At 47.8% G+C, this 112,260-nt stretch overlaps 16 protein-coding genes and 1 non-coding gene across 21 annotated transcripts; 11 read left to right on the plus strand and 6 right to left on the minus strand.

The window, feature by feature from the left end:
- Window positions 1–11,032: 11,032 nt before the first annotated feature.
- LOC112872560 (probable L-type lectin-domain containing receptor kinase S.5) lies at window positions 11,033–14,981 on the minus strand. The gene is made up of 2 exons (XM_025935594.1): window positions 13,399–14,981; window positions 11,033–12,421 (listed from the first exon to the last, which is right to left on the minus strand). The coding sequence occupies exons 1-2, from the start codon at window positions 14,762–14,764 to the stop codon at window positions 11,538–11,540; spliced, it is 2,250 nt and encodes a 749-aa protein (XP_025791379.1). The 5' UTR covers window positions 14,765–14,981; the 3' UTR covers window positions 11,033–11,537.
- A 7,762-nt stretch (window positions 14,982–22,743) lies between these two features.
- LOC112876709 lies at window positions 22,744–23,469 on the plus strand. The gene has a single exon (XM_025940881.1). It carries the CDS (start codon window positions 22,879–22,881, stop codon window positions 23,290–23,292), a length of 414 nt encoding a protein of 137 aa, XP_025796666.1. The 5' UTR covers window positions 22,744–22,878; the 3' UTR covers window positions 23,293–23,469.
- A 1,903-nt stretch (window positions 23,470–25,372) lies between these two features.
- Window positions 25,373–28,935, plus strand: LOC112878256 (thioredoxin reductase NTRB). Its single transcript, XM_025942704.1, has 2 exons — window positions 25,373–26,440; window positions 28,493–28,935. Exons 1-2 carry the CDS (start codon window positions 25,516–25,518, stop codon window positions 28,561–28,563), a joined length of 996 nt encoding a protein of 331 aa, XP_025798489.1. The 5' UTR covers window positions 25,373–25,515; the 3' UTR covers window positions 28,564–28,935.
- A 7,766-nt stretch (window positions 28,936–36,701) lies between these two features.
- LOC112900270 (AT-hook motif nuclear-localized protein 25-like) lies at window positions 36,702–39,030 on the minus strand. Of its 2 annotated transcripts, none has more exons than XM_025969083.1 (2): window positions 38,514–39,030; window positions 36,702–38,260 (listed from the first exon to the last, which is right to left on the minus strand). In XM_025969083.1, the coding sequence occupies exon 2, from the start codon at window positions 38,132–38,134 to the stop codon at window positions 37,157–37,159; it is 978 nt and encodes a 325-aa protein (XP_025824868.1). In that variant the 5' UTR covers window positions 38,135–38,260; window positions 38,514–39,030; the 3' UTR covers window positions 36,702–37,156. The 2 variants fall into 2 exon arrangements, with proteins under 2 accessions (XP_025824868.1, XP_025824861.1); XM_025969076.1 differs by having other exon boundaries at window positions 36,702–38,264.
- A 9,038-nt stretch (window positions 39,031–48,068) lies between these two features.
- Window positions 48,069–53,067, minus strand: LOC112873522 (3-hydroxy-3-methylglutaryl-coenzyme A reductase 1-like). The gene is made up of 4 exons (XM_025936495.1): window positions 51,956–53,067; window positions 49,836–50,017; window positions 48,818–49,164; window positions 48,069–48,604 (listed from the first exon to the last, which is right to left on the minus strand). The coding sequence occupies exons 1-4, from the start codon at window positions 52,804–52,806 to the stop codon at window positions 48,362–48,364; spliced, it is 1,623 nt and encodes a 540-aa protein (XP_025792280.1). The 5' UTR covers window positions 52,807–53,067; the 3' UTR covers window positions 48,069–48,361.
- A 1,822-nt stretch (window positions 53,068–54,889) lies between these two features.
- On the plus strand, window positions 54,890–59,193 carry LOC112880957 (RNA-binding protein 24-B-like). 2 transcript variants are annotated; one of them, XM_025945689.1, is made up of 8 exons: window positions 54,890–55,266; window positions 55,380–55,503; window positions 56,010–56,136; window positions 56,394–56,430; window positions 56,532–56,772; window positions 57,516–57,636; window positions 57,730–57,824; window positions 58,363–59,193. In XM_025945689.1, the coding sequence occupies exons 1-6, from the start codon at window positions 55,009–55,011 to the stop codon at window positions 57,605–57,607; spliced, it is 879 nt and encodes a 292-aa protein (XP_025801474.1). In that variant the 5' UTR covers window positions 54,890–55,008; the 3' UTR covers window positions 57,608–57,636; window positions 57,730–57,824; window positions 58,363–59,193. The 2 variants fall into 2 exon arrangements, with proteins under 2 accessions (XP_025801474.1, XP_025801469.1); XM_025945684.1 differs by having other exon boundaries at window positions 58,576–59,193.
- A 191-nt stretch (window positions 59,194–59,384) lies between these two features.
- On the minus strand, window positions 59,385–62,205 carry LOC112880945 (diacylglycerol O-acyltransferase 2D-like). Its single transcript, XM_025945677.1, has 9 exons — window positions 61,624–62,205; window positions 61,472–61,546; window positions 61,295–61,380; window positions 61,023–61,129; window positions 60,721–60,876; window positions 60,496–60,582; window positions 60,181–60,278; window positions 59,962–60,049; window positions 59,385–59,823 (listed from the first exon to the last, which is right to left on the minus strand). The coding sequence occupies exons 1-9, from the start codon at window positions 61,827–61,829 to the stop codon at window positions 59,722–59,724; spliced, it is 1,005 nt and encodes a 334-aa protein (XP_025801462.1). The 5' UTR covers window positions 61,830–62,205; the 3' UTR covers window positions 59,385–59,721.
- A 1,563-nt stretch (window positions 62,206–63,768) lies between these two features.
- Window positions 63,769–69,260, minus strand: LOC112880940 (pyrophosphate--fructose 6-phosphate 1-phosphotransferase subunit alpha-like). Its single transcript, XM_025945667.1, has 18 exons — window positions 69,058–69,260; window positions 68,187–68,359; window positions 67,953–68,065; window positions 67,206–67,394; window positions 67,054–67,121; window positions 66,860–66,943; window positions 66,523–66,576; window positions 66,022–66,102; window positions 65,842–65,935; window positions 65,669–65,742; window positions 65,444–65,554; window positions 65,309–65,353; window positions 65,186–65,242; window positions 64,953–65,057; window positions 64,757–64,873; window positions 64,575–64,678; window positions 64,266–64,431; window positions 63,769–64,159 (listed from the first exon to the last, which is right to left on the minus strand). The coding sequence occupies exons 1-18, from the start codon at window positions 69,145–69,147 to the stop codon at window positions 64,034–64,036; spliced, it is 1,851 nt and encodes a 616-aa protein (XP_025801452.1). The 5' UTR covers window positions 69,148–69,260; the 3' UTR covers window positions 63,769–64,033.
- A 4,750-nt stretch (window positions 69,261–74,010) lies between these two features.
- LOC112879035 (AT-rich interactive domain-containing protein 5-like) lies at window positions 74,011–78,171 on the minus strand. 2 transcript variants are annotated; one of them, XR_003225924.1, is made up of 13 exons: window positions 77,404–78,169; window positions 77,266–77,305; window positions 77,013–77,065; window positions 76,881–76,926; window positions 76,193–76,285; window positions 75,606–75,722; window positions 75,482–75,533; window positions 75,329–75,404; window positions 75,040–75,106; window positions 74,829–74,879; window positions 74,610–74,702; window positions 74,354–74,533; window positions 74,011–74,267 (listed from the first exon to the last, which is right to left on the minus strand). XR_003225924.1 is itself a non-coding variant. In XM_025943356.1 (13 exons), the coding sequence occupies exons 1-12, from the start codon at window positions 78,036–78,038 to the stop codon at window positions 74,429–74,431; spliced, it is 1,428 nt and encodes a 475-aa protein (XP_025799141.1). In that variant the 5' UTR covers window positions 78,039–78,171; the 3' UTR covers window positions 74,011–74,267; window positions 74,424–74,428. The 2 variants fall into 2 exon arrangements, 1 of the variants encoding a protein (XP_025799141.1); XM_025943356.1 differs by having other exon boundaries at window positions 74,424–74,533; window positions 77,404–78,171.
- A 511-nt stretch (window positions 78,172–78,682) lies between these two features.
- On the plus strand, window positions 78,683–82,385 carry LOC112878890 (nucleoside diphosphate kinase 2, chloroplastic-like). Of its 2 annotated transcripts, XM_025943146.1 has the most exons (7): window positions 78,683–78,927; window positions 80,319–80,372; window positions 80,475–80,561; window positions 81,224–81,319; window positions 81,417–81,529; window positions 81,662–81,711; window positions 82,023–82,385. In XM_025943146.1, exons 1-7 carry the CDS (start codon window positions 78,712–78,714, stop codon window positions 82,088–82,090), a joined length of 684 nt encoding a protein of 227 aa, XP_025798931.1. In that variant the 5' UTR covers window positions 78,683–78,711; the 3' UTR covers window positions 82,091–82,385. The 2 variants fall into 2 exon arrangements, with proteins under 2 accessions (XP_025798931.1, XP_025798930.1); XM_025943145.1 differs by lacking the exon at window positions 80,475–80,561 and having other exon boundaries at window positions 80,319–80,373; window positions 81,240–81,319.
- A 1,757-nt stretch (window positions 82,386–84,142) lies between these two features.
- On the plus strand, window positions 84,143–90,377 carry LOC112884958 (trafficking protein particle complex subunit 11). Its single transcript, XM_025950647.1, has 9 exons — window positions 84,143–84,671; window positions 84,986–85,047; window positions 85,197–85,311; window positions 85,428–85,551; window positions 85,718–85,798; window positions 85,994–86,335; window positions 86,433–86,599; window positions 86,679–87,505; window positions 88,554–90,377. Exons 1-9 carry the CDS (start codon window positions 84,325–84,327, stop codon window positions 90,014–90,016), a joined length of 3,528 nt encoding a protein of 1,175 aa, XP_025806432.1. The 5' UTR covers window positions 84,143–84,324; the 3' UTR covers window positions 90,017–90,377.
- A 398-nt stretch (window positions 90,378–90,775) lies between these two features.
- Window positions 90,776–93,270, plus strand: LOC112885138 (ribose-phosphate pyrophosphokinase 4). The gene is made up of 6 exons (XM_025950829.1): window positions 90,776–91,204; window positions 91,298–91,709; window positions 91,803–91,871; window positions 92,019–92,147; window positions 92,599–92,698; window positions 92,785–93,270. The coding sequence occupies exons 1-6, from the start codon at window positions 91,068–91,070 to the stop codon at window positions 92,916–92,918; spliced, it is 981 nt and encodes a 326-aa protein (XP_025806614.1). The 5' UTR covers window positions 90,776–91,067; the 3' UTR covers window positions 92,919–93,270.
- Window positions 93,271–94,141: 871 nt separating this feature from the next.
- Window positions 94,142–95,809, plus strand: LOC112885049 (cysteine protease XCP1-like). Its single transcript, XM_025950754.1, has 4 exons — window positions 94,142–94,803; window positions 94,928–95,163; window positions 95,250–95,390; window positions 95,479–95,809. The coding sequence occupies exons 1-4, from the start codon at window positions 94,341–94,343 to the stop codon at window positions 95,707–95,709; spliced, it is 1,071 nt and encodes a 356-aa protein (XP_025806539.1). The 5' UTR covers window positions 94,142–94,340; the 3' UTR covers window positions 95,710–95,809.
- Window positions 95,810–95,942: 133 nt separating this feature from the next.
- TRNAQ-CUG lies at window positions 95,943–96,014 on the plus strand. Its single transcript has one exon. It is a non-coding gene; the product is annotated as a tRNA-Gln (tRNA).
- Window positions 96,015–96,243: 229 nt separating this feature from the next.
- Window positions 96,244–99,757, plus strand: LOC112899123 (short-chain dehydrogenase/reductase family 42E member 1). The gene is made up of 5 exons (XM_025967505.1): window positions 96,244–96,604; window positions 97,066–97,408; window positions 97,826–98,097; window positions 98,672–98,871; window positions 99,202–99,757. Exons 1-5 carry the CDS (start codon window positions 96,415–96,417, stop codon window positions 99,634–99,636), a joined length of 1,440 nt encoding a protein of 479 aa, XP_025823290.1. The 5' UTR covers window positions 96,244–96,414; the 3' UTR covers window positions 99,637–99,757.
- Window positions 99,758–103,960: 4,203 nt separating this feature from the next.
- On the plus strand, window positions 103,961–105,149 carry LOC112892554. The gene has a single exon (XM_025959695.1). It carries the CDS (start codon window positions 104,191–104,193, stop codon window positions 104,764–104,766), a length of 576 nt encoding a protein of 191 aa, XP_025815480.1. The 5' UTR covers window positions 103,961–104,190; the 3' UTR covers window positions 104,767–105,149.
- Window positions 105,150–106,113: 964 nt separating this feature from the next.
- On the plus strand, window positions 106,114–106,694 carry LOC112878816 (outer envelope membrane protein 7). Its single transcript, XM_025943044.1, has one exon. It carries the CDS (start codon window positions 106,216–106,218, stop codon window positions 106,534–106,536), a length of 321 nt encoding a protein of 106 aa, XP_025798829.1. The 5' UTR covers window positions 106,114–106,215; the 3' UTR covers window positions 106,537–106,694.
- The last annotated feature ends 5,566 nt before the right edge of the window (window positions 106,695–112,260 follow it).

The raw sequence follows: 112,260 nt of genomic DNA on the forward strand, positions 1-112,260 counted from the left end.
TTTGCCACTGTACTGCGGTGCCACGTTCCGTCGCTGGTCAAGGAAAGCCGGCGAGAGGGCCACCAGGGAGTCTGCCTCCTTGGGCCGTAATAGATTCGTGGTAACATGCATGCCTTGCCCGGTCGTTTGGGGTTATACGAGCTGCGGTGTCCGTTAGCACTAGCAGCCCGTGACACCGTGCATGGGACGGACATGCATGCATGGCCCGGTTTGTCAGTTTCCCTTTATTATCCTTATTAGATACCATAGTGTGTCCACATTAGTACATTACAAATGGGCAAATGGCTTCATGGATTCGCCAGGGGGAAAAACCCTTCATCATTCAACATATTCCTAGTTAGGCAGGACGACTGTGTCCTGTGACTGTTCTAAACTGAAGTTCTTGGTTGGCTAAAGAACATTCCAATGCCACAACCGAGACCGTTCTAGGATTAGTCTGCAGTGCCACATGGCTAAAGAACAAACGAAAAGCTGAGACGCACGTCTCACAAGCTTCACACGCAAATGGACCTCGTAATAAAGGCTCAATTTGGCGCGGCAGTTTGTGCAAGTGTTTAGTTAGACGGCTGCTGTCCTTGAACTGAAGCCAGCTATTCCCGTTTGAGGTGGCGAATTAAAGAGACGAGGAAAAGAGAGAGTGACAGAGCCACCAACGCGCTGCTAGTCTGTCTGCTATACCAGCGGGAATGGAAAAGCAACAGACCGGCACGCTGTATTGCTGTGTACGTATAGGCGAAATTGCGAATGTTCGATGCCTCACCAACCACGACCGAAAGAGAGAGAGAAAGCGAACGCAACGGGCCTCTGTCTTCAAGCGGGATGAAGAGGAGGCGTTTAGCTGTCGTCAACTCGACGGCGGCAAGGGGCTCTCGCGCAAGCTGCAGCGCGCGTGCGGAAGAGGAACCAGCCTGACGCGCCCGGGTCGATCGCGATGCGGTCCGATAGGCGCTTCCGGCCTCGCTCCCGTGACACGCTGGTCCAATAAAGATGAATTTGAATCCACTGGTGGTTTAAGCGTAAAAGTGTGGTATGGTATGTGTAAGGATTTGTCCCACCTTACCAGTTGAGAGTGAGCCTCGCCAATATATAAATCTAAATGTCACATTCATTTCAACCTCTAGATTAACCTTTTTACATGAAGCGAGAATGAAAGCGTAAACGGGGTTGGTGCGAGTGCGTGTTTTACTCAACGTGCGAGTAGAACTGAGCTATATTTGAAGCGGCGCCGACAGTGGAAAAGAAGCGGAGCTCCGCCGGGAGCCCTGCACGGCGAGGGAAATGACAGGATTAGCACTAGGATTAGTGTGTTTTATTGTTTTCTGCCTGCAAAGTTGTTTAATTCATAATTTTTATTTGAAAAGTGATAAAATGGCAAAACCACTTCTGTTATCCTTGTTTTCATGTCTATATCCTCTGGTAATTTTATGAGAATTTATGAAAATTATTTGCATATCTTTTACGATTTAACTTGTTTAGAGTAGCTAAAATATGTGATATGCATAAGTGATTTAAAAAATAATTTTGCTGCAAATCCAACTCTTATGAATTTCTTATGATGTTCTCTGTATGTTAATTAAATCTTGATTTATGCTTGTGTTTGAATTATCCTGATCAATCCTCACTTTAGATCCTTTTGTTTAAGAGCATAGAAAAGAAGATCTCGTCGTTATCGTTCACGTTGCTTGCCTTGTTTATGTATGTCATCCACTCCTCATTTCATATCGTGTGATTTTCATATCATCGGTATTATGCTAATGCATGCATCTCATTCATGCATTATAGTGACCGAAACACCGGAGAACAAGCCCATTGAGCCTGCCGAGACCGTTGAACCCGAGCCCGGAGTTGAGTTCATTGTTGAACTGGAAGAAAACCAAGGCAAGCAGCTAAGTATAATTCCTTTTACCCACTCAATTTGTTTTAATTTAGTTATCTCAGTTGGGTATATGTGGTTATGCTATATGTTTATCTATGCATCGTTGATCCTACTTTCTTGCATTTATTTTTCTTATTTTATATTCATATCCATGCCACTTAGTAACTAATTAACTGATTAAATGCTTAGCCATGCTTAGGGTTGGTCCGTAACTTGTAAGAAAATTTTAGGAATAGGATCACACTATGCTTACTACATGACTTGGCTACCTTGATCGCACTTGTCCAATTTTGAAATGTTGGAAGGATTGGAACGGTCCAGTTGGAGAAGTGGTTTCGTGGTTTGGACGGAGTGTAGGGTCTAGAGAAAAAGAGTCTTGGAGGTATAGTCCGCTCGAATCGTTTAAGAATTGTCCGTGGATGACCTCGGTTTTGAGCAACTTAACGTACTACCACATATTTAATCATGGTATGGATGAGCTGGATACCTTCTATGTTTTAATCATTGAGGCACCGTCCTGGATACATGGCCATAGAGCTTTGTAGAGAGGCTTAGGGGTGTCCCCGGTGGACCTAAGTAACTCTTCCCGCAAGTTAGACGTGATTTTCAATGGTTGAGACTTGTTGGAAAATGTTGATGCGAGTACCCCCTTACCCAACGTGATCGGTTGGGTGAGCCGCATGGTCCTTGTGTCGTGTGTGTAAAGAAGTACATCATTGCAAGGTTAAATAATCAATTCGAATTATCGCGCTCTCGGTTATGAGCAAGTTCGATATTCAAGGAATTCTCTGTAGAAGTATCGTTTATGCTTGGTTATGGCTCATATCACCTTATGTTATTTAGTAGTTCAAGTAACTAAAATTATGAGGTGGGTTGGGCAAGATAATTAAATTGCTAGAAAAGTAGATGTTGGATTAGAAAGTTCACGCTTATGCAAACTTACTTAACCCTAAAAGCCTTTATCTTGTTGAGCTCTTATTTGCATGCTCCTTGGTTATAAAATTGCGTAAATCTTGCGAGTAGCTTTGTACTTATGTTACTTTGTTGTAGTGAGCTGAAAGTTGTGTTTGGCCACTTCTACCCTGCCGATCCCGGTGCGGGGGAGGGATAGGTCGATGTGATCTCGATGGTGCACTTGAGCAACACTCTATTAGTTTATCAGGTTTATCAAGTTATCTGCTGTGCAATCATTTCTTTTGGAATATCATGTTAAATATTAAACTTTACGTTTCATTTCCGTTTTAATGCTAACTGTGAGTGCAAGGTTTGTAAATTGTTGTTGAACATTTAATTTCAGATTTGAATCCACATGTTGAACTTGGAATGTTTAATTGTCAAACTTTTGAAATGCTTAAAATTACTTTTTTTGTTATCGGCAATATATGTGATTGTAAACAGTATGTGCGTGCGTGATATTGAGCATATGGTGGGTATATACCGGAGCTACCGGATTTGATGTTATTTTTGACGAATGATATGTCCGTTATTCATTTCCTAAATATGGATTAACACATGGTAGGCTTTCAGACGAGCTCTTATCTTAATAATAATGATCGACGATTGGTTTATAATAATTATTAAATTGGATGGTTTTTACGGCTCCCGCCGAAGATCTTGAGTTCGTACTCCGCCCGCAGGGCGAACGGGACCGTGCAAGGGCGCGCAAATGCCTCCGGCCACTACAGCTCTTCCGCGACGCGGGCGCGGACACAGAGTCAGGGAAGGTGGAACCTGCAGGCTGCAGCCACGGCCGGCTACTGCCCTGTGACCGGCGGGGCCGTAGCCGCCATACCTCACGTCCTCACCCACCCAACGGCTACTGGCAGCGGTTGGCATTTCGCGGCACGTGACGGCGGCTCCCGGCCCCGGTGCGCGCCAGCCACCAAATTCTTGCCTCCTTGGGCGATGGGACGGGTCCTTTTCGCGTCCAGTCCCATCCTGCTGGTTTCGCATATTTTCCTGGTTTTGCGTGCTGCAAAGCGCAAACGCGGCCATACTCATTGCCTCATTGGGCACCGCCTGGGGTTTGGTGCAGTTTGTGTGGCTACCTGCGGCTGGACTGATCGATGCCTGGTCCTTCCACGATCAGGTGGAACAGTGCTGCGAATTGTACTGCCGTTGGGCACAGGAGGTAAATAGAGGATTATCTTATGGGCTGTTTGGGAGCTTGTTCCAAAACGGGTTTACTGATGAACCCGAAATCGGTGAAGTAAAAAAAAAAGATTCATTCGACTTCCAGTTCATTTAGCAATTTTAGCAAGAGCTTAAAAAAATATGTTCACACTACAGTATCTCGATTTACGTGAAACGGATGAATCTAACGCCGAAATAATCCTGTCAAACAAGCCCTTAGCCATATGTATTCTTTCAAAAATGTGCATTTATAATGTCAAAAGCATTAAGAATCTGTTTGGATCAGTTGATTAAATTTTAGTTCTGTCACATTAATATTAAATATTTTGATATTCACTATAAGTATTAAATATAGATTAATTATAAAACTAATTGTATAAATAGAGATTAATTCACGAGATGAATCTATTAAACCTAATTAATCTATCATTAGCATATTAGCATATGTTTATTGTAGAACAACATTGCCAAAATATGAACTAATTAGATTTTAATGGATTCATATTGTGAATTAGCCTCCATTTATATAATTGATTTTGTAATTAGCCTATATTTAATATTTCTAATTAATGTTCAAATACCGGATGTGATATAGACTAAAGTTTAGTTCGGGATATCCAAATGTCCCCAAACTTTTCTGGTAGCACTATTTAATGGAACCGAGAAAAGGTAAGATCGAGAAAGATGAGTCAAAACAACGATTATGAACCGGAGGGCGCCGCAGGAGCTAGCCGTTCGTTGGTTAATCATTTGTATCGGCATTCACATTCAGCCCCCGTCGAGGAATGAAGGTGACGCGTTTTCAGTTTGCAGCGAAGAAAAGCTAGGGTGGCTGACAGCTTTGATAGCTGAACAAAACAGAAGACACCCAAGTTCATATGGTGGGATAAATAATCCTAGCTAGCAGCAAAGCCTCCTTTTTGAGCCCATTCAACGTCAGCCCATCAAGGCCCATCTTTCTCATTCATTCTGTCATTAACACGACCCAACAGCTGCCAATTGGCTGGCTCTCCAGTCCTCTCACTCTCTGGTTGCTGGGCCGCCGCATCTCGACGCGTCGTTATCCTCTCGCAGCTAGGCCCATCTTGCTGCAATTTTGTTGGCCTGTTCATATGGTGATATGGAAGGAGAGGAATGCCAGAGTTCGAAAACGAGATCAGAAAGAGGAGAGAGAGCATCAGCGAGATTTTTTAAAAAAAAGATAAAAAAGATAAAATTAGGAAAAGAGGTGTCGGTGGGGAAAATTTTGAAAAATGGGTACCTTCCGCCCGCTGATTGGGCGGGAGGCGTGGGGCCGGGGACCTCCCGCCCATCCAGTGGGCGGGACGTTCCCCGAGGGCCTCTTCGCGAATTTTTTATTTGCGAAGAGGTTCCTGCCGGGGCAGGCGGGGGCATCCCGCCCATCCAAAGCGCGGGATGTTGTCCTGAGGGGCATCCCGCCCTTTGGTCGGGCGGGATGTCCCCCCCCCGGCTATATAAGCCCGAATCAGCCCCAAAAATTTTATTTTATTCAGCAAAAATCAGAAAAAAAAGAAAGGAGAGGAAGAGAGAAGAGGAAGCGGCGAAGCCCTGTTCACACGTCGACTTGGAGGTATATTCTCATTATAGCTGTATAATTACTTGAAAATAACTATAATTTAGGAAATATTTCTTAGAATAGTTATGTTTTGAATAGTTTTTAGTATTTTTATTTGTTTTTAGTATAATTGATATTCTGAATAGTTTAGAATTTGTAAAATATAATCCGAGAATCGCTGAAACTTAGGGTCGTCGTTGTGTATTAATATGTAGAATAAGTAGTTAATTCAACTGTGCGGTATTTTCATATATGTCTTCCGAGAAGGGTATTTTCAGTATATATTACGGAGAAGAAAATGTGATTTATGGGCCAAATGGGGTAGATTTAAGTGAATTCAACTGTGCGGTCAGAGGAATTACCAGACCGCACGAGAGGACATTTGAATCCCTATGCAACTGGTTAATGAGGGGATTAAGGATTAATTAGGAGACACACACTGTGAGTGTTCAATGCATCATTAATCGTACCACTCACGCTTTGATCTGGGAGCTGATGCCACTTGCAAGCAACGAGGACTGATTAAATTATCTGCAAAATGCAAGTCATTGGCAATGGCCACTGGTACTCCTTGTCAGTGTGCACCAGAACCCTTTGATAAATATTGAAGCTGCTCCGGGGGATGAAAATATTGATGAAGAAGTTGAGGGGGCAAACATTGAGGCAGGTGGGACCGCAGCACCTCAATGCGTGGCTGATGAGAGGGAGAACATACCCTTCATTGTTGAACAGCTGCAAGACGAAGAACGTGAATTGGACGAAGCAATGAATGCTGATTCGTCTGATGATGACGATGATATGCCTCAAGATTGGGTAAGCAGCGACTTCAGTCATCTTGTCGTAGATGACGGATCTAGCTGACCTTCGGATTGCAGGGAGAATGAAATTATCCAAGGTGCGAGGTACCACTCAATTGAAGAGGTGAAGAAAGCTGTTAAGTACTGGTCTCTATCTCTTATGCGAGAGTTTAAAACAGTCGAGTGCAAATCTCGTAAGTACGATGTGGTATGTGTGAAGGAGGGCTGTCCATGGCGGGTGCATGCCTATAAGGGTAAATGGAAAGATTATTGGGAATACTCCATTATCACTCAGCATACTTGTCATTTGCCTGGGGTGCAGAAGACCTATCGCAACCTCACGTCGTATTACATCGCAAATGAGATGTACGGGACGATAGTAGACAACTTGTCATATGAACCAAAGTCTATTATCAGGTACATTCAGGAAAAGTACAAATATACCATCTCGTACAGCAAGACGTGGAGTGCAAAACAAAAGGTGTTGGAGATGAGATTTGGTACGTTCGAGGCTGCATATGATAATGTTCCTCGATTGCTGGCCGTCCTATGTTAGAGAAATCCTGAAAGCTATTATGACCTGAAAACTCTAGACAGAGGAGAAGGTCTGCCCTACACATTGCAGCGGGTCTTTTTCAGCTTGAGTCCATGCATTAACGCATTCCATCACTGCCGGCCTCTCCTGTGCATCGACGGGACCTTTCTTACAGAAAAGTATAGATTGCAAATGCTGACAGCTATTGGAGTAGATGGAAACAATCAATTGCTGCCTGTTGCTTTTGCTTTTGTTGTGAGTGAGAACACGGACAATTGGTACTGGTTCCTGGAACGGGTTAAGCTTGCAGTCGTTCGGGATAGGAAAGATGTCCGCCTGATTCATGATCGTCACGCCGGCATACTGAGGGCAATACTAGATTTGCAGCAGGGGTGTGTGGAGACCGGAGAGCCGCCCAAGTGGCGAGATGTTCGCAGTAGGTGGTGCATGAGACATATCGGTGCAAACTTTTTCAGGCAATTCAAGAACAAGCACCTTATGGATATGTTCAAGAAGCTATGCAAGGAAACGAATCAGCAAAAATTTAACAAGCAGTGGCAGAAACTTGATGAATTGACCGGGAAAAAAAGAGCCGAGGTCGCATCAAAAAACATAACTGCGCATGATGAAGCAGAGACTTTGTGCCCTTTGCCAACAGATACTGCACGTATTCGCAGAAGGTCTGGCTCAGTGGTGAAAAACTTTTCTGAATGGATTGAGAATGAACCCAAGGAGAAGTGGGCGTTACTTTATGATACCGATGGTGCAAGGTACGGCATAATGACCACCAACTTCGCCGATGTTTACAATTGGATGCTGCGAGGTGTTCGTGGGCTTCCACTGGTTGCAATTGTGGAATTCATCATCCGGGGGTGTACCGATTACTTTAGGAACTGGTTCACTAAAAATCAAGTATTCATGCGAAATCCTGACAGAAATTTTGGATTCATGGTAACACAATATATGACTAAGAAGGCAGAAAGTGCCCGGTTACACCACGTACGGCAATGTGGAACACAGGAGCTCAAGTTTGAGGTATCTCGTAAAGACAGGGCGTGACATGGCATGAGACGTCAAACTGCCGTAAAGGAGTGCATCCTCAAGTTTGATGGAACTTGTTGTTGCTCATGTATGAGGCCCAAGTTGCTGCACTTACTTTGTTCTCATGTAATGGCTGCTTGTGCGGATATTCGACATCCTGTCGATATATATGTTTCCCATTACTTCAGAAAGGAGACAATTGCCAGCACCTGACAGTATGAGATCTATGGGTTCTGTTTGGTTGGATCGTTCACTGAGACAGCAAATCCTGTTATATATATTCCAGACCCAAGTTCATCACGGGTTCAGAGAGGGCGCCGTCAGACACGGCGTATTCGTAATGATATGGATGAGTCAGAGCTCCGTCCGAGGATACAACGCTGCAGTGCATGTAATCAGATTGGACACACGTATAAACGTTGTCCAAACAATGATACTGGCCCCAGTTCTGCTGAAGCTGGCCCTACAGGTTATGCTACAAATGGAAGACCTCCGGTTGCATCAAGGAGTGGGAGACGTCGCCGATCGAGTGCTAGTACGTCATCAGGCATCATTTAGTTGCAATTTTATTTGAACGTTGTTTTCTCATGTATAATATTTGTCGCGTTGAGATTGTATCACACCTGGATGTGTATTTGTAATATTTGCCGCATTGACTGAAAACAGAATATTTGAATTCTATGTTGCAAAACGTTATCGTTTAACTATTTTCGTACGAGTTTTAGATACCGTAATCTTCTTCGTAAAATTGAATTAAAATTTTATATGCATACATAAGAGTATGGCGAATAAATTTTGTATTTGAAAAAAGTCTAAATTTCAAATAGCTTGTGAAACATAGATTCTGCGAAGTATAGAAGTCTGAGTTTGAAATAGCCTGCGGGGGGACCTCCCGCCCGCTGGCCGGGCGGGTGGCCTCCCGCCCACTGGCCGGGCGGGAGGCCTGCTTCAGGGACCTCTTCACGAATAAGAAACTTTTCTTATTCGCGAAGAGGCTCCTGGAAAATTTTTTCGAATCTCCCGCCCGATGGGTGGGCGGGAGGCTCCTTTCCGCTTGTTCAACGGGCGGGAGGCACTCATTTCTCAAAATTATCCCAACTGGCACCCTTTTTACGAATTTTAATTTTTTTAATCCCTTTTTAAAAAAAACTCGAGCATCAGCTAAGCTGCGTTGTTTCGAGAAGCATGGGCCCAGCTCAAAAAGGCAGAGATGAATAGCTCACTGGGTAAGAATGGCTCACTGGATTGATGCAGTGCAGGCTCTACCGAATACTCACTGCTAGTGCTAGCAACATGAATATGAATTAGGCAGCGTTGTAACTCATGCTCGATCTCTTGTTCTTATTTCTCTCTGCCTTGAGTTGAGTTGAACTTGATCTTATGTCTCGCACTCACTGTAGCTCTGGATCTGGAGACTCTTTGACGCCCCCTCACCCTGAGCACCCCCTCCTTCCTCGCCTCCACCTCGCCGCTGCCGGAGCTCACCGGTGGAAGCCCACTTGGCCGCGATGAGGGCGGCGGCGGGCGCATCCCTCCCCTTCCCTTGAAGATTCTCCATGCTCCACAACCTCCCCCTTTCTCCCTTCTCTCTTCTCGCCGGTGTTGGCGTGCCAGCTGGCTGCTGCCATCCTTTTGCTGGCGGCGTGCAGATCCGGTGCCAACAGTCGCGGATCCGGTGCCTCCCTGGCTGTTGGGCCCTGCACCTTGCAGATCAGCCGAGGGTCGCGATGGCCAACGCAGCTCGCGGCGTGGTGCCCCGTGGCAGCCTTCGGGCCTGCTCATGCGTCAGCGTTGGTGAGCTCCGGGCCTGCGCGGGTGCTGGAGATGGGGGGGTGCGCTCACGACCTTGCGACCCCTCGCTGCTGCCAGTGTAGCCCGTGGCTGCGCGTCTGCTGGGTTGCATGGCGACCATGGGAGCTCCCCCATGTCGATCTAAGCGCCCCCTCGCGTCTGCCCCTGGCCCCGATTATTGCGGGCCGTGGCTGCTCTTCTGCGGGAGAGCGCGGTTCAGGTGCTTCCCCCTGGATGCAGTTCTTCGATGGCTCGCTGAATGTGCTTCTACCTGGTCAGCGAGGCCTGCCACCGCCCTGTATCAGCCTGCGGCGATCCATGGGTGAGCAGCCATGGTCGTCCAGAGGCGCGGGGGGTGCGGGTCCTGTGGACGCCATCGTTCAGCTTGCTGGTTCGGCATCTACCCTCATCAGTTGCGGGGTTCTTTAGAGCAAACTATATGAGATTCACCATTACTGCACGACGAAAGTGCCACGCTCGGTGCGTGGGAGGTGCCCCACCTCCACTTTGGGAGGTGCCCTACCTCTACTTGCAGATCCGGTGAATTTCTCGGTGTTCTTAATCCCGCTTGCTCCTTGTTTTACGGCGGTCTGACAGCGAAACCGTCGCGCCCGGTGCGCGGGAAGGTCCTGCCCTCCGCTCGGTTTACCGTCTGGCAAGCATCTAGCTTCAAGGTCTTCTTCTCCCATTGGCTTGATCCTTGATTTGAGTGGTGGTTGGCTGCATCCACGGTTCGATTTGTGATCGCTTCTGGCACCTCTTCTTCGCCATCGCTCTCCTTGGTGGTGGTATCATCGAATCAAATGCCGGGTGCGCTTTGTTGCCGGCCTTCCCTCCTTCAAGGTTTCCTTACCTTGTTGAGCGTTGGATGGCGGTAGGCGGGGATCCGGATGTGCTATGAAAGGTGATGGCATTAGATTGAAGGAAGATCGGTATTTCTGGTGAAGCTTTGATCAGTGTTCTTCTTCCACCATTAGTCCTCTTCCGTTGTGGCGGTCCCTCATTCCTTCGAGGCTTGCTCCCCTTGTTGTGGTGAAGCCGGCAGGCATGTTGTTTGGTCGCAGTGCTCGACGAAGGATGGTGGGTTGCTTTTGGCATGTGCATGTCTTAGTCCTTGTTTCAATTCGAGAGATGTTTTTCTCTTTACGTAGCCTCTCTTCTTCTTGTTGCTGCATTGTACTTGCAACATTGGATGTTATCTTTTGATGTTCTTGTGTCGTGCTGCGCTAGCGGTTTCCCTTTTATCCTCACATGCTGTAAATCCAGATATGTTCAACTTCACATAGTAATACAAATGTTCAGGCTGGCGTCTTGCTGGTTAAAAAGAAAAAAACTGTAGCTCTGCTTCACATAGTAGCCACTGTTGGTACTTGAAACTCCGAAATATAACAGGTCCCCCAATGGTAAAAATGCCCAGCAAAGTGACAAACACAGAGATGACGGCTATTCTATTTACATTTATACACGGTAACACGGCCATGGAGGTGATGGCTTCCAGGAAGCAAACCAAGCAACAGCTGCAGACAAAAAGGACCGACTACCTACAGAGCAGCAATGGGAAAGACGAAAACCCTGTCCACAATTTTGCCAGGCACCATTTTGACATGTTTATTGTCTCCGATTCACTTGGCACGTTGCCCACCTGCTTCACGGCCTTTGACCCCTTCATCAGTGCGCCAAATCCGACCGTGCCGCGCTCAACTTCAGCTTGATGATCCCGCCCGCCCACGTGCGCCATCGTTGACCCGTCCGTGCTGCCGGCGGCCGGCTGCCTGCTCGATCCCGGTCTCAGACCGTGGACACGTCCCTCTCCGCCGCGGCGTCCCTGGTCACCGGGTAGTTCTGGGTGGTGTACCCCGACGACGACGCGTAGGCGTAGTGCGACGAGGAGCTGGTGACGTCGCTGTGCGACATGGACGACGGCGGCTCCCCGCCGTACTCATCCCCCTCCTCCTCCACCTCCCCGTCGGCGAGCGGCACGGGCCACATGAACACCGGCTTGGACGCGGGCACGGGGAGCGGCGGCACGGAGCGCGTCTGCAGGTTCTGCAGGATGGCCTGCGCCGTGGGCCGCTTCCGCGGGTTGGGGTGGCTGCACGCCAGGCCCAGCAGCAGCAGCCGCCGGGCCTCCTCCTCGTCGTACTCGCCGCCCAGCCGCGGGTCGACGGCCTCCAGCACGCGCCCCGCACCGTGGAGCCGCCACACCCACTCCAGCAGCTGGCTGCACCCAGCCGGGTTGCTGCAGGAGATGCGGCGGCCGCAGACGACCTCCAGGATCACGGCGCCGAAGCCGAAGACGTCGGACTCGCGGGTGGCGCGCCCCGTGTGGAAGCACTCGGGCGCGATGTACCCCAGCGTGCCCGGCACGCCGATCTTGTCCGTGTAGGAGGTCTTGTCGGACTCGAGCGCGCGCGCCAGGCCGAAGTCGCCGAGCCGGGCGTGGTACGAGGAGTCCAGCATGATGTTGGACGGCTTGATGTCGCGGTGGATCACCGTCTGGTCGAACTCGTGGTGGAGGTAGTTGAGCGCCGACGCCACGCCGGCGACGACCGTGTGGCGCTGCCGCCAGTCCAGCGCCGCCGCGTCCTTGGCGCCGAAGAGGTGCCGGTCCAGGCTGCCGTTGGGCATGTAGTCGTACACCAGCAGCAGCACGCCGTTGTCATGGCACCAGCCTGTGGCATTCAAAATCCAATCATATATCAGTCTAGCTATCTTGTTGGTTCACAAGCTGAATGTGCGGTCGTTTCGTGACATGAACTGAAGAAAACCGCCTAGGAGTTGAAGGCAGAGCGAGACGACAGACAGTCGAGTGATTGCCAGGCATAAGGTTCTACAACTGCCAGATATTTTTCTCCCAACAAACAGCAGTGGGCAAGCCAGGTCAAATTTTGCGTTGTCAAAATGCTATCCCGGGTTATAGTTAATCCATGTATCACCACGCTGCTCATGATCCAAGATTCCAAGCGTCACCGCAAATCCCAAACTAAAACAAATATCAACACACGGCCCAACTCCATCACCACGAATTAGTCCTAGTTTAGTTTCGTAGCCAGGCGCCAACTGGTACCGTACGGCTCTGCAGCATTGTTAATCCTCACCGGCTACGTGCGCGGGTGGCTTGAAATGTTATACTTCTACTACATCTTAACTAACAACCTCGTAGAATAATTCGAGTTGAAATAGTCGCTCCGTCCCTGGCATGGCATGGCTATCCTATCCCCCAAGTGCAATCGGCGCGCGCGAAGAAAATCTGACGCCGCTGCATTTTACAGGCTGCGTTTGGAAAATCCGACAGGCTGGAAGGCCAGGTTCGTTGTCAGTTTGTCACGCAACCTTCCAAGGAAGAAATGGGTGCTGAGCATGTAACAACGCTGTGCATAAAAGCGCTAAGCATCTCGCATTATGAAAGCTAAGCGCCGTGCTGATATTCTGATTTGGATTGGCGTGTGCAGTGAAGTGATTGATGGGATATTGAAAACAGATATTCTGGAGACTATATGCACTAGATTAACGCAACTAGTTTTGGAATTACTGATGATAAGAGCAGCTACGGCAGATTAGACAGTGATGATGAAGATGATGATACTAGTAAGAAGTTTAAAAGCGATAGGATGTAATGGTGAGCAGGGCAAGGGGAAGAATTCCTCACCGACGAGCTTGACGAGGTTCCGGTGGCGGAGGCGGTTGATGATGCTGAGCTCGGCGAGGAAGTCCTCCTGGCCCTTGGTGTTGGCCCCGGAGAACTGCTTCACGGCCACCTCCACGCTCTGGCCGTTCTCCCCGGCCACGGTGGCGCGGTACACCACGCCGTACCCGCCCTGCCCCAGCTTCATCTTCTCGTCGAAGTTGCCGGTCCCCTTGCGCAGCTCCTTGAAGTCGAACTCCTTGGGCACGCCCGGGATGCTCCGCAGGTTGAGGGCGTTGTTGAACACCGAGCTCGGGTCGTCGCCGACCTTCTTCCGCTTCTTCATCACGTACAGGCCGGCGAGCAGCCCCAGCGCCAGCGCGACGGCGCACGGAACGCCGATGGCCAACCCGAGCTTCCAGCCGGACAGGTTCTTGTTGGGGACGCTATCGTCGTGGAGGAGTTCCACCGTTATGTTCCACATGTTGATGCAGTTGAGCTGGTAGTCCACGCCGGTGGACGCCGAGAAGCCGAAGTAGCCCTTCCTTCCCAGGAGGATCGTGGAGAGGTCCAGCGACGCGTTGAGCACGGGGGTGGCCGGCTTGACGTCGGTCGGGGACATGTACACCCAGACGTGCCGCGCCGTGCCGTTGTAGTCGATCCAGACATAGTTGCTGCCGTCGTTGGTCTCGTTGGTGTCTCTGGGCGCGAGCTCGATGCCGAAGGGGCGGAGTGGGACGGCGACGGTGGAGCGGACGCCGTTGACGTCGAGGCCGACGTGGTTGTCGTCCGGGTCGTAGGACTGCTTCACCGAGTCGAGCTCCACGGCGGCGAACTCGTTGGTGCGGAGGCCGTCGGTGGACACGTTGGTGAGGCCGAGGTAGCCGCCGTAGCTGCCGGGGGGCGGGCCGCCGTCCTTGCCGGACGCGACGACGAACGCGAGCCCTTCCCCCTTGACGCTCGTGTTGGCGCCGCGGTAGAGGTTGGCCTTGAACACCGTGGAGAAGGAGGCGACGTGCCGGCCGTCTGCGGTGGCGTTGGACGCGTTGGGCGCCCAGAGCACGAACGGCGTGGAGTAGAAGATGTGGCCGACCTGGTTGACGAGGAACTTCTGCGGGTCGTTGAGGCTGTCCGGGGTGAGCTGCAGCGAGCGCTGGCTGACGCTGGTGTTGCCCGCGAACGTCAGGTTGGGGAGCTTCAGCAGGTCCCGCTCGAACCCGGGGAAGGAGAAGTTGGTGATCTCCCTGACGCCGCCGGCGTCGGGCCCGGTGTACATCATGGCCTGGGCGCGCACGGCCGGGACGGAGCAGGAGGCGACGCACGCGAGCAGCAGGAGGAGGGGCGCGAGGCCGGTCGTGGCGTGGCGGCCACGGGGCGAAGGCCCCGCCATGGGCTTGAGCTTGCAGGAGAAGGCGGGGAGATTCCGCCGAGGCGCGGAGCGCTCGGCGATGTCCGGGGAGGATGCCGGCGGGCGGCTGGAGGGTGTGCCGGGGGCGGGGCAAGAAAAAGAAGGGGGGCTTGCCTCAGCTTGGACTTGAACTTATAAAACGGACGGGACACTCCCTCGCTTTTGAACTGGTTTTTTTGTGTCATCTGCTTATCTTTATGTATCTACTCCCCACGCCAGGTTCTCTGCTCCCTGAACTCTATGGCCTCCCTAGTGACGCGCCTAACCTGTGATCTGCCGGGAGTATCAAAAAAAAAAAACCTGTGATCTGCGGCGACTATTTGTGAAGTGTGAACTGTGTTATACCTTGCCCGGTCACGGACAAAAAGTCCCATGAAACAGTTGTGGTCTTGTGGACCTGTTCACCTCTTGCAGGGTCCGATGCCACGAGACAGTGACCACGTCCGGGACCAAAATAACCACCGTGTTGCCACCCTGCAAATGCGAAATGGAACTGATGAACTAACGGAAGGGAACACAGTACGGGAGGTAATTTCCATGCGATCATCTCGGACCGACGAGGAACAGAACAGATCAACAGAACTACAGACAGAAGCTTGCCCAGGAAAAAAAAGCGAGCCGCTGCAGCGGCAGGCGAATGGGACGGGGGGTGCAGGTGTGTGCTTGAGCGACGTTTTTGTTCCCATGCGGAAGGGATGGGCAAATCGTACCTTGTTCTAATCCCCGGGTGGCCCGGTCAAATGGTTGAATTCCCATCTCATCGCTCCGCGCCGCGCCCTGCGCTGCGCTGCGGCTTCCGGCTTCCCGAAGCCGGCGGTCAAACCCTTGCATCCCTCTCCCCAGAACCACATCAGAGCAGGTCTTGCCCCACGAGCAAGCAACGGCCGGCCACCGGGGGGCCGTTTCGAACTTTTGGCTGTGGGGTTGGGGTAGGAGTAAAAGAGGGCAGGGTTTGGGTTGTGAGATACGAGGGGGTTGAGGTGAAAAACGGAGCACGAAGATTACCTCGCCCCTTTCATCACACCCATATCCTTTCTCCCTGTACCCAGTTGGAAATCCGCGGCGCAGATGCTTCGACAACAGGGGATACACTGTTGACGTACACGGCGTATAGCCCTTCTGCTCATCCTGTCGTCCTCGTGGACGAAAACGAACGAGATGCTAGTTGCCATACCAGAGAAGACTTGACCATAGGTGGAAGGTCGTAGCTTCTCAGCTCCTGAGACACCGACTGCAAGGGCCCTTCTGGGAAGCCTGCAGCGCTGGCATTTTCGTGCGGGGTTACTCTCACCGGGCGCGGGCACAGAGCAAACAACAGGTTGGGTTTGGGCGGCCGGGCTTGCGTCAGCGGAACTGCACACAAAATTGCAATATGACGTAGCTCTCGGCAGATGCTTGCTTATCCAGTTTTCTAACCTTTCATACCATTTCTTAAGCAGGAAGAATGGACGATGGCAGCAACAGCTGTATAGAAAGCATCTTCAGAGGCTAATTTCACACTGCACACTTCTACCATGTTTAGCCTGAACTCACCGATTTTCCTTTTATATTTTTCCCGACAACCTTTTTTCCTTTTCAGTTAACAATTCTAGAGCACAGCTGCAGGCAGGACCAACGCAGGCATGCGACTTCACATGGGGCTAGACTGATAAAGTGGAAGAATATAAGGGTACTATGCTGCAACAATAATTTGACCGGAAATCCTTTTGCACTGATCTTTGGAAAACGACTCTCTGCGACAGAACTCTGCAAAGCCCTATCACTGACAAAATCCACAGCATTCTCATCTAGTTCTGAAAGTAAGGCTGCTATCAGGGGGTAAAACATACCTTTGGTCCGAACGTAGGTAAGATCCATTTGGTTGGTTAGGTGAGGTGAGCAAATACATCTGTAAACTTATCGTATTTCAGACTGTCCATGACTCATGAATGACTCACGAAAGCATCAGCTGAAATACAAATGGACTCTCCGAAATCATTTTCTCTTCTCCTGCATGACAGCAAAAGAACTATTTAAAGTCTGTCAACTGTATAATAAGAATCCAGTGCCAACTCAGACATGCGTTGGTTGCTTTAAATTAGTCTACTCAAGCAAACTTCCAATACTAACAAACAAACCCCTAAAATCAGGATGATTGATTACATCAAAATCAACCGGCCTGGTCATGTCAGGCAAACATTTCGTTTCCATTTTTTTTTAAAGAAGACAAGCTTCAGTTAAAATCAGGAAATAACTACAGAGTTTCTAGGGTTTCTCAAAGCACTTGTACACCAGCTAAGTAGAGAATTGGCAACACACTACAAGATCATTTACCACTCAACAAAATCACTAACAGTGTTCTAGAATACAAGGGAGATCTATATATCTTTCCCTAAAAAAAGAATCAATAGCTCAAAGGAACAACAGCAATGATACGTGCTTTGCTGGCAGACATCTAGCACTACTAGAAGCACCTAACATACAGAAAATAGCCTCGTATTATATCTTTTTTAAAGGACAATTTCCTTTCTAAATACAGCACTGGTCAAGTCATATTTAGATGACTGCTAATTACATGATCAACTACCATAGTATGCTACAACCATTTGCTATCAGGTATCAGCCAATATAGGTCTCTCTTTTTTTTCAAAGCTGGTACTATTTTTCACGCCAAAGACCAGCTTCCTGCTTGCAAGTCAATTTTCCTTAACAAAGCATCTTTCCCTGTGTTCAATAATATATATCCACATTTTTTCATGTGAATATATCTGCATTTTAAGCCTAATATACTTCCAAAAAACTAAACAACCTTATATTCAGATTCATCAGATTTCGCCCAGTGCAGGATGAGGCTGATTGAACAAAAGGTTGCACCATGAGTCAAGCTTAAGTTTCTGGGAAATTATGTGGTGAACTTGACTCATTGGACACCTAGCTCAGCAAGTCATATAGTATTTTTGGCATCTAACAATAAAGGTACAGACCATGCGGTCACCATCAAGTCATTTAGTTTCAAGTAAAATTTCAGCGATGATAGCATACAGTATTGATTGCGAAAGGTGCTTTCCGAAAAAAAACTTTAAAGAGAAATAAAAATGGAACGTACAAAAGATTTTTTTCTTCTTTTTTGAATGATTTGAAAGAAAAGGTGCACAGTTTGAATATGCAAAGTTCTACAGAATACAGATACATATCAATAGAACGCTCCTTAGATCAGCTGATGGTCTTAGTGACAAGCTAAATACAGAGAAAAAACTATGTAGAACAGGCAATGGATGTTCCTTGATACGAGGCGATGAGCCTGTGAGAAGCAAATTTGAAAAACATGGAGAAAGGATTCCAATCTGTTATAGTTGAAAAGTGTTCGGGAGAAGAAATAAAGTCACATAAGGGTAGATCGTCATTATTTTTTTTGAAAGGAATTAATACTGTCAAGTGGAAGAATAGAAGAGAATAGGGAGCAAGCACGTGCATTCAACGTCGACGAATCAACTTTGACCAGGAAAGCAGTGATGTTACACTGATGTAAGATATGTGAGCATTGTGCCAGTGTCACGATTCTAGCTAGAGTGCAAAGCCAGCATTCATATCTTGCATGGGCCAATAGCATTTAGCGGGTGCATTACATGATGTCTCAGTTAATACAAAAGCAGTCATCATCAGCTCGTATTATTGTAACAGCTAGTAGCCAATTTGCAGCGTACGACCCTGCTTCACACGGAAATTATCACTGACAACTGAGCAGTTGAGTAAAGTGACCAATAATGGAAGCCAAAAGGCTATTCTGAATTTATAAGAGTCGATGTCAATTTGTAGTTGTGTCCAGAAAGTTGAAGGAATCAAAGTCACAAAGACGTTCGTCAACGTCTCATGTGCGCGACCAACCTCAAAATGCAGAGATAAGATAAAAATGCTCTAGTACTGAGCACCGAATTCATATTTCGTATGGTTGAGCGATAATGATGTATGATAGCCTGGCATCAGAGTAGAGAGTTCGGTCGATACGGACAAGCTTACACTGTCATATGCTGGCCGCCGGCGCCATTGGACAGGATGAACAATGATTTTTTTGGAAAGCTGACAGATAAACAATGATCGATCGAAGAGGCAGGACAGAAGAGGAGACTGACGTGCTGGTACGCGGCCGGAGAAGCACGGCCTCCCCGCTGGGACAATCCGACGAACACCGAAGGGGCATGGCACCAAGCTGCACACGTCGTGCTTCCGTGACCCTAACAGCAAGGATGGGGAGCGGTGGGGGGTGGTAGCGGCTGAGCACGCCCGCTGAATGTTTCAAATAGTCCACTAAGGTATTTGGCTATAATAGAATATAACCGGCTATAACGGGTCATAGCTGAACCTAAAAACTAAGTTGTACATGAAAAAATTTAATTAAATCTTGCGCCTGCCTCGGGCACACCTCCTCCGCCTCAGGTAGATCCTGCAGTGTAGCCGTAGTCGGGAGAAGGGATAATCCGAACCGGATCCCCCCGCCGTCCAGGGTCGCCGAAATTGGAGAAGACGGGGCGCCGCAACTCCCGGCTCGATCGCTCCGCTCCGCTGAAAAATCAGTCGGTCCGTGCGAGGCCTCAGTTTCGTGGGCTTTTTCAGACAGCGGCCCAAGGCCTAAACTCTTACTCTTTCGGTGGACTGGCTTCTGTCTGTCCGCGCTGACGGCCTGCTAGGTGCCAGAGGCCCATAGCGTAGATTACCATTTCGGCGGAACCAGCCTGGCACGATCCATCACCAATTCACCATGAGGACCGTTTCCAACGGTAGCATGGCTGCTCGCGACCCGCGAGAGTCGGGGATCAGAAGTTCAGAACCTGCCCGTGGTCAATGATTCAGCGCCGAAGAACGCAGAGGTTCTCCTGTTACCGCAGAAGGGGTAAAATTTAGCCCCGTCCTGTTGGACGTCGATGTTACCGCAGAAGGGGTAAAATTTAGCCCCGTCCTATTGGACGTCGAATGTTAATTAGAAGAACTAAATATAAATTAATTATAAAATTAATTACATAATTCTAAGCTAATTCGTGAGATAAATCTATTAAATATAATTACATATATTTAGTGTGGCACCATACTATCAAATTATGAACTAATTATGCTTAATTGATTCATCTCGCGAATTAGTCCGAGGTTATACAATTAATTTTATCATTAGTCTACGTTTAACACTTCTAATTCGTATCAAACATTCAATATGACAGGGCTAAAGTTTAGTCCTGCTGGAACCAAATACCCTCTAAGCAGGTTACATTTCATTTTTCACCGTGTAAATGAGCTAGCAATTCTGCCGAGTGGTAAGTAAACATTTCAGGTTCCACCCCTCCATTTATAGATCGTTTTTGATATTTTCAGGCATAACTAGTATCTTCTCCTAAAAAGTGGCCAAGCATCTATTATTTCATATTCGATCTGTTTGGCTGAGCTGTAGCTCCTCCTAAAATAACTTCAGCTGCAGATCTTTTAGTAGAGCGGAGAAGGCTTCTCCGATGGAGCTGAAATCGTTTTGAAAAATGTTTAACCAACTTTTTATATCTTTTATGGATGGTTTAAAGAAGTAAAATATCCAATATATCTCTAACTATCTGACTTAGTTTTATACCCATGGATTATATTTTGATTTCATATAAAATGAAAAAAATAACAATACTTAATCAAACATTAATTTTAATTAGTCTCGCACATTTTCTTTTTATTTTTGGTTTATGTGAGCCCCACAACAAACTATCCTAATCCCTTCGCTGCTTCATCCTTATCGTTTAGCTGCTTCATCCGTGACATGTGACTGCCCATTCCAAGCTCAGTGCCCGCCGCCGTCGAAGGAGCCTTGCTGCGCGGCTTCCAGATCGCCAGGCCAGTCCCCACGCCCGCGACCGACGGAGCCTTGCTGCGCGGCCACCTCGCCGGCGAGTTGACGCTCGCACTAGAGGTGAGCGCGGCACCGTTTCCTCCCTCCATGGCCCGCATCGGTCCTGCCATGCCGCATGCGGCGCTCCGCTCCAGCCTCGCCACCCCCACAGCCTAGCTCTAGCCTCGCCGTGCGGCATCCTCATCCATCACTGATGCCCCGACGTCGATGCGCCCCGTGCAGCCGCGCTATCTCGCCGCCGCCACCCGCGCCCACCGCCGGCCGCCGCCGCCTCTCGCTGCTCCCGCCGACGGCCCGCCTCCACCTTCGCGCCTGCGGCTGGCTACCTCATGGCACTCTCGGTCCGTCGCCGCCTCGCGAGGACACGGATGAAAAATGACGGGAGGAGCTGCGGGGAGCCAGTTTTTTCGGCTCCCACACCTCCGAACGGCTCCAGAGTGCGGGATTCCTGGGGCTTCGCCACCGGAGCCGTTTGCTCTGCAACCGTTTGGTAGGGCTCCTTGAGGAGCCGGTGAAGAAGCCGCTCAAGAAGCCCTGCCAAAGAGGGCCTAACCTGTAATCGCACATCGCCACGTGCCCTTAAGCACACGTGATGCTTTTGTGCCGCATTTAACAAACTTCGATCCAATGAGACACCAACCCACACCGAACAACGAACGAGCGAGCGAGCGGCAAACGTGGCGCCAGCGCCGCACGCGTGACGCGTCTACGCTTCTCCTTTTTTCGTCGTCCCCGAATTCCGAGATGGCGTGTCCCCTTCACACGGGCGCCGGCGCGGTCGTAGGTGAGCGGCCACCGGGACACGCGCGGTCGTGCCGAGCCGCGAGATTCCGGCGCAGCGCATGGGGAGGCTGAGAGCCCGAGAGAGAGAGGGGGAGAGAGCAGAGCGGCCTGGCGGCCCCGAGGCTAAAGGAACTCCTCGCGCTCGCCAGCTCGCCTGCGTGTGATGGGGGCACGCCCGCGCGCCGGGCGCCATGTGTTCCAGCCTCGCCGCATCAAACCCTCGCCCACCCTCCTCCGCTCCGGCGACAATTCCCGAGCCGCGGTGGCGCTCCCGTGACCTCCAGATTTGCGGTTTTGACCAATGCCGATTTCGCGTAGGATTTCGCCATGCGCTTCAAAAATTCTAGAGCGGGGCGTCAAATGTCAATTCTGGAGATTTTCAGGTACCAGACCGGACGTGTGCGCTGTCTGGTGTCAAATTCGGTGAGCGGAATATATTGCTGACAGTGAGGGGCAGCAGCTGGCGGCGATCACGCCAAAACATTTGGGTTACCGGTCTGGACAAGGGCAGCAACCCAGCTGGAAAATCGCGTGTCCGTACACTCCACTTCATCAGATGCTCATGAGCTTTCTAATTTGCATCCAGTTCATCCCTGAGCCGATCAGGCAAGGGAATCTAGGTTGTCTTCGGCAGTGCGGCACTTCAGGGCAGGCGGCACAATGCAGCCACGCAGGCTCCTGTTTCTCAGCGCCAAACCACGTACTCCTACGCCGTATGCCCGGCGATTTCGTGACAAATCCCCAATGGTTAGTGCTAGTTAAATCGAGCTCAGCATAACCGGTCAGCCACCAAACAAACTTCTGCCAGACCATCGCTGGTAGTCCACCGTGGTTAGCTGCTTCGGCGCCCTAACTTTCTGTCAGAACAGTGCTCCATTGGCCACGCAACCGAACAAGCTGCGATCACTATTCAATACGTTTACGTATGCAGCGTGCTTGCCGGCGCGTAAAAGCAACTGTACAAAAGCAGGCATGTCTTCTACACTGTCTACTGCTCGGTGCAGGGGTTGGTCGACGATCACCCAACCAGCCAGTTACGCGGAAGGCGACGGCGGCGGCAGATTTGGGCGGAGCGGCAGGGCTGCACGAGACCGATTCACATTTTACACGGCCAGGTCGCTGTCCCTGGCCTTTTTGCTTGTCCGTAATGCGCTCGCCCCGGCACCCCCGTAAGCTAATCCTGTCGTGCCCCCGGGATCCCCCGTCACTTCCAGAGAAAAAAAGGCCCGATTCTAACCTACCTTCCTGCCGTGTTCCCTTGGCCCCGAGCGCGCTCTATATGTAGCCACTCGCCCCGGCCACTTGACCGCCACCAGCACCAGCAGCAACACCACCGGCCGCACGCGCGCATCAGAGCTCGCACGAGACAGGAACGAACTCAGGAAGAGGACAGAGCAGGGACATCGATCGATCGCCGCGTGCCACACCCAGGAGCACGAGAGCTCCGGCTGCGGCAGGGATGGGTTCTTTGCAGTACTCGCCGTCGCAGGAGAGCTACGTCAGGCTGCAGGGTCGGCGGTGGCGGCGGGCGGGGGCGAGGGGGTTCCGGCTGTGCCCGAGGAACCGGTTCTCCGTGCGGCGGCTGCGGGCTGAGCTGCTCACGTTCCTGGGCATCGTCGGCCGCTACGTGCGCCACCTCGTCAGGAGGCTATCGACCTCGGGCGGCGGCAACGGATGCGGGCGGAGCGGCAGCAGGAGGGTTCTCGTCGGGGGTGGGAAGGACGCGGCGGCGGCGAGCAAGGGGCCGCGGAGGGCGGCGCCGTTCGCGCGGTCCAACTCGTTCTACTCGCAGGCGATCGCCGACTGCCTCGAGTTCATCAAGCGCAACTCCGTGCCCGTCGAGGACTACGGCACCGTCAGCGCCAGGCAATAGGCGTTCGAGGCTCCGTTTGGAACCAAACAAAATTGAAGCAATCAGAAAGTTGCTCGATTTTGCGTGACATTTGTTCCAAATGGAGCCTAGAGACGTGAACCTGATACATACACGTACACACGGATGTAATAGGGCCGTTTGAAATTTAGAGTTGCAAATGTTGAATTTTTTTTGGCATGTTCATCTGCGCATGTTACCGTATCTTTCATTTTCCGCGTGTTATTTCAGCGAACCATCGTTGAGGTCTAGGCGATTAAATTTCAGAGAAAAGGACGGGACTGGAATAATCGAGATGATTATTCAAACAGAGTTTCGCGAGCTCAACGCCGTGCGAAGGATTGGAGATAGCACGATCATTTCTATAATCTCCTTTTGTTCGCTAAACAGTACTTCCTCCGTTTTAAATTATTAGTTATTTAACACGGAGGGTGTGTCAGGCAAACTGATGACGGGAGAGAGCTAGTTTGACGAAGCTTCTTTGATATTCTAGTGCCGAGCTAGAAATTGGATTGGGTTGGCTTCCGACCAATTCCAGGAAGGAATAACAAGTCTGGCCAAACATATCTCTGCGCCACTCTCCCTGGTAGTAGCACGCTGTTTTTCTTATCGGTTTTCCTGGACCATTAAAAATGATTAGTTGTGAGTGTCGTGGATAACGCTGGCCTGTCATTGGTCTTAGCTACTCTCTATGGGTCACGGGAGCACATCAGGATTCTAGTTGGTGATCTGGTGTGACTCATCAGGTGCCATCGTGCTGCACGTTCCAGAACCGGTAGGCGAGTGTGGTGCTGTGTTTCTACAAGTGCTAAACGCATGGTAAATATGCGAACTATCCAACTGTGTTAGAGACGAGGTGTGCCATTTCCGGGTGGGTCGCGAGTTCAGGCCCACAAGCAATAGAAAAGCCCACAGCTAAGCTAGGTGAAATCTACAAACGGGCCACGGGATCGTCTTGTTTATCTCGGTCCATTCCAACAAAACGCTGCATCCCAACCAACCAATCTCTTTCAGAAAAGGAAAGAAGCCTTTTGACTCTCTGCTCCATGGAGCCAAGAGGGAAGAGTGGGCAGTCGGCTGCGCGTTCCTATGCGCGTTTTCGTGCCTCTCGCATCTGAATAAAAAAGCTGGACGAGTGACGACCTACTTCGTTCGACGAAGTTGCAGGGCATCATTGGAAGGCCCCGTACATCGCCGTAATAATGGAGTGCACCATGCAAGACGGATCGAATGTACGATGGCAAGTATCTTCCGAGTGTCTTTGCTTTGATGCCATGCCGTGGAACCTTCTGATTGCTGACGTCGTTGGATTTCCATGTGAAAGACGAAGGAACGCACCACCTGTAGTCCCACCACTATGGGAACGGCCTCCGATGGCTCCAGCAGCACTCCTCAAATTATGTTTGAGTCCTCGTGGAAGCGAATTTTAGATCGAGAGTTTGGAGAATTCTTTCAACCGGGATGCCTGTTCCTTCCTTTTAATAAAAAATACTTAGAACAGCTATACCCCACCCTATCGAGTCTTTTAGTCCCACCACTACCAGGGATGCATGGAGACAATATCACAAATAAATGACCCGTCGTAACAAGAAGCGCAATATGTGTGAACCTGAGCAAATCCATGCGACTATGTGCTTTCCAGCCGTCCCAAAATATACACTTTTATATTTTTCCCTAAGTTGAATATAAAACAATCATAATACCAAGTAAGCATAGTTAGATTTATTGTAATGCCCCCTCCAAAAAAAAGATCTTTTGTAATGTATATTTTATAGTATACTCCTACATATTATTTAGTGTTATAAATTTTAATATTATTTTACAAATTTGGTCGAGGTTCAAATAGTTTGACTTAAAATAGAATGTAATTATTTCAGAATGCAAGGAGTACTTATTTTCTCGTATGGGTGCATGAAACGTGGTGTACGTGCGTGCAAATACATCATTCCTCTTGTAAAACAAGTAAAAATGTCGTGGTATTTCAATTTCAATGGAAGTGTTAATTTGTTTCATGCTAGGAGTAGCATATAGTACTAGATCAACATTGGGGGCGACGCTGATAGCCTGAGACAATTACAACGTGGCCATTGGCTAATCGGCTTCCTGAAGCAGAAATTCAATCAGACCAGTGACCAGGGACCGACGAGGTGCGAAGCGTAATTTCCCTTCGGAATTCAGAGGCGCCCCCTTGACCGCCGCCGCCGCCGCCAAGCCGAGCAAGCAGCCATGGACGGATCCGCCGCCGCGCCGCTCCGCACGCGCGTCTGCATCATTGGGAGCGGCCCCGCCGCGCACACGGCGGCCATCTACGCCGCCCGCGCGGAGCTCAAGCCCGTGCTCTTCGAGGGCTGGATGGCCAACGACATCGCCGCGGGCGGGCAGCTCACCACCACCACCGACGTCGAGAACTTCCCGGGCTTCCCCGACGGCATCATGGGCGCCGACCTCATGGACCGCTGCCGCGCGCAGTCCCTCCGCTTCGGCACCAACATCCTCTCCGAGACCGTCACCGCCGTCGACTTCTCGGCCCGCCCCTTCCGCGTCGCCTCCGACTCCACCACCGTCCTCGCCGACGCCGTCGTCGTCGCCACGGGGGCCGTCGCCCGACGCCTCCACTTCCCCGGCTCCGATGCGTACTGGAACCGCGGCATCTCGGCCTGCGCCGTCTGCGACGGCGCCGCCCCCATCTTCCGGAACAAGCCCATCGCCGTCATAGGCGGCGGCGACTCTGCCATGGAGGAGGCCAACTTCCTCACCAAGTACGGCTCCCACGTCTACATCATCCACCGCCGGAACACCTTTCGGGCTTCCAAGATCATGCAGGCCCGGGCGCTCGAGAACCCCAAAATCCAGGTCGTCTGGGACTCGGAGGTTGTCGAGGCCTATGGCGGCGAAGGCGGCGGCCCATTGGCTGGCGTCAAGGTCAAGAACCTGGTGAGTGGTGACGTCTCGGATCTTCAGGTGGCCGGCCTCTTCTTTGCAATTGGGCACGAGCCGGCGACCAAGTTCCTCGGTGGGCAGCTCGAACTCGATTCAGATGGATATGTGGCAACCAAGCCGGGCTCCACTCACACCAATGTGAAGGGGGTCTTCGCTGCTGGCGACGTGCAGGATAAGAAGTATCGCCAGGCCATTACTGCTGCTGGGTCAGGTATTACTCTACTGCTATGTGATTCTATCATTATGTGTTGCAAGTGATTCCATGTTCATACATATCAATCAGGATAGAAATTCCCCTCTGAACTGCAATGGAAACCATGAAAGTTCAATGGCCAGTAGCTTAGTTTATGTTTTAGCAATGTAGTGAGAGTATGACGCTTCAAAGAGGAACTTTCTTAAGGTACAATGTGGGAATTATTCTTGCTTTCCAGTGACAATCAGATGCATCCCTTGATAATTGGCAGCATTTCAATTTCTATATATAACAATATTATCCAAGATGTAACTCTGATAATTACCCCTGTAACTTCAAAATACTAGAAATTAATACCATACGATGCTATAAAGTAGTTTAATGACAAATATGGTGTTTTTATTTCCATATGTCCATTCTTGATAGCTTTACACATACGAGTTCTAAAAACATCAAATCAAAAAGAGAGAAAAAAAGTTACTTTTCAGTAGTGGCGGACCTGGAGAGAAAATTTAGGGGGGGGGGGGGGACAAACATATAGAATAGAATAGTCAATTTCATCCTCAAATTTTCAGCCGAAGCTTAACTTCGTCCCTAAACTTCCAAACGACTATTTCAGTGCTCAAATTTCTCCATCAGGCTCAATTGAATCCTTTGTCCTATATGGCATGCCATGTTGGCACGCCTTGTCACATCTAGTCAGCTATGGTTCATAAAAAAATTAACATTTCTATAAATTTGGTCATTATAAAAATTTCATCTTGACGAAACTAAAATAATGTACGGTTTTTAAGGAAGGGGGTTGATCCGAATACATTTATTATACACGTACAAAAGTTCCTTAAGTATGTGTGAACCAATATATGTTGCTGCTACACAAATAGGAACACTTGGATGCTGATATGGTATGCTAACATGGCCAGACACGTAGAAGGAAGGACTAAATTAAGTTGCATGCTGAAACAGTTATTTTGAAAGTTTAGGGATGAAGTTGACCCTCGACTAAAAGTTCGGGAACGAAATAGGCTATTCTACCAAAGAAAAACCAGTCTTTCCTTTAGTTTTGCATTGATTTTCTATAGAAATTTGATCTAATATTATCAACTAATTATATACTATGCATTGATTTTCTATTTTTTAGGGGAGGCCATGGCCCCTGCCAGCGCCCCCTCAGTTCCGCCACTGCTTTTCAGTGCTGCAGTTAACCAAAAGATTTCTGAATTTAGAGCAACTGGGCATATTGTTAGTGCTATTGTGATTTATAGGAATTGGAATTTGAATTTGCAATTGTAATTCTTCTGAGTTGATGAGTTTTATCCTGTTCACTTGTTCTAGCAGGCCCGTAGGCATTATAATTTTACCGTAATTCATATGAGACAATAAAGTTGGAACTTATTGCATACATGGATGAGGTTAACAGATAAGGTCCAGGTTCAACTTATTGCATACATGGATGAGGTTCAACAGAGAAGGGCCTAAAAATAATAAAACTGGAACTGTGGCTGAACACTAGCAAGTAGAGTCTTGGTTGAGAAATACCCAAAATAAATCTGTTTAGCCAACACATTCTTCAAGTTAACATAGAACAGATGTTGTGATCAAAAGGGCTGAATTTCTGATAAAATCAATTTGACGAAGTACTCCATTGATATTGTTCATGAACTGCACAAATGATTATGTCTATTTGATGCTTATTAATTTGTTAAAATGCAGAATCAAACACTTCAGAAAGAGTTAAACCATTACCTGTTTTGTCTAGAAAAGTCCGCATACGAGATGCATCTGCTTTTACAAAGCTTTTGTTATCTTTTAACCTAAAAAAGAAATGCACGCATTTGGTTTTGGTCTGGTTTATCTTTTGTGCTAGCAGTTTCAGAAGTGTGATTCAAAGCTATGGCTTCCCGATCCTACAGCTAGAGTGGCAGACTATGAATGGAGGTTGTGGTTGTGACTCACTGTCTCATGACGAGATCAATCTAGGAGACTGGATCTTAGTGGTTTCAGATGATCATATATTTGTGGATGAGTATGACCAATATCTAATTTTGGCATTACCTGTGGACGGTGCAGGGTGCATGGCCGCTCTGGACGCTGAACACTATCTGCAGGAGGTTGGTGCGCAGGAGGGCAAGTCTGATTGACTATATTTGGGTGTATCAACCACCAGCCAATCAAAAGGGCAATTGCCGGTGCTGAAATCTACCCTCTGATGTGTGTTATGCCATGGCTGTTCATGATCGAAGAACTTGGATTTTTGTGCTGCTTGTGAGTAGCACACTATTCTTCTCATTTGTATTCAGAAGTCTGGACGAGGCTCTTTAGAGGGAACTCTCGATGTACTCGAATTAGATTTTTGTGCTGCTTATGAGTAGCACACTATTCTTCTCATTAGGATTCAGAAGTCTGAACGAGGCTCTTATAGAGGGAACTCTTGATGTACTCGAATTGGATTCATATTTGCTTACGTCGAACTTGTATTATTGTTTTAGAAATCTCTATTGCTCAGTATTGTATCGGCGTGTTGTTCGTGTCACCACTTGCTTCCACCAGTTGTAGATGATCAACTCATCTGATCATCTCCATCAGTGTTTAGCTTTTTTAGCCCAGTTTCTTCTTTCCTTCAGTGCCACTTTTAGTTTCAGGGCTAGGAGTCAAAGCAGTAGAAGGGGGCCTTTCTAAACGAACACAATTGCACACGAATGCCGCTACCGGAACAACCAATCGGCCCTGTCTAAGCCCATGGTGTCCCTCGCGGCAGAGAGATTTCACGCCGAGCCTACTGACGGAACAGATGGAATCACAATGGACAGCAATGCCAGTTCAGACGATCCCCCTACCCACCCCCACCCATCCCCTGGCTGCAGACTGCAGCTCGATCAAGCTCTGGGAACGCGGAAATGGCAGGCCGATGGGGGAAGACGACGGCTCTGAATGTCTGCTCCTCTCTGAAGGTCTCCACATGTGGATGAAAAGGGCCATTCTCATGCTATGTGCAGCATAGAAATCAGAATCTTTATTTCTTGAAATCTGGCGTTACATGTTGTAATCAACTTGATCGTGTTTTACTTGACTTGGTGCTGGTTAAATCAACAGGCAGATATCTAAGATGAATGTAACAATTTCGCATCCTGAAAAAGATAACTGAAGCACTTTTACTCATGCACTGAGTAAAACGATATGTGCAGTTATATTTGTAATCTACCAATGGAACTTAGGTTGAGAATAATCCAGTCAACCTACAGATTGCCTGCTACGCTGAGAAAAGTATAAGTAAGCGACGGTCCGGACATTGTACGCTGGCAATAGCCATTGTAATGTGCACCTTGGCGGCAGTGGCAGCAGTTAGCAGAAATTAATCAAAAGGAGTATGAAGTGCCTCTCTGCTTTCAATAACCTGCTCTGCATACCGGCATGGTGTTCACTGCTCAGCTCTCCTCCATCCGGCATTCCAAGTTTCCAACGCGGCGTTCGACTTCCTAATAGTCCTCCCTAATTTGCATTCCTAATTTGGATCGCGATCCGGATATTTGCATTCCCCCCCCCATAAATAGGATTATGATATTTCCATAATAGTCCTCCGCTGCGCGCGCTTTCTCCTTCGTGTCTTCCTGTTCAGCTCCGGCGAGGTCGCGACATGCCGCCATGCCGTGCGGCGTCGGGAGAACCCCTGATCGGGATCGGCGGCCGAGGGGCAAATTTGTGGAAGCGCCGCGCGGTGCGGTCGGTATCTCCTGATGCAGCGACGACGAGTCACGCAGCGCTGGGCCGCTCGGTTCCGTCGCCCCGGCGTGGACTAGCGTTGGAGGGAGCCTGGACGCCGAGCCGTGCCGTGCCCCACCGTGCGACGCCGCCTGACTTCCTTGACCCGCCATCTGTCCCCGAAAGCGGCGGGCTCGACGCCGACGACCCTGGAATTTTTTTCCTCACCCCAACCCCGGCCCCCGCGCACCCGTTCCCGTCCGTCCAGACTCCAGAAGCAGCCGCGCCCGCAATCGGCGTCGCGCATTAATCGGCGCAGCGAACCGAGTTCCCATGGCTCGGCTCTCCAGACTCGGCACTGGCGTCGCTGGTCATTTTGGCGCGCAGCGGCGCTCTGATTGGAGTTCGCAGGCGTCGAGCTCAATGGCCGCCACCGAGCCGATTCCTCCTTTCTTTCTAGTCTGCTCCCCTCACTTCACTGCGCTCCAAATCACCACAAAATTCCACTGCCGGATCGCGTGGCGAGGACGTTTGCCCGTGGCGATGAATGCCGACGATGGGGGCGATGGGCGCCCGCCGGCCGGGTGAGCCTCTACAGGAGCAGGACTGCAGGAGGACGCGCGTGCCTCACTGGCGAGCTGGAGTGGATCAGGCAGCAGCTCGGCTGCCCTGGTCTCCTTCTCATGCGCGGAAGCCGTGAGCGCCCGTGGTAGAGGTCTGCACGGCTTGGCTGCCATCGCCCATCGATGGCGCCGGGCAGCCGTTCCCCCCCCCCCCCCCCCCCCCCCCCGCGTCCATTCGTTTGCACTTGTGCGGTCTTGATTGCCTGCAACGTAGCGAGGCCCTGCCGCCTTCCTCGCGCGCTCGGCCGCTTGCCGCACCGCCAGGTTCGACGATCAGCAGGGCAAGAAGGAAGAGGTCCGTGCCTCTTTGGCGAGACGCGGGCGCGGCTCCGAGATCATAACGGCGGAGTGGGTCGTCGTCAAACTTCGACGGCCATCTGCTCCTGCGCGGCGCGGCACGCGTGCCGGCCTCGCGGCACATGGCGGATCAACCTGTCATCACGTGCCTCCCCGCCAGCGCCTCCATGCGAGCCCGTGGACTGGCGCACGCGAGGGGCCGGAAGCCTTGGATGTTCACGCGGACGAATGCCGACGAGGTCTGAGGGGGCGGACCGGCGGACTGCACAGCGACGCGGGCGGCGAGCCGCACCGGCGATGTTCCATGTCCATGGGCGCGGGCGCGGCGTGTACATCCGAGCAGCCGGGATGGGTCAGGAGAAAGCTATACGACCCCGTGGCCTCCATCTTCTGCTCTGAAGCTGCGATAACTCGTCGAGGAAGCCACGACGGCGTGGTTGCCGTTGGTGGGGCGGGCTGCCCGAGCTCGGGGGTGGTCGTTGTTTGGATTTACCGTCCAGGGGACCCTCTGGGGTCTGGTAACCGTCAGATTGGATATGCACGGCTGTGATCAACGCGCGGGTCGCAAGCCTGGGAGACCCTTTCCTCTCTCTGGGCGCTCGACCACCGTGCCCGCCTCTGGCCTCCACGATTCCCCGCGTCAAGCTCCGGCGAAGTGAGAGGAGGCACCGCCCAGGAAGGCAGCAGCCGCAGGCATGTGAGGCTTCCTGGCTCATGCCCTCTGCACTGCGCGTCGCGCCCTCCAATGTAGGCGTCAGCCGTCAGCGATGGCCCGTCGTGGTGCTCGGCTTAGTTCCCGGCGAGGCGGCGACGGCGACTACACCGGTCAGATTGGCCGTTCGGCGCAAGATTCATCTCTAGCTAACAATGTCAGAGTTTCTCATGACGGCATTTCTGCACGGCAAGCTAAAGCTAGATAACCAAGTGAACCAGGACCTGGTAGTCACAATTGCAAGCTTACGACGCTAATTGCAGAGCCAATGCAGCCGAAGCTCGATCGGCGTGTGCCAGCGAACGTCCGCCTCCGGTTTGTCCGCTTCAAGGTCAAGGCCCAGCCCAGCCACAACGATGCTACAAAATAATAGACTCTACTTCTTTTTGCATGAAGTTCATAGATTGTGAACCTTAATCTGCCTAAAATGAAACTAAATGGTTACTACGACCTGTGATGATTTAGAATTGTAGCTAACTTTTCCTTTTGGTGCCACGAATAGAGAGAATTTCGGCCAGGTTTCGTTCTTTAGAGAATATTCAGCTGCCATGATCCTTAGATTCAGTGTTGAGGATGTCCGGTTATGATTTCTGAATGATGAATTACCACTCGCTTCTTTTCAACAAAACAAAAACTCATCTGATCATCTCCATCAGTGTCCAGCTTTTTTAGGTCAGTTTCTTCTTTCTTTCAGTATCACTCTAAGGGTGTGTTGTTTCCTCCCTTCTACTTTAAGGGAGTGTTCGTTTCCTCCCCTCTAAAGTTTAACCCATCAAATCTTGCTATTTAGAAGTATTAAATAAAATCTGTTTATAAAACTTTTTGCATAGATGGGTGCTAATTCGTGAGACAAATTTAATGAGCCTAATTAATCTATAATTTGCCACAGTGATGCTACAGTAATCATCCGCTAATCATGAACTAATATACCTCATTAGATTCGTCTCGCGAATTAGCCCTGGGGTTCTGCAATTAGTTTTGTAATTAGACTTTATTTAATACTTCTAAATGACAAGATTCTCTTTGATGTGACACCTCTAAACTTTAGACCTAAGAAACGAACAAGCCCTAAGTTTCAAAGCTAGCAGTCAAAGCAGTGGAATGAAAGGGCCTTCCCAAAAAACACAATTGCCCGGACAGGCCGCAACCGGAACAACCAAACCAGCCCTGTCTAAGCCCACGGTCTCCCTCGCAGCAGGGCTGTGCCTGCAGTTCGAACTGACGGAACAAATGGAGTCACAAATTCACAATGGACAGCAATGCCAGTTCAGGCGATTCCCCTACGGCCCTACGCACCCCCACCCCCATCCATGCCCTGGTTGCAGCTCGAGCTCAGGGAACGCGACCATGGCAGGCCGATGGGGAGAGACGACGGCTCTGATTGTCTGCTCCTCTCTGTTGTTTTCTACGTGGATGACAAGGGCCATTCTCATGCTATGTGCAGCATAGAAATCAGAATCTTTGTTTACTGAAATCTGGTCTTACATGTTCTAATAAACTTGAAGCGTTAACTTGGTGCTGGTTAAATCAACAAACAAATTTTTAGAGGAAGTGACTATTTTGGAGAAATTGAAATCTACTTAATAAACTGGACTATTTGGCTTAGAATTTGACATCTCATCACTTTTCAAAGTTTAGATATAAGCGTATCCTAAATTTATAGGATGGGAGAAGAAAATTAATTCTACACCATAAGCTATGTTTCTATTCCGTAACTTATAGCACGCTCTTTCGCTCACTCCTCTACAGTAAAAATATGATTATATACGGAATATATTTGTATACTATTGTTAGCCATATGAAAAGATACTTATCTACTGTATTTGTATTGTAGAGGAGTAAGTCAAAGACCGTGTTATAAGTTACGGAATAGAAATATAGTTTCGTGGTGTATAGAATCAATTTTCATCTTTCATCCTATAAATTTAGGATATGTTTGTATCTAAACTTTAGAAAGTGGTGGGATATTAAATTCTAAGCCAAATAGTTAGTTTATTAAGAAGATTTCAATTCTTCCAAAATGAGAGGATCCAAACACACCCTCATACAAGCATGCATATATAGCACAGATCAACTGTACATTTTTGTAGTCTGGAATTAGGACATAAATTTGAAACTTTAAAAGTAGTGTGTGCTATATGCCTGGCTACCTGCTGGGCCTCATCACCGATCTTCAAAGCTGACTCCCTCTCCTTCGTCAGTGGTGGCAATGACTTCACACAGCAGGCCCATCTCTCATCTCTGCACGCCCATTGGTATCAATTGCTCCAGGAAGAAGAATGGTGGTACTTCCCATATGTTTCTAAGCTGTACCTAAAGTTCCTTTCTTTTGAAAACGCACCAAAGTTCTTAAGTAACTTTTCAATTTCGATAATAAAAACATATGACCCGACATTGGATTCGATCCATTGGCTAGTATGGTTCCACCCCGTTTAGATTTAACACTTTTCTGGAGATTCATATGGGAAGTATGTCCCTGGGAGTTCATGCCAAAATTAATAGTAGTCGTATACGTAAACACAACACGGGCACTAAGCAAAGGAACAATGTAGATACCGGGCCGTGGGACATCACACTATCACAGACATCACTCAAACTGTGGTTAAATTATTTTATGAAATTTTCAATCCAACAATTGTATACCATAGCTACGAAAGGACCTCTAGCTTAGTGGTTAGAGCACCTGTGTAGCATCCGCATCCAGCATGTCTGGGTTTGACTCCCTGTAGAAGCGAATTAAACAGATTTGGAATAAAAAATATAAAAATTAGGTTGGGGCTTCCTCTACTGACTTCGGTCAAAAAAATTGTATATCATAGCTAGAGCCGATGACAGAACAAATAAGAAATGGGCCGGCATGTCATCTTATAAAGTTCAACATACACTCACAAGCACAAGATAGTGTTTTTTGGAAAAGTTGTTGGTCTATTTAAACCATTTGGAAAACATGTCATGAAAATTTTTTTTGGACTAGTTTGTAACAATAGATTTGATTTCATCTATCATGTAATTAAAATATTCTCAACTTAATTAAGTGACCTAGTTATATATACTAGTTTGGGGAGGGGAGGAGAACCCTAGAGGTCATTGGACCTGCCTCTAAAGTAGACAACAAAGGTTCAAATCCTGACGGTGCCATTTTCGCTAGAATTTCGAGGTCGAGCGTATCATAAAGAGAACCAATTCCAAGCATCCTGCGACGCAGGGAGCTATTCTAGCCTCAGGACCCTATTATATATACTACTCTTAGGCTATTAGTGAGTAAAAAACTGCTCGGAGACTAAGTTGACTTGCAAACCATAGACAGAGTGAACAATATGTTTCAGACTGCTGGAGAGTAAGGCTGAACAGATCAAATTACGTATTTTTAGAATTTGATTAAGAAGCAAGAACTTATTATATATATGAAAATTAGCTTGATATTTTATGTTTAATTTATGCTTTTGTTATACAATCAGTAGAAGCAAAAGTAGTTGACCAATGGCTATAGGTGTAGCATTAGTCTAGATTCTCATGACGATGGCCCTAGCCGACAAGATAAGCTTAGCACTGATTCCCCCCCCACCCCCCCAAATGGACAGTAAGAGCTTTGGTGTGTATTATGAGAAAGGATTAGCTCAGTTTATTATGAGGGAAACTCAGCACTAATTAATATTTTCTATGGTGCCAAAACCTCTATCGTGTGTTCTATTTGCGAGCTAACCTTCAACTCAACTCAAATGCCATCATTTTTACATTATTTGGATTTAGTTGTTCAATGATATAATAAAAAACGATACTGTGACAAAACTGACCATAGTATATTGCATGTAAACAATTGCCGTATTACAAATAAATAGAAATAAAGATTTACAATATTGGATTGCATTTAAATCGATAAATGGAATTCAAGAGGGCAGCTAGCACAACTTCATGAAGGACTATATTGGCAAAGTTTGAAATTAACCAAGGAACACCAAACCAATTAAAAATAGCATAATATTTTCTGTTTCTGCAGCATGTATTGCCAATAATGCCTGATCGAGAGGGACATACGAAAGTACATGTACCGTACCGGGTCGACAAGGGACATTGGGAACGAGAGAGGTAAGGAGAGGAGAGAGAACGCCCTGATCCCCATCTCCAGCTCCAGCTCCAACGACAAAAGTTCCAAAGCCATGAGCAAGTTCCAAAGCCGGAGGGGGGCGTTGCCTCCCCACAAATTATGCAAAAGCGAAAGCTTCCTCCCCTTTTCCATTTAAGGCGCTGCAGCGGACGGACCCCCCTTTCCAGAATTGTGCATTTGTACTTGGAGGGTGCAAGGCGCAGGATCTCTCGTACCGTCGCAGATGTGGTCGCAGGCAGCGTCAATTTTGGGCTTGGCGTCTTGTGGCCAGTGTCCCCCACTGCACTGCAGCCTAACGATACAGTGGCGCACTGCAGCGGCATCACTGAGTCGCTGCCACTTTTCTTTTCATCTCTATCTCTATCTCTTTCTCTTCTTGCCCCCAGCTAGCTACCCCATAGTCTCCTGGCTCTACATGTAATCTCACACACATGACTCCAGGAGCCATTAAAGTACTGCAGGTGAAACAAATGTAGAGAGGGACAGAAGGCTCTTTTGTTCTCTCTCTCTCTCTCTCTCTCTCTCTCTCTCTCTCCCCTGCCAAACCAGGTACAAGAACCAGTGCTCAAACTAACCTCTGGTCTAGCTACATGGGAGGAAGAACTAAACGGACTGAGACAGGCCATCTTCTTGAGAAAAAACACAATGCTCCAAGCACATGCTGCGTGCTCAAGACAGCTCTAGTGCAGACCTACTAGTGGAATAAGTGAACATATTTGACGACCTATGTAAAGATTGAAACTTTGACTAGGTTGAACCATTCAATATTTGACCGGAAACTATCCACCCCAGGAAGTCGTGTGTGTGAAACTGAAAACGCATGCGAAAGCGACCACGGAAGAGTTTTGCTAATGCGCAGGTATGTAGAGGAGAGAAGCAAATGGTTATAATAGAAACACCATTCTACAGCAAGATACAATCAGGATAGAATACCACATTACAAATCGAAACGGGGAAAAGAAAACGCTGGAAACACAAAACATCGGATCTCACTGACCTATAGTTTATTGAGCTGGCCCTTGCATGAACCCATCTCTAGCTTTCCTTCTTGTCCCTTTGATTGACCACCACTACTCTCTTTTTTAAAACGCCCAGATGATTTCCAATGCATCCTCCTCATGTGCAAACACATGCATTATATTCTAGCACCCAGATGAAAGGTCGATCTCTCCAATGGACGGACAATCCAGCATGCATGTCTCAGTTCTGGATAGCAAGCCTAGCTTCTGCACCATTTGAATCTTGGTGATGTACGTCTCCATGTCGTCGATGAGAATTGGGGCGTAGCAAGGCATGGATCAGAACTGTGGCCGGACGCCGCCGCCGCCGCCGCCACTCCAGCCTCCGAAGTTGTCTCCCGGGAGCTGGTAGGCCCCTACATTCCCGGCGAGGTTGTAGAGCGACATGCCGCCGCCGCCCGCGTCGCCTCCGGTCACGCCGGAGGACTGGGAGGCCGTCGGCTGCTGCCCTTGGGGTCCCGCCGACTGCGCCACTTGATCTTGCGGTTCCGCTCCGGCGGCGGCCGCTGCTGTCTCCTCTTCCTCCCCCTCCAGCGGCAGCCGCTCGTACACGGCGTTCGCGAACGACGCCGCCATCAAGACGACGGGGCCCGCGGCCACAAGCGGGCCCACGACGCTCCCGCCGATGACCTGGCCCTGCCCGCCGGAGAGGAAGACGGTGAGGCCGCTCGCGCCGGGGGGAGCTGGCGGGGGCAGCACCGTGCCGGTGAGGGAGAGGATCTCGAACCGGCCCCGCAGCGTGGCCACCATGCTCCCGGGGGGCGACGCGCCCGGCTGCCGGAGCGCCACGTTTACGACGGCGCCCCCGCCGCTCAGCACGCACACGCCGCGGCCCCGGCGGCGCGCGTACTCGGCGACGCAGTCGACGACGTCCGCGCCGGCCGCGACCTCGAGGACGTGCGAGTGCAGCGCGTTGGGGCTGTCCCGCGTCACGATGATGGGCGGCTTGGGCTTGTTCTTGCTGCCCGGCGGCCGCCCGCGCGGCCGCCGCGTGGGCCCGCCCGACCCGCTGCCCCCGCTGCCACCCTCCGCCGGGACCATAGCCGACGAGGACGGCTGGTCACCGCCGCCGGCGCCGCTCCCGCTCCCGCTGCCGCCCGCCTCGGCCTCGCCGCCCACCGGGCTCTTGTCGGGCGACATCTTGTGGTGCTCCATCTTGACGTGGGAGTTGGGCGACAGCGGCGAGGGCTGCTGCGGCCGGAGCAGCTGGTGGAAGTAGCGCGAGCTGCCGCCTCCGCCGGGGTCCATTCCGGGCATGGCCGTGTCATCTGGCCGCTCCCACCACTTGCCGGCCGCCAGCTTCACGGTCTCGATCGGCCGCGCTCCTCGCGTGCAGAAGCAGCTCCTTCCTCGCCCTCACCACCACACCACCGCTGCCTAAACCTGCCTGGACATGGACACAAGCATAAAGCAGCTTAATTTGCATGCCACAGTGCATCAGGAAAGCGCCAAACCAAGTCAAAACTCAAACGAGCATCAGCTCGACATGGAACATCACGGAATGAGAGAGAGATCTTTTCCTTTCCTCTACCCTCGACCTTTTGACTCGTCTTGACAAGCCGCTAGCTATGATGATGATGATGGAATTGCAGATGCAGTGATGCACATGCACTAGCTAACCGGTAAAGTTCTTTACCTCCTGCAGAAGCGAGCGAGCTTCTCCTCGACGCCGACGCTGTGCTGCAGAAGCTTGTAGCTTTAGCAACCTCGCCGGCCGGCTCGCTGCCTCCTAAACCGAGTTGAACGCAACCCGCCTCTCGGCAGCAGTAAGCGAGAGGATGCTGATTAGGTAGGAGAGGCCGTGCGTGCGTTTATAGCTAGGCGCAGGAGCTAGTCGCGCGCGGCCGGGATCTAGATGGAGAAGGGCCTAGACGTGGCGGCGGGAGGCTGGATGCGGTGGCTGCTATAAGGCAGGCACGGGGAGGATCAGAGTAGCCACCGTACCGGCGCCGCTGAGGGAGGGGGGAGAGACGGGACGGGAGGAGGGCGTGCGGCGTGCGCGGCCCCCGAATTAAAGGCAGGCAGGGCGAGAGGAGAGGGAGGAGGGGAGAGAGAGCCGAGGGGGACGGCGAGGGATGGGGGGTGGCGCTGCTGATAAGGTCCCTGCCTTTCCCTCTCTCTCTATCTAGTATAGCGCCTCCCGGTCCGGCCCGGGTCCAATGATCCCATCCCCTCCCACCCACCAACTCCCCCCGTTTTTACTCGGCGCCGGGGTCGGGCAACGGAGTTCAGAGGCCGCGGTGGCGTAAGTAGGCCAGGCGGTGGCGGGCCACCGGCAAGGAAAAACCCAGCGCCCGCCGAGGCCGAAGCCCCCCGCCCGCCCGCGCGCGCAAAGCAACACGCCGCGGACTCGTTTGTCGCGTTAGTTGAACGGAAAGACAGGAGGACGCGATCGGCGGGGCCGACCGGGCGGACGGGCCGGGCCGGGGGCGGCGGCGCCCGCGACCGCGACGGGGGCGACCGAGCGCGAGGCGTCTCGTACCAGCGCGTACGACTCGGTACCGGGTGGACCACCGCGCGCGCAGCCCGGCCGCTAGCTAGCCGAGAGCGTCATACGTGCGGACGCGGGCTGCGCGCGGCCGGCCCCGGCGGCGGGCGGCGGGCGAGCCGGGCGCGATCGTTCGCCGGCGATTCGAGCGGGTGTACAGCTACTAGCGCGGGATAGGAGGGGTTGTGCTCGTCACGTCACGTCACGTCAGGTCGCTGGACACAGCGAGAGGAGGCCGGTAGCGATTATTGATGGGCGGTTTGCTGTTCATGGCCGCGGGCGATGTGGACGACGCGCTAGCTAGCTTGCAGCAACCTGCACGTACGGGCAAGGAAGGAGCGAGCGAGGCTCCGGGAAGAACGCGACGATGCTAACAACAGGGACGTTACGCGTGCGATCCGTGTGTGCAATTGACGATCGGGTACGGCCGGTTGCAGTTGGGAGGTGATGCGCGCACGTGTTTGAAAATAGGGGCCTCTGGGAGTCGGAGGGAGGAGCTAAGCCTCGCTCGCGCCCGCGCGTTCCATGCGTGATCATCCTGGCACCCGTACCTATTAATACTCCAATGATGCGGCGCTGCGGTTGGGCGATCTTCATTCCAACCGCACCCGATTGTCCAGTAATCATGCCAGTGTTAACAGCAAGGTCATCATCTTAATGCATTGTAATTTGTATATATTAGGTATTATATATAATATACCAAGTTTCAAGGACGTGGATATATATATATATATATATAAATAAATGCAAGGTGTAGTTTGATGCTATACTTTTATAACCTAGGGTTTTCTCATAAATATGGAATTATCCTAACCAAAGTATAGATACAACCACCGAGTATAGAAACAACCTAAAGGAGGGTCGTGCCGGCACCCACAAATTTTGCTAGTACTCTGGACCGCCACTATTGCGGTGTCAATTTTTTTCAGGTACTATTACGGTGTCACTACCTCAAGATTTTGTAGTCATGTATGTTCTGGATACATAATTGTTATGTATCTATATACAATATTTATCTAAGTGCATATCAAAATCTATGCATCTATATTTGCCTAAACGATATACATTTTGAAACGGATGGAGTATTTTTTTTATAAAATAGGAGGGGTGTGATCACTTACTTATTATATATTAAAATAAAAAGATTTATTTACAATAAAAAAGGAATTAAAAATTGCATAATATTGTTCAGCCAATGCAATCAACTATTCTAGGGAAGAGCTTGCTCTTTGCTTATCCATAACCATGGCAAATTCATTCGTATATTCACCGCCTCGGCAGGTACGATAAATCACTTTCGCGTAGGGTGTATAAAGCATGTTTACTCCGACCATCAGAATTATTCTTGTCTGTTAAAAAAACAAAAATTATTGTTACCGGCATGATCATCAGCTGCGTGCTCTCTTTACATGGCAGTATGGCACTGTCAGTGCCGGGGGGGGGGGGGGGGGTCCCATCAGCGATATGCAAAATGGGCAATGAGGAAACCAGGGATTTGCAGTCTGTGATCGAGCTTTCCTGGGTGGACACGGCTGACCTTGGCGCCTCGCTGGACCTGACAGGCTGACGCTAATAACATTTTGAAACCGCGGGTCGTTATCGTGTGACGCACGCAGAGCGAAACAAATTTGAATGACTAGGCCCTGATTGGTTGGATCTCGAGGCACAGCGGGGGGATTTAAATTTTAATATATACGGCCGGAACCGCGAGCAATGATCGGGATGGCGACAAATAAACGAGGGTGGCTCCATCGCTAGCTCTCGCCGTCGGAGCAAGAGTTGAAGTACGCTTGAAGCTCAGCCCATGATAGGGATTTCTTCCACTGTCTTCTCGTTTGCTTCTCTACGGTTTTACTCTTTCTGGTTTCTTCTCCCTTTCAAAGAGGACGTTGACGTCGTAATTAACAGTTTTTAATTTAACTCGAGGTTGGTATGTCGTTGCCGCTGTAATTTTTTTAGAAGAAGAACATTTAAAGAACCTACTGCATCGGAAAGTTGATGATGCATGCTAGCTACTCTGAAAACCTGAAACCATAGGCAGTCTGGATGTAGAATATTTGGCAAGGTTTACTTGCTCTTTACTGATGAATTGCAAATCTGGACGGTCAAAGGCTAGGATTCGATGTCTGCTGCCTGCAGGCGTACGTTCCGGTGCGGTTGCACCGCAACCTGATCCAACGGGATCCGCATCTCCCGTGCCGTTTGCGAGGCAATTACTAGTAGTGCTGCTGTTCACAGAGATCGTACAGTGCTGCAGTGATATTATCACTACTCGGCGGGTCAACGGGTAAGAAACACAGAATCTGCATGCAATCGTCGCCCTCGATCGAAACGGGCGAACGCAAATTACATCGACGCGCGGGGAGACGCCTGATCGACGGCCGGTTACGAGCAGCGCTTCCGATCCGACGGTCAGGCGGGGACGTATGGCCCGGCGGGCTCGGTGGTCGCGCGCCGCCACGTGCGGTCAAGGCGGGGTTTGGGTTTTTGGCGGTCAAAGGGAAGGAAGAGCGCCGGCCGCTACCCACCGCCGTACAGCTGTCAGACACGTGGTGGTGGCGCCGGGCGCGTGGAGTACCCGCAGCTCGCCCGGCCCGGCCCCGCGATTCGATCGCAAATCATTCGCGATCTATCGAGCGGGTGGGTCATCGATCCGTCCATCCGTCGGCTCACGCGCGCGGCAATTACGCCCATGCATGCCTGCACCGCGACACGCATGCACACGGCTGGTAGCCGCTGCTGCATCATGACTCATGTGAGATGTGATCTCCCTCCCTCCCTCTCTCCCCGCCATCGAGCCTCAGCTCGCCGATCGCTCGCTTCCTCCATCGGCGCCGCGCCGCCCCCACCGCACCGCACCGGCGCACGATGCCACGATCTGATTGAACGCGCCGAGGGGACGTGCGGTCAGTGGTCAAACGAACCTGACCGCCTTCCCGGCCCGGCCCCCCGGCTTATCCCAGCGTCCTCGCTCCCTCCCATTCCGCCGCCGGCCCCAAAAAGCAGAAACGCAACGCGATGAATCATCGATCGAGAGCTGCGGCAGGCTCCACTTGGGGCACCCACCTCTCTTCACTGGCCTCCTCTCTCTCCGATCAATGGCGCCACCGCCCGCATGCACGCATGTCGTCTTCCTCCCCGCTCCCCGCGCCCCATGCCGCCATGTCGCCCTCCCACTCCCACCCAATCGATGATCGCCGCATCCATGGCCCCTGCTTCAATTCCTGCCGCCACAAGCAACGCGCGCATCGCATCACACATCATCGTCGCCACCGCACGCTCCTCTGATCGGCGATCCTAGTAGCCGCTAGCTAGCTCGCCACCCACTGATGAGTGATGACCCTCTCGCTCTCACACATGCATACATGCGCGCGCGCCAGTATTTTATCTCTGCGGCGCAGGCGCAGCGCGGCGGCAGGAGCTGAGCACGTACGCTCTCACCGGCGATTAAACAAACAGCGATCCGTGTCGGTACGCCGTCTGCCAGTAAAGCCCGCCCGGCCCGCGGCCGCTCAGAGCCTCAGAGGGCGCGCCGCGCGCGCGCGTGCGTGCGGAGAGTTATTGCATGTAAACCGGCCGGGAGCGCGCGCGGCAAGTCAAAACGCCAACAGCGACGTCTGGATTGTTATATACGGAGGAGTACAAGTTTGTTTAGTTCCGTTCGTGCTATCCAGGTCGTCGTCGTCGCCGCCGTCCTTGTGCTTTTACTTTGTTGGTTCCTGGCCTCCTGGGTGTGGGTGAGATCAGATGAGCTCAAAACTTATATTATCCTTCGCAGCATCTCTCTCTCTCATCGGCTCCTCGCAGTGATTATTATTAATTGTTGATTTGTCAAGCTAGCTAGCTCCAAACAGCACGTGACCTCATGCGTTCCCTCTTGATCGATCTCTAGTTCTTTGTTGCCTTCCAGTGCAGGAACTAATTAAACTAAGGAGCTACATGTATTACAAGTGCCGAGCCAATGGCGATTGAACGGAAGCACCAGAGCAAACAAAGAGCTAGCTAGAGAGCAAAAGTTTGGGAGCAGATCGACCAAAAGATCGCATTGGGTGGACAAATTAAAAGAGTGCGCGGGAACGATATATATGATCTGATATTCATTCCAGTGGGATGGCTGGCTCTGCTTGCAGTAAAATATTCAGCGAGCTAGCAGTTCCTGCAAAAGCTAGCCTGACGGCGTTGGTTTCCTCAACTAACTAAACCCCATTTGTTTATGTGTTGGAACCCTATCTATGATTATGTTATCCGGGGGGAGTACATAATGGGGGCCGGGCCAATTCCGTCGCCTACGCTTGGAAGAAGCCCGGCCTTGATGATGTGACGCCCCCGGCGTGTGGCGACAAGCTATGCCTTCCATGCCATGACCTAACTCTCCTCACTGTGCACAGTTGGTGGTTGGTTCTTTCTGCATTATTATTGTATATAGCTACGCTGCAGCTTGATGCCTTTGCTTGATTATTCCTTGCCGGTTCATTAGGTCAAGCAGAAAACAACTCAGCTAGAGAGGGGAGCAACGATGTACAGGTGTACCATCGATGTATATAGTAGAGACTAGAGAGAGGTGCTTGATTTTTCTTTTCTTTTTTTGGATGCGCAGGGATACGAGAGACGACCTGACAGTGTGTGACAGGATTTTAGTTTAGCGTATGATGAGCTATCTCGGTCAGTTAGTTGTAAGGTCAACTACTTGGATTGGATGGATAAAGGCATGATCTAAGAGTCGTTTGGAGCATTATCATAGCTTCAAACACGCCTTCATGCATGGAGCATAAATAAGCCTCCAAATTAATTTTCCAATTCAAAAGTGACGTACGTGTCGGTTCAGATATTCAAAACTGCGCGTACTGTTGTCGCTCAAAGATTCAACATTTAAACCCAGCCAACAGTTAAGAAAAAAAAAAGCATAACTGGTAGTTGCAACACATACGTCGAATAAGATGCATATGGAAGAACAACGTAGCAGATTATTGATGGATTCTGTAACAAGTTGCTAGGGCTAGCTAGTATTCTAAACTTACCTGGCGTCTGCCATAGTATATATAAGATTACACATATGCACAGCTAGCCCCGCCAAAATGGATATTTCTGTAGGCTAGATCAGCGATCTACTGATGATTGTGTGCGTACGGTGCACCAATATAATTCGGGAACACTGATGTATCACAGAATAATATGCATGCATGTTACCATGATGCCAGGCAGGTTATATTTAATCTCAGTTCTCTCACTGTAAATTACTCAGAGCCACAATGCAAGAGAAATGATAACCAAATCCTCGTCATGGTACGATTGATTAAAGGAGAAATGGCCCAAGTGGGGTGTTGTGGGTTACCAGCAGTGCATGCAGATGCGTGCTGTCATGCTGTGTGAACAGCTCAAGCTTAGCATGTGTGGGGCAAAGGTCATGTACACACCTTTATAACTGTATCATCAGTCGTCAGAGATGCAGCCGTGCAGCTAGTTTAATTTACTGGTGATGCTCCTAATTTAAGTTTGCCTCGATCCTGCCTGTTTCAAAAGGTTTGGTTTCTTTCCTCCGACGAATGATTGCCTCGATCTGGTCGCTTTATCAAAGATTACAACAATCTATCCAGGCCATGACATGATCGAACAGCTTGAATATTATGTAATTTGTCCAGTGGCTGCATATATACAAAACCAGGCCTTGCATATTTGTTTCCAAACAGAATCAGAAGTATTAAAGTCTGCTAACCATTTCAGGAAGCATACCCACTAATTATCCCGGTGTGCAGATGGATCATGGATATACCACTACCACGAATATTATTGTACCGAGGAACTCGACACATAATTAATTCACACAATCCGCATCGCCCCAATGCAAGTTGAGAGCGAGCACGATTACTTTTCGCAATCTGGGATGACGTTGCTCAGTTAGGTCTCTGCCAATAGCCCAATACAATCAAGACATCCATCTCAGGGAAGCCCATTCTTTACAGACTGCCTGCTGCCTCGCCGCCGTTCCTAAAAGCGGCGAGCATGCAGCCAGTGCCGAGAGCAGTAATCAATGAAGACATCAGGAAATAAAGCTCGCCAGCATGATGCCTCCGGCTCTTTAGCCAGCCCGGAAAGCGATCACTAGCTTGCGATGCAGAATAATACTAGTCTTTGGAAAGGCGAAGCTCATAGCTTTCCCTAGCTCATCTCTTCCCTCGACGCCCGATTCCTTCAATTCCGTACGCGCTTGCATGCTCATCCAGGTAGCAGAGAGTGAATTTGTACTGGATGCAAATATAAATATTAATCTATACTAGTGGATTACGATCGACATTCATTAACTCCTGACATCACGGCCGGATTCGGATCTTTCCGGGAAGAAATTAAAGAACGCGATTCCGTTTCGGGGTAAATTTCCTCGCCGGATCAAGGACGTCAGGCACGAAATCGCCGGCTTTACTCGATCGAAACGAATCCGAATTTCACTTCGGCGAGGTGCGTTGCGTGCGCTAGCTAGGTCATCGATCGATCAGCTCGAGCTAGGGACAGGCCAGCAAGAGATTATTATACTGGCTCCCGTACTGATTAAATATAGCTTTGGCCGCTGCTGCTGATTGATTGCAGAGAGGCAAAGCATCCGATGGCCGGCCGGCCGGCTAATTAAAAATCGGCGGCGGGCTAAAGACGGATTAAAGTAGCGCGCATGCAAGTGGGGAGGCGCGAGTAGATTAGATTAGCCGGGGATTAAGATAACCCCCCGAGCGGCGCGCTGTCTCAGCTCGTCGCCGGGGCATGTGCTCGCCCCCGCGCTTGTCGCCTTGCGATCTCCAGCGACCGACGGGCTCCGATCCTCAGCGGTGGCCGGTGAGCTCGCTCGCGTCCTCCGATCCGTCCGTTCATGGCGCCACGGCCGCCGCCCTTTGTCGACAGGGATGATATTTTTCTTTTTCTTTTTTGAAAAAAATTCTACTAGAGAAGGGGTTGGGGGGGGGGGGGGGGAGGCGTGGCGTCTGACTTTGGTGATTAATTATTAACGACCTGCCATTAAGCAGTCTCTCTCTCGGCCGTTGCTTTATCGGATGGGACTCGATCGAAATGATATGATGATGCGCTCGCTCGCTCGCCCAGTTGCATTGTCTGCCGCCGGCCGGTCTTAATCTGCGGTGACCTAACGGGGGCTAGGTGCACGTAATCCGGCCGGGCACAATCAGCAGAGGGCCGCATTATTTCGCAACTTGCGGTTAGAAGTGCTGCTATGGCTAACCCCATTTGCAGCTTTCAGAGTCGTTTCATAGAGTTTTGTCGTCAAGCTTCCCTGTCTCAGATGTCAATGTTAACTTAGCATCATTTGGATAATTATTGTTTGTTCATCATCAGGGGCTTGGTTGGATTAATAATTTACTTATAGTCTTATAATTTTATTCGTAATAATGCAAACATTTTTTGATTAAGTAATAATGCATGTACGCATAGTAGTGTAGCTAATCTAGCTGACGATGCCACCAGCCAAAGGAAGTCCAGCAGATGAAAGGGAGGAAAGAACATGCAATGATGCGCCACGCTGTTAAGGCGGAGCCGAGGGAGACACGTGTCGACCAGGGAGGAGCGAAGCCGGTTGCACCAGCTTAGCTAGCAGCGATGCGGCATGCGGGCGTCGGGTGGGGCCGGAGGCTGGCCACGTGGGAAGGGGAGCGGGCCGCGCGGAGGGGCCGCGCCCACACGTGGGAGCCGGCCACCGCAAACCGCAGCAGCAAGCAGCAGGCACTGGCGCCATGACCCGGAGACGTCGCGTCGAATCTTTGATGATGCCGCCATGGGCCGTGGGCCAGCGCGGAGGCGGGCCGCGCGGCCACGTGACGGTGCCGGCCCGCGGTCGCTCGCGCCCCGTCGCGTCAAGTGACGGCTGTTTTTCCTTGCCGCCACCGCCGCTCGGCCGCGGCGCGGAGGCGGAGCCCCCAACTCTGAGAGTCCGGTGGCCGGCGTCCTCGAGGATCACGCGGTCGCGCGCCGACGTAGATAGGATCATAGGAGGCGGCTCCAATAGCATCTGAAGATAGAAGCAAGGGAACTGAGTAGGGGCCGAGCTTCTTTGTGGGGCTGCACTTCGCCAGTCGGCTCCTCTCTGCACTTCGCGGACGGGAAAAAGCCCGATTCAGTCCACATGACCACATGGACAGTTGTGCGATTCGAACTTTGAAGGATGACGAGCATAGTGTGCTTCTGGAACAGCATGAAAATTCTCTTGCTCGCAGATAGACGTGATTGAGCCTGACTGGCTCGATTTATCCCGCCTTTCGGCGTCTCTTGCAAGTTACGTGCACTCCTGGTCACTTTACTTTTCTTTTCTTTTTTATAAAGGAGAAAAGAAGCAGAAGAATCGCTCAACTTGTTCTTTGTGCTGCTCGAGAAGGAACATGGACACTGAGATGTGCGGAGTATATTAGTTGACAAGGACAGGAAGCATCGAAATAGATAAGAATTCCTCTAGAATTCAGTGAGCTGAATGAGCTAGAGCATATTTAATTTCCCTATTGAAATCCGTGTGCTGAAGCAACTGGAGCATGTTGGGCTTGTTGCGGAAAGCAAGTGCCTCGCAAGTGGCAACAGGAGGCACTTCTGATTTCAACCTGAACTCCAGGAGCGTGCCCTCGACAGGTGTAAAGCACCCATTTCAGGAAACCAGAGTCTGGAAGCAAAACTGCAGACATCGAGCAGAGAATTTGCGCCAATTCTCACACTGCAACATAATAGGCAAATTACAATACTGCACAAAAGAGAACAGAGAATTAATCTGATCTTCTGCTATCCAAAAGAAACAGAAAAGGAACTAGATGTTTACAGTCAGAAGCTGCATAATCTGTTAGGTGTTCTCTAACAGGGCAGTCGAACAGGTTGCGCTTGTTGTTAGGACCTGCTCGCTTATCAGCACTCTGTACAATCAGTCTCTGACTTGTCTGATTTGCTTGTCGACGACCTCGCTCCGGCAATTGCTGTTATATATGGAGCCTTGGAGGATCCAGCAGAGCTGCTATATTTGCTCAAGAAGCAGCACTGGCAACATCTTTGCTTGATCGGTTGTACTTCATGTGGCTCTTGACAAGTTGGCCAGCAGCAAGGGCCGCCAGGAGAGAGAGCTCGCCCGCGAGCACGCTGCCAGCGACAATGGTAGCCAGAAGCTTAGCATTTGCCCCAGGCGAGTCACGATTCGGACCCCTGACACCGAGCAGGTTCAGACAAGAGGCCTGTGAGGTAAGACAAGTGCCACCTCCAATAGTACCTACCTGAGAAAAATATGACCCGTATTAACATGGAAAGGTTACTAAGACAGGCTATTAATACAAAATACAGCACCTAAACGAACAGCATATCTAAAAGCACAAGAGATAATAAAATTATCTGGAAGGATCATTCGGTTGGTGATTTTATAATTCTAGTGAAACTGTATACTAGTGATAGGCTATGCTATAAACAGAGCACACACTAAATCATAGTACCTCAATGGAAGGCATGGTCACAGATATGTGAAGGTCGTCTCCATCATTCACTGCCTCCAACATGGTTATGCATTGTGAGCTTTCAACATTTTGTGCAGGATCCTGCCCCGTAGCAATAAATAGGGCAGTTACGATATTGCTAGCATGGGCATTGAAACCTCCAAGAGATCCAGCTACAGCTGATCCAGCAAGATTTTTAATAATGTTAAGCTCGACGAGTGTTTGAACAGTGGTCTTAAGAACACTCTGCACAACCCCTCCTTTGATTGTAGCCTCGCAAACAACAGATTTCCCACGACCTTCTATCCAGTTTACAGCTGTAGGCTTCTTGTCTGAACAGTAATTGCCTGGTGTTTATCAAAAACGTCAGGGTGGGCACCATGACAGGGGGAAAATGCTGATAAGCTCATGATGATTACAACAATTTTGCTCCATGTCAGATGAAAACCAGAACTCACTATCTCACTACTGTTTTATTGTACGTAAAACAGTTTGCCTTTTGCACTTGAGCTTTAGAGAGTGGATAGAAAAATATAGATAGCAACATGAAAATTCTAGATTCAGCACAATCTGGTACAGAAACTTACTTTCCTCAGGTTATGGTTGCACTGAATAAGACAAAGTGGCATAATAACTAAAGGTGCTCAGCCTCAGAACAAGTTTGCTCCGAGGCAGATGCAAACTAATAAATTCACTACTGCCTCGTGAGAAGAGCGGTTTGTATTCTAAACTTGAGCTCTAGAGAGGGCACCGCAAATTGGAAACTTATCAAACAATCTAGTGTGCAATCTCACTTTCCTTAGGTAACATGACACTTTCACAGAACTGACAAAAAAAATGTATTTTCCAATTTCCATCCATTGATGAAACATTTCCTTCAGCAATTCATGTGTAACATTACTAGTAAGGAGTTCAAACTGACGTTGTGTTTAGTTGTGTAACAAAAGATATGCTAGCTTTATCGAAAGAGTGCAAAACTAGCTTTTCTTTGCCATATGAAAGAAGGGAAGAATCAAACCAGACAGGCTGATGAGATCCATGTCGGGGAAATCATTCTGCAGGTAGCCCAAGACATTCTCAACACCTTTTGACACCATATTCATTCCCATAGCATCTCCGGTGCTACAAGCGAACCTAATGTAAAGGTTCCTACCAGCTAGTGCACACCGAATACCCTGAAGCCTGCCAAATCTGCTAGACCTGTGGACATCAAATAATTTGGATGTCACCTCTAACAAGACGATTACCTTTTATATGAATTGTTAATGGATTTGTTAAGAAAGCAAGCACTGTGACATATAAATATTGCAAAGATGCAAACAAGTATGTACAATTAAACAAGAAAAATAGTTATCTCCTTTTTATTTTTTGGAAAACTGTACAAGGAATGTATCCTTCAGACAACCATGCATATGATTCATGTAGAACTGGAAGTCTGATATGAAAAATGTCTGATAACATATGAGAAGCTATTAACAGGGAAATCTCAACAGCTAGGCTTCATAGTAAAACCAGTCTTCTAAAGGAAGTACAAATCAGCAAATGTCACAAACAGGTTGTCAATCACCTGCTACGACCACAAAATGAAATTATTACACTAAGTTTCAAATGCACAGCTAGAATGATAAAAATATCTGCGATCTCAAAAGAGCAAACCTACAATGCATCATTTCAATGTATACTTCAAAAGAGTGGAAAAAATGTGTAACCCATGAGACCACATCACATACATATTACAGACACATGCAATTTTGGATGCACAGCTAGTTCAAGTTGTTTAGGAAAATCATGGAGCATGCTACAATATAAGGATGAAAATAATCATACAAGACGAATAAACATCAATTACAACCTATGCTTTAGACCAGAGGAACATGCGTCAATTTGGCTAACTTTGAAAAACTGAAGTAAAAAGATTATATAGAGAAGTGAAGGAAAATGTAATGGGTCAATAAAAGTTTTGTAGCAGTGAAATGCCATATTTGGCATAATGCAACGTGAGGAAGAACATTAAAGAGAATGAGATACATTCTTAACTAAAGATGTGGCAATTTAAATACTAAAACACAACATTCTTGAGATGCTAATCACTAAATGTTATAGAAGCACCAGATCAATCGTGCATGCTTATCCATGCAACAAATACTAATGTAGAATATGTTGATAGGATGTCTACATGGCCATAATTTTTGAAGCAAAATTGAGAAAATACCCTCCATAATTTCTCAATATTTTGAAACAACAGGGAACCACAACATAAATAAGGACCTGAGTTATATGTGGACTAATGTAAACAAAAAATAACCTAAAGCTCCACAGGTGTGCAAAACAACAGAATCAAAAGCTTCTAGTGACACGAACCAGCAATTAACCAGCGCTTTTGAACACCGCACTACGACAGATGGCAAAGCTCATCATAACTTGCCAAAACCGACAATAATTTAGGGCTAGGAAGTAAGGGAACCAGTTTCAAGGATCAAAAGCCCTTCTAAGGACATTGTTGAATTTACTAACGTAACCATGTGACGTTAAGCCCGCATGCCAATAGTTCAAACAGCGTGATGGACAAACCGTTTGACATTCCCTACAGTTTCGACGAACGCAACACGACAATTCAAGGTCAACACTTCAGAAAGTATAAATTGGCATCATTCTCAAATATCCTGAGATTGGGTGAACGCAACACGACAAGTCAAGGACAACAATTCAGAAAGCATAAACTGGCATCATTCGCAAGTAACCGACAACAAATCCCTTAAAATTAGGAATCATAATGCTGTTGATACCATAATAGGAGGCAACTGCTGTTGCCCCAGTGCATGTTGAAATTGGAGTAAGCTAATAAGTTGTGGTCCTGTGGACTCCCTCCTACCATCAACCAAATAAGAAAAAGGGCACCTCCTTTTGTGGGCAATCACCTGACCTTAAAATACAGATGCCATGCAGTTCGGACCATCAACATCAGAACAATACTCAAACAGCACACAAGAAACTTAAAGATGCACCGAAAGAATACATTTTTAACTATCAGGGTATCAGTACTCACAGGCTTCATGTATATAAATAGCCAAGCAATTTCATATCCCATTTTAAGTAAGCATTAGAATCTACATGCAACTACTGTGGAAGGACGCGTACCTATTGAAGACAGAAGCCAAAGTCTCAAAATTGGCAGCTGCCTCCATGAACGACTTGAGCTCTGCGGCCCTCTTGGCGGATGGCAGCTTGACGACGGGCGCGCGGGACATGGCGTCCCGGAGCAGCACGCTCACGGCGCCCCCGGAAGCAGCGATGGCCCTGCACCCGCGGTTGACGCTGGCCACGAGACATCCCTCGGTGGTAGCCATGGGGACGTGGTACTGGCGCCCATCCAGGAGCAGCGGGCCGGCGACCCCCACCGGCACCTGCACGTAGCCGACGGGCATCTCGCAGCATTGCCCCAGGATGGCCTGGTAGTCCATCCCGTCGAAAGGGAGCCCCTCGACGCCCCGCCCCGTGACCCGCCGGAGCGCCTCCCGCCGCAGCCTGGCCGCGCGTTGGCAGTCCCCGAGGCGCGACTCCAGGTGGTGCGACGGCAGCGTCCCGGACACCACAGCCGCGACGATCTCCTCGTCCCCGCCCTCCACGCCGGCATGCATTGCCGCGGGCGCGTCCGCGGCCGCGCGCGCCCGGCGCTTGGAGCCGCCACCCTCGTCGTCGCTGGCGGGGGCCTTGGGGTGCCCGGAGCCGGAGGGGACGCCGAAGAGGCTGAGGAGGTAGACGACGGAGGCGAGCTGGCACAGCACGGTGGCAAACTCGCGGCCGCCGAGCGGGAAGCGGAGCGGGCGGCTCCTGTCGCTGCAGAGGCGGAGTAGGTCGCAGGAGGAGAGCACGAGCGAGATCATCGCCAGGCCGTTGGTGATCCGCAGCACGGGGATGGGCAGCGAGACCCCCGCGGCGAGCGCCCTCCGCGCCGCCGCGATGCGGCCTCCGACCCGTCGCGCGTCCATCCGCCGCGAGCTTATCCGGCAACCGGCGCCGCGGTGGTCGGAGGAAGAGGGAGGGGGACCGGGGGGGTTACGACTGCGAACCGGGGGAGGGTCGCGTGCGATCTTGTTGTGTGCCGCGCGTGCTGCTGCTGGTGCGGGAGGGCGCGTCGCATGCCGTGCGGGGCCGGCGCTGCGGGGGGGCGCGCGGTCGGCTGGACTCGTTGATCGGCGGGCGGGGAAGGGATCGAACGGCCGCGGGGTTCTCGCACGCTGGTGTGCACGGAACGCGCAGCGGCGGGCGGACGGGGGTTGTTTCGGACTCAGATGTTCGGCGTGACGGGGAACGAGACGAGCGGACAGGGGGGCGGGCACGGGGCCTGCGCCGCCGCCCCGGGGAGCCCGGCTGTTTCCTTTCTTTCCTGCAAGCAGAGGGCGGGGGTGGTTTGGTCAGACTTGTCGTTTCGGCCTCGCCTTCATGGCCACGGGTCGTCCTACGTGACATCTGTTGCTGTTGGGGGGCCCGGGCGTCCGGTGCGCATGACGCAAGACGCATGACTGTTCTCAGCGTAGCTATAATAATCTGGCTGGTACAGGTACAGATACAGGTTTAGGATTTTTTTCCCCCGATGCTACTGCCAGCGGCCTGCCTGCCTGCCTGGACTTCTTCATCCATGCCTGCCTGCTACATCCAGTGGCAGAGCCAGCCAGCGAGTCAAGGAGGGGCTCCTTTCTCCTTCCCTTCTTCTTTCTCTCCCTCTCTCTTCTTCTTCCTGGAAAATGGTGGGGGGCTCCATTGCCTAGAAGACAGTAGGAGGGGCTCGAGCCCCGTCCGCCCCACCGCTAGATCCACCCCTGCCTACATCATGTCTCTACCAGATATAACTGGTCTCCTATTCCTGCTCAAAACCATCGGAAAAGTAGAGCACCTTAAGTACTAATTCATGGATAAAGTAAACATTGGCCAAGTGGAGTTAGACTCCTATCAAATGCTTAATCCTTGTTACGCAAGGCAGATGCTCATTATTAGACCCATCTGTTCGTGTTGCTACCCTCACTTAAATTTACGTGTTCCATTTAATTGCATATCACATTACAACGTAGTATTTTTTTTATTATACGGCAAATAAGTAAAGAGGAGAGAAAAAGAGAACAATTTCATCTAGATAGAACCATCTATATATTTTCTAACTCTTGATGAGTTGTGGAATTAAATGTTATACAACATATGAAATAACAAAACGAAATAATGTATCGATGAGTTCTAATGATAATTTCACTATTAGTTTGTTTGATGTGGCGCTCTTAAAAATAACAATATAAAATATTTTATTAAGATTGATCTTACGCTGATCCTAACCTTCACGGGATGTAAGCTAAACCAAGCCCCAAAATAGCTCACTCTCATTAGTATTAATAGGCAATCAATATGTAATTGACTTAGAAGAACTAACGCCATAAAAAAGTGCAGAATTTGCTCGAATGGGCTAGTCTGCCTAGCCAAGCTAAAGAAGACTTGGCTGAAAAATGCAAAAAAAAAATCTAAATTGGCTTTCTTTGCATTTAATAGTCCCAAGCAACTATTATATTTTTTCTAAAGTTTTGCAGCTACATAAATGTGACTCTATCCGGAAAAAGCGTAGCTTCCCTAGCGTATTCTATATAATCTTTCCATACCCTTCAAGATATTTTCATGAATCCATCAATAATCCTTGTGCATGTATACACACTTATACCTCTACGTAATTGATTGAAATAAAGCACCGAACTGATCACGCATACTTCTGACGTGCCCAGTGTGATTCAAATTTTAGCCTTTTGAAACTACCACCGCACCGCGCAGGCGCGCACGCACCCCATTTCGCAACAACCGCGCGATCCGCGTCAAAGAAGATCACGTCGTCGTCGTCGCCGTTCCGCGAAAAATAATGCTGCCCCGGGTCCCGTCAGCCAAAATGCGCTGGGTTCCCGTAGCACAGCAGACCAGCGCGCCAGCGGAACGCGAAAACCCGGGCCCCAGTCGCAATCCCCCTTTCCCCTCGCCGCCGCCTCCGCCCTCCACCTTTTCGTTCCCACACCTCCCACCCGCCGATTCACTCCGCTCGCGGCTTTCCCCCCGCACCCCCCCCCCCCCAAATCCCCTCGCGCCGCAGGGAGGAGGAGGCGGGGGTCTCGGTGGCGAAGGTTCCATCCGATTCCTCTCCCCCCAAGCCTGCCGATCCGCTCATGATGGCTCTGCAGCAGCAGCAGCACGCGGGGTCGGCGTCCGGGTCGGCGTCGGCGTCGAGCTCCAGCTCGGGGCTGCACCCGCTCGCGTCGCCCTCGTCGTTCGCGGACACCACCCACACCAAGGTCTTCGTCGGCGGGCTCGCCTGGGAGACCAACAGCGACAGGCTCCGCCGCTTCTACGAGCGCTTCGGGGACATCCTCGAGGCCGTCGTCATCACCGACCGCCACTCCGGCCGCTCCAAGGGCTACGGATTCGTCGGTGCCTCGATTCCGCTCCTCCACGCTGTTGATTTTGGCCTCTGGGTGGTGGTTTTTGCTGGTATCGCGGGAGTAGTTGTGTTTTGATTTTTGCTCACCCTCCTCCGCAGGTGACATTCCGTGAACCCGAGTCGGCGAGGAAGGCCTGCGAGGACTCCACGCCGGTGATCGACGGCAGGCGGGCCAATTGTAACCTGGCGTCGCTTGGTCGAGCCCAGCATCCCGTGCCACTTGGTATTCTTCTACTCGCTACTGCTTTGCACTTTGCTTGTTTTTTGCAAGCACATTTCGAAGTTACTTTTAAGTATTGCATGCTGACAAGTTGAACACACTGCCGTTATCTATGAACTGAGTTGATTAGCTGCACCATGGTTCTTAGTTTCTTACTGTGGAGTTCAATTGTCCATTTTAAGCAACATAATTATTGAAGGAAAGAGCTAAGCCTTCTCGCCTTGTCTAACACCATCACATTGCAGATCAAGCAGCAAACAGTACTGAGCAGGCATTCATGTTAGCAGAAATACGCACATGTCAATTGTGACTTATGCCTGTGGACTGCGGTCTTCATGTATTAAGTCACTACTTACTAGTTATGACATGCTTATTCTCAGAAGCATACTATGAGTATAATTATTTCCTTGTAGCTGCGTATTAACCAATTCACAGATTCACTCTTCTGGAGGTGACCATGTTTAGTATTTCAACTTTGGTATTGACAGTCTGCAATATTATTTTTATAGGGCGGCCAAGGTCAGCTGGGTCCTACTTTGGTGTCTCGGTTCCAAGGGGCTTTTATCTAGGGGGTTATGGCCAGCACCGGCCGCTTCCTCTTGGCTACTACCAAGGATTCCCTGTTCCCCAGTACAGGTAAGATATTTTATGTCACATGACTCAACACTCATTAAGCTTCCCAATGTAACATTCATTGTAACTCAACGTTGAAATATCTTGCACTTTTTTGGACAGTATGTATGGTATACAGTGTTATTTACTTAGCTTGTGCACATGGTATCTCCCCTTTGAAATGATGAACTAATCTCATCTGTCTATGTTCATAGAACACAATATGACTGTTTGAAAGCCAATAGAAGTGCATTCAGTTTTCCGTTTTCTTCCTTTTGCAGTTACACTTCATATGGGGCCGAATACATCTATCCACAGGTTGAAGTGTGAAAAATTACCACCTTTTGATGCTCTTGTGCAGCATAAGAGAGCCCACAAACCATTGCCTGTTCTGACACATGTTCTCTCATTCTGTGTAGGGTACATTGAACCCCTACGCCGGTCAGCAATATCTTCCGATTTATGGAGTCTCAGCTGCAGCAAATGCAACCAACCAACCATTTAGCCAGTTGAGCCCATCCATTTCTGGTGGGGGCAATGGTTATTTGTCGGTTCAGGGTTACAACATGCCTGGAAATCAATATGTGCAGCTCACTGGATCGAACTTCAGCAATGCATCACCAACAGCTCGGCCTTCCATTCAGACTCCCTTATTAGTAGGTAGTGTGCTCTTCTTCATCTTGTGCTGCAGTACAGTAGGCTTTGTGTCTTAGAAAAATATGATATGCTTGGCACCTTTTAAAAAAGCTTGTGCTATCCGTGTGCATCCTTGATAGTTTTAAGTTTATGCGCAACATCACATGCTCATCCTAGACATATTTCATGTTAGCTAGATTGCAGTTTTATTTGGACCAAGAAAATAGCTGTACCTGTCCACATTCTGTCATTTTATGGTCAGATACCTTTTAAAAAATATTTTATGGCTGTTCTGCAAATTCTTTGTTTGACTAATTACATGAAAAATAAGGTTGTTAAGTCTTTTCTGAACAGTTTTCTTAACATGCTTCTTTGCTTTCAATCTTTCGGGACCATATAGTTAATTGAAAAATAAGGTTGCAAGTCTTAACAGTTTTCAAGCTAAATTCATAAGGTCCAGAAAGGCCAAGAATGCTTGGCACAGGAAGATCATTGTGGTTTCATTGCATCCCTAGGGTGTAAGTTGGTTCTCTACCATATGACATCAGGCTCTTAGAACTTCCCCTCCGATTTAAGATTTCCTGTACCTGTAGTGCCTGTTTATTTAATTGGAAAAAGTCATGACCCTGTAGATATAAGATACCCATATATTCTCTTACACCGGGATCATCATGCTAACGTAAACAAAGCTGAATATGTTTCTTAATGTTTTCTGGTTTTCTATTTTCTCCGTTTGTGAATAATTCTGCATTAATTGGCTTTTGCAGCGGCACCTATTCCCGCACACCCACATCTAATCATTCCAGCCCACACATCTCAGTTTACACAAGCTAGTGTTTCTGACCAAAGAGCAAGCTGAACTGTGCACCCAAACATTTGTACCTTGAGGTTTGCTTTATCTGCACTTTATCATCTTCTTTACTCTTTTTTTTATGGTCATCTTTCTTTTTCGACAATGATTGAGACTTTTTTTCCTGGCAGGTACCCTTAGATTGCAGCAGGACTAAAAAGAGCGGTGTTGCCCTACTCGCAGCATATGCTCTTACCTGGCAAGAAATCATCCTTGCATTCATAAGGTACCAACCTTGTCTTATCTGGTTTCGTGTCCTTACTCCTTAGCGGCACGCACATCCATTCGAAATGGGCCAGTTGTGATTTACCATAGGTACCATACATAGATTTTTTTTGGCATGTCTTTCCTTGTATGCTCATTGCTGTACTCCATAATCCGCTAAAGTCCTGGACTAAGTCTTGTTTGGGATCTGTTTGTTCCGTTTTCACTTTTCAATGGAAGTTGGATGGAACTCCCGCAAAAGAAAAGGAAAGGAGAAATGTTCTTACTAGCTACAAAATTAAGATGTGGGATGCTTATCCAAATTGATTTGAAAGAAAATCCGTTCTTTATATCCTTTTTTAAGGAAAAAAATGAGGTTATATCCCATTTCCATTATCATGATTATTTATGGAAATAAGAAAAAGTTCATTTAACTCAGCTAAGATGAGGAAAAGGAACTAGAGTTCAATAATGCTACCCATCTCTCCTAGCTGCTGATAGATATAGTCCATCCATCGTGTATAATTTATTTACTGAGAACTATATTAATTATTCCCCAGAGAGCCTGTGGAGCTAATTGAAGCTTAACAAATCAGTTTGTTTATGTGAATCTGTTGCCACAAGAATGGAAACTTTCTTCATCAGGACTACAGATCTTCCACAATGATTTGTTCCTTTTTATTTTTAATTATCAATTTGTCATTCTATTTCCAGACACTTATTTCCTGCAATTGACTACTACTGATTCGTGTTTGTGATGAAAAAACATGCAGGTTGTCATTATCATGGTCAACAGATGTACCTGGAAATCATGAGGTTGTCCCTATGGGTGGGGGCAAATGGTCCAAGAGCAACGGTTGCTCTTGCAGTTTCGCTCGGTTTACATCCTATGTGGAAATGTGTCCGTGATTGTGATGGAGCATGAAGCGACAGATGCAGCCATGTTGATCCTGTATCTGACGTCTCATGGTCATGGAGATATAGCGTATGCTGGAATGGAGTCCAGCATCTGTAAGATGGATTAATCCATTGGGGATTAGCCATCATGGCCTTCATATGACTATTCATCTGAAAAAACATCATCAAGTTTCTGTGTCCCAAGTCACCGCGCACTTGCCCAAGAAGTGTATCCAGTCCTGTATCAGTCTGCAGTCATCGTCGTGTCGTCTGCATTCACCAGCCTTTGGAGCTAACTCTGGAGGACCTAGCTGTGGTGCTTTCCTAAGAGCTCCCTCCGCTTGGTCATTCGTCTGTACCAAATTTCTAGTGTTGTATGTCCCAGACGTTCAGAAGGTGTGGTTTAGTTATGTACTGCTCTCTGCTCTGTGCTTGGTGGTTCCGAGCGTAGAGCGCTCTTCTCATACTTCCAAAATAAAATCACCGGATGAGAATCCCATGATGTTAGCGCAATTGATGCGTGCTAAACTGTTAATGCGTGGCAGTGTTTTGTGGAACACTCCTGTTCTTTTCGGACCCCAGTGGTAATACAATGCAACAGGGTACGTGAAAGCTTTGTGAAATGAAATATGTACAAAGCGTTGTTCAGGTCTTTTGTGATGCCCCAGTCTGAAGCAACATGCCATACTAAAACGATAATTTCATCTTCTCATGCAGGCTTCGAGGTTTAATGAACCTAATACTACTATTCAGTTTTTCTGTTAGTAAACAGATGCAAACCAACGCGTATCTTTGCATCCAAGCCTCATGAGGCATTCCACGAGAGCACCAAAATACCACGCAGCATCCTAGCTAAGCTGCCGTTACAAACTTGTACATTTGGTGCTACTGAATTCTGATGAGGGATCTTCGGTTGAAAACATTATAGCTCAAATGCTACGAGGAATTGAATTGATGGGCCTGCATAGCCATTTTTCCTTTAAACCCAGCTTGTAAGAACTTTTGGTTGGAACAGCATGTCATCATAGAACTCTTAACTGAAGATCGGGGTATCCAGTTCTGGCCTTGTATTTCTCGAACAGCTCTTGCATCGCAACGACAAATTGTTTGTGTACTTCATTTATCTGTTAACACCAGAGCAAAATGCACTTTAGAACACCTTTGCTAATTGTATCAGTAAATTCTCCACATCTAAATTGTATATAGCATTTCCTGGAAAGTTTTCCTTGGTAGATTGCTCCAAAGGTTCCTAGTTCCTTTACCTCATCAGGGGTAGGCTGAGGGTTCTTTACAACCTCAATTGGCCTTCCAACAACCACATGCATTGGTGTAGCAAAAGGGATGGGAGTTCTGCATTAGATTGCATAGACTCTTTAAAACTCTTTAATACCAGAATGGCGATTAAACAGAAAATCTATTGCAGTTACATAAATCAAATATGCAGGAGCAAACATAAAGAGAGTTGTAATGCATAGAGTTACCCCAATTTGCCCCAGAAGATGATTGGAGAAAATTTGATTGCTCGGGCAATCTTGACAATTAACTTGCCACCTGGTCTCCACCATTTGTATACGTAACTCTGTCCCAATAACAGGAAATTGAATCGTGGACATAAATTGAAGCTCTGAATTTACTGGAAGGAATGAAAGGTATGAAATGGCCATTTAGGGTTAACATTGAAAGCAGCTCTTAGTTTGTCAGAGTTCATATTTCATTAGTTGCTTGCTTGGGTGATTATGTTTAAGTAATATATATTACAATATACTGCATATCAAAGCTAAAAGAAATGCTGTTACCTGTCCGAAAGCAAAAACAGGGACTACAGGGCTACCCATCTCGATAGCTATCTTAACAAAACCTTTTCTTGATTTAAGAAAAGCAACCTGCCAATTGCAAGGATAATTCATTATTCAGTTAATATGATACTTTTTCATTCGGCACTAAGTAGTGCTGCACAAGATTACCAGAATAAAAAATAGAATGAAAATACTAATAAAAATACAAGATGATCCAAAGCAAACCTCTGAATCATGATCCATATGAAGTATTTCCTGCACACCTCCGGGCACTATGATACAGCTATAACCAGCTCCAAGGTAGGAGTAGAAACTCTTCCTTGACGCAGGAGCCAACCCCAACCACGTCCATATTTGCCTTAGGAATGGGGTATAGAACACCTAAAGCCAACCAACTACCAGGTGAGAACAGAGCTACAATCCTATCACCAAGTGATAGAATTCAGGTCTTTCAAAAAAAAAGTGATTGAATTCAGAAAGACATTGATAATGTACTTCTTGCAAGCTAACATTGGTGGGAATCTCACCGCACTGCTTGCAAGAATCTTCAGCTTCGGTAGCGGCATGAATCCAACAAGGTCCCCGAGGATCCCGACAGCGATGGGCAAAACAGAATGAGGCTCATAACCGAACACTGAAAACAACACAAGAGTAAACCAACAATCCAGCGGTTCTGTTAAAGACGCCCAACTTCTCTGCTCTTTTTTTTTTCTTATACGGCTTCAGGAATCTACTGAAAATGCAAGATACGAGGATTCGACCAACAGAAACGGAAATGAAACGGTCAAGATGAGCTCACCGTAAGCTCTGCTGGGATCGAAGGCGTCATAGTCCTCCACGTGCAAAGTGACGGGAAAATACCCAATCACGTACCTGCTTATGAACCTGCAGATGCGGCGCGCGTCCTCCGATTCAGCAATCCAGGGTGGACAGAATATACAACAGGAAGCGAATCGGTCAAGTAGAGGGGGAGAACCTGGCGATCCTGCGGCCCAATCTGCTCTTGTCACTGACGGGCACGAACATGAAGAAGAGCTGCGTGGCCAGCACCCTGCAGCACCAACAAAGAATGAATTGCTAACATCGAGAGGGGGTCGCGGAGGAGGGAGAGGAGGGGGCGGAGAGTACAGCGCGGCGACGCGGCGCGGGAAGAGGAAGAGCGAGGCGAGGACGAGGAAGGCGTTGAAGTGGATGGCCCCGAGCCAGAGCGCGAGCGCCACCGTGGTCCGCAGCGGCGAGTACGCCGTGCCCCGGAACACCGCGGTCCCGTCCTCCGCGCGCTCCCCCTTGGCGGCGGCCGCGCCGTTGGCCAGGCCATTGGTGCCCGCCCCCATCGATCCGCCCGCCGGCGGGAGCCCCTAGACGTCGAGCGGGCGGAGGCGACGAGCCGACGGAGATACGGAGAAGGGGGCGCTGGTGGGCGCGTAGAGCCGTAGAGAGGGTTCTAGCGTGGTCCGCCTCCCTCCCTCGCTCGCGTGCGTCCGACTCGATTGCTGGCTCCGACGTGTTCCCCCGGGATTTCTTTCCTTCCAGTCTCTGCGGTGGCGGGGCGGGACTCCGCGCCTCCTGCCAGCGCAGCGGTCTCGCACTGTCGCTGCGTTGGTGCGGCGAGCGGGCGGATCGAAGCCGATCTGATCTGACCGGGCGTTGGCCGCCGTGCCCGAACCGAACCCAACAGGCGCCCTGGCGCACGGGGATCCCGCGGGAGGGGAAGTCGTGGCTCCCCGCGCGTGGCCGTCGCATCGCGTCTCGGTGTTTCCGGCATGGGCGAAACTTCTTTCTGTCGGTTCGCTGCTCGGCACCGTCGCGAGAGAGCGAGAGGTGGTGGGTGGTTCGTGGTTACGGGCAGCCACGTGGACCGTACTGTATGGCCTATGGCTCGGTAAGAGCGAGTAGCTTCGCCTTGCAGGTTTGCCCGTCCCCATGGCTGGCTGGCACACCCGGTCTCACAGGGGACAGTGATGGAGCTCCAGTCGCGTCGGAGCTGTCCTCCGTAACGCGGGGCACGCGAGGGCAGCAGGGACGCTCGCGGAGCACATGGGCACCGCTCGGACAAACTCATCACCGCGGCCACTCGGCAGCAGGGGCAAGCTGCAGCCCGGGTGCACTGCTCCCCGGCACGCTCCACCCGTACAAATCTAGCGTGCCGGGACTAGTGATGAACCGTGCCGCAGTGAACAAACGGCACTACTTTATTTGGACAATAAGAATTTGCACGGGTTAAGGTATGTTCAGAGAGGGACAAATAAGAGAGTTGGCAGGAGATGTTGGACATCCGTTGCTGTCGTCATGGCCTTATCTGCAACATAACCACGGCTCCATCATTCGGATCCAAGGGAAAACGATCGCTCGCCAAATTTCCTTCGTATTCTTTTCCTGGTGGGAGAATGTAAACGTAACCGTAACCGTGACCGTGATGTACGCAGGGTTGGATTTAAAGGGGGCTAGGGTGATCAAACCCCCGCTACTTCTCCAAAATTAATAGATACTCCTTTAAATTCTTCTTCCATTTCTAGAAATGGAATAAAGAATGAATAAGAAGAGGGGAGAAAGAAGAAGAGAGAGAGAGAGAGAGAGATCAGACTTCTTTTCACTTGGCCGCTGGATTCACCGCTGGATGTACGTATAAGACAGTGGTGCCGTCTCGTGAAGGACGACTAGCTGCAAACTGCACGTGTAAGGTTAAAACTTGTGGCAAGGAAGGATCCTTCGCCCAAGTAACTGAAAGGTTGATGTTGTTTGAGCGGCTACCTGCTGCAACGAAGTTAGCTCCTGATAAAGGTTCATCTAGAAAGGGCGAGGGAAAAGCGAGGCCTTCACCGGCAAGATTTCAGACGACGCAGGTTTTTTGAGTCAGCAGCAGAACTCACTCGCGCTCCCGCTTGCAGCCTGGCACGGATGGGCCTGATGCGTGTCCGTCCCACTCACATTCGGCCCATTTCCATTTCCGGGTATCGAGAAGGATCGGATGCACGGTTCCTGCACGCACCACAGCACCAGTAACAGCCGCGCTGAAGAGCTAGCACTAGCAAACAGACGAGAGGGCATTGCGAGGGGGCATGAAACAGGCTCGCCAACATAGAAAGGATCGAAATACTTCACAACTGAACAGCTGTTCACCAGCACCAACCTCTTAACCTTCATCAGTCACTAGAGACGTTGTCAGGCGTTAGCCACCATACCTGGCCTAGTCTTACGAGTTAAGTTACGTGGCAAACAGAGCAACCAGTAAAATCGTTGAACGAGGGGGGTCGCTCTTGAAATTCTACCATATTCTCAACTGATTGCACCACAGAAATATTTATGTTGCCACAAAATTGGTTTATTAAGTGATCACAACAGAATCAGTCTGTTTGAAAAATTATTTCAGTGCAAATTCATCGACAACAAACCCTCATAAACTACCGAAGTCAAAACTGATAGAACTCCCCCAAAACTACGAAAAAAATAACCCGTGGGATAGCAGGGCTACTGTTTCTAAGCCCAACAATCACCATGGAAAGTATGAATCCCACTTCATAAAATGGTTTTGTTTAACTCAGAGTTGTGTCTGGCCAGTGGACGACGAAGTCATGATGTTCAGTGTCTCCGTCACAGAAGCCATGGCGCTCAGAGCAGCTTTAAGAACATCCTGAGAGCATCCAGGCTTCACAATGCTTTTCACCTGCACGGCGTAGCAAAAAGAATTAGACACATCCAAGGCAAAACTTGTTGTATTTGCAGTTTTCTGTGGGTTTGGACCAAAAATGAATCAGGGACATTAAAACTACCTTCTCTAAGTATTCCTGCAATTTCTTGATCCGACCCATGTAGTCTTGGTCCTCAACACACAACGAAATAGGCTTTGAATCGGCACCTGGTCCTTCAAATTGGAGTGGGCCTGGGTTTCTGTAGATGTCTTCCAACAAAAAGCTGGAAGAGCTCTGTCTCAACAGCCTGAAAATACAAGAGTTTTTGAGATCAAAGACCATAAGATACTTTCAGATAAGCAACTATGGCAGGTGCCCAAAACCAGCTTCTTAATCACATGGTGCGTGTATCCATTAACATAAGTATAACAAGGCATTTCTCAAACTTACTCGAATGCTTTTCCTTTCAGGTCAACACTAGCCATGTGAACAGCAGGCTTGCCAATCTGAGTGGCAGAAGGGCCACGCGACCATCGCTTCACAGTCATCATAGACTGCAGGGGATACGGACATAAGTTAGTTGCTAATGTCATATTTATCCTAAATTATAGGCATATTAACACAAATCTTACCGAAATAGGAGCCGCACCACAGCGCCACTTGTTCACTGGACTCTTCAGATTTGTCACTGTAGCCATGTAACCGTTCAAACCAGCGGCAATGATGTGGTAGCACACATGCCCCAACACCTGAAACCAACAACCTACATGATTAATCACCCACAGGCAATTTGCTTTAAAAGAAAAAAAAAACTGAGCAGGGACTTGCATAGGCATAATCACAGTCGAATTTTGAAGGCAGTGCACCCCTAGCTTGGTAGCCAAAAAAGTGACAGATTGCATTAAACTTCTTTCCTTTGTAAGTGCCTTCCTTCTGCAAACGTAGCCAAGAACATTATCAACTGACGCACTGATAAAACACCATTTGCTAGCTCCGCAAAAAGACATGCCTAATGCCTCTTAATTAAACTGGAAGTTACAAGAAAGTCCAAAGAAGCATACCAAGCGTTTGTTCATCTCAGTCTCCACTAATTGGGCGAGAAGCTTTTCAGTCTCAATCTGCACAGAGAAACAAGTTGAGACCAACCAGAAGCAACAATTTACAGATTTCATGTTCTACTGTACCTGGGAAAGTTGAGCTGAGTCATCGGATTCAGGATGGAGAAGCAGCTGCATCAGAGAAAAAAAATGATGTTATAGCAACTGAAAACTGATGTGAACTATAGCTATGCTAGAGTTAACAAATGAAACAATACATACCTGCTTCCTAATAAATGGGGGCAAAAACTCAAATAGAGCAGATGCCCAAGGTGAAAGCTGAGAAGAGATATTCTCAGCGGAAACACCTCTGCCGTGAAGGCCATGAATTTCCTACCAACAAGTAGCTTAAGTCAGAAAAATTGTTTGGTTACCATAAGACTAGCCTACCCCAACTTGTTTGGGGCTTTCTTGCTGTTGGGTTGCCAGAAGACACAAGCAACATACCTGAAGCAAAGCATATAGTTCAGGAATACTCTCTACAAGGCCCTCGGGAATAAGAATCACCCCATGATTCTTGTCTGTGAAAAGTATTAGGAGAACATCAACAAATGGTAATTTAAAATATAGTAATGTTACATGATGTCCCACCATCTCATAGACGAGAGATAGAGACCTACCTTTCTCTGCCCTCGCCTGAACTGCATCGCATATCTGCTTCGTAATATCAAAAATTGTAAGTTTGGATGCAGCCACCTCCTCTCCTAGAATAACCTGAGCATAGATACAAGTTCAAAAGAGCATAAGCACACTTTGTGACATAGGTACCAAGCAAGTATGGGCTGAAAGCAAGTACAAACCATGTTAGGATGTGATTGAAGAGTACACTCCAATGCCACATGAGAAGCCTTCCGTCCCATCAGGCGAATAAAGTAGTAATACTGTCATTTAAAATACAGACACAACAAAGATCAGGATTTGGATTCAGTAATGCGAATACATCATTGTATAACATCTGGAGTGTTGCAGTGCTGGATGCTCAGCCAGCATTGCATCCTTCAGAACCTATGTCAAGTCTGTGCATACAACTCACATCCAGGCTCAATTGCTGAAATAAAGAGTTTGTGTGTGTGTGTGTGGGTGGGTGGGTGGGTGGGTGGGTGGGTGGGGCTGTATTAAGACTTAACAGCATCGACCAGAACGTCATATATTTCCCTTCCGTTAAGGCTAACTAGTGCTAAAGTATGGATTGCCTCAACATTTAGCAAGACAAAAGAAAAAAGAATGGACCATATGTAAATCGTAGCATCTGGCCAGGAATAAGGTGTACAACAGAAGCCTGCATTATGTGTTATAATTACCTTCTCAGCTGACAAAGCATCAGTGCAGACATTGCTGATAAGTTGAGAGTTCACCTGATAGAACAAAAAATAAGTTCAAGGGACCATTACAAATTCAAAACAAAAGATTAAATACTACATGAAGGAACATGACAATAAACTGGATGTTATGAGTGACAAACACAGTAACAACCAATACTTGCTTCTGATAATGAAATATGAAGGCAAAGTAAAAGATGACTCAAAAGTAAGATTAACTGACCAGAACACACAATAATGCCCTATACAAACTACAGAGATAATGATACCATAAAGGCATAAACTACATGCATAGCTGTGTGAATTCAGCAATCCCTACCTTGCATATAGTGTCGAAGCCAACGGTAGTCTCAACAAACTGGTTCTTAAGGTCCCCATTCAAAGTTACAGGGACACCAACAACCTGTTCAAAAACAATAGCATCAGTTAATCAGCATACAGAGAAACCTATCACTGGCACTAACAGAACGGATTCAGGAAAGGTGGTGATATAACAGAAAACTTCCAATGTACCTTTGTTGCGCACTTTGCCTCGGCAAAAGTTTCAGCAAGCTGAGCAGCATCAGTATTGGATGTGACACCTTCATAAGTTGACATTTGATGTTATTGAGACAAATGTACAGTGTACTAGAATCTGTGGATTTATGAAATGTAGCATTGCATACCTCCAATGATTACCAGAGCATCTAACTTCAAAGCTTGGCAACTAGCCATCGCGCCGTTAACCTGCTCTTTTGTTCTAATCTGATCCTTTGTCCGACCAAGCATGTCATAACCACCTTGGTTTTTGTATGAAGAAAGAACTTCATCGGTGATCTCCAAGGTTTTCTGTGCTAGAAGACCATCAGAACCACCTGTTTCAACGAAAAAATAAAGAGATATGTTAAAAAGAAACATTCAAGAAATCTCAGTCTGTCTCATGCATCTAAATGTTAGATCTGGCAGGCAAGAGGAAGAAAGGGCAAGAGATACCAAGGTCTAAACTCAGGGTCAGGGCACAAGGTGTTTCCCAGTATTTTGTTGTGTATACTAATTTATTTCGTTTTGGATTGTACACTTAAATAATTTGGATGAAATGAACCCAGCAATGTTTAGTCAAAGAGCTCCAAACATCATTACACTCATAACAAAGTCCCATTATGATACATTAGTGCTGAGCACTTGATCGTCTGCAAATCTAATGCAAACTATGAAATATAACAAAAGTACAAAGTAATTTATACAAGCGAAAACATCAGCAATTGCCAGGAAAATTCAGTCACACCCTAATGAGCTAAGTAGCTTGCGGGGCTCACATGTTAGCACATGCTAATCAGAAAAAGTTCTAGTTGCAAATAACAAGTGGATGAAAAGTCGATGATTGTATATTTGTATCCTCCTAGGTTGTTCCTGCAAAAGACCAAATTACTCACCAAGAAAACCAATGAGTTTGCTGCTTTGGTTGTGAGCCTTGATAGCCTCATAGAGTCCCCAAACGACATTGTGGCCTCCAGGGGACTGCCTACCGCAGAAGACAATGCCAACCCTGCACCCGGAGCAAAATGATTATATTTTTTTGTACTTGTGGCGAGACAAAAGCGAGAAAGATAACTTTTGCAAGGCAAATAAGTTTCATGGACATGCACATGAAAACAATAGAGTAATACCTGACAGCAGGGTGCTCAGATATGACCTTAGCATCAGGGACAACAGCCGTCTTTCTGAGAAAATGTGCAAGGGGCTGCCCATAGGTGTGAGGGAATGCCTGGCTGATCACATGAGCGCCTGCTGGATCAGCAGCAATTGCAGCATCACCATACTCTACCCTCACAGTAGTACCCTGATTTACATAAAGTGCATAAATCATGTTTCATTGTGTGAATTGAGCTTACTAACAATAAAAAACAACAAGAAATTCGTCCAAAAAGCTATTGAGAATTCATCCCATCAAGGTGCGAGTAAAAAATGTTACCCCTAAACAGGATAAATGTCTATTTGGTACCAATCATCTAGCCAAACTAAACATAAACAATTCCAGGACCTGTAAAAACTAAGCAGACAGGTCCGTAATTGCTACAGAAGAATACATCATTTTACTCCCAGTGGCAGCACTGACGACACAACGACACCATCACAACAGCGAATCTAGCTTTATTTTTCAAATCCCGGTGCATAAAATCCCTCAGAAGACAGGCAAGCAGAACGATCTGCGCAACGGGGGAGCGGGACAGAATCCGCACTTCGCATGTGACGTCCACCACGACCCAGATCCAGTCTCGCCACGAAAGCGACGGCCGCGTCAATCTGTGACGGCGACCGCACGCTATGACCGGACCCCGACAAAACAAATCAGGAGCAGCTGAACGGTAGACCGTCAACATCAGCGCCGACCGAACGAGCCGATCCGGCAGGAGGACAGGGCGGGATCTGGCGCCGCGCGACCCGCCGGTAAACAGATCTGGGCCGACGAGCCGGCAGAGAACGCAATGGCGCACGCAATGCAACGAATCAGTGGTAATGCGGGGGTGCGGGGCGTACCTGGAGGCATGGGGGGACCTCGGGCTGGTAGAGCGCGCGCTTCTTCTGCACCTCCGAGAGCTCGCGCGGCACGCCGTAGTCCGAATCCATCGCCGGCGAGCGCGGCTCCTCGTCGCCGGTCTAGCTTCCGATTAGCTTTGTTGGTGACGGTGGTGGTGGTGAGGGTGGCGCACTGTGAATGGGGACCGATGCGGGGGCGGAGCGGGAGGATTTTATACCGGAGGCGACCCCTCGCCCACGCCAATCGGCCAATGCGAATATGCGATGCGCTCTCGCCTCGCCCTCGTGTCCGGTGGTCTCGGCCCCGAGAGTTACCTCCCCCGGCGTTGATGACATCGGGTCCGTACCCCTTGGATCGGGCCGACCGGGTTTCCCGTACTACGGCAAGCAGTCGTAATGGGCTTTGGGCCGGGAGCTGCGTGCTCGTGCACAGACGTAAAATTTGCGGCCCACTCAATAGTTCGTTGGGCTCGCCCACTGGGTGCTTCAATTATTTTTAAGAAAGATGTGCTGCGACTGGAAGACGCACGGAGAACAAACTGATCTGTCCACTCAAACAAAAAAAAAACAGATAACAAACTGATCTGATATGCTGCTCTCTCATACGGCATCGCATCAGTTCGCGATTACCATGATGTTTGTGACTTTGTGTAGCCATAGAAATAAGCTTTTCAATAAACAAATGGACTCAGTTTTCTAAATAAGGGCCTGTTTGGATCCTACCGCAAAAGGGCAAAAGGGAAAAAAGTTGCTCTTTTTTTCCATTAGCACCCAAACACTCCCTGTCAAGAGGGAAAGAGCAAGTTCAGGTAGCAAAATAGCAAAAGAAAAGAGCAAGCGCCCCCGCGCCTCCGCCTCCGCCGCCCGACCCCGCGCCCTTCCCGGCCCCCGCCGCCGGCGCCTCCGCCTCCGCCCCGGCGCCTCCGCCTCCGCCTCCGCCCCCGCCCCCGCCTCCGCCTCCGCCGCCCGACCTTCGCGCCCTTCCAGGCCCCCGCCGCCGGCGGCTTCGGCCCCGCGGCGCTGGTTGGCCTGGGAGCGCTTGATGGCGGCCATGAGGGAGTTGGCAACGGGGGGCTCGGAGGCGGGATCATTTTGATTTGGGGAGGAGGAGGAGGAGGGGAGGTGGTCGAGGGAGACGGCGAAGCAGAGCTCGAGCGCCCTGAGCTGGAGGCGCGGGGAGTAGGCGGCGCTGCGGGCCCGGGCGAGGGCATCGCGGAGTAGCGGCGCGGCGGTGGGGGCGAGGAGGGAGGAGATGAGGTGGAGGGAGGTGGTCTGGGCGTGGGCTCTGCGGCGCGCGGAGGCGACGGCGGCGTCGAGGGCGGCGGGCAGCGGCGTCGGCATGGCTGGGCCGGGATGGGATTAGATTGGACCGGGCATGGAAAAGCGGGAAGCCGCGGAGACGTTGCCGGGCAAAAAAGCAAAAGGGCAAAAATTTTGCCATTTGGATCCAAACACCCCTAATGGCAAAACTTTTGCCACTTTTGGCAAATGGCAAAAATTTTGCAATTTTGCTCTTTTGCCAGTTGGATCCAAACAGCACCTAAGCTCTTGTAAGAACCAAAAGCTGATGAAAACGCAACACAAATATACAATCCGGGGAGTGAAAAATGATAATAGGAATCGGCGTTATGCACAGAAATACGGAGTGCCGCTATAGGACGCCTTGGGGTAACCCAGGCATTTATAATACTAGTAAAGATGTACGTGCCACAGTAAGTATTTAAAGTTAAATTATTTTAAACTAATTGAATTACATAGAACTACTACTAAAAAAATATCATGAATAAATAAAAAAATTCTTTTTATTATTTCTATGTCATTTTAACCTAGAATATATGTATACTTTTTTCAGCATTAATTTTGTAAGATACAAGTAATATAAAATATATGAAAATTTTGTAGCCCCATCATCATCACGTCTATGTTCCAATTAATTTGGATCTTGATTGTCAGGGAGGTGGGGGTGGGGATGAAATAAATTCTTTTATATCAGTAAACATACAAATACTCTAATTTGTGTCTCCCCGTATCTATTTGAGGCATGTTTTAGTGATTGGAAGGTACGAGTATTTGATGTTACTTTATTCTTCAACTTTTTCTAACCGTTGATCTGAGATAAATTAATTAAATAAATTGAAAATAATTAAAGGGTATTTCAGTCATTGTCTATCTTCGCCCACCTCGAATCCTACATTAAAGGCATTTGAGTCAGCAGCTTTATAACCTCACATATTTGTGATTTTAAAGGACAATATACCTGGTGATCTTATACTGATGTTAGCAACTGCACTCTCAGTCTTTTTTTTATGGTAGGCTTCCCTCGTTTTAACATTAAGCTCTACTTTTTTAGCTGGCAGGCTTACATACTTCTCTCTTGCCTTATACCGTTAAGTTCCCTCTGATCAAGATCTCCTCCAGCGGTAACACCTATAACCACGGACCATGCTTATATACATAGCAAGACTAATCAAACCATTATATAAAAATAATTCTAGACAAAACAGTACCTGGATATTAGATCCTTCATAATTTGGTCGCTTACGACGTTGCAAGTGTTGATGTCTTCAGGTGGGTAACGACCATCCATTGCATGAATCCTTCAATGCAATGAAATCGTATCTGTACAACAAAAACCAAATGAATAATACTACTACAATAGTCTTCTACCATACAGCATCGTAGTGAATCACAAATAACACATCCGCTTGCATCAAGGTTCATGATTGCTTACAAAGCAAATTGAATTAAGAATAGAAAGAAGAGGGGAGCATCATACAAAGGGTGATCAAGAGAGAAAGAGTATCACGATGAGTGTCGGTGTTTTACCGTCACGTCCACCAAGGGATACCCCCGAGGTGGTAAGTTTGTAGGTATGATATCACCAAAATTAGGAACTCGAAAGTGCAAGGAACACAATGTTTAGACAGGTTCGGACTGCCAAGAGCGTAATATCCTACGTCCTGTGTAGTTTGTATTTCCTTATGTGATGATCGGGTGATCTCCTGGCTGATTCCCTTTTGGAGGTCTGCCCTTATATAGTCTGGGGGACAGATTTACATGGAAGTTCTAGTCGCATACATGCTCTAGAGTCCCATCCGAGAACTTTTCTAATGGTTCCCTACTGTACCCGACTAGTATTACTATTGTAAGAGTAGTTCTACTAGACTACGAGTAGTTACAACAGATATAGAGCGTGGATCATATCTCATCTCTTATCCTACGAAAAATATACCACGTGCACGGTTCTATGCCCGGACCTGAGATTGAGTAGGTCCACAGCTTCAGTCCTTCCGTTGTTGCACTCTTCACTTCTGGCTGCGTGGCTGGCCTGATCGCTGAGGCGGCGGCGATCAGCGGTGGCGCGACCGGCAGAAGGAGATCGGGACCCGAGACTGCACGTCGTCACCGCGCCATACTGCTGGAGGGGATCCTCGCTGTTAGGGGCAGCAGACTGCTCTTGACGTGGTGCTGGAGGGGATGCTCTGGCCGTCTGGGGGCAGCAGGCCACCCTCGCCGTGCTGCCGAGAAACCGCAGTCCGTCATCGCCACACCGTGCTGCTCGATGGGATCCTCACCGTAAGTAGGTCGACATGTGCTGGTATCATATTCTCCTTCTTGTTTTGTAATATTTATGATATAAATAATTAATATAAATATTAATACTACAATACCTACTGACTAATTACAATACGATGCGAAAAAATGCCAGCGAACCATAGATAGTATAAAAAAACTTTATGGCTGCACGAGATTCTAGCAGAGTTCTGGTTTCTAGGAGAAAAGGGTGATGCTTTCAACGGATCTGCCAGCGAATCATATATAGTATAACAAACTTTACGGCAGCACGAGCTCCTAACAAAGTTCTGGTTCTTGGAGAAGAAGCTGATGCTTTGAACAGATTCAGATCCTGGGCTTTTTGCTTAAAAAATTAGGTTTTAAAATTTCTCTACAAGCTAAAGCATCAACAATGGTTTTAAAATATGAATGCCTAAAGAATTTTGCATGCTTACATGCCACTCTAAATGATAGTAGACCAGCGGTTCTATTGAATTATTAAAACACACACACACACACACACATGAAACAGAGTACTACATGCAAAATATAAGTAGGGAACGGCAATCGAAGGGGAAATAAACCTCCACTAAGACGTGCGCCAGGGTCACTGTAGTCGCCGAGTCGCAAAGAAGAATCGCAAAGAATTAGGGAGGGAGGAGCTCAGGCTGCTTGGATCCAAAGTAAATAGGATGAGGGAGATGACGTAGGTGGATCTGGTGCTTGGTAAGCTATAGACTTATTATTAATAGGAATGGTATGTAACAAACAGTTACCAAATAACAGGAGGAGTAATTTATGGAATTTGAAATTGTGAATATGAAATCAATCACGGTGAGGTAACACTGACATCAATTTGGAATATTTAATATGGAAAGCCAATCACGGTCCAACAATTTGATAGACATGCACATTCCAGGTAGAAACACAACAGTTAGTGCCATGCATATGGAAAGATATTTTTTGGAAGCCTTCCATCAACTTGATTCAATCATGGCGCCACGCCGGCCCATAGGGTGCAAACACTTTTTGGAATCTTTGATCACCAATCAGGTGAGGAGATCAAGCCTTTGATCAAATATGGTATGTGTAAAACAATCACGAGGAGCCATATTCGGAAATGATGGTAGAGACGGAGGTTATGGAAAGTTACGGTGACTATCAAAAGTAAAAAAAGGCCGGTCCATAGGGTGGGTAAGCGAGGGAGGCGAGTAACAAAAGAATTAAAATTTTGGCAGAAATATTTTTTTCTATAAAAAATATGGGTCTATACCCCTTTCGTCAAACTTACCGGGCTGGCAAGTGAGACCTCTGTGTAAGGGTAAGGTAGACCTAATCTCAGTGAGAAATGGTTTTTATTGTTTTAACTTTTATAGTATAGATAGAAGGAAAATAATAAAGAATAACAAGTAGCTATAATGTTAACTTAGCCCTATCGCCACCGTCTTCTCTCCTTTCTATCCAAAAAAATCTCACCATAAAATTTAAAATACACGCATGAACCAGCTAGTTTTATGACTAATAATACTGTAATAATAAACATGATGATAACAGATCAACACCGGACTCCAGCTGCAGAGGTTCTACTATGTCAGCTTGGCATCATGTATCTGCTCAGATGAGATCCTATTTCCTCAATAGAACTGCTATAAACCCTGCACAATAAACAGAATACTTGGAATCAATGAAAACAAGATGACTTTTGAAGACATAAATGGCTGAAAGAACACAGATCACAGACCTAGAAATCTCAAGGAATATCACTGGCAAAGAGGTACCACATTCGAAGGGAACTGAAGTAAACAAGATACCGTATCTACATTTCAGCATGCCCAAATGGTGCACGCACAAATAGCTGACCATGAAGCGTGACGACAGCTGATGTTTGGTGAGGATCAATTCTCGATGGCAAGTTAACCACCTGAGATAGAAAATTCACTTCCCATTAAACCGAGTTCCAAAATGTGCCTGTGTTAGTGTTCAAAACAAATCATCACCTTCTTGAATGGAGTGATCCCCCAAGGATTATCAGGCTGCTCCGGATCCCCCGTGATAACCAGACGACCGGCAGGATCGGACTGAACATGCACCTGATACCATCAGAACAAAAGTTGGCAATTTCCTCTGCAGCATAACCTCATTTCATAATGCAAACACCTTTTGCTTATCTGCCATATTTTATTTTAGCAAAATGAATGGCAGCACCATTTCCTCACCTCCTCACGTAGAAGCCCAGGAACTAGCGCATAGACTTCAAAACAATCTTTCTGCAGGAAAGCAATAAGTAACTTCAGTTCAAAACCCAGCGGAAATTCACTAGCAGAACTACCTTATGCACAATTATTTCATGGTTCAGGTTATGGCTCCGAAACATATTCATAATGCCGTACACCATGTGATCAAATAAAATAAACACGTTGAACTTACAGTCTGCCGTACATTGATCTTCACCCAGTCGGCTGGTTCTCCAACGTCAATGACCATAGAATCTTCCCTGAAATTGAGCATTCTAATGCATATAAGGAGAGGAACCATCATACCAGAGATACGGCCATACAGCATCCTGACAAGCTCAGTTGCACTAAATTGTGCTACAAGATTTAGGGTTCTGCTGTTAATTGCACAGGTAACATATTCAGTGGCCACCCGCTCTTCATCTAACATATTGTCTACCAATACTTAATGATAACCAAATGACTGGATAGGAAGCCTTAACTGTGACTTATTTAGTTTCGTGCGGGATGACTTGAGAGCATACTCCGGACTAGATGCTTTCTTTCTCTTGAGCACCCCTAAACATATAATGAAGAATATAAGAGAAAAAAATAGCATAGTTACACAGTAGCAAGAGAAAAATCACGAAGCATACCAAAGCCTTTTAGGTTTTTATCACGACTTGAAAGTGGCATTGAATCTTTGTCCTGTAGAAAGGCAAACATTTTAAATGAAAATAGTAAGCAAGTAAAAGTGAATGCCAGTGAAAGTTCCTTTACCTTCAAAATGTCTCCATAAGTACCATTGGCAAGAAGGCGGTGAGCATGCCAACCCTGCATAGCACGCGCTGCAGCATCCCTTCTAACTCTGGCGGAAGATGATTGATTCACAGTCACCTACAAAACCATCATGAAACTTATCAAAATGAACTAAAAATAGCAGCACCTTCCAACAACAGGATACTTTCGGTAGTATCGCACATATTGATGGGAACCTTGCATTATAGTAAAATACAGATTCATAACTGACACCAGGTTTCCAGCTAGAAACAAGGCAGCTAGTCGGTGAATAAATTCGCTAGGTTTATCTGAATACAGATCGACTCTGACATTAATTTTTAATTATACTGCAGTACTAGATCTACATGTCTGATGAAAAATGGGTACGTATAAGATGATAAATGTGTCTATTATATTTAAACCAATATCACGAACCGTTACTTCTTAGTGAAATATATGCAGCTCTCCTGCATGTTCGAGGAAAAAAACATGAACCCCAGTAAACAAGCTAACTAGAAAGTAATAAAAATATTATACAAGTTAAAACTTCCCTGTAAATTCTTTCTTAAAAAAGAAAAAAGGTTTACCTCGCGGTCAGTACCACTAGGCTGTGGTAAACCAGGGGGTGGTATCTGAAGCTGACCAGTCCGAACTTTGTATTTTTCGTATTCAAGAAGTGCCTAAATTAATCATTTAACAGACCAAGGAAAAATGAATAAATAAAACATGGAAACCCATAGGTTTAGACTTTAGAGCAAGTACTATTACTATGTTCAATCGAAAATCTAGCATCTAAAGCATTAAGGGCATGAAGGATTTAAAGGAGTAAAAGAAGTAAATCTAGCATCTAAGCATGTCAAACAGCTACTGTCATATTTGTTCCAGGACAACAAGAAAAGAAAAAAGAAAAAAGAAACACTTATATTTGTTTCGATGTAAACTATTAAGAGCAAAAAGTATCAGAAAATGAATAAAAATCTGTGGCACTTCAAGGTCAAAATTTATTCACTAACAAACACAGTAACTCTTAGCTCCATATTCATATTTGCTAGATCACTCCAGACTCCACAGTCCAGAAAGGATTTATATTTATACAAACCAAACTAAGTCTGAGTGGTGTAAATATTTTGTTCTGGAGTTAACTGATGTAAGGTTGAGCGTGCCTAAGGTTCATTTCATGGATAAAATGCTCCTTAGCTACACTACAAGGACAAGGTAAACAGAAGCCTCCCTTGAACAAGTACAAAAAAATAAATCCTGCAGCGAATGTATCACCTTCTCGTAGAAAATTCGAAATGACCAAGAAACAGTAGTGCAGGTCCTGGAAAATAATGTGACCCAAAAGAATAATTACATGGCATAAAAAGAATCCTCCACTTAACATGTATTCTGAAAAGAGACCCTTACTTCGGCGGCCTGAAAGTCTCTCCAACTTGACGCCATAGTTTACAAACGGTTACCTGAATAAACAAACATCAAACTGGAACAGCTGTCCACATTCAAGGGGGGAAGCAATCAATGACAAGAAGGAAAACAAAGTGCTGTGCAAACATGAAAAGTGAGACCGTTAGTGGACGGAAACCATTGATACTGCAGAAAATTTCACTCTGCGGTATCTACAGCATCAGGTGCCTGTGCGTGATAAGGAAATCAGCCGTACCTGCTCGTGGCCTCCGAGGTGTGCGACTTGCCTCCACAACCTGGATTTGAACCGAGCGAACAGACGGCGAGTATGTTTAGACGACAAGAGATGGTAGTGGCGTGGCTGACAGAGCGAGAGGAATAGAAAGATGCGCACTTGAGGCAGTTGAGGCCCTTGCCGTAGAACTTGGGCGGCTTGAACTCGAGGCTGTGCTCCCTATGGAAGCGTTCCAGCTCCGCCATGAACGCGGCCTGCTCCTCCTCCGTCCCAGAGTCATCGCCGTCGAGGAAGGGGTCAGGCTCCGGCTCCACGCGGTGGCTGGCGCCACTCTGGGCCATCCCGGTGGAGCTCTCGCCCTCCACCTTCACCTCGGCCCTCGGCGACGCATCCGGGGTGGAATCGTCGTCGTCCTCCTCGTCTCCGTCGTCGTCATCCTCCTCCTCCCCGTCGGCGTCGTGGCTGATGGCGTCCTCGCCGTTCGTCTCCACCTTGGCGGCGCCAACGATCCCCTCCCGCTCCTCTGCCGCAGCCACGGGCGCTGCGCGGTCCTCGCCCGCATTGGGCTCCGCCTGATCCGGGGAGCCCACTCCTCCCTCTCCGTCGTCGCTCTCCGGCTCGGCGTCCGGGGTCGTGTCCCCACCCCGTGCGGCCGTCCCTTCAGACACGGGAACCGCCTCTTTATCGGACGCCTGCCGCGCTTCCTCGCCGTTAGCGTCCTCGGCGAGTGGGAGGTCGTGCGGGTCGGCCCCGTCGCAGATGGGATCGGCAGCGCCGCCCCGCGGGTCGGTCATCGCGGGAGGAGGGGGAGAGAGCGAACGGGCGGCTGCTATTTTCGCGGCAGGTTTGCACCGAGGTCTGAGGCGGAGGGGATGGCCTGGAGTTGGAGTGGGATGGATCCCCACGGCTCGCGACTCGCGGCGGAGGAAGGGATTCTTCTCTCGCCGCTTCGCGCCCACGGGCCGCCTCGCCTGGGCCTTCAGGCATCATGGGGTGGTATGTTAATAGTGGGCACCTTTGAGTGGGCCATTTTATGCTTTACTCCTTTTTGGGCTGGTCCAATTTTTCTTTTATATGCTTTTCTTTTGTTGCGAGGACCTCGTAAGTCATACTTCCTCCGTTTTCAAAATACTTGTTATTTAGGTGTCAAAGAAAAACTTGTTATTCTCAATTTTGTTATTCAAAATTTGACAAGTAAAATATTCAGTTCAGCAAGTTGAGATAGTACTGTAAATCCAAAATGCCAAGTATCTCAAACATGTTTGTAGATTAATTATAATACTATTAACTGAAATGTTTCATTAACCAAAAATGAGGAAATAAGCGGTTTTAAGGAAATTAGAAAACTTTCATAAAAAATGATATGATATTCTCCTGCACCACTTGAATACGGAATAACTACAACTACAACGCCAACGCTGCTAGTCTTTTGCCTCGTGCTCTTGCTCGCACGGACTCGCGGCAAGGATGGCGACCATGGCCGTGCGCGTGAGGACGGCGCCGCCGCTCGCCGGGACCGAGCGCCGGCCCTCCGCCGCGGTGCGGCCGTTGGCTTTCCTCTCCTTTGCCGTCGCCTCCACGGGGGCCCGCGGCCGGGTTGGGCGTGGGCTGAGCGCGACGACTGTGGGGAGTGGGAGCGCGGCCAGGGCTCGCGCCGTTCCGCGCGGCATCGTTGCCTCCTCGGTTGGTTCTCCCGCATGCCTTGTTGGATTTTACTTGCATTTGCTTGGGGGTGCGGAAATGGCAAGAAGATGTTTTTTTCCCTGTTCCTTTTGCCGTTCGAGGATCATGGCCTGTTGTGAGAGTGGTCTAGCATGGTTTTGATAGTTATACTTTAAGGTTGTAGTGGCTGAGCTCGATTCGTGAGGGGGAAATTGGAAATGGCAAAGGAAATGATAAGCTAATTCATAAATCATAATTCTCTAAACCTTTTGATTGCAAGCCTAGTGGGTAGGTTATGCAGAACATCAGAACTGAAGAAAACGCGCCGCGGAATGTGTCAATTTTGTTTATTTCACCTGCTCTAGGCTGAAATTTTGGTGTCCTTTCATAAATTCTCTGCAATTACTGTGGCAGGAAGAATATTGGAGTGAAATTAAGCTTTGGGTCTTCTTGTCTCAGTCAATACTTACAAAATGGCATTCTAATCATCCACACCTTTTTCTTTTAATGGATGCATAGTCATAATGTGCCTTCCGTTCTGATTTTACAAGCTTAACTTTTGAGAGGATTTATTATATGTGTTATGGTCTCCCTGTTTCCATTCAAAGTTTGACCTTACTTCCTTCTGGTGAATGTACCGCTCGAGTGACTGCAGGATTGCTGAAATTGTCCAACCATGTGTTGGAAAAATTGTGTTACTTTTACATTCAATGGATGCAACTTTTCTCTTCCAACCTTTTTCTCAACTGAAGCATGATATCAGCTTATTAACTTCACTGGTGGAATACTGAATTATGTTGAGATTATTTAATTTGTTGTTTTAGCAGTTCTTCAATACATAGCAGAGGCAACTGAGTTATTCTCGAAAGTTTAAATAGTCTAGTCCTTCCACAAATTTCCATCGGCACAATGGAAAACCATTTTCTCTGCAACAATATCAGGTACGTGACTAGATAAATATTGCTTAGTAATATCATCCATTGAGCCCTGAAAATCCAGGTTCAGACCATCAATAGTTCATGGGGGGCAGTTAATTCAGTTTTGCTGTTGAACTCTAGCTAGAAAGATACCCAGGGAAACAAACTTAGTGAGCATGCTTCCACACAAAATAACCCTATGCCATAATCATTGTCATAACTTTTGTTTGCTAGCAGCTTTATCGTGAAGCTGCCAAATTTTGATTTCTTTAGTCATATATATGGCATACTGTGCATGAGGCTTGAAGGTATCACACTTACCCCTTCGTTTAATGAAACTCAGTCATCTTTTCTATTTTCATCAAAGAAGTTTAGGATTCATGCAATTTCATAAAATTTTAATTATATCAATATCCCTTGACCTCAATTAAGAGGAGTCAAGTACCCTACATTCATCTAAAATGAAATCTTTGTTGACAAGAAATTTATCTGCAGGAGGTTGAGCAAAGCTACGTTATGATAAAACCTGATGGTGTTCAGCGTGGCCTGGTACACCTTATTGCTCCTGCTTTTCCCAACTGTTAATTTCTTTCTTTCTTTCTTTCAAGTTTAATCTCAATCTCAAATACAACACGTGCCTGATGCATATAGTTTGGGGAGATCATTTCTCGCTTTGAGAAGAAAGGTTTTTTGTTGAAGGGCTTAAAGCTTTTTCAGTGTTCCACGGACTTGGCTCAGGTTTGCTTCTCAAAATGTACTGAACTTGGGAAAACTAGTGTGGTTGTGGTTGGTTGGTTTTTTTTGTTGGGGGGGGGGGGGGGGGGGGGTTGCATATCCTGTTCTAGGCAACACCATTCTAAAGGAACATGTCTCTTATCTGCATTTGTATCCATTTCTTGATTACTTGAATAGTCAAATTATCATCTTTTATGGTCAAATATACCTTCCGGTGCCCACATTTTATATGTGCTTAGGGTCCTTATGTTTATCCTTTCTGCATAGAAATACTTCCCGATTTCTATTGAGCTATTCATCTGCAGTAATCTCTTATTGACTGCCTTAAAGATTTATTACCTCAACCATCTCATTCTTACATCAAATATTTAAGTGACTGAAATATTTACTGTCTCAACCATCTCATTCTTACATCAAAACATCTCCTTTTTTAAGTGGCTGGGCCTTTTCTTTTGTTCATTTTTTACTAATCATTGATAAAGACATTAGTCACATTTATCTTCTGCATTATCTTCACATATTCATCTTTTTCTTGACATTTGTGGAAACATCAAAGAAATCTAGTTTACCTTTCTTTATATTGAATCAACTAGCTGTTAATGCTGATCATATACTGTCTTATTTGCCATTCCTTTTCTCTCAGGAACATTACAAGGATTTGAAAGATAAACCTTTCTTTCCAACATTACAAGGATTTGAAAGATAAACCTTTCTTTCCAACTCTGATTGATTACATAACTTCTGGCCCTGTTGTTTGCATGGTATATATTTTCGTTACGAATTAGACATACCTGCAGCTCTATGCTTTGACCAGATACATAGTTCACAGCTACAATTTTTGTTATTCTGTCCTGTAAGGCCTGGGAGGGTGATGGTGTTGTTGCATCAGCTCGCAAATTAATCGGATCTAATAATCCCCTTCAAGCTGAACCAGGAACCATAAGGGGTGATCTCGCAGTTCAAACAGGAAGGTCGGCACCCACCCGCTTTCATGTCTTTATGCTGTTATATGTGATTATGTACCATGGCCCCTGATATTTAGTTGTAATGTACCTTCATTTTACCAATATATCAAATCAATTATGATGGAATATACGTTTCAGGAATGTTGTTCATGGAAGTGATAGTCCTGATAATGGCAAGCGTGAAATTGGTAAGTTTAGCAATAATTGAGTATGGTTATATGTTGCTGTTAGGTGATTTTCTGAATCAATAATCATTTAAAACAATTGACAAGCTACATGAAATGGTAAACTGATTATCTTCAAACATTAAGGAGTATACTGAGAACTGGAGTAGTTAACTTGGCAATCAGGAGCAGGATTAAATTGTCCTATGATAAATGGTGTCACGAACTTAGCGATGTGGCATTCCTAATAGGCTTGGATCTAAATCTCTTTGCGTCTGTTAGTTACTATAATTGATAATATGAGATGACAAACTAAAGTTACTCTCTATTTGCAGCTCTGTGGTTCGAAGAAGGCGAGCTCTGCCAATGGGAATCAGTTCAAACACCTTGGCTTGTAGAGTGATTTCTGCTGATGGCTGTGAGATCTGTATTGAATGTGTGTTTGTTCAACTTTAGTCATGGGGCCATGTATGAGCATATGAGTTTAGTTTGGTGTAGCAAGTTAACTCATCGGTCGACAGTTTCGGTATATATTACCCTTCATCGGGATGCTCTTTTTGTAATGTTGAGCATCTGTGCAACTGAAACCTTTCATCAGTTGTTCTGGAGCATTTTCTTCCTCACATTTGCATGTAACGTCATGCACTGAATACAGGCAACAAAATTACAGGCCATTTGTTAGCTTTGGTTGTATTTCAGATGCTGAGCATGAAGCAGAATCAAATTACTATTCGCCTTTGTTGTGGAGGAAGTTAAAAGAAGCTTGCTACTGATGGTCATAGACCCATACTGCAATGGTTGAATCAACTGGACAATGCATGCATGTGTGTGTTTGCTAGGGTGCAAATGTGTGACCCTTAGGTGCACCTTTAACCCTCTTTAGTTCAAATATTTGTAGTACTTTTCTATTTTTTAAAATGGAATCTCATTTTGAAGAAGTAGCACAAATATTTGAAATAAAGAGGACTGGAGGTGCACCTAAGGCTAATAAATATACACCCGTAGTGTTTGCGCATGTTATGCTATTGGAAATTCGGAGTTGGATCATGGTTATTCACATGTATGCAACCAGACAGGTTGACGGCAATACTCAGCAGCAATGAGTTAGTGAGCTAATGCACATACAAGTTCTATACACGCTTGCAATGGCAGAGGATATTTCATCTCGAAAAAAATAGAACTAACAAGAATGATTATGTGGCCATGAGCTACCTCAAGAGTTTCAGTGATTCCTCTGGATCCTCTGAATGCCTATGCTGGGCCACTCATCATGATTGACCCTGTGGAGTTTGGTCTGAGATCTGAGATGAGAGACGCCATGGTCTTGGATAGCAGACCTTCGGTGTAGCCATTCTGCAGTTCGTCCTCGTCGGCAGTGGCCATCTGAAGGGTACGCAGGCCTGGAGCAGGTTATACAGCTGAGTCTCATGTGACTTGCTCTCAGCAGCCCTTGGTCGTGGAAGGCCGTCAAGGGCGTGCACGCTCGATAGGTATAAAATACTGAGGCTCACTAAACTTTAGTGCCGTCACATTGTATATTTAATATCAGTTAGAAATATTAAATATATACTAATTATAAAATTAATTGCATAGATGGAGACTAATTCGTGAGACGAATCTATACATAATTAGCTCATGATTTAGCAATATTATACTACAATAACATATGTTATGCTAATGATGGACATGGTTGGCTCTAATTTCAAAGGCCTCCGACCAAACCAGAAACTATAGACCCTGAGACTAAATATTTTTTATTTATTTATAGCATGGTAAAAGAGATAGAAGTGCTAATGACACATATTTAATTTTGAACAAAAATATTGTTATTATAAAACTAAATGAGCGGCAAAATAAGATGAGTTTAAAGTTTAAAATTGAAGATCTAACATGCTAAATAAACGATTAATGAAATAAGTCACTGAATTCAATATGAAGGTGCGATGGATACGATGGGCATATGCTCCAAGTACCGCAAGCAAATTATGTTGAGCGCAAGGCAATAGGGCACCTGCACGCAAAATTCGTTTCGTGAATTAGTCTTCATTAGTTTTATTATTAACTTATATTTAGTCCCTCTAATTAGCATCAAACAACTGATGTGATTTGGACTAACAATTAGTTTCTGAATCCAAAACATCTAAGTTAAAAAAATGATTTTAAGCTAAACTTCAAGCTATTTGATTCCCGTCTCGGGATGAACATTATCTACAGATAGTTATATTACTTTGTATGACAAAAAGGTTTCTTATCCTACAAAATAAACTGAGTCTGAGTTTTCGGGAGGTGAAAATTTACTTATCAAGGTGAACTGTTCTGATCAAATTACTCCTAGTTTGGATTCATTTTGGCCGACACTTTTCAGCTTACCAAGTTGGCTATATTGCCCAGTAATTTGCTGAAATCACACGACGGTTCTTCCATCTTTGCAGAAAACACCCCTACTGAACTCATTATTACACGTATCTTGCTCTTCAGGGAATCAGCGTCCTCGCAGACTCGTCCCCAGCCACCACAGATCCGAGCTCTCCCCTGTGTCCTCCGGGGCCACGGCGATCACAACCGCCGCGGCGCCGCCCATACCCACGCCTGAGCCACTCAACCTTTAGCCTCGCCTCGGCCGCGGGCGGGGTGGCCATGGAGGACTACCCGGAGGAGCTGCGGACGCCGCCGCTGTCGCTCGTGTCCATCGTGGGGTGCCCAGAGCTGCACCCCTCGATCTCGGCGGCGCTCAGCTCCCAGCAGCCGCCCATGAATACTCTGGCCCTGCCAGACTTTGCCAAGGCCTCCATCCTGGCCCGCAGCGGCAAGTCCCGCGACCCGCTCGCGCCGCCGCAGGCCCCAGCGGGAATCCTCAAGAAGGACTGGCTCCTCAAGCACCGCACCCGAGTCCCGGCCGCCGTCGCCGCGTTGTTCCGTGCCGACCAGGTCTCAGGTGACCCCGCCCAGTGGCTCCAGGCCTGCTCCGATCTCGAGAACCTCAAGTATGTTATCTGAATCTTTAGCATTGTTGATCCCAAATTTACTTTTGCATAATGATATGTTTAATTACGAGTCTTAAGATGCAAATGGATGGCTTATCAATCATTTGGGATTTAGGAAGCATTGCTCAGTTTATTGGCAGCAGCTAGTATAACCAAAGTTGACATTCGTTTGAATTATCAAAAAAAGTAATTTTCGTTTGTTGTACAGGTCTGCAATTCAGGGGAAAAACAATAAAAATTAGTGAGCTAGTATAACCGAAGTTGACATTCGTTTGAATTATCAGAAAAAAAAGTAATTTTCGTTTGTTGTACAGGTCTGCAATTCAGGGGAAAAACACTAAATTAGTGGTGGTCCTAGTACAGGCTCAAGCTAGTGGTAAGTATGGACTACAGAGTACCTGCATAGAGCATTTGGGGTTGTCTCTTCTCTCTGTGCAATGACTAACATACAGTGTGATTATTTCTGGCTAGTTGAATGCCAATTATGGTGAAGGTTTAAGTTGCAGCCTAATTATATTGTTGCAGATGAGCTGAGTGAGGATGTAACTGTTGCCCTGAGGAAACGTGCGGAGATTGATTCTAAGCACCTGGTTATTTTGGTTGAGCGCGATGAAACAGAATGGAACAGATCTCTCAGCAAGTCTGTAACTTTTTTTTTCTGTGTTGCACTTTGTAGACCAACTGCAACCATTGTTTGTTTATGCCAATTTTCTTGGAGGTGTGCATGATAATTGGTGTAATATTTTGTATCTGTAGATTGAAGAATGTGTTTGCGGAGTTATGTTCAGCATTCTATAAAGAGGAAGGGCGAAGGATAAAGGCTCGCATTGAGAAGAGGAACTTTTCTTCTGTTGAGCTGAGCATCCGCTACTGCTTCAAGGTAAGAGCCACTCTCTCCTTCTATTTAGTGCTGCTAATCATTCTAGGTTCAGTGTAAAAACATTGAAACACAAAGAACTTTTATTTGCAATTGCTTGGTAATTTAATCAATTATTTTTCCACATTACTCTGATCTATCCATTTTCTCCATTACTCTGATGCACCAGGTTGCTGTTTATGCGGAGTTCAGAAGGGATTGGCCGGAAGCATTAAAGTTCTATGAGGAAGGTGTTCGCGTTTTGCGTGAGGTCTGATCATATATCCTTATCTCTATTCCTTATCAACAAGTGACATACCAAATCACTTCTCTCAGATTTTTTTATTAAAAAACTAGGGCTATCATTTGTTCAAAAAAAACTGTTTAACTGTTGGTTGATCCGCCACGTTTCTTAAGCAGTTTCTATTGGATTTGCACTGTCCATTGATAATGTGCTCATATTTAGATGATTGGGACTTCAACGAGGTTGCCTCCAACCCAACGCCTAGTTGAGATAAAAGCAGTTGCTGAGCAATTTCACTTTAAGATATCAACTTTGCTACTTCATGCCGGGAAAGTGGTAGAAGCAATCATATGGTTCCGTAAGCATATCAGAAGCTATGAACGGGTTGTCGGAACACCAGAAGTTGCATTTCTTCATTGGGAATGGTTTAGCAGGCAGTTCCTTGTCTTTGGTGAGCTGATAGAAACAACATCTACTACTGTTCCAGATACATTATCTCCTCGATTTGGTACTGCAGACAATGTATTGACTGAGTGGGAATTTCAGCCAGCTTACTACTATCAGGTTCATCCTACATCTTTGCACAGTACTACTACAGAGAGACAACCCATTTACTTGATTTGCACTAATAATTTGTTTCTCATGCATTTGCTTCTGACAGTTAGCAGCAACTTACTTGAGAGAGAAGAGGTATGCCATTGAGTGCTCATCGTCAATGGCAAACCTTACAACAGAAGTTAATGGAATACCTGAGTCAGTAATGCCTTCTGTGTATGTTGGCCAATATGTGCGCTTGTTTGAGCAAGGAGATACAGTTAGTGTGCTACCGTAAGTTCCTTGATACTTGTTCTCAGAAAATTATAACATATTTTTTTATATGAATACTTATACCTCAAACTGGTTGCAGCCTTTCTGATGCTGAATACACCAGCTATGCTTTGTCAGAAGCGGAAAGGTTCCAAGATTCTTATGAGATAATAGCATTGTTCAGAAAAGCTTATGAATCATTTCAGAGCCTTGGTGCTACAAGAATGGCTTCTGCCTGTAGTCGTGGAATGGCCATAGAATATTATGCAGCTGGGGACTTTAGCAATGCAAAACAACTTTTTGATGGTGTTGCTGGTCTATACCGCCAAGAGGGTTGGACCACTTTGCTTTGGGAAAACCTAGGGTACTTGAGAGAGTGCTCTAGGAAACTTAATTCTCCGAAGGATTTTATCAGTTATTCCCTAGAGATGTCTGCATTACCTTTGTTTTCTGGCACTGGAGAGGAAAATCAAGAAAACAAAATTAAGAGTGGGCCTGCAGGTTCTCCTACCATTTCCAGGAGGGAAAATATACAGCAGGAAGTTATTAATGTTTTGGAAAGAAAACAGTCACCAGAAGGAAACGATGATGGATTTAATAATGCGATGGAAGAAACTACTCACCTTGAAATTGATCAAATAAGTCCACTAAGAATGGTGCTTATTGCATCTGTCGCTTTTCATGATCAATCTGTAAAACCTGGTTCACCTCTGCTTGTGAGTGTGTCACTGTTATCTCATCTTCCTTCCCCAGTGGTGGTTGATCAGCTGGAGGTTCAGTTCAATCAATCTGCCTGTAACTTTGTGATACATAGTACACAAGAAGATTCTCCTCCTTTAGATTCAAATTTGCATGGCCAAGGTCAAACCACTTCTCTTACACTCTTCACCAATAAATGGATGCGGTTGACACATGAAATAAAATCAGGTACTATCAGTATATATGCTTCATTTCATTAAGCGTTTATCCACTTGCTGTGGTAGCATATATTGCAAATTGAATTGTGCTGGTTCCCTGGCCCTGTATCTCAATATAATAGGTGAGACTAGAATCTCCATGCGGGGACCTGGATTAGCAAAAGCCACATACTTTGTGTATTTTAGCATTAGTCGATGAAAATCAGAAAGCCCACAAATATTGTTTGATTTATTTTTAGTCAAAAGTTATTTCTTTTGGGATCTTACTTCCCATGTCAATGGAAGAACAAAAATCCTAAAAATCAGCAGAAGTCAGGGAAAGGAAATAATATAATGTCAATTGAATAGAAAGATCAAATCCATACTTCCTCGTATTGTAAATAGAAGTCCATCTAGGTTTGTCCTAAGTCAATAAATTTATATAGACTGACAACATAAGATTGACATTACTAGATTGAGACAAGTTAAAAAAGTCTTGAGTTAGGACAGACCTAGATGGACTTTGTGATAGAAGGTAGGTTAATAGTCAAATGAGATATTTCCTTACAACTAAAATAACATGCTCCATGCCCATGGTATATTATGATTGTGTAAACAAAGGTATATCATCTATGTGTACTCTTAGCCTGCGATGTGATGTATGCATGTACTGATATGCTAAGGTATACCTACGTTGGAAGCAATCTGGTGAGAACAAGTGCTTGGCATTATTATATAAGAATGAGAAAATCAGAGGAAATAGAATCAAACCGTTAGCTATGTAGGAACTATCCATACGATACGTTGCCTACTTATCTAGCTGTGGTAAAAATGGGGTACATCCATTTTGAGTTATAGGCGGCATTGTCTAAAAAGGATTTTCTTGTTATATGCCATCTTGAAAGCTGAAAAATCACAGTTATGGCTCTTTTTTTGCTTTGTTTGGCTTTCATGGGGTTCACATATTTGCTCCTTGTACTCGAATATTTGACCTGAAGCTTTCCTTGCGTATGTTTTTGGTGATAGTTTTCCTACCACAAATTCCATAATGGAGCTAACATTATGGGTACATTCTACAGGACAGAGTGGAAAGCTAGAATGTTTGTCTGTGAAGGCCACAATAAACAAACACCTAGTGATTTGCTGCCACGCTGAAAGTCCTGCTTCCATGGAAGACTTCCCATTATGGAAATTTGAGGACCAAGTGGAGATCATGCCCACAAAGGACAATGTTCTTGCGTTTTCTGGGCAGAAACTTATCCAAGTTGAAGAGCCAGATTCTCAAGTTGATCTTGTTTTAAGTTCTGCTGGTCCTGCATTAGTTGGAGAGATATTTATTCTACCAGTGACCATATTGTCAAAAGGGCATGCAGTTCATTCTGGTGAGCTGAAAATTAACCTTGTCGATGCCAGAGGTGGTGGTCTGTTGATGAGTCCGAGGGAAGCAGAAGAATCTGAAAGTCATCACGTCGAACTTCTTGGTGTCTCAACTGTGTCAGATGGCAAAGAGTCAAAGGAAGAGGTTGATAGCATAAGACAGATCCAGTCCTCATTTGGGGTTGTATCTGTTCCCACATTGAGTGTGGGTGATTCCTGGTCATGCAAACTAGAAATCAAATGGCATCGGGCAAAATCAGTCATGCTCTATGTTTCACTTGGTTACTCCCTAGGCTCAAGTGAGGAAGAAGCACTGCACCGGCTTAACGTGCATAGAAGCTTGCAAATTGAAGGGCAGATCCCCTTGTTAGTCACTCACCAGCTTTTGAGACCATTTAGGCGAGAACCTTTGTTGATATCTGAAATCAGATCCTTAGGTGGCGAAGATCAAAGATGTTCTCTTGCTATGAATGAGTCTAATATGTTTATTGTGAATGCTAGAAATTGCACTGAGATTCCCTTACGTTTGCACTCAATGACTATTGAACCTGATGATGAAGGTAAGCAGCTCTGTTCAGTGCAACAGGTCAGCGGAATTTCCAGCGGACATGTGGTTATTGCTCCTAGTGAAGAATACAAAGGAATATTTTCAGTCAATCCACGGGCTATCAATTCAAACTTCCATTTAGGTGAAATTTGCCTGAACTGGTCAAGAGATTCAAGCCTTGGTGATCAAGAGAGCCATGTTATTATGAAACAAATGTTACCTGAGGCCAGCGTTGAAGAGCCGCCGCTTGTTGTGAGCATGGAATGCCCTCCTTATGCTATCCTTGGAATCCCTTTCACCTTCTATGTTAAGATCCACAATTCAACTTCTTTGCTTCAAGAAATCAAGTACTCTCTTGTTGATTCCCAGAATTTCGTTTTTTCTGGTGCTCACAATCATGCTGCTTTCATTCTGCCGAAATCAGAGCACATTGTTAGTCATAAGCTCGTACCGCTTGGTTCCGGCTCTCAGCAGCTGCCTCGGATCACAGTAACTTCGGTGAGGTATTCTGCTGCATTGACCCCGTCAACCTCAGCAGCGACTGTCTTTGTATATCCCAGTGAGCCTAAATTCAATTTGGAAACTAGCTGTTCGACATCCGACGCGTGTGTGAGTTAAGACTTGAAACCTTGGGCCGCGCTCCTGACTCAGTAGCTTGGCTCCAGGATGGAAGGAGGTATGGTACTGGGAAGACCATCAGTTTTACCTTGATGCTGAAGAGACTAGAATCAGATTCCCATCGGCGAAAAGCGATTGGGGCCTTGCAAAAGTTTTGGCATTCTTTTGAGTTGTCGATTTTGTAGTCCTTTTGGATTAACCACATGTCTGTAACTTATGATTGCTTCATTGTTTTTGGCCCAAGGATAATACATATACTACACAGGATGGGCTATTGTAAATCACCATATCCCACCAGTCAAGTGGGGAATAAACAGCCCCATGTCTCAAGTACAAGGTTTAGTTCTTTGTGAGTTCTTGATGCTTGTGATTGCTTCTGTTGTTTCTGTAACATTGTTTGGTCAACTAGATTGTGCCTCTTCCGCTGAATCCGCCTTGCACATCGTTTTTCTTTGAATCAAAACACCATTTCTAATTTGTCTAAAGCAATTTCGTACCGGACCAAACAATACCTCATGCTGCTGCTGCTTTGAACATCAACATGACGTACTAGGGCACTTTGATCGACTCTGACATATGACGATGGCTGCGTGCTTCATGATGGTCGCCGTGGAGCGGTGGAGGAGATCGCCGTGGAGGAGAAAAACAAAAACAACGCGTCCTCGAGCAAGTAGCCGGCGGCGCGTCGCCCTCAGCCGGCGGCGCGCTCCATGCCGAAATCCTTCTCGGCGTAGCATATCCCCGTGTGCCGTCGCATCGCATCATCTTCTTCCCTATTTTGTTCGCCCCGCCGTGTTCACATCACGCGGGCCGTTTCGTAGTGCGGCGGCTGTGCGGGTGCGGCCGCGGGGTCTAGGGTTTAGAGCGGTAGATTCCCCCAAAAAAATTCGAGGAAAATTATTCGTTGCCCAGCCCGCTTCGCGTCTCGATAAAGCCGACACTACCTGTCCCGTCAGAGCAGAGCCCGCCCCTCCCCGCGCAGTTCTTTTTGGGTTCCCCTGTCCCTGTCCCTGTCCCCGCCGCCGCCGCCGCCGGGAACCGCCGGCACGAGATGGAGGTCGTCCCCGCCGCCGGCAATCAGAAAGCTAAGAAGCACATACACCTCTTCTACTGCTCCGAATGCGAGGAGCTCGCGCTCAAGATCGCCGCCAGCTCCGACGCCATCGAGCTCCAGTCCATCAACTGGCGGTAAGCCGCCCCCTCAGCGTCCCCCTCCCGCCTCACCGGTTTCGTGGCGCAAACTGGTTCCTCATGTTCTCGTGACGGCACCTCGCTCTCCAGGAGCTTCGATGACGGGTTCCCGAACCTGTTCATCAACAAGGCGCACGACATCCGGGGGCAGCACGTGGCGTTCCTGGCCTCCTTCTGCTCGCCAGCGGTAATCTTCGAGCAGATCTCCGTCATCTTCGCGCTGCCCAAGCTCTTCATCGCCTCCTTCACGCTCGTGCTGCCCTTCTTCCCCACGGGCTCCTTCGAGCGCGTCGAGGAGGAAGGGGACGTCGCCACCGCCTTCACCCTCGCGCGCATCCTCTCCATGATCCCCAAGTCGCGCGGCGGGCCGACCAGCGTCGTCATCTACGACATCCACGCGCTCCAGGAGAGGTTCTACTTCGGGGACGACGTCCTGCCATGCTTCGAGACAGGGATCCCGCTCCTGCTGCAGCGCCTCCGCCAGCTCCCGGACGCAGACAATGTGCGTTGTGGCATCCATGATTGTGTTCGAACATTTACTTTTTGTGCTAAAAGATTCCTATGGCAGTCCTGACCGTTGGCATGTTGCTTGCAGATTACAATTGCCTTCCCAGATGATGGGGCGTGGAAGCGGTTCCACAAGCTGTTGCAACACTTTCCAATGGTCAGTGGTTTCCTTTTCATGCTTGGATATGTCTAGCTCGAGTTTCACATACCTTGTATTGCAAAGAGGGATGCATATAGTCATGAAATTGCCCATTTTTTGTGTTTTCTTGTCATGGATTTCATGTTGGGCTGTTTGATTGTATAGATAGTCTGTAACAAGGTTCGTGAAGGCGACAAGAGAATAGTTCGAATAAAGGAAGGAAATCCTGAAGGGCGCCATGTTGTTATTGTTGACGATTTAGTGCAATCTGGGGGAACTCTTAGAGAATGCCAGGTATGATGGATATGTTATTCTCTTGCTTCTTCATGATAGTAGATGTCAATGCTTAAAATAGGTATTTGTCTTAGTGTTTTACTCGGTTTGGAAGGAGATACTGTGTCATATAATTGATATGGCAGTGGGGCACATTGTTGTGCCATTCTATTTGAGTCATCTGGCAAAAGGGGGAAAAAATGTATTCCTCACTACAGCCAGTAAACTAAGAGTTCTGAAATATGCTAAAAGAAACATTATTGTCTTCTTCTGTCAAACATGTATCTCACAAGATCCCATTTTTCACTACTTCTGAACTCACTTTTTGTTCAGATGATAAATTCTGAGTTTTAATGATGTTGCAGTAGGACTTTAGTGGCATATGCTCCTTTTTTCGCTCTTAACGAATTTTATATGCTGCTTCTTCTAGCTGCCACTGATTTTTTTCCCCAAATTATTTCGTACTTTTCAGAAAGTTCTGGCTTCACATGGTGCTGCAAAAGTTAGTGCTTATGTGACTCATGCTGTTTTCCCTAAGCAGTCATATGAACGTTTCATGACATCTAATTCTGGTAATTGGCAGTGCATGCAAATTAGCAATTTCTAATTTTTTCAGCCATGCAGACTTCTTGTTGCTTATCATTTTTGTTCCTTGCAGCTGGGCCAGGTGACCAGTTTGCTTATTTCTGGATCACGGACTCATGCCCTCACACAGTGAAAGCCATAGGGCAAAGGCCTCCATTTGAGGTGCTGAGCCTTGCTGGCTCGATTGCGGATGCTCTTCAGATATGAGCTTGCACTGGTAGATGGGCTTGAATTGCCCATCAGATTGAACTTGTACTAGGACATGGGCTGCTCCTGTTTTACCGGACTTTAAGAGTCCATTGCGGTTTCTGGAAAACAAATAATATGGAGTAAGTTTACTGTGTAAAGACCTGAAGGTTCCATGAACAGCCCTGTGGTGTGATAATAAAATCAGGCGTTGGATGGTTCGCATCTGTGTATTTTTTTAGTGTTAATTCTGTTTCAAGGGCGCGTGATAAGTCTGAGTGCTGTATCCTAAGCTTTCAGTTATTGGGCGTTGCTGTGAACTACTAGATTGGCGCAATATAATTGCAATCAAAACCTCCTGGTTGCCCTGAAATTTACTGTTCGAGGGATGCATGGAGGAATTTGGTATGTGGAGCTAGCCTGCATAAACAGAGCTACCGATGCTCCTGGCTCTTTCTTAAGGTATCCAAGTTATTGCAGAACATGCTTCTATTTTTCTGGGTGATTTAGCCGGGTGGTAAATTTGAGTCTCCTCAAACTGTGGGTTTCAACTGTAAGCTTCAGACAAGGTTCATCTGGCATCTCGTCACCAACCTATAGGCATTTACATCAAACTTCATGCAACGAAATTACAGCGAGTTACCTCCAAAGTTTGTAATTCCAGGTCCAACCACTAAAGAGTCTTACCTATAATCAGGAAAGCATCACCAAGGGGCGAACCTGATTAAGATACCACACCTACAGACAGACAAATCTCAGAAAAAGAAGACAAAGGCAAAGCTTCTCAGGACAGAGTACCAAACAGAACACAAGATGCCTGACGACCCTCATCCTCAGCAAAATACTCCCAAAGAAAAAAAAACATTAACACCCACGATTTAGCAGCAGCTTTTTCATTCCATCCAGCCCAACTTGTCCATGCATTTACATGAGCACCATTCCATTATCAGATTCCTGTGTTGCTTCTTGAGGGTGAAAGCAAAAATGCAAGTAGTTGGTTAGAGAATAAAATAGAATGAGGTACTTCCCTTTGGTGATGACTTGAGCACACAAGCAAAAGATACTTAGCCATCCTTCTAAAAAACTACTCTGCAGCTGCTTCGCATGGTCGAACAAGTTATCTCCCAACAGGTGTGCAGAGCTGCAAGCATAAGACACCCTTATTCTAGTGCATTGTGCTACCTAAATCATGATGTAAACATCATAACAGGCATTGGAGAAGCACTGCAAGCGTTCTCATATGAACTTGTGGAACAGAAGCATACCTGCAGCAGCAGCAGCTTCCTGGTAAAGCAAGGCACTGCTCTTCCAAAGCTTCAGCGAGAAGAGCCATATCAGGTATAGTGAGTTACTTGCAAGAAACATAGATGACGAGTATAAATGCGTTCATGGATCCCAGACCTGCCATGACAACAAATAGGCAAATAGCAGCAGCCATTTTCCATGGAATCCAAGCTCCCAGTGCTCTTCCTGTGCCTAGCATTTGCAGCCTGTTCTGCCAACCAGCACCACGACCCCTCCGTTGTCGGATACTCGCAGGAGGATCTCGCATCGCCGAACAAACTTCTTGACCTCTTCACATCCTGGTCGGTCAAGCACAGCAAGATCTACGCCAGCCCGAAGGAGAAGGTGAAGAGGTATAGGGTATTCAAGCAGAACCTGATGCACATTGCAGAAACGAACAGAAAGAATGGGAGCTACTGGCTGGGCCTGAATCAGTTTGCTGACATCGCTCACGAAGAGTTCAAGGCCAGTTATCTGGGATTGAAGCCAGGATTGTCAAAAATGGGTGCACCACCACGCCCTGCAACAACATTCAGGTATGCGAATGCGGTTGACCTGCCCTGGGCAGTCGACTGGAGGTACAAGGGAGCTGTGACGCCGGTCAAGAACCAAGGAGAATGCGGTGAGTGTAGTCTCTGAACAATGCACAAAATCCCATCTCAGCATACTGTCAGTACCAATTCAACAGAAATTATGGTGCACTCTGCCCAGTAATAGAATGGTGACAAGAATGCAAATGCTTGCAGGGAGTTGCTGGGCCTTCTCGACGGTGGCAGCAGTTGAAGGGATCAACCAGATCGCGACGGGCAAGCTGGTGTCGCTCTCAGAGCAGGAGCTGATGGACTGCGACACAACGTTTGACCATGGCTGCGGAGGGGGGATCATGGACTTCGCATTCGCTTTCATAATGGGGAACCAGGGCATCCACACAGACGAAGACTACCCGTACCTCATGGAGGAGGGCTACTGCAAAGAAAAACAGGTTCGCACAAGACACAAATCCTTCAGATGTAAACTGCATCGCGTGCAGTTCTAACAAAGGTTTCGTCTTTGCTCTGGCGTGTTTAGCCTCATGCTAGTGTGGTCACCATAACTGGATACGAGGATGTCCCGGAGAACAGCGAGGTCAGCCTGCTGAAAGCCTTGGCTCATCAGCCTGTCAGTGTTGGGATAGCTGCTGGGAGCAAGGACTTCCAGTTCTACAAAGGGGTAAGCACAATTGTTTGCCTGTATTTTCAGATGATGTCACAGAAATATAGTTGTAACTTGCGTATGTCGTCTGACTGGTTGGCTGCAGGGGGTGTTTGACGGGGCCTGCAGCGCCGAGCTTGACCACGCACTGACGGCCGTCGGATACGGCTCATCCTACGGCCAGGACTACATCGTCATGAAGAACTCGTGGGGCAAGAACTGGGGAGACCAAGGGTACGTCAGGATGAAGAGGGGCACCGGGAAACCGGACGGCGTCTGCGGAATCTACTCGATGGCCTCCTACCCTGTCAAAAATGCGACACATTGGGGGGCGTAATTTTGTAACCAATCTTGTAATCCGCACGAAAGCATCGCTACTCAATTCAACAACATGTTAATCAATCCTTACTCGATGGCGTGCCACGGGGTGGTCAAAATCCTAAGATCTTAACTTTGACGTTGCCGGAATACTTACTTGGACTAAGAGGATTGATCTAGGAACTATTCTGTGCCAAAACCATTTTGAAACAGCATGAATAAATAGATCCTTTTGTAAAAACTTGCATCAAAGGTCCCATGGTCTAGTGGTCAGGACATTGGACTCTGAATCCAGTAACCCGAGTTCAAATCTCGGTGGGACCTCTCATTTTTTTGTACTTTCGCATTTGATTTTTTTTTTCCGTGTGGCGGCTAACGGGCGCCAACTAATCACTCTGGCCTGAAGACCCCGAACACGTGCTTTTTTTTCCGCTGAATTTTGATGAATAATATGTCTAAATTCGCTGTTAGCGTTGGCCAAAGGAATTCAGAGTTCAGCGTCAACGAACGTGCCGGTCGTGGCGGCGCTTCACTCTTGTCACCCGGTCCGAGGTCTCTGGGCGTGCCCAATTTTTTTCTCCGAAACGGCGTGTCCTCAACAGGTAGTCAGGCATCACGAGTAGCACGAGCGTTACTGCCCAGGTTGTCGTCAGTCGCCGGCGACTTGTGCCCAGCCTTTGTTTTCTCCGGCCACAACCGCAAGCACAGAGAGGGCCCGGAGAAGATGCATCTGAGCGCGAACGAGGGGATCGAGGGCGTGCGGTTTGTGGTGACCGGCGGGCAGGGCTTCGTCGGCGCCGCCCTCTGCCTCGAGCTGCTCCGCCGCGGCGCCCGGGAGGTCCGTTCCCTCGACCTCCGCGCCGCCTCCCCCTGGTCCCAGCAGCTCCTCGACGCCGGCGTCCGCATCATCCAAGGTCACAGTCTTCCCCTCGCCGTCTTCAGTTCAGATCGCTGCATCACCAAATCACCCGCGATTTTACTTTGCTCTCGCTGTGGATGTGCTCTGCGAATGTAGTGGTTGCGGAATTTAGTGTCTCGCGGTTTGCTGGATTGGAAGAGCTTGCTTCACGTGATTTACTGTGTCGTGAGTTACAGAATTGGATTGCTCTTCGAAGCAAGACGCTTGAGAGTGCTATTACTGTGCCCGTACCACTTGATTCATATCTGTGTGTAACTAAGTAGGTAGTGCCTCTTGCATAGTTGTTTCTGGATATAGTTACAGTAGCACTAGCACTATCAATCGTCAGTTCATCAGGTCTTGCCTGCAATCAGTCTCAATTTTTGCTTGCGTTTCCCACATTGTTTTGAGCACTATTGGTGACTAATTTATGGTTTGTGGAATGAATCATCAGTTTCATAGGGCCTTGTTTTGCAGGGGACATTAGAAAGAAGGACGATGTGGGGAGGGCTTTACGCGGAGTGGACTGTGTTTTCCACCTTGCTTCTTATGGCATGTCCGGAAAGGAAATGGTGCAGGCTGGTAGAGCAGATGAGGTTAATATAAACGGGACCTGCAATGTACTTGACGCTTGCCATGAACATTGTGTCAGAAGGCTTGTGTATGTAAGCACGTACAATGTGGTGTTTGGAGGAAAGCCGATTGTCAATGGAAATGAGGCGTCGCCTTATTTTCCAATTGAAGACCATGTTGATGCTTATGGGCGCAGCAAATCAGTTGCTGAACAGTTGGTGCTGAAGAGTAATGGGCGGCCAGCTAAGTAAGTTTTCTTCTCTTCTCCTTTGCTACACTTGAATGCCATGGGCACAAGACAGTAGCTAACTCAGAATAGATATACCCTAGTATACATGCAGCCAAGGTTGTAAAACCGATACCAAATATAAACATGTATATAGAATTGCAGCATTGAAATAATTAATTTATAACAATGGATTCACCATCAAAATACTTCCATGTCATTATATTTTTTATGTCCTTTTGGTGGTGCACAATTGCAAAAAAATTTTGGCACAATGTGTTTATTTTGTTGAAGATCATGTTGGCATCCATAACGACAATTAGAAAGACAGAAATATTTTATGCTATCTTTGCACAATTTCTTATATTGTGGCATCTTCTTTTTAAAACGTTAGTGATGTTATGCAGCCTATCTTACTGATTTGGTGAAATCTTACAGGAGTGATAAAAGTACTCGTCTTTATACATGTGCAATTCGCCCTGCTGCTATATATGGGCCAGGTGAAGAGCGTCATCTTCCGAGAATCCTGTCCCTTGCAAAGTTGGGATTAGCATTCTTCAGGATTGGGGGCCCAGATGTCAAGACAGATTGGGTTTATATAGATAATCTAGTTCTTGCTCTGATATTGGCAAGCATGGGACTTTTAGATGACATTCCTGACAGGAAGGGAACCCCTGTAGCAGCTGGTCAGGCATATTTCATCTGTGATGGTAATTGCTGTTAGCCTTTGTGATGTTATTACTAAATGACACTCATGCAGGTGTCATTTTTTTCTGCCTAGTCATACTGCCAGTTTTTAGTTACTTGAATTTGGAAAATTGCAAGCCTATTCTCAGTAGAGAAGACACCTGTGGTTTGTTGTCTTGAATTTTGCAGTAATGCCATCGCTAGCGATATATTTTCAACTCATATATACATAGATAAAAAAAGTAATTATTTTAGCTACTTTCCTTCTCACTTGTTTTGAACACTGAAAGCTTGAAGTCGAATGCTTTATAGAGACTGTGGACAATTCATATTTTTCCATATTGAGGTATCCCAGGATTACATTGCTTTAATAACAGAATTACTTGCAATACAAGTACACAATGTTCTGAGTTATGTTTACAACTTTACATCCAGTAAATTCTGAACCTTTGAACAAGGCTAGTACTTAGACTTTTCCTCCTTAAGGGAAGTATCCTCTGAAAATTTATTGGCTTGAAATAGCTGTGATGTAGAGCACGGTGATTATGTACGCAATTATACATTTCATTTACTCATTGAGCTATAACTGTTTCACAGGATCACCATGCAACACTTTTGAATTTATCATCAGCCCCCTATTTCGAAGTTTGGGTTATGCAGTTCCTCGAGTGACGCTGGATACGTCTGTCGCCCTTGCCATTTCAAGAATATTTTTATTCATGTCTACGCTGTTCTATCCATGGCTTGATAGCAAATGGATACCTGAGCCTCTAATTCTTCCTGCTGAAGTATATAAGGTCAGCCTCTTTGTCATGTTCAATTTTGTTCTTATCTTTTGTGTTGCCAGTTTACCTAATTCAGGCTATTTGAAATATGAATTTAATGGTCAAATGCAAGTGCAACAGTCATTCCAATTTGATCGTTTATTTTAAAAATCAGTCTTTTTCAAGGGATATATTTTAAAAATCAGTCTTTTTCAAGGGATATCTCTACTGAACTACTCTTGACTATGCCATCAGACTTGCAAAATAATACTTCTATTTGATGTTGGACAAAAGTTAAGATACTAGTCCTAGTGCCAAGGATATGTAAATAGTACATCTGATGTTGCGTGCAAACTGTGGCAGGTTGGTGTTACACACTACTTTTCGTTCTTGAAAGCTAGAAATGAACTCGGCTATGTACCTATGGTGAGCCCTCAGGAAGGCCTGGCTGCAACTATCTCGTATTGGCAGGAGCAGAAGAGAAGGGAACTAGATGGCCCGACTATATTCACTTGGTTAGCTGTTACAATTGGGATGCTGGCTACATTCTCTGCTGCTTGCCTTCCACCCGTCGGCCCGTTGAAATGGGTGCTTGACATCCATTTATTTTTTTTTCGCTCACTGTTGGTGATTCAGCTAGTCTTTGCAGCAGCAGTTGCAGCGCATGTTGGCGAAGCCGTTTATGCCTGGTTCTTGGCGAAAAAGGTCGATCCAAGGAATGCTGCAGGGTGGTTTTGGCAAACCTTTGCTCTAGGGTTCTTTTCTCTGCGGTATCTGCTCAAGAGAGCAAGAGGGTAAATTGTTTCGCATACACGTTGTATTTGTAACTCTGTAACAGTGATTTCCAGCTTCATGCTTGTTATTGAGATGTACCCCAAATGGTTCTTTACTGCTTTTGAAAGTTTCCCATTCTGAGACCCGTGAACCGTGATCCGATTGAGCAGAGCCGCCATAGCCGGCCACTTGTGTAATCGATGTTTGCATGAATGTTCCATGTCATGCTCACAGGTTTGAAACATTTTGGCTTGGTCATCATCCAAACACCATTTCTTTCAAAAATAAAAAATCGTACAAGCTCTTGCAAACCAAATAGCACCTTTTAGCCCTGTTACCAATTTATTAGTTAGGCTTTTGGGAATTGGGATATACAGCAAAATAGAGCCATCCCCTCGCAAAAAAAAGGCCCATTATATCCAGAACGCCACAGGTCTCTCGAGGTGTTCCGGTAAACGCTTGCAACTTCAGGCAGTCGATAGGACCCAACGAGGCGGTGTTTGTAGCTCGCAGATCTATGTTCTTGTCATACTTGAGAGAAAACGTTGCCACTCGAAGCACATAGCGACGTTGTTCGGGCATGGATTCCTTCCAAATGCAACCCCCCCTCCCCCCCCCCGGCGATCGTCGACGGAGAGGCACTGCACGAGGCAGAACCTTGCCCGATCGTCGCCCACGTACACGAGGGTCGCGCCGATGTGCTTCTCCGCAGGGTCGACGCGGAACAGCTTCTCCTTGCTGAGCTTACAGGCCGGGGGCTGCCAGGTGTCGCCGTTGCCGGCCGACAAAACGTCGCAGGCACAGAGGTGGCCGAGGGTGTCCGGGTCGCCGGAGAGCCCTACCGAGGCGTCCAGGTCCCGGTCGAAGTACCCGCGACCTCTGAACGGCAACCCGGCCCCACGCGCCGTGCCGCGTCCACCGGGAGCTCTCTATGTCGAAGGAGAAGGTGGCGTGCTTGATGACGTTGCCCTTCTTCAGGGAGTGCTTCGCCATGGCGCCGAAGACCATGGCCCGTTCGTCGGGGCGCACGGCGTAGGAGACCACATCGTCGTGGTACGACGGCATTGGAAGCGCAGACCACGACCAGTCAAACTTGACCTCCAAGAGTGCGCCATCTAGTGGTGGTGGTGGAGGGGGTTGGAGCATCTCGAAGATACCATTATCCAGGATGAAAAGCTTGCCACCCACCTGCACATAGGCATGGGAGAATGGGTTGGGCTCCGAGTCACGCCGAGGGGCGGAGGTGAGAGCCCGTGTGCGGACATCGTACATTGGGACGGTGCGCCAAGGATTGTGGATTGTCCCCATGAACATGATCTTGGTGCCGAAGGCCGCGAACTGCCCGGAGCACGCGTGCGGCGCCTCGAGGCGGAAGACCACCGGCGGCAGGCACTGCTCGGTCCTGTTGGTTGCGCCGCCGCCGTCTGCTTCGTCGGAATCGAAGCCCGACGACAAGTCTACCTTGCGGATGCTGGAGACGGCTGCTTCGACATCTTTCTTTGTTCTTTCCCCGTAGCTTTGGTTGTCCCCTCAGCTCTTTATTATCTGATGATCCTCTCCGTCCCGTCCTCCCTTGTCCCTTCCTCTTATGGAATTGAAGATCCTGGAGTCCCGCAATTCGTATCTGAACTCAACCAATCCCTGTCGCCTCCAACCCTGCTCCTACGCTGCTAAGATCCAATTCGAGTCTGAATTGAAGAACGAAAGAGCCCGGTATTGTGCGCACCTCCGAGTCCAAGTTTTTCAATTGCAAAAGTAAACCACCATCAGATGAAAAAGACTTGTTCGGGCGGCGCGAGATTGAATGCGGGATGCCCTTCCTGCGGCATGACTAGCTCGCGCTACAAAAGCGCGAGCCATCGCCTGAAGAGAAAACGCCCCTCGATTCGGCCCAACACGGCCCAGAACGGTCCAGCAGCTTCCTCGCGCCCGCGATTCACCGAGACGGGTTCGGGACTTTGGGTTCGGGGTTTATTTCGGGGGTCGGGGTGTGTCCCCCGGCTGTAGAGGAGGTCCTTGGGCGGCGGCCGGTGGAGGCAAATCCGGCGGCGGGAGCTGCCGGATACGGGGCAGGAAGGCGGTGCGGGGGCGAACGGGCGTGGGACGTGGCGGCCGGTCTTCAGGCGATGGTTGATTCAATCATCACCTGAAGCAGATGAGCCTCGCCCGCCCGCCTGCTCTAGTCGGCGGCGGTGGCCTAGCAGACAAACCCTAGTTGGGCCTCCCGTACTCCACATAGTGGGCCCTTTTTAGTGGACTTTGCGTACTGAGCTCGTAGAGGGTGGTCAGGCGCAGCCCACAAAGCCGATGTGCAGCCCATCTGTCGCCGCGCGTCATCACCACCACCTCGCCAGTCGCCAGGGTCCTCTGCCGTCGTCTGCCTGCTTGCCCGTTGCCCTCCGGCGGTGAGGTGCCAGCGGGCGAGGCACCGATCTGTGCCTATGTTGCAATCAAAATATAATGCTTCCTCTTCCACCCATGGCGGATCGAGATGCGGCGGCGGCAGCAGTGATCAGTGATCGGAGCAGGCAGAGCCTGGGAGCGAGGCAGCCAGCCGCCTCTATGATCGCTGTTTCTGACGGGAGCAGGTCTCAGCGTGCAACACATGGCCGAGTTGTTTGTTGTTGCTGCAGCTCCGAACAGTGGTGGCATATGCTTCCTGATGCAATGACGAAATTTTAGCAGGTCTTTTTCTTAGATGAGCTGTAACGTGACAAGTCGTTGTTAGAGCGGAACGCGAGCATTCCCCCAGCAGAAATTTGGTGGCTGTCGCACATCTAGCACCGTATATCCTCTGAAGTCTGAACTGTAAAATAATTGGAAGCCAAAAATACACCTCCTTCCCCGTGCCCATCAGCAAGCAGTACAAGTACATCTGCACTAGTATCTGTTGAGACTTGAGAACTGGAATGCTATGTCAGTATGTCACGGTCTCACAGACTGACGACGGAGCAACCGAGAACGGGGCTAGAATACTGCCACGAAGAACATGAGCTTGAGCTTCAGTTGTGCTCCACCACTCCCCGCTCATCTGCTGGTTCTTCCACCAACCCCCGAACCTACCATGCCGTGCATTCAATAAAAGTGAGTGTCGGCGAGCGGAAGCAACCGAAAAGGGAGGAGAGGAGAATAGGTGAGCGCCGAGTGCTGTGTCAGGCTCCGAGTTGGACTGCTGAACCGCAGCCATGTACATGAGGCCGCACGAACTGACGAGTTGGCACCTGTGAGCTTCTGCATCAGCAATCCTAACCCCGTTCTCTCGACCACCAACAACTCCCACAGCCAATCTTGACAGGAACTCAGTTCTGTAAAGAACAATGCGTGAAACTTGAGCAGGCGGTTTCAGTAGCAGTAGCCGTGGAGTGTAAAAAGCTTGCAAAGTTCAGGTTTTCAGTGTCTGAAACCCTGGATGGCGTTTTTCTTCTGAAGGTAGATTGGCGTGCATTTGCTGAAAAGCTCTACCTTAAAGCCTGGCCTATGATGAGCAGCCGAATCATGACAAAATGTTCCGGTAGGAGGCGGGGGCGGTCGGTCGGACAGACAAGGTCTCAAGGGCCGCCACCGGGCTGCCGTTTGGATGATTGGCTTCTCTTCCTCCCCCCATGTTCGCATGTGAATCCTTTTGGTGCGGCCGCAGGCAGCTACCCCTTTTTAAGTAAACGCTAATCAGACACCCACAGGTCAGCCACATTCCCTCATTCCATCGATGGGGTAATCGTCAGAATATTCAGTTGTTTTATTTTCCTGTAACTGGAATCCTGAAAGGGTTCGGTAGAACTAGACTAGCAATTGCAGAACTGGAGACACTGCGTCTTCAGGAAAGAGAGATAAATTGTCTCGGAACTCCTTGTGGTGGTGCTCAGTGTTCTTTATAAAGAAAAAAAAAGCCTATGCATTTTATTCCATAGAAGGACAGTAACAATTCCAGTTTTCATATTATTACCCTAATGAACAAGGTTTCTTACCACGATAGTCAGACGGCTGCTGTGGGTGGGTTCACATGAGTTGGTGGCATTGGGCCTGGGAGATGCTGAACGAACGGGGTCAGAGCTGGTCGGACAGCACGCCACTTGGTGGACGTCGTAGCCAGTGTCATGCCAGATGGCCTTGTAGAGGCACACACACCGCACCGGCAGCTGCCACCCATCATCTTGCCAACACGGCTCCAGTATATCTGAGCTGCCTGACTTGGAGAGTTGGAGGGAGAGAAAAAAAAATAAGAAAAAAGAAAATCCCCTTAAAAAATGATGTTCTAGTAGCAGAAGTTCACAAAGCTACCGCGAACTTTCAACTGCACACCTCGTTCGTGTCCCCCTCATGCATGAATAAAGCCAGCCTGTCCAGGCGGGGGCGCGCGCGGCTGCTGTGGCTGCGAGACAAACACCGCGCCATCACATACACATACCGCGCCTTCCTCCTCCATCCACCTCCTGTCCACACCAAAAGGAGAAGGGGGAAGAGATCTGGAGAAGAGAGGAGGAGGAGAAGGCCATCGCCCCGTGACGGCTTGAGCTTCTCTGCTCTTTTCTCTCTTCTCTCTCGCTTGCTTTCTTGCTTCGCTTGGCTGAGGCGCCGGCCATGGCCACCATCCTGGAGAACATCCAGAAGACGAGGTTCCTGCCGACCAGGCCGCTCAAGGACGAGCTGCCCACCTTCCAGGGCGGCCTCGGCGGCGGCGGCGGCGGGGGCAAGGAGAGCCACCTCATGGGCCTGAGGAAGCGGCTCTCCTCCTTCTCCGGCAAGATCCAGCCCATCTCCTCCGCGTCGGCCGAGTGGGCGTTCCGGCGCTCCAAGTCGGCGCCGTCGCTCGGCGCCGCATTCGCGGCCAGCGGCGGCTCCCTGAGGCAGTGGTGGGAGTGGGGCGTCGGCTGGCTGCTGTCCAAGAAGCCCGGCTTCGCGGGGGACCTCGAGATGAACGAGGAGGAGGTCGCCGCGCTCGGCCGCCAGAGCCGGGGCAGCTTGGGCCACATCCTCTACAAGATGCGCGCCAGCGTCCGGCGCCTCGTCATGTCTGCGCACTCGCTCCCTACCACGCAGAAGCAGTCGCTGCCGTCGGCGGCGGCGCCGCACAGCGTCCAGTGCAAGCCGGCGGCGGCGTTCGCCTACGCGCAGAGGCAGAGCTTCCACCACAACGGCCACGCCATGGCGCACTAGGGAGCGTCGCCGGCTGCGGACGGCCGCCGCGACCGGTCTCCATGAGATCCAAACGGGGATGAGGAGAGGCCGGAGAAGAAGAAGAAGAAGAAGAAGAAGAAGATTCAGGTTCCAGGTGCGTGAGATCGATGGTGAAGATGTCGCGATACGAATATAAGTGGAAAAAATTAGCCCGGTGATTGATGAATGATTCAAGTGAAATGTAGCGTTGCCGTTCCGTTCTGTGTAGATCTAGTGCCCCCTGTAGATGTGAATTTGTATGCTTCGTTCTTTACATTCTTTTTGGGTTCGCTGGAGATTGTAAATGTAAAATGTATGGTTGATCCTGTATTGCCTTTTTGCCCCCCCGCGGTAAATAAAACTAGTGCAAAATCGTGCTCCTCTGCTCTTGAGAAGATGGCCTCCAGAGTTTCAGCTCAGATCGGACACGTCCTTTCAGTGGGCTGGGTGGCTACCAACCAACCTTGTAACCTTATTACATTCTTGCCATCTATCGGTGTCGGTGCACGCGTTTGCTGGAACCTGGAAGCTAATGCCTAATGGTCAATGCAGCTCGAAAACAGCTGGAAAAGAAGTTTCGAAGAATGGTTGCCAGTGCAAATACCAACAATTCAGTTTGACGCCTGAATTCATCAACGCATAGTCGTAGCAAAACACTCGTCGTAGCAAGGGTTGGCATGGCCTTCGATTCCGCTCCAGATTCGTTTCTAGAACGACGCATAGTCGCATACCATTCCCTTGTGCGTTGTGAGTAGGAGGAAGCAGAAGAGAAGGTGAAGTGTCGCATGTGAACAGGTAGACGGTCAATTCTGTCACCTACGACAACGAGCCGGATGGGCCCTCCAGGTTGTGCAGTGTGCACCACGAGAAAATGGGAAATGAGTGGCGCCCATGAGAATAAATTCGGCGGCCGGCGGCGCGGTCCAACGGAACGCGTAACCCAATCTTGCCACCGACGCTTTCTTATCGGGCCAGGCCACCAATTCCTAAAATCTTCGCGGCCTTTGCTAAATCCGGCCCATCAACTTTACCCCAAAGCGACGGGCGGCCTCTCTCTTCCACACGCGGACGTCACCTCGCAACAACCCAGGCAAGCCCATGGGCACAACCGCACACCAGGCGGCAATCAGGGAGCGGCCGCCCACCGCAGCCCGCCGTCCACCACAATCCAGGGCCACGGCTCACGAGCCACACGCCTGACGCCTCCCCTCCGGCTTGTCCTCTTCCTCGGGCTTTCCCCTTTCCTTTTCGTGCAGTACAGCGCGAGCCAAAAAGCTTTCCCCTCCCCTCCGTCGGCTTGCCCCTGCCGCCACCCCCGCTCGCGCACAACACCCACCCCCCCCCCCCCCCCCAAAAACCCCGAGCGCGGCCAACAAACACCCATCACACAGCGCACGCGCGTCACGCCACCGCCCCACCACATCCTTCACCAGCGGCCCGCGAGCACCCATGGCGAAGGGAGGAGGAGCGCGCGAGGGCGGCGCCCTGAAGACGGCGGTGATCGTCGCCGGGGGGCTCGCGCTCGCGTGGGTCACCATGGAGACCGCGTTCAGGCCCTTCCTCGACCGCCTCCGCGGCGCCGTCTCCCGCAACACCGACCCCGCCCGCGACCCCGACCAGGAGGAGGCCCCCGCCGCGGCCGAGGCAGAGGAGGAGAAGACGCCCGCGCCGCCGGCCCCAGCCGTAGTGGAGGAGAAGGTCGAGGAGAAGGTGGCCGAGCTGGAGGAGAAGGCGGAGGAGGCCACCGCCGCCGCCGACAAGGCCGAGTGAAGGGGATGCGCCCCTGTCCGGTTACCCTTCTGAATATGCTGTTGCCTGTTGGTTCTGTGAATCTGTTCTGTGATCTGGGAGCTTGTCGTCGTCATGGATGATGCAAAGTTTGAACCATATAATTTCAGCACCTGCATCTCAGTAATCGTTTCTGTTTACCGGTGTGGCTGCATTAGTTTTTGGCCTTTTGCTACCATTTAGTACATGTTGATGGCTTGATGTGATGTTGCTTGTCTGTGTGAACGCTGACTGCTTGCTGCATCAGGTTTATTCGTGCTAGTGTAAGATGATTGCGTGCTGTTACTACTTTTTTAATTTTTCTGATCTGGTATGTCCATTTAGTGGGAAAATGCTAGAGGTTTATTATTTTTGCATCATCATTTATTTGCACTACTACTTTTTCCAAGTGAAGAAGTTCCTGGAAGCTTATGTTTTCTCACTAGTACTTTGTTGCTCTTTAACTTTGTTTCTATGCTTTGTTCTTTTTATGATGTCTCGTGGTGCAAATTGTAACAATTAAGTTCTGATATCTGCATCCACATATAGTACTATCAGCTCACCTATGTGATTGGTGGTTATATTAGTGTTTACATGTTATTGATTTGATCCTTTATAATCCATGTTATTGATTCTTAGGCTTACCTCTTTCCTTGCAAGTTCACCTCTGAGGGTAGAAGGATGTATCACTAATGTGCATAAGGTGATGGAGCGGTGAATTTCCATGTAGATTGCTAACAGCGTAGTGTTTACATGTGAAATTACAGCGTGAGTAATGCCAGATAACTTTAGCATGTTTGGACTGCAGTTTCATGCACAGGGCATAATATGTTAGCTGCACTAGCATGTATGGAACTAAAATTACTGAAGTACAATTTGTGGATAACTAGTGACAGAAGGCATAATGTACTTTTTACTTATATCACTATATGTGCCGGGGTAAAGCTGTTGTTCTATTAGGATGCAGAACAGGCGATATTAAAGTTTGAAATGGAAATTAGCTTATTATAGTAAGCTTATATTTTGTCACCATGAACTTCCTGTGCTCCATTAATACATTTGATTGTGTCGGATATGGCATCCTAAGACTATTGAGCCATTGCATGATCATTTTAATATCCGTTTCTTGCATTCTTACGTTATAAGATTATAGCTTCATGCATAGCGCATAGTTCATCAATAGCATATTTGGAAGCATAATTTCTGTGGCCCTACATTTTTATAAAGTTGTGACCTTTCTGCTTTTTACAGAAGTTATCGGTGTTAGTACAAAGGAGCAGATTGTACATGCATCCAAGCAATAGACAGTATATGCTAGATATTATATTTTGAAATTGAAGTGGCATTATTTTAGTAAACTAATAATTGATCTCCTTAGTTATTGCTGCAATTCAATTAGTTGTGTTGGATTTGACGTCACAAACAGGTAAGGCTATGCTACTAACATGATTGAGTCATAAGCTTCGAGCTTCATGCACTGTGCATGGTCAATGGCTCTAAAGGATTGAACAACTCTATTGCTCAGTTTTTACCGAAGTTGTAATCTTTCCTCAATTGGATGCTAAACAATCTTGAAAGCAAAGTATTTGTGTTAAACCAAGTAATGGTTCTCAATGTTATTACTTGATTAAGCACGGAGATTAAGATTCGACTCGGTACAGAGGTTCGGTACCAAATGTAGTTAGTTCATATCATTTGCTATGCTAGTATGCGGTGATTGCATGTAATGACCCTCTATTTACTTCTCCGATCTGGTGTGTCCAATGGTAAGAGAAATGCTAGAGATCTATGTGCAATTTGCTTTGTTTGTAATGTCATCCTGGCTGTGTACTTCAGGTGATGAAGCCCCAACTAGCTTTGGTTCTGATTTTCTGAATGGTTCTTCGTTGCCCTTTAGTTCTGTTTCTATGCTTGTTTCGTTTTGTGGTGTGCCATGGATGATGCAAATTGCAGTGTGTAAATTCAAATATCACCATGCGCATTTAGTACTAAGTTCATCTTGCCTGTGTGGTTGCTGGCTATATTAGTGTTTTCCCCATGTTATTGATTCTGTTCATGTTATTATTGTGATCCTTTATGTCTATACATATTATTGATGCTTGGAAATAGGCTTAATTTTTTCCTTGCAAGTTCACCTACAGAGGCTAAAGGATTAAGTACTAATGCGCAGAAGATGATAGTGGTCAAGTTTCATGTAAGTTGCTGATAGTTCCATGCCATACATATGAAATTGAATCACAAGCAATGCGAGATAACTTACCAGGCCTGCACTGTCACGCACAGGGCACAGTTTGTCAGTGGATAAAGATAACTGAGACAGAAGCCATGATTCACTCATTATTTATATCATTATACATGTGGCAAGCTAAAGCTTGTGTTGTGATTAAGATGCTGCAGACATTAGACATTTCCGTTTGCAACGGAAGTAACGTTATATAAATATAGTTACCTCATTATAGTTTGTTCTTGCGAACTGCCTGGGTTATATTTGCTAATTATTGGATATGGCAGCCGAATACAGGTATATTACGTTATTGCATGATCACATTTATTATTAGGTCTTGTGTTATAGCTTCGTGCGTAACGTATTGTTCATTAATAGCATATCTGGAATTAAAATTTCTGTATTATTACGTTTTGATAAAGTCATGACGGTTTCTGCTTTTTAGAGCAGTTAACTTATAAATGTAAATACAGAGCAGCGGACACCCAATCAATATATACTAGTTTCTAGATGTTAAATTTTGGATTTGAAGCGGCATTCTTTTAGTAACTTTATTAATCTGTATTGTTAGTTCGTGTTATGCACTAGTTGTGTTGGATGTGGCGTCAAAAGCCAAAACACAGGAAAATGTTATTGACATAAGCCATAACTTTGGACTTTATGCATAGCTCATGTCTCTCTAAGATTAATCCACTGTCACTCAGTTTTTGTGAGGCTCTAATATTTCTGCATTTACTCTGCTCCACATGTATTGACATTATGTTGCAATGCTAAACGTCAAGTTTTCAAAGTGAAATAGTGTTATTATGTTAAACAAAGGAACTCAATATTTTACTCGATCAAGGAACATGATTGTGACTCGATTTGATATGGAAGTTTGCCTCTAAGTATGGTTATTCCAGTCATGGAATCATCTTCCTCTGTTTGATGTGGGTGCTGGTCATCTGCAGTTTGCATTTTGCTTTAGCATGTCAGATTGTCAGGTGGTTTCTACTTCCCACTTGGACTTGTCTCTGACTCTGATGCTCTTGGCCTCTAAATCCTAAATGTTGCACTTTAATGATCTTTTCCTAAGAAAATTGTATGGATAGTTAGATGCAAGCTTTAGATTCAGAACAATATGATTGAATTGTGAAATTTCACATAAATTGTTTCACAACTGTGATTTACATGCGACATAAGTACGCAGAACTATAAAAACATGGCAGATAGGTGTGGTTTTGGCATTTTATTTTATCAGTTAAGCATGTCGTGACAAAGAATCATGCTAGCATTTTTTAATTCATGTAGCACTATTGTAAACTTAATCATTGACTTTTGCATATTGTGGTAAATGATAAATTCGTTTGATTTGTATTGCAGCTTGTGATTTCTGGTTCCTCTGTTTTAACATGCGGTGATTGTTCCAAATGCATGCATATGCCCACAAGGTGGTACAAGCCCATAGGGAATTGATGGCAGTTTTATAGAGAAATTGTTAATACTTGCATATGTTCACTGTCATGTGTTCTTTTTTATAAGATACAATCCCGTAAAATATGGTCAATCTTGCCAAAAATATCAATATATGCTGAGTTCTGAATTTTAGTTATGTTTTCCATGTTGATTCAATTTATCTTAGTCTTTTCCATGCTGAAAGCAGAAAAAGCTGTTAGTCTTTGTCTCATCCTGTTGGATGTTGCTGTATATACTTTTTTTTTGGGGTTCTTTGCACTTGTATCATCATGTTATATGCTGTCGCTGTGAAAATAGCTAGATTCTCCAATGCCAACAATTCGAGATTGTTGCCAGATGGAGGTAACTGTCTATATTGTGATTGCTGCCTTTTTTTTATTTATTTTATGGACTTGCACTCTGTTGAATTTTTTATTTAGTGAACTCTATTGGTGATCATTGTTAACTTTGTAGAAGATGCTAGGGAAATGCTAGGAATTGTTAACTCTATTGGTGATATTCTAGGAGTTTTTTTCATAATAAATGTATTCTGTCGATTTTGTATGATGGCGTTTTCCCATCATTGGTGTATAGAGAGAGCATCTTGTTATCTGTTCTGCACTATTTGTAAATTTGGATTACTACAGTTTGTTGTGTGGAGCTGTGCTATTGCTAATCATTCTGATTAAATGGTTTATTAGTCCTATCGTTGTCTTGGCACGCAGTGTCCAGAATTTTTTCATGGTTGCGAATTCATGTGCTTTTGTACCTGTACTACGGCATGCTAGATATGGCCTGAATATTGTATTGAAATATGCGGACTCACTTGGTTAACATGGTTATGGAGTCCAAAGATCATTGGACTACGCAGTAACGCGTCGTGTGTACAATTTCATGGATGGTTGCAAACATTCGATATTTCAAATCTCAAGCCTTTTCTCCTTGAAACAAGGAGTCGACACCCGATTGGCCGATTCCTAGTCGCCTTGCCATCGACGGGTCATCCCGTTACCTGTCGCCTGTGCTTAATTTTTCCTTCCAGGTGACAACATGTTCTTCTACGTAAAATGATAGCTACGAAACACCAGAGTGAAAAAGAGGAGCGGGATAATGTTGATGACGTGCTGTGTCTGATTCGATACGCACAATTTGTTTTCAAACCACCCACCGTTTACCAGGAGGGAAACGGATTTTTTTTTCCCGTTTGGATTGGCGTCCACCGCTGTCATCAACCGGCGGCCTCTACAGTTCATTTCTCTGAGCCGAAACGTATCTGTATCGTCCCCAGCTCATTCATACAGCTAGGAGAAAGATATGGCCGGCCGTTGGATGCTTGGGCATCCTGCTGGGTCCGAATTAATGCCTGCTGAACTTGCAAAGATTTGCTGGTTTACATTCAGATATCTGGTATCGGAGAGCGAGGCCGCCGTTTCGCCCTTGCAAAAATGAGCACCACGCGCCCCGTGCCCCCGACCTCGCGTTTTATACGTGCATGAGCGCCACCGCTGTCCACGGTCTCCTTCGCCGAGGAGCCCTTGGTTCCGTGCAAGCCGTCGTCGTCGTCGTGAGCCGAGGAAGATGAGCAGCAACCCCGCGCCCGCCGAGGTGACGGTCGCTCTGATCCGGGCGCTCGACGGCTCCGGCTCCCGCTGCTCCCCGTCCGCACTAGTGCAGCCGGGGAGGAGGACTGCTTACTCCGTCTTGCAGGTGGTCCGTGCTATGTTCCACGGCGCGCCGGCCATCCCGCTCCTCGAGGACGGGCACCCGGCCGGCGCCGAGGAGGCGCTGCGGCTGGCCTCCCGGGGGCGCGTCCGCGGCTTGGTGGTGGGGACAATGAGCAGCTACCTGCGCGCCTGCGGCCGGATCCCGTTGGTGTTTCCGGAAGGCTCGCTGGACCTCAACGCCGCCGTGGCGCAGCCCCCGCCCGAGCGCGGCGTGCTCCCTCTCCCCGTGATCTGCGCCCACTGCAACCGCGGATTCTGCTTCGGCGTGTACGACGTCCCCTCGCTCATCCCTCCCCCGGGGTACCCCTACCCGGAACCCCCCGTGCCGGCCACCGCTGACCTCCT

The sequence above is a fragment of the Panicum hallii genome, chromosome 1 (assembly GCF_002211085.1).
Source record: "Panicum hallii strain FIL2 chromosome 1, PHallii_v3.1, whole genome shotgun sequence".
NCBI classification, from domain to species: Eukaryota; Viridiplantae; Streptophyta; class Magnoliopsida; order Poales; family Poaceae; genus Panicum; species Panicum hallii.

Coding starts and splice junctions, on each gene's coding strand:
- LOC112885049 (XM_025950754.1), top strand. CDS start 94,341: ATGGAATCCAAGCTCCCAGTGCTCTTCCTGTGCCTAGCATTTGCAGCC. Junction 95,164..95,249: donor GCTACTGCAAAGAAAAACAG/GTTCGCACAAGA, acceptor TGGCGTGTTTAG/CCTCATGCTAGTGTGGTCAC. Junction 95,391..95,478: donor ACTTCCAGTTCTACAAAGGG/GTAAGCACAATT, acceptor GGTTGGCTGCAG/GGGGTGTTTGACGGGGCCTG.
- LOC112878816 (XM_025943044.1), top strand. CDS start 106,216: ATGGCGAAGGGAGGAGGAGCGCGCGAGGGCGGCGCCCTGAAGACGGCG.
- LOC112880945 (XM_025945677.1), bottom strand. CDS start 61,829: ATGGGGGCGGGCACCAATGGCCTGGCCAACGGCGCGGCCGCCGCCAAG. Junction 61,547..61,623: donor CCGCGCCGCGTCGCCGCGCT/GTACTCTCCGCC, acceptor TTGGTGCTGCAG/GGTGCTGGCCACGCAGCTCT. Junction 60,877..61,022: donor AGATTCTTGCAAGCAGTGCG/GTGAGATTCCCA, acceptor GGTTGGCTTTAG/GTGTTCTATACCCCATTCCT.
- LOC112873522 (XM_025936495.1), bottom strand. CDS start 52,806: ATGGACGCGCGACGGGTCGGAGGCCGCATCGCGGCGGCGCGGAGGGCG. Junction 50,018..51,955: donor TTGGCTTCTGTCTTCAATAG/GTACGCGTCCTT, acceptor TGATGTCCACAG/GTCTAGCAGATTTGGCAGGC. Junction 48,605..48,817: donor TGACCATGCCTTCCATTGAG/GTACTATGATTT, acceptor TATTTTTCTCAG/GTAGGTACTATTGGAGGTGG.
- LOC112880957 (XM_025945689.1), top strand. CDS start 55,009: ATGATGGCTCTGCAGCAGCAGCAGCACGCGGGGTCGGCGTCCGGGTCG. Junction 56,137..56,393: donor TTCCCTGTTCCCCAGTACAG/GTAAGATATTTT, acceptor TTCCTTTTGCAG/TTACACTTCATATGGGGCCG. Junction 56,773..57,515: donor TCAGACTCCCTTATTAGTAG/GTAGTGTGCTCT, acceptor TGGCTTTTGCAG/CGGCACCTATTCCCGCACAC.
- LOC112872560 (XM_025935594.1), bottom strand. CDS start 14,764: ATGGCGGGGCCTTCGCCCCGTGGCCGCCACGCCACGACCGGCCTCGCG. Junction 12,422..13,398: donor GAACCTCGTCAAGCTCGTCG/GTGAGGAATTCT, acceptor TGAATGCCACAG/GCTGGTGCCATGACAACGGC.
- LOC112880940 (XM_025945667.1), bottom strand. CDS start 69,147: ATGGATTCGGACTACGGCGTGCCGCGCGAGCTCTCGGAGGTGCAGAAG. Junction 67,122..67,205: donor TGCTCTGGTAATCATTGGAG/GTATGCAATGCT, acceptor CAACTTATGAAG/GTGTCACATCCAATACTGAT. Junction 65,743..65,841: donor TCAGGCGAGGGCAGAGAAAG/GTAGGTCTCTAT, acceptor TACTTTTCACAG/ACAAGAATCATGGGGTGATT.
- LOC112879035 (XM_025943356.1), bottom strand. CDS start 78,038: ATGACCGACCCGCGGGGCGGCGCTGCCGATCCCATCTGCGACGGGGCC. Junction 75,723..76,192: donor CTAGTGGTACTGACCGCGAG/GTAAACCTTTTT, acceptor ATGGTTTTGTAG/GTGACTGTGAATCAATCATC. Junction 75,405..75,481: donor TAAAAACCTAAAAGGCTTTG/GTATGCTTCGTG, acceptor TTATATGTTTAG/GGGTGCTCAAGAGAAAGAAA.
- LOC112876709 (XM_025940881.1), top strand. CDS start 22,879: ATGGGTTCTTTGCAGTACTCGCCGTCGCAGGAGAGCTACGTCAGGCTG.
- LOC112878256 (XM_025942704.1), top strand. CDS start 25,516: ATGGACGGATCCGCCGCCGCGCCGCTCCGCACGCGCGTCTGCATCATT. Junction 26,441..28,492: donor CATTACTGCTGCTGGGTCAG/GTATTACTCTAC, acceptor TGGACGGTGCAG/GGTGCATGGCCGCTCTGGAC.
- LOC112899123 (XM_025967505.1), top strand. CDS start 96,415: ATGCATCTGAGCGCGAACGAGGGGATCGAGGGCGTGCGGTTTGTGGTG. Junction 97,409..97,825: donor AGTAATGGGCGGCCAGCTAA/GTAAGTTTTCTT, acceptor GAAATCTTACAG/GAGTGATAAAAGTACTCGTC. Junction 98,098..98,671: donor GGCATATTTCATCTGTGATG/GTAATTGCTGTT, acceptor ACTGTTTCACAG/GATCACCATGCAACACTTTT.
- LOC112885138 (XM_025950829.1), top strand. CDS start 91,068: ATGGAGGTCGTCCCCGCCGCCGGCAATCAGAAAGCTAAGAAGCACATA. Junction 91,205..91,297: donor CTCCAGTCCATCAACTGGCG/GTAAGCCGCCCC, acceptor CTCGCTCTCCAG/GAGCTTCGATGACGGGTTCC. Junction 91,710..91,802: donor AGCTCCCGGACGCAGACAAT/GTGCGTTGTGGC, acceptor TGTTGCTTGCAG/ATTACAATTGCCTTCCCAGA.
- LOC112884958 (XM_025950647.1), top strand. CDS start 84,325: ATGGAGGACTACCCGGAGGAGCTGCGGACGCCGCCGCTGTCGCTCGTG. Junction 85,312..85,427: donor TGGAACAGATCTCTCAGCAA/GTCTGTAACTTT, acceptor TTGTATCTGTAG/ATTGAAGAATGTGTTTGCGG. Junction 87,506..88,553: donor GACACATGAAATAAAATCAG/GTACTATCAGTA, acceptor TACATTCTACAG/GACAGAGTGGAAAGCTAGAA.
- LOC112892554 (XM_025959695.1), top strand. CDS start 104,191: ATGGCCACCATCCTGGAGAACATCCAGAAGACGAGGTTCCTGCCGACC.
- LOC112900270 (XM_025969083.1), bottom strand. CDS start 38,134: ATGCCCGGAATGGACCCCGGCGGAGGCGGCAGCTCGCGCTACTTCCAC.
- LOC112878890 (XM_025943146.1), top strand. CDS start 78,712: ATGGCGACCATGGCCGTGCGCGTGAGGACGGCGCCGCCGCTCGCCGGG. Junction 78,928..80,318: donor GCGGCATCGTTGCCTCCTCG/GTTGGTTCTCCC, acceptor ATTTATCTGCAG/GAGGTTGAGCAAAGCTACGT. Junction 81,320..81,416: donor CTGGCCCTGTTGTTTGCATG/GTATATATTTTC, acceptor CTGTCCTGTAAG/GCCTGGGAGGGTGATGGTGT.